Source organism: Canis lupus, chromosome 33, assembly GCF_011100685.1.
Source record: "Canis lupus familiaris isolate Mischka breed German Shepherd chromosome 33, alternate assembly UU_Cfam_GSD_1.0, whole genome shotgun sequence".
Classification (NCBI taxonomy): domain Eukaryota; kingdom Metazoa; phylum Chordata; class Mammalia; order Carnivora; family Canidae; genus Canis; species Canis lupus.
In genome coordinates, this window is record NC_049254.1 from 26,269,975 (window position 1) to 26,371,375 (window position 101,401).

Sequence of the window (101,401 nt, forward strand, 5' to 3'; positions counted from 1 at the left end):
ACCCATTGTAGACCAGGATTTTTTTGTGTGTCCTAGAAGGGTTTCCCAGGATGTGGGAATTTTGGCACCAAAACCTGGAAGGTCAGGCAAATCAGGACAATTGTCAGTCTTCCCTACCTGTACTGGCGGGGAAATGAAATGAATCTACTTCATCTATCCAGTATACCAATTCCCCAACCCGATGTGAGTGCTGGCAGATAACTTTCTACTGCCCCCTTCTCTGAAGAAGTACAGGCCTAACAGGAGCCAGCTTGCTAGACGGTGAAAAACTGACATCTCCTCAAAAGGCCAACTGTTGTTACAACATTCAACTTATTCTAATGGTATAGTTTGTGCCCCAAAGCTTTCCTTTGGAATTATACTGAAACTAGTCTTCAGCTGAGCCCATACTCCTGCTAGCTTTCCCCCTGCCCTATGCTGTCTTTATTTCCATATTCCTAAAAGGACTCACCCAATAAGTCAGTTGAACAAGAATCCCCATCTTAGGCCCTGTCTAGACCTAGAACAAGATCCAAATTGATTATTTTCCATTTCCTTAGCCAGTTGCTTAAGACCATTTATTGAGATTGGTCCATTGTTTTCCCAGTGATCCACAGTTTCACCTCTGTCATTCATATATATATATATATATACACACACACACACACACTTAGTGCTGTATACAGAGAAAAGTATGTATATAGTCACATGATACTCAGTGAATAAGAACTAGTGAGCAAAAATGCAAGCATCAAATAGCCAGTTTTGACTTGACATGGAAATTTGAATACAAATCAACTATATTCTTTATCACGTGAATTCTGGCTTTTAAATGGTACTTAGCTTCTAATTGCAAATATCTGCTGGAAAATTTTACAAATGTACCAAAAAATATTGACACCATATAATCTGCAATGTGAAAAGGTATGTCATAAATATTATAGAATATATAATTTTTATAGTATATAATAGTATATGTAGTATATAATCTTTATAATACATAAACTTGAGGGATATATTTTTCAAATACACATGTTTATAAATTTATATGTATTTTTATATGTATTAGATTCATGTAGAGATACATATATATTTGAGATATATATATGTGTATGTATATATTCAAGATACATGTGTGAGTATGTATATACTCAAGATACATACATTATCAAGTTTCTACATTGGTATAGGTCTGTTTTGGGGCTTTGTATTCTATTCAGTTGGTTTGTTTGCCTATTCCTAAACCAATAACACACTATAATTACTATAGTTATATAGTAAGTCATATGTTATAGCCAAGTCACCGTTACTTTGTTTTTCTTCTTTAAAATTACCTTGGCTAGGGATCCCTGGGTGGCTCAGCGGTTGAGCGTCTGCCTTCGGCCCACGGCATGGTCCTGGAGACCCAGGATCGGGTCCTGCATCGGGCTCCCTACATGGAGCCTGCTCTTCCTTCTGCCTGTGTCTCTGCCTCTCTCTCTGTATCTCTCATGAATAAATAAATAAAATATTTTTTAAAATAAAATAAAATTACCTTGGCTTTACTTGGGCCTTTTTATTTAATATAAATTTGATAATTACTCCATCAATTCCTGTGAAGAAAATCTGTTATGATTTTGATTGACATTGTATTGATAAGATTTGTTTTTGGAGAATAGAGATATATTGAGCCTTCTTTTTGATGACGCTATAGTGTATCTCTCCATTTATGTAGGTCTTCCCTAATGCCTTTGAATAACATTTTGTGATTTTTTTCATGAAGTTTTTATACATCTTTTGTTAAGCTTATTTACTTTAGTAACTATTTACTAATTATTTTTCTGGTGTTGCTATTGCAATGGTAAAAAAAAAACGTCATTATATTTATTCTCATGCATAAGAAGGAAATTGACTTATGTATAACTTCTATTGGGAACTTTGCAGAATGCTTTTACTCATTCTCATTATTTGTGTCCAGACTTTCTTGGACTTTCTATAGATAATCATGCTTCCTGTGATTAACAACATTTTTATTTCACCACCATTAGTCATGTTTTTCATTTTTTCTTCTTTACTGTGTTGGACAGGCATTCTAACTCACTGCAGAAGGTACATGGTGATAGAAAGCATCCATTGTCTCATTCTTGATTTTGTAGGGGAATCATTCTAATGTTTTAACATGAAATATGATGTTTGCTCTAGGTTTTTGATATCCTTTTATGAATTTATTAAGTAACTTTTCTCTTTTTTTTTGGAAATGAACATTTTAATATATTTATATGGTGAGTTACACTAATAGATTTTCTTAAATTATCCTAGCATTCTGAAATCAACCCAACTTGACCATGATTTATTTATTTATACAGAGCTGATTATACTTATTAGTAGTTTGATTAAGGTTTGTGCATCTATTTATATAAATTCAATCTGTATTTTTCCTATCTAAACTTGTCTATTTTTGGTATCAAAATTAAACTAGCCTTGAAAAATTTGTTGGGTAATATTCCCTCTTATTTAAGAAGTTCTCCAGAAGATTTTAATAAAATTGGAATTATCTGTTCTTTGAAGATTTAGTAGAACTCACTAATAAAATCACCTTAGCCTGTTGTATTTGTTTACTTGGTAGTTAAAACTTTAGCTGCTGATTCAACTTATTTAATAAATATTAGAAAATTCAGGATTTTCAGTTCTTCAATTATGGTAGATTATATTTTTATAACAAAATCTGTATTTTATATAAATATTCAACTTATTAGCACAAAATTGTTTCTCATATTACCTTGTTACTTTTAGATCTTTAATGTATTTTAGTCACATCCTCTTTTATTCCCCAAATTCTTTATTTGTACCTTTTGTTTTTTCTTTTATCAGCCTTACGAAGTATTTGTCTATTTTTTAAATCTTTACAAAGAAACAGCTAATGACTTTATTATTTCTCTCTGTTGTATGTTTTGGTGTCTATTTCATTATTTTCTGTTTTTATCCTTTCAGGTTTACTATGTTTTTCTTTTCTTACCTTTGGTTGGATGCTTAGCTGATAATTTTTGCCTTTTTTTTTCTTAATATAAGATTTAAGGTTTAATTTCATTAGTTTATAAAAGCACTATTTTAGCTTTATGTCACAAGCTCACAGGTGTGTGACCATCTCAGCCCTCACATCCAGGCCCCATCCCAGCAAATAGTCACCCTTTAGCCATTCTTGATGCAGACTGTGGCATAGTCGACCCTCAGGAGAACAGACCCAAGAAAGAGGTTCAATTTGAGTCCTGGAAATAGACATGGAGCTGTTTAGGCAAGAAAATTGGGGGATTCCAGGTACTGACTAGGTGTTTAGAAGTGAAGTATGCAGGCTTCAAATGGATACATTGTCTTGACCCTATAGACTACTCACTTTTGTAAAGATGAGAAAACCTAGAGGAAGGCCAGAGTGGGGCCTTCTGAAACTAGAGGGCCAGATCAGGGTCTCTCCTGCCCATATCCAAAGACAGTACCATATGAGACAGAAAGCATGCTTCTTTCAAGAGGAAGAATGCTGCCATAGCAATCAGGCAAGAAAAAGAAATAAAAGGCATCCAAATTGGTAAGGAAGAGGTAGAACTCACTATTCACAGAATGACAGGATACTATATCTAGAAAACCCTAAAGACTCCACTAAAAAAACTATTAGAACTGCTAAATGAATTCAATAAGGTTGCAGGATATAAACTCAATATACAGAAATTCAGTGCATATATTCTATACAATAATAATGAAGTAGCAGAAAGAGAAATCAAGAAAATAATCCCATTTATACTTGCATCAAAAAGAGTAAAATACTTAGGAATAAACTTAACCTAGGATGTGAAAGACTTGTACTCTGAAAACTATAAAACACTGATGAAAGGAATTGAGGACAACACAAACAAATGAAAAGATATTCCATGCTCATGGACTGAAAGAACAAATATTGTTAAAATGTCCATACTATCCAAAGCAACCTACACATGTAATGCAATCCCTATCAAATTACCAATAGTATTTTGCATAGAACTTGAACACTTAATCCTAAAATTTGTATGGAACAACACAAGACCCGAATACCGAAAGCAATCTTGAAAGAAAAGAACAAAACTGGAGGTATCACAATCCCAGATTTCAAGATACATTACAAAGCTGTAGTAATCAAAACAATATGGTGCTGGTATGAGAACAGACACATAGACCAATGGAACAGATTAGAGAGCCCAGAAATAAACCCACAATTATATGGTCAATCTTCAACAAAGTAGGCAAGAATATACAATGGGGAAAAATCTCTTCAAGAAATGGTAGTGGAAATACTGGACATCAATGTGCAAAAGAATAAAACTAGACCACTTTCTTATACCATACACAAAAATAAGCTCAAAATGGATTAAATGTGAGACCCAAAAAACATAAAAATCAAGAAGAGAACACAGGCAGTAATTTCTCTGACACTAGCCATAGCAACATTTTTCTAGACATCTTCCCTCAGGCAAGGGAAACAAAGGCAAAAAATAATATATTGGGGCTACATCAGAATAAGAAGCTTCTAAGGAGCTAAGATGGTGGCATAGAAGAAGGACCCTATGCTCCTTTTGTTCCTAGAGCACAACCAGATAACGATCAAATCATTCTGATCAACCTGAGTACTGATGGAACAAACTGCACAACTAGAGGGAGAGAAGAGGCTACATCAAGGAAGGAAGTGCAGAGAAATGGTTTGGGAGAAAAACAAAATAAAAAGCTTCTGCACAGCAAAGGTAACAATTGACAATTAAAGGGCAATCTAAGAATGGGAGAAGATATTTGCAAATGACATATCTGATAAAGACTCAGTATCTAAAATATATAAAGTTGTATGTATATGCGTGTGTGTGTGTGTGTGTGTGTGTATATACAACTAGTCAGCATATATATAACTCAACACCCAAATAATCCAATTTTAACATGGGCAGAAGTCATGAACGACATTTCTTTAAAGAAGACATACAAATGACCGACAGACACATGAAAAGGATGCTCAACATCACTAATAAGGGAAATGCAAATCAAAACCACAATGAGATCACACCTGTCAGAGTGGCTAAAATCAAAAACACAAGAAAGAATTATACGCCTGAAAATAATATTATACTATACCAACTGGAATTTAAATAAAAACTTAAAAAAAAATTTTAAACACCTAAAACAGCAAGTGTTGGCAAGGATGTGGGGAAAAGGTACCCTCCATTGCAAATTAATACAGCCACTGTGGAAAACAGTATGAAGACAAAAAAAATAGTATGGAGGTTCCTCAAAAAATTAAAAATAACGAAAAGATCCGGTAATTCTGCTATTGCCAAAGAACACAAAAACTAATCCAAAAAGATATATGCACCCCTGTGTTCTTTGCAGCATTATTTATATTAACCAAATTTTAGAAGTGTCCATTGATAGATGAATGGATAAAGAAGATGTGAGATATATATAGATCTAAATAGATCTATATATATAGATATATAGATATATATATATCGTGGAATATTATTCAGCCCCCCAAAATAATGAAATCTTGCCATTTGCAACAAGAGCTAAAGAGTATAATGCTAAGCAAAAAGAAGTCAGAGAAAGACAAAACCATGAGTTTACTCATATGTAGAATTTAAGAAACAAAGCCAAAAAAAAAGAGAGAAACGAAGAAACAGACTCTTAACTGTAGAGAATAAACATGGTTATCAGAGGGGAGGTGGTGGGGGTGGTAAAATAGGTGAAGGGAATTTTTTAAAAAAGAATGCTGCTTACAGTGAGATGAGGTGGAAGAAATGTTCTGTGCAAGGATATGAGGGCCAGGAAATTGGGGGAGTATAGAGAAATATGGATTTCAGAATAGGCAAGAGATACATGGTAAGATTAGCTGGCCTCTACATTGCAGAACTCTGAAGTAAAATTTGGGCGAAGTCACAGTGGATTCAGCCTTTATAAGACCTATTCTCTCTGCATAAAATACTCTTCCAACTCTGTTCCTGATTTGCTGCATCCTTCATTCACCTAACTCTTATGAATGCTCTACACCTCACCTTGAGTTTCACTTTCTCTAGAACGCCTTCCTCCCAACCTCTGATTAATTTATCCCTCTCCTTCTTAAATTTTTCCAAAGAATCTGTAATTCCTCTTTTGTTATACTCAATCACATAGCTGCCTTTCTGATTATTCAGGCTGAAAGCTTTCTGAAGACATTTGTCTTGTTCTGCATCGTATCTCCAGCACCCAGAAAATGACTGAAACACACCTGGGAATCAAGAAATATTTGGCAAATTAATAATTTGGCCTTGGGGCACCTGGGTGGTTCAGTCAGTTGAGTGTCCAACTTGATTTCGGCTCAGGTCTTGATCTCGTGGTCCTGGGACTGAGCCCCCCACATCAGGCTCTGCACTCAGTGGGGAATCTGCTTGAGATTTTTTCCTTCTGCCCTCCCTCATGTGTGCTCTCTCTTTATCTCTAAAATAAATAAATCTTAAAAAAAATAAGTCATTTGGCCTCATGATGCTTGAGTGGCATTGCTTGATATGGCTGATTCCAAACAGGATATCAGTAGAATATCAGCCTTTTGATGTCCTTCCACTTTGAATAATGTCATTTTACATAAAACTTTTCAAAGCCAGTTACTCATACAAAGGTGCTTTATTTTGAAATCTCCAACAACATATAAGATTCTCTGGAAAATCAAAAATCATCAGGCTGCTACTCTATTATTTTAGAAAATAAAAAGGTTTAGATTATATAATAGAAAAACTTCTTCATTATATGTAAGACATTTTTGCTGTTACCTATAGTAAAAGAGATGAAAGAGCATCCTGAAGGAGAGGGAGTGGTTCTGAGAGTGTTTGGATTGGGATTTACCCATCCCAATAGAGATGAAGACAAAGATGAAGACAAAGATGAAAGAATTAAGATGCTAGTTTGTATTGGGTTCCTTCAATAACCTGATAGGTCCATATGGACAACCCATATGACATTTTCAAACCAGACTTTGACTCACTGATGATCATTATTTGGATAGTTCCTCCAAAGCAAGCAAATGTCAGTTGTTAAAATGATGTGGAGCCTAATTGACAGAGCTACCCCTTGAGAATCTTGCTCCAGACTGCTGTGAAGACAGCATCCTTAGTCCTGATGAGTGATCCTGTGGCCGTACATGATCCTGGGTGCAAGTCCACAAATACTGGGGCATAGCCTGAGTATCACTAAAAATCACAAAGGTTTCAGGGCTGGAGACATCATCAACCACACTGTCATGGATATCTATGTCTCCAGGACTCAACGGTGAGGGAAGAATATTTAACTGATGACCCTGACAGAAGGAGCCTGTGAGTACTTCAGCTTCAAACACATATATCAGTTCAGTTGTAGCAGATGTTTTCTTGACCTGGTCTGCTAGGTTTTTCAGGTTCTTGGTGAAGTATATACCAATTCCATATTTTAGGTCTGATAAAAGAAAACAAGTTAAAAGATTATTATGATTATTATGAACCATATTGCCTATGTGGGTATTAATACATATTCTCTCTCTAATCCTCCAAATAATCACCACCTCCTGGTCTCAAGTCTCTGTCTATTGCAAAAACACCTAAAGTCAATCTCTTCAGACAAATCATCATTGATGATGATCAGCATAATAATAGCTTACATTTAAATATACCCACCTTCCTTTTTACTCTCCTTCTTCCCTCCCTATTTTTTTCTTTACATTTACTACAGATTTAATCGAATATTGTTGTAGGCTCAAGAGCAGCACTGAACCACAGAAGTAAGCCATATCTGCAACTTAAAATTTTCTAGTAGCCACATAAAAAGGTAAAAAGAATCAGGTAAAATTAATTTAATAGTTTTTATTTAACCTATTATATCCAATATGTTATTATTTCAACATATAGTCAATATGAAAAATTATTAAGGAGATATTTTACATTCTTTCCTTCAGGTAGTAATCTTTAAAATCAGTGTATAACATTTATAGGCCATCTCGATTCGGGGAACCACATTTTAAGTGTTCAATAGCCATGTGTGTGGCTGGTGGCTACCAACTGGACAATACAACTCTAGGGCTTCAAAGAATGACTAGGACATGATCCCTATTCTCAAAAACTCACAAAGGGAGCTTCCCACATGTAAATGGTTAAAGCACAGCACAATTTTATGCGGAGAGAAAAGTATCTTGAGATAAAAATCAAAGATTTCTTTCCTAGAAAATTCTTCTTGATCTTGGTTCCTCCACCGAGTTCTTGCTACTTATTTATCTCTATATATCTCATATATAATTTTTTTAAGATTTATTTTAGAGGGATGCCTGGGTGGCTCAGTGGTTGGGCGTCTGCCTTTGGCTCAGGATGTGATCCCAGAGTCCCGGGATCAAGTCCCGCATTGGGCTTCCTGCCTAGAGCCTGCTTCTCCCTCTGCCTATGTCTCTGCCTCTTTCTCTGTGTCTCTCATCAATAAATAAATAAAATCTTTTAAATAAAAAAGATTTATTTTAGAGAGACAGTGCGAGCAGGGGGAGGGGCAGAAGGAAGGGGAGAGAGAGGCAGAGGAGAGTCCCTGCTGAGTGTGGCACATGACTCCAGGCTGGATCCCAGGATCCTGGGATCACGACCTGAGCCAAAACCAAGAGTCAGAGGCTGAACCAACTGAGCCACCCAGGCACCCAATATAGCATATATAATTATTTTTAATCAAAGCATAGATTATGGTCTTGAAAGGTTTTCTGGGAGAGGAAAAGGGGTTTTTGAACCCTAAGTTCAAAAGCCTAAAGGAAGGATTCAGAGCATGGAGTTCATGCCATATGTAACCGAAGAGAGAAGGATAAAATATTCTTAGAACAGTTTTCACACTTCCAATTAAATAAAAGTTCTTCTGCCTGGTGGGAAGAGAAGAATCAGAGAGGACACGACTAGAACTCTTGGGGATTCTGAGAAGGGACTCACTTCGCCGCCCCACTCCCTCAAGAGAGCCCTCGGAGTTAAGATGGTGCAGAACAAGAATCTCAGAAAAATGGGGAGGGAGAGACTTCCAGAGTAGAAGGGGCCATTCATTGCCCAACTCTAGTGGATGCAGGCTCTTCATCCAGCTGGTAGCTAAGTGGAAAGCAGCAGTGCCTGGGGATGATGTCCGGAACAGGTGAGGACTGCCACACAAGACCTTGCCCTTCACCTTGAAGGATGGGCACACTCAAAAATTTCCTGTGCTGCAGGAGGGGCACCAACCATGGTCAAGAGAGGAATAACCTCGGCATGAAAAACAGTGCCCTGTGTAGACCCTGAGAGCAAGGGGCACCATAAATTTAAGCATGGGAGGGTGCCAATGACCAAGCCCAGGGTGGTTTATCTAGCAGAGGACATTGGAAGCCAGAGAACAGACAGCTGCAGAACGAGACCTCCCTCCCCACAATGCCTGTCACATCATCTACAGCACTCTCAGAAGAGAAGGAGGGGAAAAAACTTGCAGGAACTGAATTTTAATCCCAAAGGGGCTGAGACAACTCTGAAAATGACTGAGTTCCTCTTGAACCACCAAGATGGGAGTCTTTCATGTTTGTAGACCTGGGAGCCTCAAAGGCAGGTGAAGTTCCATTTTAGAGCTGTGAAGAAGACAAGCCCCATACTGGAGTTCTGGGGACCTGTGGAGTTTGTACTTTGACTTACAGATACAGTAACAAAGGAATGTAGGAAGCAGCCCCCTGGGCCTGCACGAGTGAGGGAGGGTGTCAGCCAGGAAATGCCATCTGAGCAACGTCTGGAAGAAGGAATAGGACTTTGCAGGGATAAAACGGGTAAGGAGGAAGGTATTCCACAGGCAAAGGCATAGAGGCATGAAATATCCCGCACATTTAGGAAACCCTAAGAAGTTCCTGGCTGAAGTGTGGTGGAGCACAGTGAGTGATGACGCTGAGGAGATAATGGGGCGGGGCGGGGAGGGGGGGGTAGGGCCTTACATGCTGGGCCAACCAGGCTGGAGTTCAACCCTGTAAGCAACTAGGAAGGCAGATAGTAAACAGGCACATGTGTTTTTAGCATGATAATTCTGGTAGCAGAGTAAAGGATAGGTCAACTAAAGGATAGGGCTGTGAGGCAAGGAAAGGACCTGGTCATCGTCTAGGCCCAAGGAAAGAACAGCAAAGGCAGAGGAACAGAGAGGTGAGGCTGGGCTGAGAATGACACTGAGAGGGAACCTAGAAGGACTGTGTTACTGCCTGGACCTGAGAGGAAGGATGGAACAGAAGATGGTAAAGTTTCCAGCTAGGAGACCCGGGAGATAGATAGTGATGGTATTAGCCAGGTTAGGGAGTATCAGTTGGGTGGGTGGGTGGGGCGGAATAAAAGTGCATATTTCTTAGGGAAAAGCATGGCCAAGGTAAGAGTTCAGTCTGAGGTGGCTATAGAACTTCCAGGCAGAAATAATCAAAAGACAATGGGAAATATGGACCTACAGGTCAGGAGAGAAGAAGGAGGTTAGAGATACAAATTTGTAAGTCATCCTAGAGGTAGGAGTTGAGGCTATAGGTATAGCCTCAATCACCCAGGGGGACATTGTAGAGTTAAAAAAAAAAACAGGGGGTGGGGTACCTGGGTGGCTCAGCAGTTGAGTGTCTGCCTTCACCGCAGGGTGTGATCCCAGGATCTGGGATCAAGTCCCACTTTGGGCTCCCTGTGGGGGGTCTGCTTCTCCCTCTGCCTGTGTCTCTGCCTCTCTCTCTCTCTCTCAGTCTGCGTCTCTCATGAATAAATGAATAAATCTTAAAAAAAAAAAAAACAAGGCTTTCTTTAGAACTTCAGAAAATACCCAACAGATGGACTCACAGATTATAAAGGATAAGGGCAGGAACTCTGTGTGTTTTGTTTACTGTTGTATTCCTCCCACCTAGCACAGGGCCTGACTTATAGAATGCGCTCATTGTGGAATGAATGAATGAACCCAATAAAAAAAAAAACTGCAAGCATGGAGGCTCCTTCTTGCTACATTCAGCCTAGCCCTACAAGCAAGAGATGAAATCAGAACTGGCTGGAATGCAAGTCAAGATAGAAAAATATATATATAAAGATTTGTTAATAGAAGCCCCCTTTGCCTATAGTTGGCCATCTAAATTGACCAAGAGTCCCATAATTCGGAACCTTGCAGGGAACCCCCTGCAAAAAAAAGAAAAAAGAAAAAAGGCCAAGAGCCTTTGTACTCCAAATGAAAACTGAGTGAAAAAAAAAAAGAGTTGCAAAACAATTTCAGTGGTGATAAAATGTCTCCTGGGTTTCTCAAGCACCTTTGGTTAAGCCCACTCACCAGACACGTCAATGCAAGTCACATTATGGGCACTATCTCCCCAATGAGTCTATCATCTGAATTGCCTCAGGCAGTGGCTTTAAGCCTAGAGCTAGGGATGTGGACAGAGCACAGAGGCCAGTAGGTAAAAGACCAGGATCTTGAGGCTTAAAGACTAGATGGAGACAAGACCTTTGGCTGGGTTTTAAAGACAGAAACTTGACCAAAAGTAAACAGGCTTCATGCCTGCAGAGGTTTTAAAGGAACTGTATTGCTGAAGAAACTGCAAGCCTGGCTGTCAGTAGCCTGGGAGCATTCTGGTCCTGAGGCAATCCATGGACCCCTGGTAGGGAGCCGGCCTAGAAATGACCAACAGCACCAACGCATATGGAAGATTCTTCCCAGAGTGCAAAACAAGGAAACAAGGGTCTTAATCCACTCCCAGAATAGAGTCCTCACTATCCATGTCCAGCAGCAGGTGATTAGTGGTATGGACCAGTGACTTTCCTTCTCTCCTTTAGAAATGGGAGTTTTTATTGCACTTTTCCTGCTCCTTCTCCTGGCACTATATAATGAGTGGGTTGGGGCAATTACCTTGCTTTTATGCTTTAAGAGAGGACATTTTGGACTTGAGGCTGATGATGAGACAGGGTGAGACTTTGGGGCTGTCTTCCTTGGGAAGTGGTGTATGTGTCCTTTAGGAAGAAAGCTCTGTATAGATGTCAGGCAACTAGCAGCATCTGCCACAGGACCAGAAAGAAGGCACTAGAGGAGTTGAAAAACTAGTGATGGTCTTAGAGTAGTTTAAGTAGGGGCAGGGGGTGGGGAATGCAGGAAAGCCAGTTATGATGGGTTCAGGAGCAAATAGAAGTTGTGAATTTTTAAGACTTTGTCAATAACCCTCTTCAGGTTACACTCAAAGACTTCTTGGTAGGGATTCATTTACCTATTTTTGTCCCCAGGAATTTTCCATGTTCAATTTTTACTTCAGGTATTGCTTAAGTTCTTCTGTCTGGGGCAAAGAGATGAAGATTACCAGACCCTGTGCTTTCTAGAAATCAAGACTTGGAGTTGGCTTCACAGCAAGGATCATGCTATATAGTTTGAAAGGTAAAGGTTCTTGCTCTTTAGCAGGAACATAGTCAATGGATCAGGTAAAGCCACATTGCTAGGTATTCTCCATGATTATTACTAAATTTCTTAGCCTCCTTTGGAGAGATCTAAAGGGGACAAAATGGCCATTAAGTATGCACTATTGTTGTACAACTGAAAAAAGACACAGAAGCTACACATAGTAGAACTCCCATAGCTGAAGGATCTCAATATGTCATTCACTTCACCTGCCATAAGATATCTAATTCATTCACTAGCTGTCTATAGGAAATGAAGAAGATGAAAGAGAAAAGTGCAACTTAAAAAAAAAAAAAGATTTTATTTATTTATTTATTCATGAGAGACACAGAGAGAGGCAGAGACACTGAGCAGGGAGCCCAAAGCAGGACTGGATCCCAGGACCCTGGGATAACGCCCTGGGCCAAAGGCAGGTGCTCAACCACTGAGCCACCCAGGTGCCCCAGAAAAGAGCAACTTAATACTAAGTTCAGGAAAATGCCCTTTTAATTAAGGGATGAGGTTTGGTAGTGGTGATAATAATTTTATGGAGATAACAACAGCAACAAAAAGCTTCAAAGTGTTCTCTGCAGATAAAACACATAACCACAGAAAAAACCAGTGAACTGTAGATCTTACTGCTAACGTTTTCATCAACATTAAACCCATCAGCAACAAAACATATGAAGGACAAAAAATATGACCCTTCCCAAATAACTTTATCACTATATGCCAGCTGCAAGTGATTCCCCTCACCACAGCAACAGATACTATGCGTGGTGAGTCACTTGCTGAGGTCTGCTCACCCATCCCCACCTACGGAGGCCCTGAAGATGAGGGGCCGACACCTACCGCAGGGCACCGAGTACATTCTTTGAAAGCCAACTCTGCATACTGCTTCACAGAACTGGTAAGGAACTTGCTGAAACAACCTGCAGCTCACAGGTTTCCCATGTGTTCTCTCTTCCATCACTTTCTTCTTTTTTTGGAAGACAGCCATGAGAACGGAATTGTCTATTTTCTCCACCTATGACCCAAGGATATGAAAAACTGAAAAAAACTGGGAAAAAGTAAGAACCACTATTTACATTGCTTGATACCCTGCTTCACAGATAAAGGCTCGTATGTGCATATGGCTGCATGCAACTTGCATTTCATGTAGAGTGTTTTAAGAGTCTCTCCTGGCCCAACCCTCTCCTGCTTTGACTTGTCTCTTTAAAATTCCCTGTCCCTTCTTTGATAAATCCACTTAATAAAAATTCACTGAGCAGGAATGCCTGGGCTGCTCAGCGGTTGAGTGTCTGCCTTTGGGTAAGGCGTGATCCCAGGGTCCAGGATCGAGTCCACATCAGGCTCGCTGTGGGGAGCCTGCTTCTCCCTCTCCCTGTCTCTCCCTCTCTCTCTCTCTCTATGTCTCTCATGAAAAAATAAGTAAATCTTTCAAAAAAAAAAAAAAACATTCAGTGAGCAGTCACTCCGTGCCAGGCACTGGTAATGAAATGGTCAACAGTGTAGACACAGTTGTTGCCTTCTTAAAAGCTCATAGTTTAGTGAGAGGTAAAACTAGGTAAACAATTATAATATGGTGTGATAAATGCTATTCCATTTCTTTCATTTTGCTTCAAGACAGGCAGATAGGTTTGCCCTGAATCTTGATTGGTGCTTCTGTACATCCTGGCATCATCTCTACCTCCTTTCCAACTACACCCTTTGTGCCTGCCCACACCCCTGCCCCACTTTCTGTCTTAATCCCAGGGTTTTGGGTCAACAAGTAGCTGGCTTAGAGTCATCAGCAGGTGAATTATTCTTTTGGCTACAGAACCAAGTGATAGCAAGACGAGTCAAATCTTTCCCTTAAATTAAGTATACCTTTATAACCTGCAAACCACAGTTTTCAAACAGTTTCTTCTGATCCTGAATTTCCTCAGCTGAAAGTTTTAGGCATCTCAGAAACTTATTCCTTTTCATTTCATCCTGATTTTTTGGTTGCCCATCAGTCCATTGTCCTAAAAATAAGTAACACAGCACTTTATCTCAATGCTCTGTGAGAGGACAGAGGGTTGTAAAGAAATTCAATAAAACAAATTATAGAAAGTTAAAGGGGTGGATTAACCAGTTTACATTGTGTGCCTTACATGTTCAGGACATGGTAGGAAAGTACAACCTAATGAGAAGTCATAGGCTAAAAGAGGGGGTTAATAAATTTGCCCTCACATGGTTTGGATTATGAGGCTGAAGGGTGAGAGAAAAAATATCATTAATGTATAATTCCCCCATCAATGTTGTAACAATGATATATAATTGTGTTGCTTATAGAAAATGTTTATATTTCTACCCAGGATGCTCATCAACAAAAAGATACAGGTATGACAAAACATTAAGGAGTGATGAAAAATAGCATGACATTTACATAAAACTTCAAGATTTTCAAAAAAGATCTCATATCTCAACTTCATTTGAACATCACAACACTGCCGCTGGAATAATTCACACACTTTTACCAATAAGGAAATTGAAACTCAGAGAAGTTAGGTGACTTGCCCAGAATCACACTGGGCTTTCGCCAGGGCTTTCTATAAGTGGCAAAGCAGAATGTTGGGTATATACATCACTCCTATGCCACCCAGCCAGAGAGAGGAGAATTTGGAGATTAAGAGTTTATGGTGTCCTTTCCTTCCTTTTTTTCCTTCTTTTGTTCCTTCTCTCTACTTTCCTACCTTCTTTTTTAAATTCAAGGGACACCTGTTATTGCCTAGCAACTCCTTATTGGAATAAATATACATATAGGTAGACAAACAGAAACCCCCAAAAGACTTATTTTCTTTCAGTTTTTCTTTTTCTTTTTTTTTTTTTAAGATTTTATTCATTTATGAGAGAGAGAGAGAGAGAACCTAGCAGGGAGGAAGGGACAGATGGAGAAGCAGACTCCCAGCTGAGCAGGAAGCCCCATGATGCCAGGCTGAATCCCAGGAACCTGAGATCATGACCTGAGCCAAAGGCAAACGCTTAACCAACTGAGCCACCCCAGGGGCCCCTCAGTTTATTTTCAGTTTGACTTAAGCCCAAGTATATGAACATGACTGATTCCTAGCACATTATTTAATTGAATGGGCTCAATTTAACCACAAAAAGCAGATAATAAATCCAAAGAATTTCTATAGGGGCCAAGTTATACATCTGGAATGCGGGAGGGACAAAATTCCATAGCAGAGAAACTCCAATGCCAGGACATTGCAAAGGAAGAGATTATAAATTAAACCTCGAGAGCAACAGCTGACATTCATAAAGTATAGTAACAGAGTTCAGTTTGCTTGAGTTCAGCAAACATTTACTGAGCTCTTATCACCTGCCTGGTGCTGGGTTGGGCATCAGAGACTCAAAAGATCCACAAACCGCTGCTGTCAGAAGCGCTCCTCAGGAAGCATTACAGTGGCAGCATCAAAGAGGAAATACCTAACTTCTTGTAATTTAAAATTTTATTCTGGTGGATAGTTGATGATCCTTGTAGTAAAAACTCATTACAAATCTATCCATTTTGTTAATGAAGGTCTTAATTTGATTGAGAAGAGGGTGTGTAGGAGACTGTGAAACACTGCTGTGGAAAGATATGCTTAGTCATCAGCTATCAAAAATGCCACCTTGCAGCAGAACAAGGGACTGACAGGACTAACTGCCAATAGCTGGGAGAAGGAGTCAACGGTATGAATGCAGTTAGTTTCAAGTAATGCCACAAGCTTCATAGACCAGTCTTGTCTCTCGTTCTCCTGGGGAGCATAGTGCGGTCAGTTTAAATACCCACAGTCCTTAAGTTTCAAAAGCTAAATAGAAATCATAATCTTTGGCCTCATCCTTATGTCTTATTTTTGTCGTTTTTTGCCCCCTGAATTTTTCTAAGGAATGGAGATACAATATTTATTGTAAACTCCAACTGACTTTGACCATGTCTGCCTGAATTATTTTTACAAACAAGGTGCAAGTAAGGTGTTCTTTGAAATTTTACATCTGAATTTTTGTGCCAAACTCATCAACATTTCAGTGATCTTTCTACAGTATGAAACTGACCTTATCTCTGCTAAAATCCTTCAAGGCTCCCCCTTGTTTCAAGAAAAACTCTGAAATCTCATGTGATTTACAAAGTCTTGCTTAATCTAGACCCTGGTCCGATTGCTTGGAGGTTTCTTTATCTTATTAATTGCTATTTATTCTTCACTCACCATTTGTGACACCTCCTCTGAGAAGGCTTCCCTTGACCTCCCACGTCTGGGTTAGGTGTCTTAATAGGTATGCTGAGACCCAATGCCAATGTCTGTGTGTAGGAGGGTTTCCCGTATACACAAGCAAGCAATTCTGCTGCTATCTACCCAAAGATAGCATCAGATTCCACAGGTTATGGGTTCAATCCTATAAGACTGCCCCCCAACACACATACACACACACCTCAGACACCAGTCAAAAGCCAGGTTGTTACCTGTGCTTCTGGCTGACTAGCTACAAACTAGAGGTTCCAATGACCTTCTCCTTGGATTCCAGACACCAGTTGCAAGTTCCGATTGCTACCTGTACTTTTGACTGGCTGACTATAAATCAGAGAGGTTCCCATGAGCTCCTCCTTGGGTTCCACTAATTTGCTAGAGAAGCAACACCTGGGTGGCTCAGTGATTGAGCATCTGCCTTCGGCTCATGGCATGATCCTGGAGTCCTGGGCCTGTTTCTCCCTCTGCCTATGTCTCTGCCTCTCTCCTGTGTCTCTCATGAATAAATAAAATCTTTAATTTTTTAAATAAAATCTTTAATTAAAAAAATTTGCTAGAGCAGCTCACAGAACTGAGGAACATGTTACTTACTGGATTGCTGGTTTATTGTACAGGTATATTACTCAGGAACAGCCAGACTGAAAAGTTGCATAAGGCAAGGAAGGAATGGGAAAAGGGGGCGGAGCTTCCATGCACTCTCCCAGCAAGCCACACTCCCTAGCTCTCCATGGGCTCACCAACCTGGAAGCTCTCTGAACCTGTCTTCCTGGTTTTTTTTTGGAGGTCTGTTACCTAGTCACGCTGATTAAATCATTGACCATTGGCAAATGATTCAGCCTCCAGCCCCTTCCTTAGATTGTTGGGCTGGGGGATACCAAAAGTTCCAATCCTCTAATCATAGATTGGATCTCCTGGTGACCAGTCTCCACCCTTAGGTGCTTTCCAAGGTCCCCTCCTATATGTAACAAAAGACACCTTTATCACTCTCAACACTTAGGAAATCCAAGGGTTATGAGAGCTGTAAGCCAGGAATGTGGACAAAGACCAAATATACATGACAAATATGTTTTGATCACCTGAATGACCAAATATACATTCTAAATGACAGCATCACAGTGCCTGTCTGAGGTGCTCTCATAGAGCACTTTCACCCTCTTTCATAATGAACCTGCTTGCATCTCAGTATCCTCAATTAGATTTTGGGTAGAAACAATGTCCATCTTATCACTGTATCTCCAGCAGCCACCAGGATGCTTGGCACATATCACAGATAAAATATACATAAGTCAAGTAAATAAATGAAATAAACCTCTGTTTCCCAAGGTGGCATTTACAACAGTATAATTTTCCTATTTAGCTCTTGGGTTATGTTAAAAGGATCTCTCCAGACCCAAATTCCCAGTCATCATGATGAATTTTGCCCCACTGAATGGGAGATCCTTGAGTGTACTTCACGGTACAAATGAATAATTTACTTTGGTGAGCTCAAAGTAATTTCAACTTTCCTAATGCTGCCAGCAACAAATACATAGCTGCAATAAAACTCAAAGAAATGAATTAATCAAATGGAATGTGTCCACATTTGAATGCTCCATTTGTAGAATTAGGGATGTATTCCTCGCCCCCCACCCCCAGCCTGGGCTTGCGTTGCCTGAGGCTTTCCCATTTAATTGCCTCTCAGACAACCCATGTCCAGTAAATACAATCTTGCGTGTGTGCGTTGTGTGTGTGTGTGTGTGTGTGTGTGTGTGTGTGTGTTCATTTACCAAGTAACCTTGCTGGTAGAAAGAGAGTTATAAAAGTTTATGGCCTATCACAGAACCAGCATGTTTGCTCTCACCCCCATACTATCTCTGACCCACATACATAGAACAGATGCACTCACACCATAAGGAATAGTTGCAAGAGCTGACTTTCCGATTTAAAGTTACTCACCTGACAAGCTCCAAAGGGCTAGCTCCTTTTTTCTTGCCATTTCCTCTTGGACTTCACACAGCATATGTTCAATGTTCAGAACAACCTCAATAACATCAGCTTGGGTTCCTTTGATCTCTAAAATTGCCTTTTCCAGACTGATAATCTCTGAGATAGAGACCCTTAAGGTATTCTGAAGCTGAGTCAAAACGTCATGTTCCTTTTTCCCGAGGTAGAGGATATGATTATTCTCAATGATATGTGGATTCTGGGGGCTCAGTATCCTCTGGATCCACGCTTGGGCCTCCTTCATCTTTTCCAGGTTGGATCCCATCAGACTGATTGCAGGAGATTTAGGTTTGAGCCCATTTTCTCTTTTCTCCTCTCTGGTCAACTTGGGGACTGAAAAGAGTATCATAAACATCCACAGAAGGCAGGTGGGTTTTAAACCAGAGCAGAACAAAACACTAAAGCGAACATTTGTTTCGAGGATATTGTGACTGTTGCCAGCAGCAGCAGCTTCAATTACATGCCTACCTCTGAGAGCTGGGCCAGATATGAAGGAAATCTAAATGTATGGTTTACAGCCTCCTTGAGAACAGAATTTAGCCTGTAAGGGGTCGGCTTTATCTTGCCTTGCCCCTGCTATGTTGCTTTTGTCAATTCACAGGTGAGTTCACCTTGTGATATCAGCCTAGATGTTAACCATCATAGTCATACCTCAGAGCCGTAGATTGGGTTCCAGACCACTGCAATAAAGTGAATGTTGCAATCAAGCAAGTCAAATGAATGTTTTTTGGTTTTCCAATGCATATAAGAGTTATGTCTACACTATACTGTAGTCTACAAGTATGCAATAGCATTATGTCTAAAATAACACTGTACATAGTTTTTTTTTTTTTTGTACATAGTTTTAAAATACTTTGTTGGGGATCCCTGGGTGGCTCAGCCGTTTAGCGCCTGCCTTTGGCCCAGGGTGTGGTCCTGGAGTCCCAGGATTTAGTCCCACAGCGGGCTCCCTGCATGGAGCCTGCTTCTGCCTCTGCCTGTGTCTCTGCCTCTTTCTCTCTCTCTGTGTCTCTCATGAATAAATACATAAAATCTTTAAAAAAAAAATACTTTGTTGCTAAAAAATGCTATCATCTGAGCTTTCCGTGAACCATAATCAGGATCACAAATCACAACAAATATAACAATGAAAAAGTTTGAAATATTTCAAGAATCACCAAAATGTTATATAGAGATATGAAGTGAGCAAATGCGGCCGGAAAAATGGTACCAACTGACTTGCTTGGTGCAGTGTTGCCACAAACCTTCAATTTGTAAAAACAAAACAAAACAACTCCAAACACAAAACAGTATCTGAAGCACGATAAAACAAAGTACCATAAAATGAAGTATGCCTTTATGTTCCACTGACTGAGATTTTCCTTAACCTCTGCTCCTACCAACCTCGAAGTCAAACATCTCTGAAAGCCGTAGAGCTTAGAGAGTGAAAATTCTTTTAGAAAAATATGTATTCCTGATTATAAAAATAACACATTTATTTTTGAAAAATTAGAAAATTATCCAAGTATAATGAAGAAATACCCATAACTCTACTCTCTGGGGTTCCTCTTCATGTCTTATCTGTATGTAACAGGACATTTTACACCACAGAATTTGGAGCTTACCAGCTCCTGCTGCTTGACATGGTATATCCCAGCAGAAAATGTCAAGGAACTTGATTCCAACCCACTCATGTGTACCCCTCTCTATAACTCCCCTCCAAAAGGAGCAAAGATATATATAAAGAAGTAGAATCTCTGATGGACTAGAGTAATTCTCAACCCAAATAGAAAAAAAAAAAAGGTTAGAGGGCAATAGACTAGATGAGAGGAAATTCATAGGTGAGGCAGTATCTAGAATTATATATCGAGAATTCTCTCGGGCGCCTAGGTGGCTCAGTGGGTTGAGTGTCTGCCTTTGGCTCAGGTCATGATCCTGGGGTCCTGGGATCAAGTCCCCCATCTGGCTCCCCCTTCTCCCTCTGCCTGCCACTCCCCCTTCTTGTGCTCTCAGTCTCTGTGTCAAATAAATCTTTAAAAGAAAAAAGAATTCCCTCAAATTATCAAGAAAAAGGAAGAACACAAATGGCCCATATATGTGTGAAAAGATGCTTATCTTCACTGGTAATCAGGGATATGAAAAATTATCCACCAGACTGGTGGCAAATTTGACAATATCAAGTGTTGGGAACACTTGATATAGAGCAACTGGAACTCCTGTATATATCTATGATGAATGTAAAACTGGCACCACTACCTCCACAATTATATATTGTGTAAAGAGATTTTTGTACATGTGTTTCGGGAGGTATGTATAAGAAAGCTCACATTTTTGTTTCTAACAGCAAAAAACTGGAAATGACCCAGACGTCCTTCAATAATGGAATATTGTTATACCAATGAAAAGGAGTAAACTTGAGCTATTTGGATGAATCTCAGAAGCATATTTTGAAGGGGAAAAGTAAATTGAGCACTTACTATGTTCTAGGCATCGTTCTAAGTGCTTCACATAAATTATTTTGTCCGCTTTTCACAATCTTACGATATAAGTACTATTAACAGCCCCATCTTGCAAATGAGGAAACTTATTCAGAGTTATTAAGTTACTTGCCCATGGTTATTAGGACTAATAAGTTGTGGCCATGGAGCTAGCAGGGGTGGGCACTCTGCCTCTAGCACTCATGTGATTCTGCTCCCTGTAAGCAATCTGAGGTTAGTAGTGGAAATTAGCATCCTTCCCCCTGATAGAACAGTTGGGGGGTATCGGGAACTGTGAAACAGTATCAGGAGAGACCTAGAGAGGGTCTGAGAGGAAAAAAAAAAAAGCCAATGGTTTAGACAATAGAAATGACAAAGGGTTCTTAAATTGAAGGCATAGGGGTTTTGTTTGTTTTTTAACCCTTCTTCTGCCCAGGAATTTATATTACTTTTTAGGAAAAAACTAGAAACAAAATATGGTGATACTTCATTTACCCATCATTACTGGGAAAAAAAGAATTGTTCTTCTGTGTAATTCATTCTTCAGATCACTAAAGGATACACTTCTAGCACCAAACACATTAGTTAAATATTTATTAGTTAAATTACTTTTTTATTTTATTAGCTAAATATTTCTAATGAAAACACATTTCCCTGCCTTCCTAAATAGTTTAACTTTTCCTTGATAATCTGAGATCATCATCATTAACCGTTATTGTCAATTATTGTCCTATGCTATAATTACAATTCTTTTACAGGTGTCCTTAAAAATGACTGAAGTCAAAGGTAACGCCTGGCCCTATTATGCAGACCAGTCACATAGAGACATTTGTATGTTTCTTTTTCATATTATCCTCACCTAAAACTCCTATCTACCTTTTCCCCTAGATTCAGGGTGGTTCTCTACCCATGCACTGCATTTGTTAGCTGCTGTGGGTTTTCTTCACCTTGGGTGCCCCAACCCACCAGCTCTAGCCATTGAAAATCCGCCATCCTCAAAGCCCAACTTAGAACCACTTGTCCAGGAATTTACTCTTGATCCCTTCAGGTCTGAATCTCTCCCTCCTCTGGGCCCCGTGGGTCCTCTCATTCATTATTCTTTGGCCTTCATTTAATGCTTTGCAATTTACAGAACATTTTTACATACATAATCTCCAATTCTCCTCACAAAAGTCTGTTATTATCATTGTTCTACAGATAAACAGATTCATAAGAGGCACAGTCACAGACCACAGCTCTTCAAGTATCCTCCTCCTTCATATCTAGCACTGCTGGACCACTGCACATCCATAAGTGAAGTCTTCTATTAAAGGGTATAGCAAATCATTGGGACCCTAGTGGGAAATATCCTAGCAGTTTCTATTGCCGGTTGAATGTCTAGTGTTTTTATAATGTTCTTAGAATATTGTAGAGTAAAAGACTATTATTTCAGAAGTATACATCCTAGTTGTCATGAGGTATTTCCAACTCCATGGACTCAAACTTCACTAAAGGATAGGAGTTATAAGACAAAGTTAATCTTTCTCCAACATCAATCAGGATTAGTTTAGTCCAGTGATCCCCAAACCTAGTTCAGCAGCAAAACTGATTAGGGAGCCACTGAAAAATATACATGCTTGACCCAGATGGAGAGCTCCCGAATCAAAATCTGTAGAGTTCGGGCCTATCCATATTTCTGTTTGTTTGTTTAAAGTTTCAGTTATGATCCCAGGGATTACTCAGGTATGGGTAGTGTCAGGTTAATCCACTTATTATTATCTGGTATTACTGAGATATGTTTTCTATCATGGCTAATGAGTAATCCTATTTAGATGTAACCTCATTCAGAGCAAAAAGAGTAACAGGCTTAGTCAGCTTACGGAGGGCAGAACTTAGAGAAAAATTATAGACCTCTATGAATGAACTACCCACACTGTGGATTACTCACTGTGGCTTAGCCTCTCTATTCATAACATGAGACTGGACTGGGCAAAAGTAGAATCACGTTCAGATACTGAGCCAGTTAGTATCTGAATAAAAGCACAGTGAGATATATTTGGCTTATTTCTTATTCTTGTCCCTTCCATTAGTTCAGATGATGAAAAATAGAATGAGACTCTGTTGGGTGGGCTCTACTTCCAAGCCCATGAATTTCTTACTCACCACTGTAATTATTGGAATGATGTGGCTTGGACTTATTCTTTGCCATTTCAGCGCTGAAAGTCTATCAGAAGCAAAAGAGAGCAGAGTCATAAGTGGGGATTTCAGGCAAAGTCAACAAAATCCCTCTTTCCACCTGCATATACCACACTTGGCCTTATCCACTCTGTCAATCCCCATCCCCACTGCCACAAATCTACAGCAGTCCTAGGGAACAGCAGTCACAGCATCAAATTACGCAGTACCACGAACTATTAGAACACCTAGGGGAAACGAGTATAGGAAAACCGGAAAGAAAACCAAAATCTGGTATAAAAGAAAAAAAGAATGCATATCCCAAGGCAAAATATAATCATTCACTCATTCCACAAATATCAATGCTCTGCTTATTACATATTAGACACTGAACCAAAGGTGTGGCTACGTCACTGAAGACAAAAATGGGCAGATGCTCTTGTAATTAATAAAACAGAGACTTATTTAAATAAGTTATGTGCATACCAAGCTTTGTCTGTAGATTGAATAAATGATCAATTCTTGTTAAGTGCCTAACAGTGAACCTGGCACATAGTAAGCATATGTGAGCTATTGTTGTAATTATTTTTTTACGGCAATCAACAGACAAAGATTGGTATGTGTTGCCATGCAGACCCTTTAACATAGAGTCCATTTGAAAAAACGAAATGTCTGCTAGGGTTTGGAATGACTATACCTACTAACTCTTTTGTTTAAAGTTGGTTCAGTTGGCAGTGATTATTTCATTGGAAAGATGGTAAATAACGAGGGGGAGGCTAGATTTTTCTACAGTTTCTCCTTAGCAGTGCCTGGCTGATGCAATACATGGCAGATGTTTTTATTATCAATGCCTAGGGGAGCTCTCAGATTGTGGGTGATCTTTATAATTTTTTGAATCGCCACATACATTTTTGTTTGTGTATTGAAGAGAACAGAACTTCTTTTCTAGATGCAGTTAATTTTCCCTTGTAGGAAGATGCCACTTCCTGAGCAGTTCAGGGATGTGCTCAGGGCATCTATCTGGGCCCATCAATAGTGCTTTGTTTTGTCTGGAAGGTGAGCTACTTTACTGGGTAGATTTTACAGGTAGGTCAGCGTGGATGAGACACAGTGGTGTCCTGGAGCTGGCTGACATTGGCTAATGAGAGCTCACCATGAACATCTCTTCCCAACTCCACCTTCAGTGATGTCACACTCACAGCTTGAAGTCAGCAATGAATTCCAGCAAACACTACAAACCTCCCTGGGTCTAGTCAAGCAGCAAAAGGAATAAGAACCTATACACTTGTTCCAGCAAAGAGCAAAAGCTAGAACAAGTATAAGTTCATTTTCTTGTAGGGAGAGATAAAAATGGCATCCACTGACCTCGAGACAGACTGAGAGGTGGAAGAGTGAGAAGTCAGAGGACTAGTGTTCAGAGCCACTCTCTCTGCCAGACACTGAGCAAGACCCCTTATATCCAAACCCCAGACATATGCCTGGAAAATTGTCCTAGCCCTTGGATGTTGCTACTGGCAGAACCAGAAATCTGTCTTGAAAACCTATTTTAAGCTGCTGTAACTTATTTCATTTCCTTTTTTTAGTCTTCCTTAACATCATGACAATCCCTTCTCAAAGTGCCAGCTAAGCAAGAAGAAAGCACAGAGATGGTACTTCAAAGGCAGGACAGCACAGCGCCACATACTCATTACGGGGAATATATCAGGGACCTTTTCACACGTTAGAAACTCAGCTTATGGGTGCCTGGGTGGCTTCGTGGTTGAGCATCTGCCTTTGGCTCAGGGTGTGATCCCAGGGTCCAGGGATCGAGTCCCACATCGGGCTCCCCGTGGGGAGCCTGCTTCTCCCTCTGCCTCTTTCTGTGTCTCTCATGAATAAATAAATAAAATCTTAAAAAAAGAAAGAAAGAAACTCTGCTTACTCTGCCCATTCTAAAACCAAAAGCTAAGATGAAGCAAAAACTAAAGAAGCTAGACACACAGACGTCTGCCCTCAGACACAGGGACCCACTCTCCTACACACAATCCCTCAAATTTGTATCAGACCACGATGGACTTCCCTCTGAGGTCACCTACAGAGAAGTTAAACAAGAGATTGAATTTGGGGACAGTACTGGGGACACAGCGAAAGTAGCCAAATGTACCTCTGCTGTGAAATAATCTAATTGGGAAGAAAAGATAACAAGTCACTTGGTTTCGTACTCAGGTCAGCATTCCGTGAATCACAGTTCATTACAGCTGATACAGTGGCTCCTCTTCACGGAGGGCTTACCTGTGGGCCACGTAACGTTGTAAGTGTTTTATGTGTATTAACTCATTTAATGCTCACAACAGCTCCATAGGATGGTGGTTATTATTACCACTTTACTTTTTTTTTTTGCAAATAAGCTCTGTGCCTAAAGCGAGGCTCGAACTCACGACCCCAAGATCAAAAGTTGCATGCTCTATGGACTGAGACAGCGAGGGGCCCCTCTTATCCCACTTTAAAGATGAGGAAACTGAAGCACAGAAAAGTATATTAACTTGCCCCAAGAAGTTGATTGATTGAAGAGGAGAAGACAAGGAATTTGTCTTAAATATGTTGGATTTAAGAGGACAATCAGATAACCAAGTGGAAATGAGGGAGGGTTAGGTATATGGGTCTGAAGGTGGCTCACAAAACAGAACTTTGCAGAATCTGTAAGAATACTTATATTCTCAGAGGGGAAGAGAAGAGAGAAGAGCAGAGAACCCCACATTGAAACTGGAAGGTTAAAAAAAAAAAGAAAAAAGAAACTGGAAGGTTGCTTACCTTTGAGGAGCAGAGTTGAGAATGAAGGCGGCCAACAAGGGAAAAGAGGGAAGTTAGGCAGCTGGGTAACATGGCTTCTTCTTCTTCTTCTTCTTTTTTAAAGATTTTTTATTTATTTATTCATGACAGACAGAGAGAGGCAGAGACACAGGTAGAGGGAGAAGCAGGCTCCATGCAGGGAGTCCAACGTGGGACTCGATCCTGGGTCTCCAGGATTACACCCCAGGCCGAAGGTGGCACCAAACTGCTGGGCCACCAGGGCTCCCCTCTTCTCCTTTTTTTTTTTTTCAATTAAGATTTTATTTATTCATGAGAGACACAGAGAGAGAGGCAGAGACATAGGCAGAGATTCTGAGAAGCAGGCTCTCTGCAGGGAGCCTGAATCGGGACTAGATCCCAGAACCCCGGGATCACGACCTGAACCAAGGCAGATGCTCAACCACTGAGCCACCCAGGTGCCCCAACATGACTTCTTTACAGACATTCTTCACTAGGTTGGAGGTGGGCAATTTAAAAAAAAATTAAATTTACCAAGTTAGAACATCACTGTGCTGTAAAGTGCTTAGCTCACGTCTTAGGCTGGCGATACTACATAGATGTTATCAAACGACGGAATGAATGAACCATAGGACATTTCTCAAATATTAACTGACCTTATAGGTCTCCAGTTCTTCTGGAAAGATCACAAAATTTACAGTTAATTGTTTTTTCAAATGGCGCTTGGCAAAATTTAAAACTTCACCAAACATGATCTTGGCTGCTACATAGTTCGGAATACCAATGTTTCCAGTCCCCAGGGCGGGGAAGGAAATAGAAGTTTTATTTAGTTCAAGGCATTTCTCCAAACATTCCTTCACCGCAATTCTCAGCACCTGGAGGAAAAACAGATGAGCCTTTGAGTCCAAATAAAACCTCCCTTGCCTCTTGGATCCTGCCCATACTTTGCAATGACGACCTCTATTCTCCCTAACAGTCGTGTCCATGCCTCCTTAGAGAGCAGGGGAAGTTCCCCTCCATGGGAACCCACTGCAGACTTAGGTTAGATGATAAGCAACAGAAGTAATTTAGGGCTCTGTCTTATGCTCTTCAGGGTATTGGGGTCCGATGATTTCTCCCAGTTCATAAGGCCTTGCCCATCTCCCTGCGTCAGAGAGCCAACCATCAATTTATCGCCACTTACCGGCTGCTTCCAGGTTGAAACAAAGAGCTCTTGGAAAAGTTTAATAAAGGAGACAGAGGGTAAAGTAAGTAAGCAGCTCTATCCAGCATCTTTAAGATATGTCCGAATGTTCTATGTGATTGCTTCTCGAGAAGTGCTAACATATTTGGCAGACTTACACTTTGCATCAATGTTTCAACATCCAAACTGAATTCTAGTACAGGATGGTTGCCTGTGAAAGGGCCTTGGAAAACTCAGGGGCAGAGAGTGACTAGAGGGCCAGTGTGGGATTAGAGGGCTCTCAGTCAAAGGAGGGCCAGAAACGGTGGCAAAATAGAGAGAGACAAAGGTAGAGAAGGGGACTGTCTCCCTCTCTCCACATTTGAGTGGGTCCCCCCTACTCTTTTTCCGGCAAAGTTAGCCAGAAAGCCAATCTCTACCACAAGCATAGGTAGGAAGACACCCCAGGTAATAGATTTACCTGGAGTAACACTGGAAAGGGAATCCCAGGACCTCCTGGCATTTAACTGATGGAGGGAAATAGGGAGAGGTGAAATTCCAGGTCTGCTTAGGGAAAGGCCAACAGGGTCACAGAAGGGTGAGGTGAACAGGTGTGCAAGCTGAGGTAGCCCCCACCTTTCCAGGTCTATTTACAATATGCCGGCTTAAATTTTTTTTGAATTTTTATTATTTTTTAAAGATTCTATTTATTTATTCATGAGAGACACAGAGAGAGAGAGAGAGAGAGAGAGAGGCAGAGACATGGGCGGAGGGAGAAGCAGGCTCCATGCAGGGAGCCTGATATGGGCTCTATCCCAGGACCCCGGGATCACGACCTGAGCCAAAGGCAGATGCTCAACTACTGGGTCACCTGGGTGCCCCCAGCTTACAATTTAGACATAAGTTAGGTAATATTGTAAGCTAACTTTCTTAAGATAATTTGGGACAACAACACTTTCTCTGCTTTTCAGAGTGGTAAAAAATGAGGACTAACCCACTTACCAACCTTTAAAGGTTGGTAAGTTAATAAATGTAATGACATGATGGGAACTCAGCAAAGACTACGCAGACGGTGGAACTACGTAAAGATACACTTATTTTGAACTTACCTGAGACTTTTTGAAACATCTTGAGTCCCACAACACATGGCATACACATTGACAGGACAATTTAAATCCTTTTGTGACCAGTACCAACTGAGAACCTTGATGTATCCCGGTAATTTTATTATTAAATTCCAGTTCTAGTTCATCTCCTGCTTGTTGTAGAATTGATTTCGACACAGGTCCTAATCTGAGACCATGTAGCGGATCTACAGAATTAACAATTACATCCGTCTGAAAAGGAAAAAAAGCAGAAAACAAAAAACAGATAGGATTCATTGTTAAATCACTTTTTCTTAAGTCTTTATTTTGCTGAGGAGCTTTGAAAACTACTTTTGAGGATCCTAAATTCACAAAACATCATTTGTTTGTTTTGCACAAAATATCATTTAACAGGAGATAGAAACTCATAATTCCAAGGAGGGACCATTTAATTGCCATGAGTCCATTTGGCCTATTCAGAAATTAGGTAAAGTATGTGGATGATACAATTCTGACTGCAAACGTCCGTGAGCCCCTTGCTGCTTAATACCCCCCCCCCCCCATTCCAAGATTCTGAGCATTCCCTGGGATTTAACCTTTACCAATACATGGTTTCATTCCTTGCCCCACTGCCATCACTTTTGGCTATTTCTGTGTGAATTTTCTGTTTTGTTTTAAAGAGAGTGCAAATAAAATTTCTTGAGAAATTTCTACCTCCTAATTATTTTTCTTTTTAAAGAAAGCAGTACATGATTAAAGAAAGTACAAATGAGACAAAAAAAAAAAGTCTTCAGTGGAAATAGGCCTCCCTCTTGCTGGGTCCCTTGGATGCCCCACGCCCCCACCTGTCCTACAGGCAACTACTTTTACCAGTTCTTCATCTGTCCTTTCAGAAATAGACTGCATACACACGGGCTGTGTTTTCATTAATATTAGCTCCTCATTAGCTCTCAGCGCTGGGCTACAGGGAATGGTATCCTTCCACCACCACCCCCCTTCACCCTGCTCAAACCCCTATAAATCATCCTGATGGCTTCGGCTCCCTTTGCAGGCAACCCAGGTACTTCTTAATTTTTTTTTTTTAAGATTTTATTTATTTATTCATGAGAGCCACACAGAGAGAGGCAGAGACATAGGCAGAGGGAAAAGCAGGCTCCCTATGGGGAGCCCAGTGTAGGACTCGATCCCAGGAGCCCGGGATCATGTCCTGAGCCAGAGGGCAGACACTCAACCACTGAGCCACCCAGGTGCCCCAATCCAGGCACCAGGCACTGCTAATAGATGTTAATGAATACTTCACTTTGAAAGCGCAATCAGAATTTGCAATTTGGAAGCATTGGCACCCTTCAAACATTTTAAAGTTCCTAATGTTGCTGGCCATAAATAAATATAATAAAGGTTTAATTAAAGAGTAAGTTATTCAACTAGGATGTTTCTACTTTAATTTTAAAGTGGCATATTAATAATGACTTAGTGAATCAACGTTTCATCGTGTGGGGTCCTCTAGTCTTCTTTCCTAATTGTCTTGTAGAAAATAAGTGGTATTTTTTCACTTATAACTAAGTCTATTTGATTGTGGCCATAGGAGAAAATTAAGTGTGATATCACTGATCTAGGAATAAAAAGAATATATAACCTTATATGTTTTCTCATCCTCTGTTGCAGCCCTTCTTCCCACTGCCCCCTTCACTTTTTCATCAATAATTTGCGGAACACCTAGATGCGTGGCTAGACTGGGCCCTAGGGCTACAAAGATGAACAAGACATGATCTCCATCCTTAAGGTGCCTCTGCTGAGCTGGGGAGCTGCATCAACCCTGATTCCCTCTCAGGCTTGCCAGGGCCCTGGTCTTTGTGCCCAAGAAGCAGTGGATAAATGCCAAATTATCATTTGTATTCTCTACAACCCCTGACAGAGCAGTATATTAAGCACACAACTTACAGCTCCATCTAGATCCCCTGACTGGTCCAGTCTGTGATTTTCAGGCTGTCACCACTTTTGTGTGTCTCCGATCGAGTCCTTCTAAAGCCCACCCAGGCCGTGACTCCTGCCAGTTCATACCCATCATAACTTGAGATCAGATTCAAAACTCTTATCTTCTGAACTAATCTTTCTAGGTCCACGGCACCACCCTCTTGTCACAAATGTACATACTCTTAGATATTGTGAATTCATTTTGTATTAAGACTTTTTTTGTGGGCAGCCCGGGTGGCTCAGCGGCTTAGCGCCACCTTCAGCCCAGGGCATGATCCCGGAGACCTGGGATCGAGTCCTACATCAGGCTCCCTGCATGGAGCCTCCTTCTCCCTCTGCCTGTGTCTCTGCCTCTCTCTCTCTCTCTCTCGAATAAATAAATAAAATTTTTTAAAAAGACTTTTTTGTTGTTGTTGACTATTGATAGGTTGCTTTAGAAACGTTCAGATGGGTTGTTTCCCCAATGAGATTTTTCAAATGGAGAATTTCTTCTTATATATAAAGAGTATCATAGATGTTAAGTTCCTTGGAATCAAAGAGTGTCTTACTTCCTCATAGTGCCTAAGAATAAATATCAATAATAATCATAAATAGTTATCACGTGCCGAGCTCTATTCTAAGTATTTTATGTGTATTGATTCCAGCTCTTTGATATAAGTGCTACAATTATTCTCATTTTATAGATGAGGAGACCAAGGTCCAAAAGATAACTCGATTCAGATCACCCAGTTAGCACACGACAAAGCTAGCATTCGAATCCAGATGGTCTGTCTCCGAAGTCCATACTCTTGGCTCTAACAAGATGCTTTCTAAATAGCATCTGAAATGGTACACATTTAAAAAATATTTGGTAGGTGGTAAGCAGTTCAGGGATCTCCTTTGGCAGTATGAGAGAACAAAGACTTACCTCCTGCAATTCAATGTAGCCCTGGACAATCTGGAGAGTCACATCATTCACAGTTAGCGTCTCAAAAGGAGAGGTGGCTTCTTGACTCATCCAGGATCCCAGTTTGTTCAGCCTTAGGGTTCCTTCCAAAGCATTTTTAAAGGCAACAACAGTAGGGTGCTCATTGCTTACCAGGTGAATTTCTTTCAAATTACTGTCCAGTTGCTTCCCTTGGTAATACAAATAGATAGTTTTCACAATGGTCTGTGTGCACAAGTCCAGAGGAAACTGGAAAATCCCAGAGCTAAGGGCTGGAATTGCTAGTGTCTTAATGTACGGAGAGGCAAAGGTGGCATAATCCAGAATATTTACAATGGCCTCCTGCAGCTTATAGATACATGCATCACAATCTGTCGCTGTCCACTGAGGCCCAACTGCATGAATAATGAATCTGCAGGGAAGTCTCCCTGCATTTGTGATAGCTATCTTACCAGTTGGTATTTTCCCAAATTGGGAAATGAATCTTCTGCTCTCCTCTTGGATTTCAGGGCCGCCAGCATTCACCAGGGCCCGGGCCAGCCCTCCTGCATGAATAAGGTCTCCATTGGCTGCATTCACCACAACATCAACAGCGTGCCTGGTGAGGTCATCCCACCAAACAGATAGCTCCAGCCCAGGAATGAGCATTTCTCTGAAGACTTGCTGAGGTCCACGGAAGGTCCCGGAAGGGGATGGCAAGACCAGGGTACAGACACAATCAAATTTATTCTGAAGGACTTCACACAGCTGACTCTCATTATTTTTTAAAATTGTGAAATGACTGTGATTAATGGGAGTTTGCCAACTGTGGCCTTCTTCAAGAGTGGCAGTTTCTGTAACAGGAGAGAAGATTTAAAAAAAGAAAGAAAGAAAGAAATGAGCAAAGTGTTCCTTTGAAAAGGATGTAATTCCACTTCACATCAGGAAACTGAGTTTCCCATGTGCAAAAAGTGAGATGAGCTTCCTCTCATCCCCTTCTGATGCTCTTTTTCAACCAGACATGTAATTAGACTAAGGATATACAAGAGTTTTTCGTGGTAGGTCACCTGTGAAGTGCCTAATTCTGTGCCTGGCACACAGTGAGCACTCAATAAATGGTAGCTGCTATGTTACAGAGATGGTGGTGAGAAAACTATGTGTATGGGGACTCTTGAGATTTTAAAAATTTGTGTAAAAATGATGACTCTGAGAGCATCCATACTTAAGGCCCATGCATTGGAAATGACGGAATTATGAGTCAAACATGTATGGAGGCTTTCTTTTATTCATAACTTGTTTGCTTTGGTCAGTGTCTCAGTTTGGGGTTCTTTAAAAAGCAGACTCTGAGGTGACGATTTGAATGCAAGTTTACTTGGGAGGTGATTCTAGAAAACACCAGGGGTGGGTGCCAATGACCACGGTGGAGTGGGAAAGTAAGACAGGACTAGGAAGGAAAGGAGTGTGTTATGGAGCAAAGGAAGCTGAACTCCACTAGGGGGCAGTGCAGCTCACGTGTCTCACAGTTACACCACTAGTGGAGGGGGAAAATTATCCCACTGCCTTGAGTCACTGGTTGAGGATGCTCCTGTGGGGGGCCGGGTCCAGCATGTGTGTGGAGCACTGATAGTGCCACAGTAAATAATCCTTCATCATACTCTAGTTTCATGGCACAATTCTGGTGGAATTAAAACCAGCTGAAAGTTATATTTATTGTAGGTGGCAGACAAAAAGAGGTGCTGCTCAGACACCCCCCCACACACACACACGCTCCACCCCACGCTCAATGCAGTTATAAAGGGGCAATTTGGCTAGGCAACAGCTTCTAGCTGCTAGCCAATCAGGGTCCATTTCAGCTTTCCAGCCAAGGTCCACACTATCCTCAGGGTGGCACCCATCAATGGCTGAGCAAGGCCATTTATGCACAATGTGGGGTTCCTGCAACGGGCAGAGCTTTGTCAGGTGTTCATTATCGTCTGATGACTCCACCCACCCAATCTGGTTTCTCTTTTCCTTTCATAATAATTCCCGCGTACCTCTAACTCCATGTCAGTTTCTGCTTCCTGGAGAACCCCACCTGTGACACTGTATTTCCTGGAACCTAAGGCATCATTATTATATGCCACTGAGAGAGGGGAAATGATGCCAATTAAACCATGGCACTTTAGTGACTGATAGGGAGTAGCCCTATTTCAGGGATGGGAAGAAATATGGGTCCTAAGATAGATAAAATGGGGTAATTAATTACATTTTACTTCAACTTCCATTTCTGATCTGAGCCACTTAGAAAGATCTCTGGTGGCCTTAAAGACCTAAAAGAAGCAGCACATGGGGGCCTGGGTGGCTTAGTCTGTTATGAATCTGCCTTCGGCTCAGGTCATGATCTCAGGGTCCTGGGATGGAACCCACATAGGACTCCCTGCTCAATGGGGGCCTGTCTCGTCCTCTCCCTCTGCCTGACGCTCCCCACCTTGTGTTCTCTCTCTCTGTCCCTTCCTCTGTCAAATAAATAAATAAAAACTTAAAAAAATAAAAATTTAAAATTAAAAAAATAAAAGAAGCAGCACATGAATAGACAAATCCAGTTGGCCTGTGCTTTGGTTGAAAATCGCAAGTTGGCCACTCCTATGATTAGGCAGGTTCCATTTGGCTCAAACAACCCTTGTTAAACAAAGGGACAATCAGTAGGTCACTTGGCCAATAACATCAGCTCTAGGGCCAAAGTTGGAAGATTCTCACATCTTGTGGGCAAAGGCAAGGATCAATGGGAGGGCTAAGAGAACATGTCTCTTGGTGTCACACTGCCCCTGAAGCAGTCTCCCTGGCGAAGCATGTGCTGGGTGGCCACAGTGTCCTGCAATCACACACCTGAGCACCTGGGGAGGGGGGGGAGACATTTTGCTTCTACATTCCCCTTTCTCCACAGTGGAAAGATCTGATCAGAGATCCTCTGAAACAAAAATGAGGTGATCCTACCTGATTTCTCATTGGAAGCTGCTGCTCTGGAACCCTGCAATAAATAAAAGTGGTCTTAAAAAAAAACCGCAACTCAACAGACTGGAGACTACTGATGACAAACACAGCCTAATAAACACAAAGCAACAAAAACCCCACAAAAAACTATGAGGTTTGAAGGGGAAGGGGAATACGTGTTCGTTTGTTTAATCTTTGTACCTGACATACTTGAAATACTACAAGTCCCAGCAAACCCTGACCTGGAGGCCAGTGCACTTCTAATTTGGGATGAGGTGAAGAGTGGAACATTTACACTTGCTTTTCAAGGCCCAAAGGTCACAGACCAAAATGATCCCCAACTCCCTCAAATCTCCAAAGGCTTGTGGGGTTTCTCCAGACAGAACAGGACACATGGGAACACGAACCTCATCAGTTACGCCTCCCCATCCACCAGTAAGGACCTACTTTCAATTGCTTATCTCATGACACAAGCCCAAACATGGAATATTCAGTTTAAACAAATGAGGTGCCTTTTTCTCCGCTTCCTCCTCCATCCTCCTCCCCTCATCCTGCGAAGGCAGATTGTGGAATGAGTAGACAGAATCAAAATGACACTGAAGTGACATTAAAAAAAAAAAAAATCACCCATCCTCATGTTGGCTCTGTTGCTTACATTAGCAAATTCTTAATTCCCCATCCCTCACGTGGTGCAAGATGAAAGCTTTCACTGGGCTATTAAACCCAAAGAAGAATTCCAAGTAAAACTAAAGACCTCAGGTTTCTAGCTGTTATAGGAAGAACTCTTTGTGTGCTGATCAAGGTTCATCATTTATATGTACTTACGTTTTTTACCTGGGAAAAGTCCATCCTCCAGGCTCCTGGAGTCTTCAAAGGTTTGTACTCTATTCTGCGTTTCCAGATATAAGCTGTTATGCCCAGATCTGGTTGCCCGCTTCTAGGAATGAAGAGAAAGGTTGCAGTAAGCACTGACTAGTGTCTTAGGGAATTTGGTAAGAATACACTGAACGAAGAGTAAACATGATTTCTGACCTTAAGTCGTTTTTGTGAGTTTTTTTTTTTTAAGATTTATTTATTTATTTATCCATGAGAGACAGAGAGAGGCAGAGACATAGCAGAGGGAGAAGCAGGTTCCCTGGGGAGCCCGATGTGGGACTCGATCCCGAAACCCCAGGATCACGCCCTGAGCCAAAGGCACCCAGGTGCCCCTCTTGAGTCGTTTATAATTTCGTTGGTGAAGATGCACACATTGTTTTTGCTGCTATTGTTGCCGTTCACCTTCCATCCTTACAGAGAGGTTCTAGTTGAAACTGTAAGGGCAGTTCAGAGAAGGAAACCGTAAGGACAGTTCAGAGAACTAGTTCCCTGAACTACAGCAGGGAAAGCTTTGTGGAGGAGGTGAGGGCAGACCCATGCCTTGGCAGACCGAGCGAGCTTTGGCATTATCTAGAAGAGGAGGATGATACCAAGAGGTATCTGAGCACAGCATTCAAAAAAAAAAAAAAAAGGAAAAAAAAAAAAGAGGGAAAACTGGCCTTAAGAGTGAGTGAAGTCCCTGGAGGATATTATTTGAAGAAAGAGGGAACTGTGCTCATGCCAGTGGAAGGTGTGTGTCACCGAGTTTGTGATAAATATCCTTGATCAAATTATAAAGGAGAATATCTGGAAAAAAATCAGAAACTCTGTGAAAACATATCTTAAGATTATCCATCTAACAGGGAGGAATTAAAGATTGAATTTTTAGGAGAATGCTGATGAAAATGCTTAAACACACAGTTACCTTCCTTTGTTGCCCACACAGCTGCCTTGAGCCCTCTGAAATGGTTTCTAATGCCTTTGCTGTAGAAAACTTCTGGGGGGCGCCTGGGTGGCTCAGTCGGTTAGGCGGCTGCCTTGGGCTCAGGTCATGACCTCGAGGTCCTGGGAGCCCCACATAAGCCTCCCTGCTCAGCGGGGAGTCTGCTTCTCCTTCTCCCTCTGCTCCTCCCCCTTGCTCATTCTCTCTCTCTCAAATAAATAAATCTTTTTTATTTTTTTAAATTTTTTTTAGATTTTATTTATTTATTCATGAGAGAGAGAGAGAGACAGAAAGGCAGAGACACAGGCAGAGGGAGAAGCAGCCTCCCCATAAGGAGCCTGAGGTGGGACTCGATCCCAGACCCTGGGATCACACCCTGAGCCGAAGGCAGAGGCTCAACCGCTGAGCCACCCGGGCATCCCAAATAAATAAATCTTTTAAAGGAAAAAGGAAAAAAATAAAAAGCTTTGCTCTATCTACAGCAGCAGAGCACTATTATTCTTACAGGTCAGGAAAAGCAGCAATCCGACAGAATCCTAAAATGCAAGGACGGGATACATTTTTGCCACCAGAGGGCACTCCTGTTTTCACAAAGGAAGGATGACTTTTGTGTCGCTTTCGCTGGGGTCTTCCGGGGCTTTGCTTCAGAGGTTATGGCATTTGTTTTTTCCTTCAGACCTAGGGATGTTCCTTGAAGACCTAAAGATAGACTTGGCCGTGGGGGCGGCATTCATTTAACCCCAAAGAAATAAGAAAGAAAGAGCATGTTGCCCCATTCAGTCTCTTTCCATTTTTTCTCTTTTTTGGGTGCAGGGGGAGAGAAAGCAAGCATAGGCATAGGAAGAGAAAGGGGCATAGGAAGAGGGAGAGAGAGAATCTTAAGCAGGGGCCATGCTCAGCTGGGCGCCCCACCTGGGTCTCCAGCTCCTGAGATTATGACCCTGAGATCATGACCTGAGCCGAAATCAGGAGTTGGACACTTAACCTGACTGAGCCACCCAGACACCCCAGTCTCTTTTGCGTTAAAAACAACAGAAATAAGAACAAACACCTTCCCAATTTTCCATCACCGGCTCTGATTCTTTCTGTCCGTGGGTAGCATGAAGGATTGACTCTCCTCACGCTCAGCACACGGTGGTCTGGCCCCTTGTCTCACCCCACTCCTCCATGGGGTTAATCCTAGCAGTCTATCTTCTGTCCTAACCTTTACTTGACTGCTTTCTACAACATTTCCTTCTTCGATTCCTACCTTCTTGGCTTCCACTATGCCCCTCCCGTGGGTTCTCACCTTGCCTTTAACCCTTTCCCTGGATTCACCTCCATGGTTTACTCCTTAATCGATTGCCCCAAGACTCTGTCTGAAAAGTACTTCTCTGCTTATTTGGCCCACCCTCCGAGGGTGATCTCATCCATCCTCAAAGCTCCAGCTCACCAGCTGCAAATATGATTCCCAAACTATCCTTAGGCTATACTTCTCCTGATCCCCAAGTTTCTTTTTTTTTTTTTTAAATATTTTATTTATATATTTATGAGAGACACAGAGAGAGAGAGAGGCAGAGACATAGGCAGAGGGAGAAGCAGGCTCCATGCAGGGAGCCCAAGGTGGGACTCCATCCCGGGTCTCCAGGATCACACCCTGGGCTGAAGATGGCGCTAAACCGCTGAGCCACCCAGGGATTCCCTGATCCCCAATTTTCAACTCCATCTGGATGTCCCACAGTCCCCTTGCACATAGACTCTGCAAAACTGGACCCATAATCTATCTCCACTCCCTAACTCTCTACTCTCACCAACTCCTCCAAAATCCACACTTTATCTCCTGGATACCACAGTTTAGTAAACCGATAGACCAGTTACCCACTGAAGTCAGAAATCTAGAATCTTCTCCCTTGTGCCATATCCAACCCACATCATTGGGTCCTGACCAACTAAATCACTTTCTTTTTTCTGTTCTTTTTTTTTTTAGTAGCTCCATGCCCAGTGTGCAACCCAATGCAGGACTTGAACTCATGACCCTGAGATCAAAGCCTGAGCTGAGGGGTACCTGGGTGGCTCAGTTAGCTAAGCATATGACCCTTGGTTTTGGCTAAGGTCATGATCTCAGGGTTGTGAGATCAAGCCCTGCATTGGGCTCTATGGGCAGTGCAGAGTCTACTTGAGATTCTCTCTCTCTCAAATAAATAAATAAAATCTTTAAAAAAAATTTTTTAAGGGACACCTGGGTGGCTCAGCAGTTGAGCATCTGCCTTTGGCTCAGGGAGTGATCCTGGAGTCCCAGGATCAAGTCCCACATTGGGCTTCCTGTAGGGAGCCTGCTTCTCCCTCTGCCTGTGTCTCTGCCTCTCTCTCTCTCTCTCTCTCTCTCTCTCTGTGTCTCGTGAATAAATAAAGTAATAAAGTATTTTTTAAAAATTTTTTAAAAGGGGTGCCTGGGTGGCTCCGTTGGTTAAGCATCTGCTCTCAGCTCATGTCATGATCTCAAGGTCCTGGAATCGAGCCCTGCATCGGGCTCTCTGCTCGGTGAGGAATCTGCTACTCCCTCTTCCTTCTCCCTCTGTGCTCTCTCTCACATACGTACTCTCTCTAATACATTAATTAAATTAAAAATTAAAAAAAAAAAGACCTGAGCTAAGACCAAGAGTTGAACACTTAACTGACTGAGCCACTCAGGCACCCCTAAATCACTTTCACATATGCCCCTACCCTCCTTTCCTACTGACACCATTTCATTTCAGAGCTTCAGAGCCTCTTGCCTTGAGGCAATACATTCTTCTAAAGGATTGAAATATATTCAATTTTACATTTTACTGTTTGAATAGGTATAATATTTACTGGTTCAAATTTAAAAGAATGTGAAAGGCTCCCTCCTACCCACCTCACCACGTTTCCTTCCCAGAACTAATCAGTGTCAATAGCTCCTCCTGTATCCTTCCAGAGGCATTTCCCCCACACAGTAGCATCGTCTACACACTCTTCTGCATCTCACCCTTTTCATGTCATGTATCCTAGAGATCTTTCCGGGTTTGCACCTCAAGAGCTTCTTCATTCGTTTTAATGCTCTTTGCATTCCATTATATAGATGCCCGATAAGCTATTAAACCTCTAGGTCTCCCTACTTAGGGACATTTAAGGCGTTTCCAATGTTCTGCTGTTGTAATAAAAAGGGGGTGCAGGGGATCCCTGGGTGGCGCAGCGGTTTGGCGCCTGCCTTTGGCCCAGGGCGCGATCCTGGAAACCCGGGATCGAATCCCACATCGGGCTCCCGGTGCATGGAGCCTGCTTCTCCCTCTGCCTATGTCTCTGCCTCTCTCTCTCTCTCTCTGTGACTATCATAAATAAATAAAAATTAAAAAAAAAGGGGGGGTGCAGAACAACTTCGTGCATAGGCCACTTCCTGCAGGTGTTAACTGATCAATGGGCATATCCTTTCTAAACCGTGGCTTCTAAAACACTTGAAATTGCACCTATACCTCCCACTCTATCTATATTGGTCAGCACTGGTCTAGACCCTTCCCCCGTCCCAATTCATCTTCTCCAAGGCGGATCCCAATGCGCTTTGGGTCTCAGGGGTTCTAGTGCCTCAGATGCTCCCCACCTCTCACTCTTTTTAAGATTCTGCTTCAGGGACGGCTGGATGGCTCAGTGATTGAGCGTCTGCCCTGGGCTCGGGGCGTGACCCCAGGGTCCTGGGATCGAGTCCCACATGGGGCCACCCACAGGGAGCCTGCTTCCCCCTCTGCCTGTGCCTCTGCCTCTCTCTCTGGGTCTCTCATAAACAAACAAACAAACAAATAAATAAATAAGTAAATAAATAAGTAAGTAAATAAATCCTAAAAAAAAAAGTTTCTGCTTCAAACTTACTCTTGGAGGCCTTAAGAGACTTTGCTTCCTTACTCACTCAAGTCCGCCTGCCTTCACCAGCAGGGCCTCTGCGCTCATCTTCGCCCCCTGGCACCCGGGTGGGAGCCCCGAGCCCCATCACCGCTGCGGGGCCCGAGGGAGGTACCTGGCGCCCCGTCCTAACGCAGGTGAACGGATTCAAATGTCAGGAGACACGCAGGTAGGTTTTCCCCGGGAATTCGAGGGAGTCCCGGCCGCCGCAGGTGACAGTAACGAGGCACGAGCGGAGGAGCTCGGGGGCCTCACCTGCGGGCCGTCCCCCCACCTGCGGACCCCGAGCCGACCTACCTGCTCGCCGGGAAGGGCGCCCCAGGGAGGAGGGGGGCGGGGGGAGGGGAGGGAGCGCCCGGGCAGGGCTCGGGGAGGGACTTCCGAGAAGCGAAACTGAAACTTTGCGGCGGGCGCCGCGGACCCGAGCCATGGCCCTCCGCCCGCCGTCCCCGCTGCTCGTGCGGGTGCCCCAGGCCGGCCCGCGGACGCGCTGGAAGCTGGGGGTCTACTTCCAGAGCCGGAGCTCGGGCGGCGGCGAGTGCAGCGTGCAGCCCGCCCACCCCGGGGACCAGGTCACCTTCCAGGTGAAGTTCTTGGAAAGGGCAGGTGAGCGGCGGGTGCAGAGCGGGTGCAGAGCGGCCGGGCCCGCGGGGTCCCCCCACCCACCCCCCCAGCTCCGCTGGACCTACACAGGATGGCACCCACTGCTGGGGACCCGAACCGGGGCCCCCGCTGCCTCCACAGGGAGGCCGGAGCCCAGGAGGCCCAGCCAGGGATCTGCGCTGACCACATTTTAGAGGGGATGCTTTGCAGCATCTTCACCCGCACTCAGAGTTCTCAGCTCTGGGAAGAGCACCTTTCCCTCCTCCAGACACCTCTAAACTCCTGTCATTTAGGTATTCCACTTTATTTCTTTTTAATTTATTAATGGGGGGTGGGGGGTAGGCAGAGACCCAGGCAGAGGGAGAAGCAGGCTCCATGCAGGGAGCCCTATGTGGGACTTGACCCCGGGGTCTCCAGGATCAGGCCCTGGGCTGAAGGCAGGCGCTAAACCGCTGAGCACCGCCCCCCCCCCACGCCCCGGGGTGCCCTAGGTATTCCACTTTATTTCTTTTTTATTTACTGAGACATACACACACACACACAGACAGAGAGAGACAGAGAGAGAGAGGCAGAGACCCAGGCAGAGGGAGAAGCAGGCTCCACGCAGGAAGCCCGATGTGGGACTCGATCCTGGGTATCCAGGATCGCGCCCTGGGCTAAAGGCGGTGCTAAACCACTGAGCCACCGGGGCTGCCCTAGGTATTCCACTTTCATATTTTAATTATTCCATTGATTTGTTTTCCAAGAATTACAAATAGTCATATATGCTCACTGTAGAATAGAGAGAGAGAAAAGAATAAAGAAAACCACCCTGGAGCCGATCTGGTGCATTTCTTTGCAGCCTTTTTTTTCCTACGAATGTCAGGCCATCGACCTACATTTGCGAAATTCTGAGGCTGTATCTTTGATTCCTGCTCTTTTCGTTTGACTTTGTAGAATGAGTATTATTCCATATCATTGAAATGGGAAACTGGAGACAGTTTCGGAAGCCTGACTTTTAAAGAATGGACTTAATACCCTTATCATGAGCTTTTCATTTCTACAGTAACACGTAAGCTGGAGGTGCCCTGTGGCTCAGTCGGTTAAGTGTGTCTGCCTTCCTCAGGTCGTGATCTCAGGGTCCTGGGACCCAGAGCCCCAAGTCTGCTCCCGGCTCAGCAGGGAGTCTGCTTCTCCCTCCCTGCCCCCTGCTCATGCGGGGCGCACATGCGTGCATTCTCTCTTTCTCCCTCCCCCCCCCCTCAAATAAATAAATAAAATCTTTAAAAACAAACAAAAACATAACCTGCCCACTTTGGAGTTTGACAGTTCCCTGTCACCAACCCACCATTCCAGGATGCAGGGAGTGGCCTTCTTGGGAAGCTGTTGGGACAGGGTACAGATGCATGAATAAGAGGTTTATTTAAGTCTTACCCGTGTGTATGTGTGTGTATAATGTCTCCATTGAAGCTAAAGAGAGAGTCTTGAAGAAAGAAAAACATCAAATTATCGTTGACAACAAACTTCTGACTATTTTTCTGGAGCCCACTGAGAATCCAGTAGATTCTGGAATGTCTTCGCTGACACAGTCACAGAAAGAGGTGAGGTCTGATGAGAAGCATCCAGAGGGAGAAGGTATTCCTAATGCTATGGATTCCTGTCTCCAAAAGGTAAGGATTAAAAGAGGGGGCGGACAGATAGGTCCCTGTACCTTCCCCTCCGTTGGCCATTCCTTTCATTATTGATCCAACCACCACTTGCTGAGGACTTACTAGAAGGCAGGTACTCTTTTAGGCATTGGGACACAGAAGTGAACATAATAGACAAGATCCCTCTGGGTGGGGGGGGGGTACATAGAAAGACAATAAGCAAGTAAACAAAATAAATGAAACCATTTCAGGCAGTGAGTGATATGTACTGAGAAGATAATATGATAGGGTGTTGCCTTAGAGGGTGACAGAGCCAAAGTGAGGAAGGAGAAAGAGGTGGTGCTGCTTCTCACCAGAAGTCAGAAGCAACTTCTCTGAGGAGGAGACATTTGTCCTGAGACAATATCAACTGCTTATTGTGTGCCAGGCACTGTCACAGGAGCTGGGAATACAGCCAGGAGCATAGACCATGCTCTCAGAGACCTTACATTGTAGTGAGAGAAACAGATAATAGGAAAAATATATATATATGTAATAAAATATATATATAATATATATAAAATATATATATAAATACATAAAATTAAAAAAATATATATATATATATATATATAAAATGTCTGCCAGAGGTGCTAGGAAGAAGAATATGCTAGGATAGATGACAGATAATGACAGGCCATTATTTTAAACAAGATATCAGGGAAAACCTCTCACATGAGGTAATGTCTGGGTAGAGACATGAATGAAGTAAGGGAGCTACTAGCTAAATGAGGTAAGAATGTTCGAGGCCGGGGGAAGGGCAAGTACAAAGGCCCTGAGACAGGAGCTTCTATCCTGAGCCCCAGGATGGGTTCTAACCCCCAGTGTGGCTAGCAGGCAGTGGGCAAGGGAGAGAGTGAAAGGAGAGGAACTCGAAGAGGTAACCGAAAGTCAGATCCCTGGGGGATGAAGGTAGAAACTTTGGGTTTTAACTTCAGTCTTAGGGGATTCACCTGATGGCTTTGAGCCAGGGAGTGGGCTGATCTGGTTTACGTTTCTAAAGGCTCACTTTGGCTGCTGTGTGGAGGGCCGAGTGTAGGAAGGGGCCAGAGTGGAAGCAGAAGGTGAAGGGTTGCAGCAGGCCAGGAGTGAGATGACAACAGCTTGGACTCAGGGCGGCCCTGATGAAGGTGTGAGAAATGGCGAGATTTGGGCAACACCTTAAGGATGATCTGGACCAAGGATGTTACGTGCAGAGGAAGTAGCAGGTACAAAATCCTTGAGGGGAACAGAACAGAGAAACCTTGTTTTTGTATTACATTCAATTTGCATGTCCTTTTCTCAGCTTCAGCTGGTGTTTTTGTCCTATATTTGAGCTTCTCAAGGACAGAATTTAGAGGGCCCAGCAATACCTCATGCGGTTAGGTACTCAGTTTAAGAAAAAAAAATGGAGGAGAATTGAAGAAGAGAAAACACAGTGAATAGGGAAAAACATCCTCTTCAGATTTATGGCTCCTTTCCAAGCTCACAGACTCTTGTGAGAACCACAGCAACTTGCCCAGAAAGCGGAAGTGCCTTCCCTCCCCCCCCACTCCCCAGTAGTGGAGATAGCAGAGGGCTCTAGAAGCCCAGCTTTTTGTCCACATCACTTTTTGAACATGCTTGTACCCAGGCTCTACATTTACAGTGGACTCTCTGGAGATGTCCCTGGGCCTTGGCTTGTTGGTTTGTTTCCTTTCCTTTTGTTTTGTTTTAATTCCCCCAAGTGATTCTAATGTGCAGACAGAGCTGAGAACCTCTGGGCGCAGCCTGCTACAACCTCTGCAAAAAGGATTTGAAAGAAGTCACCTTCTGGTGGTTTCTCTGGTCTTTAGGCGTTGTCCTGACAGGAGAGTGTAGGGCTGACATCTGAGAGATTTTATTTATTCCTTTTAAATTTTCAGATCTTTCTTTGTGTCATGGCTGACCTGAATTGTAACCTGTTCTCTAAAGAGCAGAGGGAACAGATAACCACTATCTGCCCCGAGGTCAAAAAGATGGAAGGGCACGATGGAATTGAGAAGGTGTGTGGCACCTTTGGAGATATTGAAAAAATACATCACTTCTTGAAAGAGCAACTCCAAGAAAGCGGGCACAGACATGAGTCTTCCCTTTGGACAGGGGAGAGGGAGCTGCGCCCTCAGCAGGACCAGAACAGCTGTGTTTCCCCCTCCCAACCAACAACCAGGGCAGAAGAAAAAAGCAGCCATCTTGAAATTCCCTTGCCTTTCTTTGAATACTTCCAATATATCTATCCTGATACAATAAACTCAATACAGAAAAGATTTGGTGTAAAAATAAGAGTTCAGGAGAGTTCTCTGAATACTGTCAATTTAGACTTCACCTCCAATCAATCAGGTGACCTCGAAGCTGCTAAAGAGTCTTTTTTCAGTGAATTTCAGAAAACTGCAGGACTGCTGGAGCAGGAATGCCTTGCTTTTGAAGACAGTAAGCAGGCAAATAAGATCAAACAGGAATTGAATCAACGGTTTACAAAGCTCCTTATAAAGGAGAAAGGAAGGGAATTAACTCTCCTTGGGACACAAGATGACATTTCTTCTGCCAGATATTTTTTTACCCTAAAAGACCCTGAAAATCTTGTCATGGGACCTGTGAAAATATCGGCTCTCACATGCCTGAATAATGGGATTGAAGTTGACACCGCTCAGTATAAGCTTGTAGAAGCTGAATTACTCCAGAAGGTGAAAGAGATAGAAGAAAAGTACAACACTCAATGTGAGATTTGTGGAAACATTAAGAAAATGCGCATTCTATTTGAACCTAAGGACAAGGAACTCGATCTGTCTGTCCATGCTTACGGAAGTTTCATCGAAGCCTATCAACATGTGTCAAGTCAGCTGGTAAGAGAAGTTCTTTCGCTGAAACATCTGGGCAGAGAGAGAAAGCTCTTACATGGGACCAAGTTCGCTGATGACTTTAGAACAATGCATCCAGACATACACTTCGTGCTAAATCAAGAGTCCATGACTCTGATTGGGTTGCCAAGTCACCTGGCAAAGGCCAAGCAGTATATCTGTAAAAAAGTGGAATTGTCCCTGTTGGCTGGAGATCAAGGGAATGAGGACCACGAAACACCCATGGACACTGACAGTAATGATTCAGAAATGGCTTCCCCAACACTCCAGCACTCTGTCAGTTCTGGGGGGTCAGGGGAGGACAAGGAAGAGGACAAATGTAGCATCTGCATGGACATCATCAGGAACAAACACGTGCTCTTGAAGTGCAAGCACGCATTCTGCACCCCTTGTATCGACAAAGCCTTGTCCTATAAGCCGGTCTGTCCCGTGTGCCAGACTTCCTATGGCATCCAGACAGGCAATCAGCCAGAGGGAACCATGACTTTCGCATTCCTAAAAGACTCACTTCCAGGTTATGAATCCTGCGGTTCCATTGTGATTGATTATAACATGAAAGGAGGCATACAAACAGTAAGTGTTTCTGAGGTACATGGGTTTCTTTCCAGGATGCTAGAATTATCAGAGGAAAAGAGACTCTCTTGTCTCTGGATTCCTGAGGAATTATTTCCATAAATGGAAAAATACATGGAATGTATTTTCATATATATTTCTATATTCAAGGGCCTTAAATAATAATAATAATAACAACAACAACAACAACAGTAATAAAGGTACCAATGTTTGCTGATAACTTAGGTATCTTTTGTGTCTGCTAAGGCAGAGAAGAAGTGGGTGGTGACTATGTGTTAGAATGGGGCAAGTCAGAAGATGGATAGTATTTCTGGCAAGAATTTAGGGAAAAAGAGAAATAGGAATTATTGCAAATATATGCAAACCTTCGGTATTTTTTTTTGTATTTACTCCATCTGCAAATGAGTACATCTATCTGTATAGTAAAATTCAGACTTGGGGAGTGTTTTCATGTGATATTTTTTTTTTTTGTCTTCACACAGAAAGAGCACCCAAACCCAGGAAAGAAATACTCTGGAGTACAACGAACAGCATACTTGCCTAATAATGAAGAAGGAAATAAGGTTTTGAGACTGCTTTGTAGAGCCTTTGAGCAAAAGCTGATTTTCACAGTGGGAGAGTCTCGAACACTAGGAGTCTCAGATGTCGTTACATGGAATGATATCCACCACAAAACGTCCCGTGTTGGAGGGCCACAAATGTGAGAACCTTCTGAAACATAATGATTGCTAAGCGGGATTTAGAGGTTGTAAAATATGGCAGTTTGAGGAGGTGGCTGTAAGGAGACTGTAGAGCAGTGGGATTGGATACAGTAAAGTATTTTTTTGAAATATAGTTGACATACAATGTTATATTAGTTTCAGTTGTACAACAGTTGATTTGACAATTCTACACATCGCCCAGTGCTGACTATGATAAGTGTAGTTACCGTCTGTCCTTTATTTTGCAACTGGTAGTTGCACCTCCTAGTCCATCTTTTGCCTACCCCCCACCCCATCCCTAGCCCCCTTCCCCCAGCAATCACCAGTTTCTTCTCTGTATTTATGAGACTGTTTCTGTGTGTGTGTGTGTGTGTGTGTGTGTGTGTGTGTTGTATTTTTGATTCCACATATAAGTGAAGTCCTATGGTATTTGTCTTTCTCTGATTTCACCCAACATAATAACCTCTAGGTCTATCTATGTTGTTGCGAATGGCAAGATTTCATCCTTTTTCGTGGCTGAGTAATATTTTATGTATTATTTACTTTGCCTTCTTTTAAAATCACCCTTTCTTTTACCCTCCCCTCCCGAATGGTCCACAGAGATCCTAAAATCAGTTGGCCAATAGTACTCTAGGAAAAGTCTCAGTTAGTAGTGGTGGAAGTTGTATCATCAGCAATCCAGTTGTTCTTTACTTGCCCTTTATGAAACCCAAATAGAATGCCTCAGACCCTTTAGTGTTCAAAAGGGAATGCATCCTAAGCTTTTCAAAAATGTCCCAAATTTGAAAATTCTTCTGTAGAATATGGTTGCCCTCCATAAAAATATAGTGTAGTTATTAGACTTTAGGAGAGTCACTGCTTACCGTGAGCTGAAAATAAAAAGTCTTGTTCAAGGCCAATCCTGGGCAGACAGCTAGGCTCACTTACCAGGCAGAGCACTTACATCTGCACACTTACAAGTGATTATCAGTCATCTGTCTTCAGGATTGTTTTTGAATGTTTGCAACACTACATGTTAATCTACTGTACAGATTTTTTTAAGACCATTTGTGAAGAAGTTAAGGACCTTTTTCCTTCTGCAGGTATGGCTACCCTGATCCCGATTATCTGAAACGTGTCAAACAGGAGCTGAAAGATAAAGGAATTGAGTAAGAAGACTGCAGGAAGGATGTCTTGAGCCAAGCTATCAAAAGACACAGTTGAAGAAACATCTTTTTAAACTTTTCATCTCCGAAAAAAAAAAAAAAAAACTTTTCCTCTCCGGACGCCTGGGTGGCTCAGCGGTTGGGCATCTGCCTTTGGCTCATGATGTGATCCTGGGGTCTCAGAATCAAATCCCGCATTGGGCTTGCTGCCTGGAGCCTGCTTCTCCCTCTGCCTGTGTCTCTGCCTCTCTCTCTCTCTCTCATGAATAAATAAAATCTTTTAAAAAATAAATAAAAATTTTAAAAATAAATAAAATAAAATTTTTCATTTCAAGAAGTCGTAGATGTAAGAGTAAGAATCTCCTAGTCTGTCATTTCTGGAGTGTTACTTTTTACGGAAGATAAAAGCTCCAAATATCTGTGTAATTTTATTGTGCCTCATTCTTGGGTCATCTTTGGGGGAGCAGGGGGTGGAGTGTCGTGAGTCTGAAATCATCTTCTGTGTTCTTCAGTTGAAATAGTAGCTGACAAGTGATACTCTTTTTTAAAAAATTTTAAATATATTTTATTTATTTATTCATGAGAGTCACAGAGCGAGAGGCAGAAACACAAGCAGAGGGAGAAACACAAGCAGAGGGAGAAGCAGGGAGCCCAATGTGGGACTCGATCCCAGGACCCGGGGATCATGCCCTGAGCCGAAGGCAGACGCTCAACCGCTGAGCCACCCAGGCGTCCCTGTCAATTGATACTCTTTTTTATTGCCATTTCTGAGGTAGCCTTTTGTTTCTTTGTTTGCTCCTTAAGTACCCTGTAAGTAAAATCCTAGTGTGGATGGGGGTGGGGAGGAAGGCTTTGATTATGGAAAATTAGAGACCCACATTCCCCACCACCACCACCCTCACCATGGCCAGAAAAGGGGCCAGAAGCAGAGATTGGGCAACCTCTGGTAATAAATGGAATAAGGCTATTTTTCACAACACAGAGCTTGATACACAGTTGGTGCTTCATAATTTTTTGCTGCCTGACTCAGGTTACTAATAGCCCAGCATAGGGATTATGTTCCCTACATCTCTGACAGAGGCAAGTAAGGAAGCCATTTCTGGAGACCTCACCACTGATTAGGAAAACTGAGTTTCTTACTCCACAACACTTAGCCTCTGAACTCTGGCCTCTGAACAGGCCTCTAATTTGGTCCTTGCTCCCTCCTGATTCTTAAAATCTGCCATATGGGGTGCATTTACCCCGTCATTATAATACTACATGTTTCTGAACACTCTTTTCCTCTGGATATTACTGTACTTTTTTAAGTGTACCCTGCTTCCAGTGTAACAGATAAATAAGATAAATAACCTTATTTTAGTTTCCATAGACATCACTTTCTCAGTAGTATAGCCCCCACCATAGCAGTTTTTCCATTCTTTTATTAAGTCCCACCAAGTCCTATTTTCTCCCTCATAATCTTTCTCCGTGGTGCTCTCTCTGGACAGAGACAAGGTAAGTTGGATCTACTATAAGAAATATATGGCATGGCAAAACGTGCTTTTAAATTTTAAATTTTCTGAAGAAAATTATACTAGCCAATTATCTGGTTATCCACGTCCCAGCCTCTCTCCGAAACAGATGAACAAGAGGTCTTTTTCTTTTCCTAAAAATACACATATATATGGGTATACATTTGTTAATCAGATGGCAATAGCTAATATTTATTATGGATGTATTTTATCCTCTTGATTAAGGGCTTTGCTTCTATGATTGAGACTATTAATGCTATCCCCATTTTATAAATGAGAAACTGATGCATAGAGAGAAGAACATTGACAAAAGTCACATAGTTTATAAATAGAAGTGCTGGGATCCGAAGAAGGTAGTCGGGCCTTAGGGCTTCCACACCCCCAGGCTACCTTGCCTCCTGCAGGAGACTTCTCCAAGGAGCAGGCTGAGGAGTTCCCATTATCCTGGGCTTCTCTCAAAAATGGATTCCTGCACAGTGCTCAAAGTAGATTTCCTCCAAGGATGATGTCCTATTTGAAGAACTTAAAAACCCAGGATCTTTTCCTTTATCCAAGAGTTAAGAAAGCTTAAGTGATAGGTCTTTTCTTAAAAATCAGATTATTCATTTAGTTTTTGATGATTCATGAAAGTCTTTACTGTTATGATTGTTGGGTCAGCTAAATTTGCTTCAAGAAAGCAAAACTGGGTCCTGCTAAGTTCTGGATCCTAGCCTTTGGATTACTGCTCTTGTTCTGTGGAAGGTATTATCATCTGTATCTGCTTTAAATAAAGTTATATCCAGGGGCGCCTGGGTGGCTGAGTCAGTTAAGTGTCTGACTCTGGATTTCGGCTCAGGTCATGATCTCTGGGTCCTGGGTTGGAGCCCTGCATGGGGTTCCAAGCTCAATGTGAGTCTGCTTGTCCATCTCCCTCTGCCCCTCTCCCCACGCTCTCAAGCACGTGTGCTCGATCTCTCAAATAAATCAATCAATAGTATCTTAAAAATTAATAAAGTTTTGGGATCCCTGGGTGGCGCAGTGGTTTAGCTCCTGCCTTTGGCTCAGGGCGCGATCCTGGAGACCTGGGATCGAATCCCACGTCGGGCTCCCAGTGCATGGAGCCTGCTTCTCCCTCTGCCTGTGTCTCTGCCTCTCTCTCTCTCTCTCTCTCTGTGACTATCATAAATAAATAAAAATTTTAAAAAATTAATAAAGTTTTATCCATATTAGGAACATATTTTCTGTGTTCCTCTCCTGCTCCTTTTTTCTCTTCCCTTAGGATGAGATTCTGGGAGTTCTCTACAACACCAGCAGTGTAGAGGTATATCATGTGCTGTACAGATGTCTGCAGCTGATTTTGTGTGTAGCTATTTGCTAAATAACATCACAGCAAAATGGAACAGGACTGACTTCACTGTTGCCACTTTGGGTGGTGGAAATCACATTGCTTAGTATTGTTTCTCCTTAACACAGAGGTTATTACAAAGATAAAAGTAGGCTACCAGCTTCATCTCTTCTCTCCTAGGGAAAGCGGATGTCATACCCTATCAAACCACACTTGCCCCCTCTTTGCTCCTACAGTTTCTTTTTCACCTTTCCAGCATCAGTGTTGGATTACCCAGATGCTTCACTGGGTACCAGCATATCAGGTCACCCTCTCTCCAAAGGAAAAAAAAGAATTGAAGCTGGTATTAAGAGGGGCGCCCTGGGTGGCTCAGTCGGTTAAGCATCTGCCTTTGGTTCAGATCATGATCCCAGAGTCCAAGGATCGAGCCCTGCATCAGGCTCCCTGCTCAGCAGACAGCCTGCTTCTCCCTCTTCTCTGCTGCTCCCGTACTTGTGCGTGCTCTCTCTCTCTGTCAAATAAATAAATAAAATCTTAAAAAAAGAGAGAGAAAATAGTATTAAGATATTTGATGTTTTCTAAAGATAGAAAGCTTCTGCACCCAATTCCCATGTGTGGGCCTCCATACATCCAAGCAATTCTCTAACATCGGTTGGGTGTCCTATACTTCAACTCAATTCTGACACTACCAGGCCAGGTTACCACCCTGGCCACACAGAGCCTTGCAAAGATCTATCCTATCACTCAGAAGCTTCATTCACTTGACATATGGATTGAAAGAGAGTGTAAAAACCATTTCGTTTAAATGTCTTATTTCATAGAGGAGAAAACTCAGTTTTACTTCCTGGGAAAACAACAGACAATGTAAGATCTATTACATTTATAGCACATTAAAATGTGGCCTTAGTGGCACCTTTGACTTCTCCCCATCCTGTTTCCTGCATATCCATCATCACCAGCCCTGCCTCTCCTTCACTTCAACTCTCACTGTCTACCTGGCATGTCCATAGTTCTCTCACCAGAATGAATAAAATACCCTCTAAAGACTCTCTGTCTCCACCCCCCTCTCCTCATGTCACTTCAAACTGCCTTTTAAAAAACAATAGCTCTGGGGTGCCTGGGTGGCACAGTAGGGTAAGCATCAGACTCTCGGTTTGGTTTCAGCCCAGGTTGTGATCTCAGGGTCGTGAGATTGAGCCCTGCGTCAGTCTCTGTGCTGGGCATGGAGTGTGCTTCAGATTCTCTCTCCTTCTCCCTCTGTTCCTCCCACTCATGCTCTTTCTCTCTCTAAATAAATCAATGAATCTTAAAAATATATTTTTAAAAAAACAATAGCTCTGATCTCATTATTCCTCTGAAATACACCTTCAGTAACTCCCTGATGCCTAGAGCAAACTTGATCTTGGATCAGAATCACTGGAGGTGTCAATAAAACACTGATTGCTAAGACAACCCCCCCCCAAGAGTTTCTGACCCTATAGATGTGAGATTGGGCCCCAGAATTTGCATTTCTGATAAGTTCCAGGTGATTCTGTTGCTGCTGGTCGGGGCATCACATTTTGAGGACCACTGGCCTAGAACATAGAGTTCAGATGCCACAGCATGGCCGTCAGGGATTTCTCATTGTTTTGCTTACCTCATGCCCCTTCCTCTCTCCCAAGCCCCCACTCCCCACTCCCAAGCCCCCACTCACAGCAGACTATCAGCTTTTCCAAGCCACGATCTATACTTTGCTTCTTCTGGCCTTTGCTCTGTTCTCTCTGGAATGCCCCTCTGCGTCATTCTCCACTTAGAAATGTCCTACTCTTCATTCCAAGTCTCACCCAAATGCCACTACTGTGGAAACTTTCCTTCAATCTTGTCTTAAAATTATGAATCCTTTATTTACTTGTGCTCCTAATACTTTGTACATATCTTTTTAAAATGCAGATGTGATATCAAAATCCACTGCCTGGGGTGCATCAGCTCCATTCTGTGCCCTGATGGCGGGCTGAGTTCAGCAACGCAAAGTACCAGCAAGAGACAGGAAGGTAGGAGGACTCAGTGGGAACTGATTTGGGAAACGTGCTTCCCTTGCTGAGTCCAGAACGCAGCCAGGGCTCCCAGGCAGGGCTCTCTCCTGTAGGTGTATGGCTCTTACCAGGTTTGGAGCTGCCGCCTCCACCCCTCCCGCCAATCTAGTAGTCTTCAAGTTTTAGCAAGCACCTTTAGGCCACATAATTGATTAAACCTTTCTTTGCGCATCTATATCATGCATTGTTTCCTAGAAAGAATGGGGAGGGAGGGGGGGTGCAGGGGGGGACCAATACACAACCTCTCTGCACCCAATATGGTAATAACATCACACCTGTAGCTGGCACCATTTAAGTCTCCATGAAATTAAGAAGTGTTGCAGACCACTGTGCTCCCCCTTTTTGCTGATTAACTGCTTTTTTGATTGATTTTCTTTAAAAAGAAATATTTAAGCTGGTTTTTAGATAGGAGTCTGCTTTTTCCCCAGGTGGCCGGCCCCTTGGATAAAGCTCATACTCCTTTCCACCCCAAACCCTTCCCTTGAGCATTGGCCATTCTAGCAAAGGACAGCTGGACTTGCCTTGGGGTAACACGTTCAGTCCGCACCTACCCGGGCCCCTCCAGGCCGGATGGTAAGGGCGAGGGGAGGGAAGGGAAGGGGAAGTGAGGGGAGGAGAGGGAAGGGGAGGGGAGAGGGAGGCTGCTTTGCCATCTCTCACTGATTTCCCTTAACCCTTTGCCTCCACCCAGAAAGATAATTCTTCTACTAAACCCTCTTCAATTACCCGTGGTGCGTACACAGGTTGCCCCAAAACTCCTTTTCAAAAGGAAGTTTTCGTGCCAGGCCGACAGTAGTACTTGTTTTCAGTAACGGAAAGAAATCCGAGGAGTATTTCTCTTCTATTTGCCTCCTTTAGTCCCCACGATAACCTGAAGCCTCTCAGCACAGATTCCACCGACTGGGGTCACACACCTGGGAACCGCAGAGCCCAGAATTTGGACCCCAAAGTGGTCTGACACGAACATCTGTCCCAGAGGGGTGATACAACCTAGAGGCGGCTGTCTGCGCCCCAGGCAGCTGTGGTTTTCAGAGAAAAGAAAGTGAAAGAGGAGGCCCGGGCCCGGGGGCGGTCGGGCGGCGCGAGCGGAGCAGCCGAGGCAACCGGAGGGCCGCGCCCCGTCCCCATCCCCGTCCCGGTCCCCGTCCCCGTCCCCGCGCCCCGCGCCCAGACGCCCGCTGCCCCGACCTTCGCGCGCCCACTCGCGGCCGGGAGGCTGCGTGACCCGAGCCCGAGGCCGCCGGGGAGCCGGGGAGCCGGACTGGAGGCGCGCCCGCGCCGGGAGGATGGTGAGGGGCGCGCGGGCGGCGGGGCGGGGGCTCTAAGCGCGGGGGGCGCGGGGGGGGGGGGCGCAGGGGGGCGGGGCGGAGCGCGGCGGGGCTCTAAGCCCGGGGGGCAGGGGGCTCCAAGCCCAGGGCCCGCGGGGCTCTAAGCTGGGGGGGGGGGGGGGTCGGGGGTCGGGGTGGAGCACTGCAGGGCTCTAAGCCCAGGGGGCGGGGGGGGGCTCCAAGCCCGGGGCAGCGGGGTTCTAAGCCCGGGGGGTGGGGGGGGTCGGGGGTCGGGGCAGAGCGCGGCGGGGCTCCAAGCCCGGGGCAGCGGGGCTCTAAGCCCGGGGGGGGGGGTCGGGGGTTGGGGTGGAGCGCGGCGGGGCTCTAAGCCCAGGGGGCGGGGGGTGGGCTCCAAGCCCGGGTCAGCGGGGTTCTAAGCCCAGGGGCAGAGGGCTCTAAACCCTGGCGGTGGAGATCCAAGCCCGGGGTGGGGGTAGGGGCGGAGCGCAGTAGGGCGCTAAGCCCAGGGCCAGCGGGGCTCTAAGCCCGGGGGCCGAGGGCTCTAAGCCCGGTGTGGAGGGCTCTAAGCCCGGGGGCTCTAAACCTGGGGCAGCGGGTCTCCAAGCCCGGTAGAGGGGTCGGGGCGGAGCGCAGCGGGGCTCTAAGACCGAGGGCAGAGGGCTCTAACCCTGTGGCAGCGGGGCTCTAACCCCGGGGCAGTGGGGCTCTAACCCCGGGGCAGTGGGGCTCTAACCCCAGGGCAGTGGGGCTCTAACCCCCGGGCAGTGGGGCTCTAACCCCGGGCGGCAGGCAGACCCAGCCCCGCGCCTCCGTCCCTACAAGGCGGCTTCGTACTCCCCAACTTGCCCGGAAGACAGTGCAGTGTGGGGCATCCTTGTCCGGGCAAATCTTGGTCTCTTTTCCCTCAATTTTTGAAAGTTCCTTGTAAATCAGGGATCTTAATCTTTTATCTGTGATATATGTTTAGGCTGTTTCCTCTCAATTTGTCGTTTGTCTTCTCAGTTTGCTTATGGTGGCTTCCCACCCCCTCCGCCAACCCCCACCCCCACCCCCCACCCCCGCCCTGTGTGAACGGTTTTTATTTTTATAGTGAAATCGATCAATTGTTTATTTTACTGTATTGGGGATTTTGGTCATGTTTTAAAAGCTTTCCCCATCACTGAGGTTACAGTCACCCATTTTATTTGTAATGCTTTCTTTTTTACTTTTAGATCTTTGATACATGTGGAATTTATTCTTTATGATCTGAGGAATGGATAAAATGTTATGTTTTTTTTCCAAATGATTATCCAGTTGTCCCAACACTATTTATTAAAGAGATTAGCACTGCCTTAGTACTTGAGATACCACCTTTATCATATACAGACTAGATTTTTAGATGTACTTTGTTTCTGGAACAGAGAAGCTTTGTTAAATTTTTTAATGTCAGGGCTACTTCCCCTAAGAGCTCTGCCTTCCCACCATTTTCCTAGCTATTCCTGTGTGCTTATCTTTACTTAGGAACTTTAGGGTTGACTTCCAGTTTATGATCTGTGTCCAAAAAAAAAGTTCATTGGGATTTGTATTGGATTTGCCCTAAACTTATAAATTGCAGACAGCTGACACCTTGACATGGTGTTGAGATACTGTAACCAAGAACAAAGAATGTCGCTTCTTTGTTCAGGTTTAGTTTTGTGTCTTTAAAGAGTGTTTGTAGTTTCCTTACATAGAATAGCTCCAGTTATGTTTGTTTCTAAACATTTTTTTTTGCTATAGTACATGAGGTTTTTTCATTCACTGTATCTTCCAATCATGTACACTATTTGTGTATATGAATGCTATGGACTTTCTTTCATTTTAAAAATTAAGGTATAATTTATATACAGCAAATTCATACTTTTTAGTGTACAGTTCTGTAAGTTTTGACACATGAATACAATCGTGTAACAACCACAAAATATAAAAAATACAAAGATATAAAAAAGTTTCATCACCCCCCAAAATTCCCACCAGTTCTTTTTTTTTTTTTAAGATTTTTATTTATTTATTTATTCATAGAGACAGAGAGAGAGGCAGAGACACAGGCAGAGGGAGAAGCAGGCATCATATAGAGAGCCTGACGTTGGACTCGATCCAGGGTCTCCAGGATCACGCCCTGGGCTGCAGGCGGCCCTAAACCGCTGCACCACTGGGGCTGCCCTGGCCAGTTCTTTTGTAACCAACTTCTTCACTCAAAGTGAGTCTCTGTCAAATACTGGTCATATTTTGGTTCCCATACTTCCAGAATGTCATAGAAATGGAACCATACAGCACATGGTCTTTTGTGCCTTGCTTCTCTCACTTAGCATAATGCAACTGAATTTCATCTATGTAATTGGACCTATTGCTAATTTGCTATTACTTTCTAATTTAATTCCACAATGATTAGAGAACATGCTTTGTGTTATTTGAATACTTTGAAATTTACAAACTGAGATTTGTTTTCTGGACAGAATATGGTCTTTTTTTTTTCTTAAAGATTTAAAAAATTTATTTATTCATGAGAGAGAGAGAGAGAGAGAGTGAGGCCAAGACATAGGCAGAGGGAGAAGCAGGCTCCTCAAGGGGAGCCCGACCTGGGATTCCATCCCAGGATTCCTGGACCACACCCTGAGCTGAAGGCAGACACTCAAACTGCTCAACAGCTGAGTCACCCAGGCGTCCCCAGAATATGGTCTATCTTGATAAATTCCCATGGACACTTCAAAACAAAGTGTGTTCTTTTGTTGTTCAGTGAAGTGTTCTGTCAACATCAGTTAGATTAAGTTGGTTGAAAGTGTTGTTCAAGTCCTCGTATCCGTACTGATGTTATGGCTAGTTGTACCATCAACTACCGAAAAAGGATGCCGAAATCCCCAAGTATAACTGTAGACTTATATCTCCTTGGAGTTCTATAAATTTGGACTTCATATATTTTGAAAGCCTGTTATTGGGCGCATAAATATTTAGGATTGTTAATTCCCCTCAAGGAACCTATTCAGTTGTCATTCCAAAAGAAGTTGAATAAAAGTCGTTATATTTATAAGAATTTATAAATATATCAACGTAGAATGTATACTGATATACAGAAATTTATAATATTATGTATTATAAAAATTTACAGAAATACAGAACTTCTATTATTTTTGTAGGGTCTTTTTTTTTTTTTTGAGAGAGACAGAGAGAGAGAAAGAGAGAGAGCATGAGCAGTGGGGAAGGGGCAGAGAGAGAGGGAAAGAGAAAATCCTAGGCTGGCTCAATGTTCAGCAGAGCCCCACATGGGGCTTGACCTCACAACCCTGAGAGCATGACCTGAGCCAAAATCAAGAGTTGGGTGCTTAACTGCCTGACCACCCAGGTGTCTCTGCCTTTGGAGTGTTTAAAGTTAACATTTTTAACCCATCTAGGGTTAATATTATTGTGGTTAGGTGTTGATTATGAGGTGTGAATTTATATCTAATTTTCTTCATAATGAAAACTAACATTCCCAACAATATTTATTAAATTATCATTCATCTCTTCACTTTCTTATTCCCCTTAATACTTCATGTTAGGCTTTTTGATGGATTAAGGTTTATATCTGGAATTTTTGTTGTACTTTTGTCATATCATCTATTCTTAATTTAGAACTATTTAGCTTTATAATTACTACTTAGTGATGCATTTTAAAAAATTGGGTGGAAGGTACAGAAAGTTCCCATATACCACCTCCTCCCCACCAACTCCTCTGTTGTCAACATCTCACACCAGAATGGTACATTTGTTAGAATTGGTGAATCTACATCGATGCATTATTATCACTCAAAGTTCATAGTTTACATTAGAGTTTAATCTCAGTGTTGTACGTTCAATGAGTTTTGACAAATGTTTAATAACATGTATCCACCATTACAGCATCCTGCAGAACAGTTTCACTGCCCTAGAAATCCTGGGCTCTGCTGTTCATCCTTCCCTCTCCTCTATTCCTTGGTACCCACTGATCTTTTTACTGTCTCCATAGTTTTTTGCCTTTTCCAGAATGTCATATAGTTGGAATCATACGTTAGCCTTTTGAGATTGGCTTGTTCCTCTTAGTGATATACATACAAGTTTCCTCCATGTTTTTTAACGGCTTGAGAGTTCATTTATTTTTAGCATCGAATAATATTCCATGTCTGAATGTACCATATACTTATCTATTTATCTGTTGTAGAACATCTTAGTCGCCTCCAAATTTTGGCAGTTATGAATAAAGCTGCTATAATCAACCATGTGTAGGTTTTTGTGTAGACATAAATTTTCAACTCTTTTGGGTAACTACCAAGCAGCATGATTCCTGCTTTGGGTAACTTCCCAAGCAGCTTGGGAAGAAACCATCAAACTGTCCTGCAAAGTGAATATCATTTTCATTCCTACCAGCTACATAAGAGAGTACCTATTGCTCTACATCCCTTGCCTGCATTTGGTATTATCATTCCACTAGGTGTGTAGTGGTAGCTCATTGTTATTCTAATTTGCATTTCCCTAAAGACTTAAGATGTTGAGCATCTTTTCATATGCTTATTTACCATCTGTATATTTTCTTGGTGAGGTGTCTGTTGAGATCTTTTGCCCACTTTAAAATCAGGTTGTTGAGGAATCCCTGGGTGGTGCAGAGGTTTGGCGCCTGCCTGAGGCCCAGGGCGCGATCCTGGAGACCCGGGATTGAATCCCACGTCGGGCTCCTGGTGCATGGAGCCTGCTTCTCCCTCTGCCTGTGTCTCTGCCTCTCCCTCTCTCTGTGTGACCCACGTCGGGCTCCTGGTGCATGGAGCCTGCTTCTCCCTCTGCCTGTGTCTCTGCCTCCCCCTCTCTCTAAGGGCTCCTGGTGCATGGAGCCTGCTTCTCCCTCTGCCTGTGTCTCTGCCTCTCCCTCTGTGTGACCCACGTCGGGCTCCTGGTGCATGGAGCCTGCTTCTCCCTCTGCCTGTGTCTCTGCCTCCCCCTCTCTCTGTGTGACTATCATACATAAATAAAAATAAATAAAATCAGGTTGTTTTCTTATTGTTGGATTGTAAGAATTCTTTATATTTTCAGATAACAGTTTTGGTGTGTGTGTTTGTTTGTTTGTTTTTTATCAGTTATGTCTTTTCAAATATTTTCTACCAGTCTGTGGAAGACTGCATTTTAAAGTGTAGCATGCTGAAGGGCGTCGGTGGCTCAGTCGGTTAAGCATCTGCTTTTGTCTTGGGTCAGATCCCAGGGTCCCAGATCAAGCTCCCAGCTCAGTGGGAAGTCTGCTTCTCCTTCTGCCCTTCACTCTGCTCATGCTCTCACTCTCACATACACTCTCTCTCTCTCAAATAAATAAAATCTTTTAAAAATAAAAAATTTTATATATATATATATAAAATGAAGTATAGCATGCCAAGTCCCTTATCATTTCATTTGGTATTGCCTTTTTTTAAAAAATACATTTTGCTTTCATTTTGTCAAATTTTATTTTTTAAAAGGATTTTGTTTATTTATTTGAGAGAGGGAATGAGCGAGGGAGAGAGAGAGAGACAGTGCACATGAGCAGGGAGAGGGAGAAGCAGACTCCCCGCTGAGCAGAGAGCAAGAGGCAGGGCTCTTGCTCCCAGGACTTCCTATCATGACTGAGCCACCAGGCACCCCTCATTTTGTCAAATTTTATAAATTACCATGTTGGTATCTTAACTGGACTTGAATTAAGAGATTTTGTATATCTATAACTTGGAGAGTATTGTCATTTGTAATGTATTTATGCAAAGGCAGAGAATATCGAGACTTTATTTTTGCCACTGATATTTAGTAATTCTCTTAAAGTGATCTCATATGTTCTTATCTACATTTTCTCTAAGAATTGATTTATTGATTCTTGTTTTTTAATAAGAGTTTTACTGAGATATCTTACATGCCATAAAATTCACTCTTTAAAAGGGTACAATTCAGTGGTTTTTTAGTATATTCACATTGTTTACCATTACCTATTTTTATTTTTATTTTTTTTTTTTAAAGATTTTATTTATTTATTCATGAGAGACACAGAGAGAGAGGCAGAGACACAGGCAGAGGGAGAAGCAGGCTCCATGCAGGGAGCCCGATGAGGGACTCGATCCTGGGACTCCAGGATCACGCCCTGGGCCAAAGGCAGGCACTAAACCGCTGAGCCATCCAGGGATCCCCCCATTATCTATTTTTAGAAATTTTTATCATCCCAAAGAAACTCCAACGTGCATTTGCAGTCATTCCCCTTTCTCTCCTCCCCACAGACCCTGGTAACTACTAATATACTTCAGTCTTTGTGACATTAATTATTTTGGACATTTCATATAGATAGGATCATATAGTATGTGGCCTTTTGCCACTGATTTCTTTTACTTAACATGTTTTCAAGGTTATCAATGTTGATGAACATATCAAAACTAAAAAAAAAATATCAAAACTTTGTTACTTTTCATTGTCAGATAATATGCCATTGTATGGATATACTACTTTTTATTTATCCATTGGTCAATTGATAGACATTTGGTTATTTCTACTTTTTATTTTTTATTTTATTTTTATTTTTTTATAATATTTAATTATTTATTTATTCATGAGAGACACAAAGAGAGAGAGAGAGAGAGGCAGAGACACAGGCAGAGGGAGAAGCAGGCTCCATGCAGGGAGCCCAATGTGGGACTTGATTCCAGGACTCCAGGATCATGGCCCAGGCCAAAGGCGACGCTAAACCGCTGAGCCACCAGGGCTGCCCATATTTCTACTTTTTGACTATTATGAATAATGCTACTGTAAACATTTGTTGTCTCAGTCAAGTGGGCTGCTAGAACAAATACCATAGACTGGGTGACTTAACACTTATTTCTCATAGTCTGGAGGCTGGAAGTGTGAGGTCAGGATGTCAGCATGATAGTGTTCTTGGTGAGGACCCTCTTCCTGATTTGCAGATGACTCCCTCTTGCTATTTTCTCACATGGCAAAAAGAGAGCTCTGGTCTTTTCATCTTCTTATAAGGACACTAATCCTTTCACATAGGTTCCACTTTCATGACCTCATCTAAACCTAATTAGTTCCCATCTGACCCCATCTCCAGATACCATCAATCACCTAAGAATTAGGACTTGAACACCTGAATTTTGGGGGTACACAAACATTCTGTCCATATCATTTGTGAACAATTTTTTTGTGGACATACGTTTCACGTCTCTTGGGTATATTCATATCTGGGTGTAAAACATATGGGTCATATGGTAACTCTCACTTTTTGAAAAATTGCAAAACTGTTTTCCTAAGTAGTTGTACCATTTTATATTCCCACCAGCAAGATAGGAGGATTCCAATTTCTCCATATCCTTGCCAACACTTGTTATCGTCCAGCTCTTAAAATTTTACTTACTCTAGTAGATGTGACGTGATATCTCATTGTGATTTTGATTTGCATTTTCTAAATGACTAATGATGTTCAACACTTTATTATGTACTGGCCATGTGTTTATCATCCTTGGAGAGGTGTCTATTCAAATCCTTTGCTTATTTTTAAATTGGATTATTTGCTTCTTTGTTGTTGTTGAGTTGTAAGAGTTCTTTATATATTCTAGATATAAGTCCTTTATCAACTATGATTTGCAAATCTTTTCTCCCATTCTGTGAGTTGTCTTTTTACCATCTTTTTTTCCCCTAAGATTTTATTTATTTCTTTGAGATAAAGAGAGAGGGAGCATGAGCAGACTGAAGGACAGAGGCAGAGGAAGAAGCAGATGCCCCACTGAGCACAGAGTCCAATGCAGAGTCCATCCCAGTACCCTGGGATCATGACCTGAGCCACAAAGCAGATACCCAACCACCTGAGCTACTGAGGCACCCATGTCTTTTCACTTACTTGATGGTGTTGATGATTTCAAAAAATGTTCACAGTATGTGGGTGTAGTATTTGTAAAGAATGACTTTTTTGGGGCAGCCCGGGTGGCTCAGTGGTTTAGCCCCGCCTTCAGCCCAGGGTGAGATCCTGGAGACCCGGGATCCTGGAGTCCAGCTCCCTGCATGGAGCCTGCTTCTCCTTCTGCCTGTGTCTCTTCCTCTCTCTCTCTGTGTCCCTCATGAATAAATAAATAAAATCTTAAAAAAAAAAAAAGAATGACTTTTTTGGTATCTTTTCCATTTCTAAATTTATCCTCATTTCTTTTGGCCACCTTATTTTTATGACCCAGAAGAATTCTGAAAAATATGTGAAATAGAAATTATAACAGAGTACATTTTTAGTTTTAGTTTTTTTTTTTTCATTACTTCTAAGGAAAGTGACTGACCTGTTTCTTCACTGTAAATACTGTTAACTTCTGAGTTCAAAGTAAGCTTCTTTATCATGCTTAAAGTTTCTTTAGTTTTCTTCCAAGGGTTAAAAACAATGAAAAATTAAAATAATAATCTCTATTTTCCCCATAAATGGCTACCCCATACCCAATCTTCTTTGTGAAAATGCAGCGTTTTTTATTTTGGTTATCTGTAGAATGCCCTTTCATTATATAGTAACAGAAACTTCTTTCTTTTCAGTAATAAGTTGTGGCTCTAGAAATTTATGTCAGTGGATGAGTGTTATCATTTATTGTCATGTTTGTTATTTTTTTCCCCTGTGATTTGGTGGGTAAACTTGATTTTACAAAGAATAATGTTTAACTTTATACTATCATTTAGCCATAATTATGATTTTTTTCTCCTTTCTTTCTTTCTTTCTTTCTTTCTTTCTTTCTTTCTTTCTTTCTTTCTTTCATAGGGCAATGAGTTAAATCTCTTTCCTTCCAAAGCATTTAAAACATCAGAAAGTAATATAAAGGCCAAATCTTTTCAGATCTTAAAGCAGATATGAAAACTAACATCTTAAGTATTTCTGTCTCTAAAAATTGCTAAGTTGGAAGACCTCAGTACAAAAGTAATACTTTTCAGAAGAGTGGATCAAATGGATGAATTGGAAGTGGATGAAATAGATGAATTTTCAAAAGACCATTCACAAGCATCCCTTTTGGTTGTATTTCACAATATCCAAGACCCCATGACTGAGAATGTACTTTCCTTGCTTGTGGAGTCAGTGACCTGTCAGAAGCCAATGGTGACTTCAGGGTGGAATGACCAATACTCAAGTTGCTGTCATGACTTTTCTTGAAAAATACTGGTAAGACAGACATTATCTATTAACCTTTCATTTGCAAATTGTGGTTGTATCCTACTTTGAGATTCCAGGCATCCCACAGTGGGTTTTGATTAAAAGTTGCGCTCTCTCAGTAAGACAATTGCCAAGGGATTACATATTATTACTTTCAGTACTACTAATACCTAACATTTATCAAGTGCCTTGCTCTATGCTAAGCACTATGCTAAGCTTTTACTTACTTCATCTCAAGTAGCACTATGAGACAGTACATTATTATCCCTGTTTTACAGATGAAGAAATCTAGGTTTAGAGAAAATTAAATGACTTGGTCACGGTCACACAGCTAGTAAGTATTTGAATCAGAATTCCAAATTAGATATTCTTACTTCTGAGTGTATTTTCTTAACCACTGTGAATGTGCCCCCAAATCTCCTGTGAGCTTAATAGTTATAGGAGTTTATTTGTATGACAATGACATGTCCAAAGAGACTGAGATAAGGTGAAATAAGGTAGGGGGGAAGAGAGAAATTAGATTTAGAAAACAATATTGTTTTATAATCATCATCATCATCATTATTATCAGCTTAAAGTGGCTGCACATATCTGATTTCATTTAGAAAGGTAGCTGTTGATCCAAGTTCCCAAAATGGTCTTAACTGGAGGCCACCATTAATGAGAGCTGTGTACTCATGCACTCCCAGTAAGCCATGTGGGATAGGTTGAAGTTGTCACCGTGAAATGTAAATTTATGTAGAAATATAGTATATAAATTTTAGTTCTTAGTTATAGCCTCTAAATCAAATTATTTCTTAAAATCTGTTTTCTTTTGCCATGAAATGAAATTATAGTACCAATAAACTGATTTTTACTTGTAGATGTCAGGACATCTGTTAACGTTTGTGTTGGACACAATAGAGTTCAGCAATTTCAGATTTTCCCAAGACTTCTGGAACTGAACGAACCATTAGGGTTGAAAATCTGCTGCCTCATGTGGATAACAGTTACATAACAATTTTTTGAAAACCCCACAAATGGAAGAGAAAGGGTAACCGATGTGCAGCTTTTCCCAGAAGAGAGGTCATCCCTGGTTGAGTTTTCTAACTACAAAGGTAATCAATTTCTTTTCTTTCTTGACCTTTACAGTTATTATTAACCATTTCATGCATAAATGAAGTTAAAGTAGAGACCACACAAGTGTTTAGGAAATCCATCAAAGCTACTCATTCTTACTGGAATATACCATGATTTAACTCAAGGCTTTGAACAGGTCTCTGAAGACCCAGCCAAAAGAATAGTTTTTGTGCAGTAACAAAAAAACGTACAACAAAACTTCTCTTGATCTTAATTTCTCTGTAGTTACTGGTTCATGTCTTTGTTTACCTTTGCAGGAAAATTTCTCAAAAAATTTGTCATTACTCATCCCCATTTCCTCTCTTCTTACTCTCTTAAATCGATTTGTCTAGAAGAGGCTTTTACCTCCATCATTCCACCAAAATTGCTCTTGTCAAGATCACCAATGGCCTCTATGTTGCTAAACTCACTAACCACTTTTCAATCCTCATTTTACTCGATCTCTTAGTAGCATCCGACAAAGTGATCAATGTCTCCTTCTAAATGCACTTTCTTCACTTGCTGCTAGGATGCCACATTTTGGTTTTGCTTCTACCTTAGTAGCTGCTCATTCCTATTCTTTCATTTACCTTCTTTTCTTCAACTCTTAATGCAGAGCTCAGTTCTCTTCTCCTTTTTATCTTCACTCAATTCCTTGGAAATCTAGTGGCTTTATATACTATGTATCCACGCCTCTTAATTATATCTGCAGTCAAGACTGTCTCATGAACTCCCATGTCTATACTTACTGCCTCCTAGACTTCTTCATCTGATTGTCTAAAAGTATATGACATAAATATAACATGTTCAAGACAAAACTCCCCGTCCTCCTCACCCTACACCACCATCTGCATTATCCACAGGCTTTCCCATTTCAGTAGATGGCAACTCCATCCTCCCAGTTGCTCAGTTCAAAACCCGGGAGTTTCTCATATCCCATACCCAGTCCTTTAAGAAACCCTGTTCATTCTACCTTCAAGATGTATTTAGAATCTCATTACTCCTCAAAGAACACAATAAGAATTTAGAAAATTAAATGAACCATTTTAATGGTGGTAACAATCTCCCAAAGAACCTATACCACAAAAACAGTTTATATTTTAGATAATATGACCAAATAAATACCGTTTTTAATGGCCATACTTCACCCGCACATCTCCTCTCCCAACTTTGATCCTTAGGAAGTGTTGATGAAGCCAAAAAGTCTCCCTGAAACTCTTGGTGGGGATAGAAGACTGGGGGGGAGGAGGGGGGGAATGAATGAAGTCTAGAGAAGAGAGGCAGAAATTAGGATCTTCCTCTTAGAGCTTCGAAGGAAACCAGTCAGGAAAGCTAGAAATTGAGATGCTGTCTGGAGAGAAAAGGAGTTCAGCTTTCAGTAGTGGTTTAAGAAGCTAATAGTGTTAGGACCAGGCTGAAATAATATCTGATTCTTCATACAGCAAGGAATAGATACTACTGGACATTTTTAATTGGTATTTTGTGAGAAGCCAAACATTTGGTAGTAGACTTCTACATTTAAAACTATCATTCTTAGGACTTATACCAACCTCCCAAAGCTGCAAAATATCTCTCGCTTACTTGTCACCCAGTCTTTAATGCTAGTGTTGACATCTGAAGAGCTATTTTTTAAAAACAGTTTGTTATGGTTATACTCTGGTAAGTAGTTAATGTCTAAGCATACATATTCAGTGTCTCTGGAGATAACATGTGCAGGGTGGGATAGCTAAGAGCCTCAGCCTGCACTCCATCCATTGTGAGCTAAAGGAGCCAGCAGTGGAGGCAGAGTGATATAGAGTACAATGAAACAGTTTACAAACTTTTTGTAAACCACAGTGTACCATAAAAAATATATTTTATATCTCAACCCATACCTTATATAAAAAACAAAAACATTTGTTGCAGTTTGGAAAAAAAGTTTTGCTACAACACTTATTTCTTGCTAAGGAGCTGACACACTCTATTCTATTTTGGTTTTGTTTGGTTAGGTTTTGAGGGGGTTTTTTTGTTTGTTTTGCTTTTTGTTTTTAATTTTTTGTTAAGGCCTTAAAAATGTATATTCCTGGCATAGTCATTAGAGGTTGGCTTTCAGCAATGACTTTGACACAAAGGGTTAGGAAACAGGGGTTTTAACCTTGTTGCCACTATCTCCACCAGCCTGCCCTTCAAGCCATCCAAAATAAGCATAGAATCTGTGTTAGTTTTCTATTGCAGCATACCAAATTTAGTATGCTTTACATAGCAAACGTTTGCTGTCTCATACTTTCTGAAGGCCAGTAATTTGGGGGCAGCCTAATTGGGTGATTCTGGTCGAGGATCTCTCCTGAGGTTACAACCTGTTCACTGGGGCTGCAGTCATCTGAAGGCTTGATGAGAACTGGAGAGTTTCTTCTAAGTCCACTCACATAACTGCCGCCTCAGTTCCTTGCCTTGAGGGCCTCTCCATATGGCTGTTCACGACTTGGCAGCTGGCTGCCCCCAGACTGAGTTATCTGAGGGGGAGGAGAGGGCTGCAGTGCCTTTTTTGTCTAGCCGCAGAAGTGCCGTGGCATCACTTGTGCCATATTTTGTTGGTCACAGAGACCAACTCTGATACAATATGGAAGGAAAATATTCAAAGGTGCGATTACCAGGAGGTAGGGATCATTAGCTGCCCTCTTACTTACACAATCCAAGAAAATGCAGCTTCAAGACAAGTTCCATTTACTCTTTGCTTCTAGTCAGATTGTCACACCTAAGCCTTCTATATAGAAATAGAGGACCACTGGCCTTTAGAATCCCGAAGGTATGTGTGTGTGTGTGTGTGTGTGTGTGTATATATATATATTTTAAAGATTATTATTTATTTATTTATTTATTTATTTATTTATTTATTTATTTGAGACAGAGAGTAAGTGAATGAGCAGGGAGGGGGATAGAGAAATAGAGGGAGAGAATGACCTTGAGCAGGCTCCATGGGCGTGGAGCCCAATACAGGACTCAATTTCATGACCCTGAGATTCATGACCTGAGCAGAAATTAAGAGTCAAATCCTTAACCGACTGAGCCAGCCAGGCACCCTCCAAAGATATAGATTTAAATCCTCTAATTTACTAGCTGGATAGTGTGGCAATGTTACTTCCTTGTTCCTGTTTCCTCACTTTAAAAAGTGGAGATAAAATCTATCTCACAGGGTCACTGTGAAGGTTAAATTAAGTAAGATAATATTTGTAAACTGACATATAATGGGTATTCAAGCAGTAAAGCTATAATTATCAAAATAAGAAAGAATGGAAAACACAAATTACTAATTTGGTGATAAATACTCGATGTGAATCATGCTTTCCATAGCTATATGTCTCAGCGGCTACAGGGCAAAGTGTTATTATTAAGTGGTGTTTGAATAATAGTTCAGTGCCCTCATTTTGATACTGTTACGACTTCTGACATAAAAGGATTATAATAAACTATTTCTGCTGGATAACATGAATTTGAAAATAGGCTAGTGAATTTAATTTAGAAAAAAAACCTCCCCCTGCTCCCCCAAAGCAAAATAGTTGGCTTAGATGTAAAACCAGACTACTAAGTCTGCTTGGCTGCAAACTCAATGTCCCCCAAGTTGATCCATTCCACCTTAGGGCAGTTCTAATCACAAAAAAAAAAAAAAAAAAATTTAGCAATGTATGAAGCCCAAACATGTTTTACTTATTATCTTGTTCTTCCTTATAGAGTTGTAGAAATAAATCCTTTATAAGATAGTCCTTTGGATGTTTAAGGACAACTATTATGTGTAGCTCCCTGCATTCCATCCTACCTATTATCTGGACTTCTGCAAATTATTTTTTTTATTTTTTTTATTTTATTTATTTATTTATTTTTTATTTATTTATGATAGGCACACAGTGAGAGAGAGAGAGGCAGAGACACAGGCAGAGGGAGAAGCAGGCTCCATGCAGGGAGCCCGATGTGGGACTCGATCCCAGGCCCGCAGGATCACACCCTGGGCCCAAGGCAGGTGCTAAACTGCTGAGCCACCCGGGGATCCCCTACTTCTGCAAATTATAGATTCAGTTCCTTTTATATATCCTCATGTGATGCGGTTTGGAGTCCTTTCACAGCTTCACTTTTCCTCTCCTGAACACCATAGCTATTTTCATAATCCCTTTGCAAAGTTTTGTACCTTGAACAAAATACAATACCCCAGGCATTGCCGGTTTTCACCAGTGAAAAGTAGAATAGGATTATTATTCATTATGCATATTCTCGTTATCATGTTTTTCTTCTTATAGCCCCAAATCTCATTACTACCTTTTTAAAAATGAATGACTATTTTTAGAGCAGTTTCAGGTTTACAGAACAATTGAGCAGGGAAGTAAGGAGAATTCCTTCTACCCACAGTTTTCCCTCATACTAACCTCTTGCATTAGTGTGGTACCTTTGTTACAACTGATGAAAAAGTATTGCTACATTATTATTAACTAAAGTCCATTATATTAGAGTTCACTCTGGTTGAATGATTCTCTGGGTTCTGACAATGCATGACGTCATGTGTCCTCAAAGACTGGAATAATTTCAGTGCCCTGAAAATCCCCGGTGCTTCACCGATTTATCCCTCCTCCCCTCCCTCCTCCAAACTGCAGGCAGCCACTGATTTTTTTTTTAATATTTTTATTTATTTATTCATGATAGTCACAGAGAGAGAGAGAGAGAGAGAGGCAGAGACACAGGCAGAGGAGAAGCAGGCTCCCTGCAGGGAGCCCAATGTGGGATTCGATCCCGGGTCTCCAGGATCACGCCCTGGGCCAAAGGCAGGCGCCAAACCACTGCACCACCCAGGGATCCCTGATGTTTTTTACTGTTTCCAGAGTTTTGCCTTTTTCAAAATGCCATGTGGTTGGACTCCTAGAACATGTACCCTTTCAGATGGGCTCCTTTGCTTAGTAATAGGCATTTGGTAGCTTGATGACTCATTTCTTTTATCTCTGGATAATATTCTATTTTATGGAGGCATCACGCCCATTATTTTCCATTCACTTATTGAAGGACATCTTGGTTGCTTCCAAATTTTGGCAATTATGAATTAAGCTATATGGCTGCTATAAACACTCATGTGCAGGTTTTGTGTGGACATAAATTTTCGACTCATTTAGGTAAATACCACAAAGCACAGGCGCTGGATCATATAGTAAGAGTATGTTTAGTTTTATAAGAAACTGCCAAAAATAAAAGAAAAAAAAACCTGCCGGACTCTCTTCCAAAGTGGCTGTACCGTTTTGCATTCCCACCAGCAGTGAATGAGAGTTCCTGTAGCTCCTTCTTCTTCCCAGCGTTTGGTGACCTTTATTTTTTTCTTCTTAAATAGCTACATCACTGTTGACTTATACAGAATTTATCATCCATCAAAATTCCTTAGATATTTCTCTATGACTTAGCTACTGTGCCACATACTCTTTCTCTCAAACTTGTGCAGTTACTCTTTGGACCTCCTTGAGTGTCTTTCCTTTCCTTTGATGCTTCTCCAGATGTCCCAGGGCCTCTTTTATTTATTAGGTTCACCCATAATCCAACTGCTAAAGTATAGCTGGGAAAGACTCACACTTACAACCTTCTCCAGAGGGATTGTCTTCAAGAGACTAGCGGTCTGGAGACTGGAGGTGCCTGGGAATTTACATTCATCACCCAACCAGGATGACCCATAGACAGATAACCGGCTGGTGGGGAGGTATAAAATCCCAGCTCCCCGTCTCAAGGTTGGGACAACAATGTGATGCAATTTATATACTCCAGAGTCCCTTGCAGGATCGGTCAGAAGCCAGCTTTAACCTGAACCCCATTCTCTGTCTTTATTTCTTACTTCCTACGTGTTTCTCCTGAGGGTACAACTTTAGCAATTCAGTTGCACATGAATCCTTATCTCAAGCTCTGCTTCTGGGAATCAGACCTAATTTTATTACTTTTTTTTTGGTTACAGCACACAATTGTTTTTAATGTCTTTTACTATTATAACTCTTCCTTTTAAAAAATTGTATTTACTTCTTTTTTTTTAATTAATTTATTTATTTTGTATGAGAGAGTGCAGGGGGAGGGGCAGAGGGAAAGAATCTCAAGCAGACTCCTTGCTGAATGTTGAGCCTGACACACGGCTCCATCTCATAAGCCTGAGATCATGACCTGAGCCAAAATCAAGAGTCAGACGCCCAACTGACTGAACTACCCAGATACCCCAATGTCGTATTTACTTTTAACAGTTAGCTTTTAATTGCTCATGCATAATTGTGTGCATTTATTGAATCTTTAAGAACCAGAGTCTTGTTTTTCTCTTTTTTCCAGAAAAAATATCACCTCTCCAATAATATAATGAATGTTAATGGGAAAATCAGATTACTTGTACAAACCTTCACTGCAAAGTAAACATTATTGGGATAGATCTATTCCATTAGGTGAGGATTAACTCCATTGCATTCATGAATATCACATCTTTCATTGAGCTGCCTGACAGTGGTACTATTTTAGGCAGACATTCTACATTTCAGAGTCTCATTAGTTTCAGGACTTCTTTTTATACTAAAGATTTTGTCTGAATCCTTACCTTTTACTTTATTTTAGTGGTGGACACCTACTTGGCCAAAGAGCTTGTCTTCAATGAAAGGCCCATCTCTGTGTTTCCATATTATGTGACTTTGGGCCTAGCCTTGCACAGAAAGGAGAAGCCCCTGAGAAAGTTGGCTGCACCATTTCTAGTGGCTCTGGATCCTCTCATATGGAAGATCTTGCAGAAGAAGCATCACCTGATTGGAATGATAAATTACAAAAGGGAAAGTGTCACTGTGAGGTAACATGGCCCCAAGTCAGCTGAAAGGGAGCTAGAGGTAACATTCAGATCTGTGGCGACTGAACCCAAGGAAAGACAAAGATCAATGTCATCAAGACTTGGAATGGGGACTTTTCTAAAAACTTCTGCCATATAATTTCTAAATATCAAATCACCAAATTGAATGTGAAGCCAACAGCATGGGAAGACATAAAAAACAACATAGATTGTTTTTTATTTTGATTGAGTCTGATATATTCAAGGAGATGATCATAATAACAGGTTGTTTGGAGGATGTGAAAAGAGTCCAATTAAAGACACCAACCATAACACTGAAAATGAAAAAACAAAATTTGACAGAGAATGTGGCTGGTTCTTCTAGAAGGTTTTCTGGTCTTTATATCAGTGCTTTGAGAGAGTCTATACCCAAGGATTTCTCAGGATGGGAGGCCATTAATAATGCTTGCACCAAACATACCAGAGTACATGCAGGAGAGTATAGGGAAAAGGACTGCTCAAGGAGCCCATTCCCGGTCCTTCTGGAGTTTTCTATTTGTTATAGAGAGTAGAGTGTGGAAAATTCTCTAAGATTTTTTTTTTTTTTAAGATTTTATTTATTTATTCATGAGAGACACAGAGAGTGAGAGAGGCAGAGACACAGGCAGAGGGAGAAGCAGGCCCCATGCAGGAAGCCCGATGTGGAACTTGATCCTGGGTCTCCAGGATCACGCCCTGGGCCGAAGGCAGGCGCTAAACCGCTGAGCCACCCGCAGATCCCTCTAAGACTGTTTTAAGCAAAGAAAATTCATAACCCTTTTGAGTTAGATCAGTCATGAAAAATACATTTCATTTCATGGGTTACTTCTGATCAAACAATAGTTGTTGCCTGGAGCTCTATGTTGAGCAAGGTTCTGAACCTCTACTTGGATTGACTGAAAAAGAGTGTTGATACCAATTAATGTCTGTCATGGGTGTGGATGATGAGGTATATGGGCAGGGGGAGGTGATGTGCGCCATGTTTTTACCACTGGGTTTAAGTGTGAGATGACCATCAGGTAGATCAGCTTGTCTTCCTAGAGTCTGTGCAGATTCACAGATGGTGCCTTTCTCAGCTGATATTTTGACTTTGAGTAAGTGGTTTCATCTCTTTGTACCTGGGTTTTGGTTTTGGCTTGGTTTTGGTTTTAAAATTCTTTGGCTGATTAATAGTCAAACTACAAATGCTTTATTGTGGAGAACTGAGGGGTGTGTCTTAGTTTGAGTTTCCCCAGGAGAGTACTTGAGACAGGATTCAAGTGCAAATGATCTAAATAGGGAAGTAAAAGATACTGATAGGGTGTGTTATTAAATCAGTTACCACTTACTCCCACTGGGGAAACGTAGAGTGAGTCCTACCTGGGAGGCAAGGGTGATGGGTGGTTTTACTTATTCCCCTCAGCAGGGTCTACTAATCTAGAATTCTTGGGGGGCATAAGTAAAAAGAGCTCACTGGCATATGGAGTATTAAATACAGTTGGTACTCAGAAATTGTGATAATAAATTATTTGCTTTTGAATCTTAGGGTGGGATTATGAGTTGAGTTAGAGAGGTGTGGAATCTACTAGTTATTTTCTGTTTGGGCACCTGTGAGTAAGGCTCCAGATAGCATTGACTGGTCAATACTTTTACTGTTTTCTCCACAGTCAAGAGACCAAGTCAGCTGGATGAATTGTCTTTCAAACAGAAATGTGATAACCTCAACCCAAACCAAAGAAGGTCTAAACCTCGTGTTGATAAGTGGAGATGTTATTTGTTTCCAGGTAAGTGGTGCTATTTAGTAAATCCGATAAGAAACAGTGGGGTCTAGTTCACTGGTTCTGTGATTTGAGGTCAAAGATTAAGATCCTATAAATTTGAGGAGCTGAACCTACCTGAGGTTCAAGCAGGCTATACTTAACTTTCCCCTGTATTCCACATGTTCTCATGTGAAGACATCCAAGTTGACCACAAACCCGGGCGTGGCATCTACCTCTTTTATTTCTCTGTAACTCATCTTGACCTACTTTCAACCCAGTTCTGTTCCAATCAGCATTTATGGGGAGGAGATTTGTACATAACTTTGTAATATCACCCTTTACAAAAGTACCCCGTTGCTCCTGTCTGAGCACTTTCTGAGACACAGGCAGAATGAGAAAGGAGAAATATTACCAGGGTGGGTACTAAAAGCTCAGCTTGGCTTTTGCCTGCCTTCACTCCTATTGCATTTCCCCTCGTGGAATCACCAGTTAGCAGGAGATACAGGCCCTGTATTCCATCTAGAGTTAACATCCATGGTATTCAGTCCTGGCTGCACGTCAGAACCATCTGAGAAGCTTTTAAAAATACAGGTGCCCAGGGACACCTGGGTGGCTCAGCGGTTGAGCATCTGCCTTTGGGTCAGGGCGTGGTCCTGGGGTCCAGGGATGGAGTCCCACATCGGGCTCCCCGCAGGGAGCCTGCTTTTTCCTTTGCTTATGTGTCTGCCTCTCTCTCCTTCTCTCTTGCCCCCCCCCCCACCCCGTGTCTCTCATGAATAAATAAAATCTTAAAAAAAAAATGCAAATGCCCAGACCCCACCCCTAGAAAATCTGATTTTAATTGACCAGGTATGTGGTCTAGGGGGTCAGTAGTTTTTGAAAGAATTCCAAGTGATTCTAATATGCAGCTAAGGCTGAGAATTACTGATGTGAATTCTTCTTCGGAATTCTGTAGTTTCCACCATTTTGACACTTGGTGTTTACCTTCAGATGGCATACACTCAAGATCAATGGAAAGAGAATTCTTCTGAGAAATTTAGAGACTCATGGCTTATGAGCCACTGGAAATATTCTTTGCCGTTGCTGCAGCTAGTGAGATAGCAGGAGGGAGGCATCCAACCACTTTCTTCATGTTCTTAGAATGGCTAGAATCCTTAAGCTCCTTTGTTACATGGTTTCAGGGCCTAGTTCTCAAATCTTCAAGTTGAAAAGTTGAATCTTCTAGTACTAGCCAGACTTAAACTGGCACTAATCAAACTCAAAAGACTTATTTATGAAATTGGAATTGTAATTCTTTAATTTGCAACAAGGAAGCCAAGTGCCATGGCTACGGGCCATGGAGGGCCCTGTAGCTGCCTATCAGGAGATTGCTTGGTGAGCGAACTCAGACCAGAAAAGAACTGGGTAACATCCAAGTACAGTAAGTTTCTTTGTCACTTTAGGAGTAGACGCAGTGTGGTGGTTACACAGACCAACTCCAAAGCTCGTTCAGACAGAGTTCAAATCCTACTCTACCACTGACCAGCCGTTCACCTTGGTCAACACCCCCTGTGACTCATCCTTATCTACAACTATGGATGATGATGATATTAGGGTTGTTGTGAGGTTTAAATAAAATAATCCACATAAAACATTTAGCACCTCCCTGGCACATAGTGAAAACTCAAAAAAAAAAAAAAAAAAAAAGGTATCTATCATTGTTATCCACTTAAAACAGACCACTTCAAATTTTGCCCTTCACCCAAGTTGTGTTACAATCTAGTTGAGATAGATTTTCTGTACCCTCATCTTGTAGACGAGGAAAAAAAGACGAGGTCTTTTTACTACATAGTCTGTTATTAAACTCGTGTCAACCCTGTCAAGGTACCTATTCTCAGGGGCTCCCTGCAGCCTGTAGCATAAAGTCTGAAAAAAAGTGTGAGCTTTTGGAGCCTTCCATCACTTGACCCCAAATTTCTTTCCAGCCCCGTCTCTCACCATTTAGCTAACACGCTCTGTTAGCTAAAGTGGGCTGATTTCTGACCTTTCTCAAGTCTTTGTGTTTTCTTAAATATTCACCTACCTAGAATGCTTACTGCCTTCTTTCTCCTTGTCCCAGCTTCATGGCTTATCCTCTTTGTAAAGACTTTACTCACCAGTCCAGCCTAAAGGCTTCCTGCCTTTTAAAAAATTCTATAGCAATTACTAATTGTATTTTTAACACAGAGTTTCTTTTTATCATCTTGAACTGATTTAAACATTCAGAATATTTCACTGTTTTACATGTTAATATATTACTTCTCCAAACTGTGTCGGAATCAGTAAGCAGAGAGTGGGATGAAAGTGGGCTGGATCTTGGTTTTTTGGCAGGCTCACTGACTTTTGTCCCTGCAGGGAACTTCTCAGGTCCTGAGATTAGTTTATGTTAACTAATCTCCTGTAAGATGGAGATGGACCCATGAGAGTGAGAAATAGAACTGTTATGTGGCCCAAAGACATAGATACCTTTTAATTTACAATGAAGAAGGGCTGCCTAAGGAACCAGGATACTCAAAATTCACATGATCAAAGCATTCTCCTCTCCAAATTTGAATATGAAATCCGAGTAAGTGGAATTGGATGAATTGAATATTTACTATCTATCTACTGGCCTCAAGTCATGACGGCATCTCACCAAGAGATGGCCTCGGCAGGCATTGGAGAACTCTTGATACCACTGGACAGGCTTGAATGTAGGCAGTCCTACATTCACCTCAGTGACCTTCCTTTGTCAGGGCCTTCAGGGCTGACCAGATGCCACCCATCCTGCAGATGGACTCATTCTTTCTATAGGGATGTTCATAAAGTCTGAACAATTACTCTCAGTGCCAGCCTAAAAGCAACTTTCTCCCTCTTCCTCGGTCTCTCTCCAAGGTCTGTGTTTTTGTCTCATCTGGCTAACTTTCTTTTTCTGCTTCTACCTTTCATTCTGACTCTCCTTCTTTGCCTGTGGTCTCTGGTTTGCTCATTTTCATAGCCCTAGCCTGAGTCATTACATTACAATACGGGTGATGTATTTCCTTAATTTCTAAGTTTTGGAGCTCAACTCACTTGGTATTTAAGTACTAACAACAGATCGTAAGCTCCTTGAGGGTAGGGCTGGCAGGTCAGTATAATAGACAAAACACATCTTATGCCTTACCCCACAATACTTGGCAAGTCATAATTGGTTAATCATGATTCATTGATTCAGTCTCTAACAAATTGTTGCTGTTTTCCTCAAGGCCGATGTCATTGTCAACACCGTTCCCATGAATCTTCAACTTGGAGGCGGACAATTATCTCAGGCTCTTCTGCAGAAAGCTGGCCCAGAGCTCCAGAAAGAGTTATATGCCACCAGGCAGGGAACAGAGGAGGAAGTAGGTAGCATATTCATGACAAGTGGCTGCAATCTGAACTGCAAAGCCGTTCTCCATGTCGTGGCACCACACTGGGATAATGGAGCAGGGTCTTCTCAGCAGGTAGAGAAAATCCTTAGTTCCCTACTTCATTGGTAGCTTTGGTAATCTTCGGGCACGGTAGAGATCTGTGGTTCTCAAAAAAGGGAATCTATTCCCCAGGGGACATTTGGCTTGTTGCCACAGTTACTGATAACTAGGAAGTGGAGACCAGGGATGCTGCTAAGCATCCTTCAAAGCATGCATCAGCCTCCACAACACAGACTTTTCTGGCCAAAGTTGAGAAAGCCTAGTATTGATCAAACTTTGTCTGTTTATTGAAATATTTGTTGCATTCCACGAACAGTCCATGATAGCTACCAGTTATTTCAGAATAATTGACCCTCGGAAGTAGTAACAATCCTTGGGGTTCTCCAGGGATGATACCTGAAGATTAGTGTAATAATCTTTCAGTAGAACAAAGAGAGGCAGCCAGAGCTGTGGTGGAGAATGGGGGTCATTGCTCTTCTTTTTTTTTTTTTTTTTTTTTTAAAGATTTTAATTATTTATTCATGATAGACACAGAGAGAGAGAGGCAGAGACACAGGCAGAGGGAGAAGCAGCTCCATGCAGGGAGCACAACGTGTGACTTGATCCCGGGACTCCAGGGTCACACCCTGGGCCGAAGGCAGGCGCTCAAACCACTGAGCCACCCAGACTGCCCGGTCATCGCTCTTCTTGTGATGACTTCTTACCTCTACTCCCAACTTTTTTTTTTTTTCAGAATACAGAAGTAATACATGGTATATTACAGACTACAGAAACTATAAAGACTAAAATAAAAATTATAATCCAGCCGCCTAGAGATAAATTTGGTTAACATTGTATTATATTCTCTTCAAGTCCATTTTATACGTACTTGTTTCTTTTTTTTTTTTTTTTTTTTAAATTTTATTTATTTATGATAGTCATCACAGAGAGAGAGAGAGAGGCAGAGACATAGGCAGAGGGAGAAGCAGGCTCCATGCAGGGAGCCTGACGTGGGATTCGATCCTGGGTCTCCAGGATCGTGCCCTGGGCCAAAGGCAGGCGCTAAACCACTGCGCCACCCAGGGATCCCTACGTACTTGTTTCTTAGTTGAGATTCTCTTCCCCTTTTTATTTTTTTCCCTTCCCCTTTTTAATCCTTTTTTTTTTTTTTAACTTGATACAAACATCTCCCCAATGTCCATAAACATGGCTTTTGATTGCCATAAGACACCATTGTTTATATAGCCATTCCCATACTATTGGAGCCTCCTTCCTGCATGGGTTGGAATCTCTCTGGAATGTTCTCTCCCCTCCGTTTCCTCTTTCTAACTCTCTCAACCCAGATAATAGCCAACAATAGCAGAGGAGACCTCAGCCCTAACTTATACAAGTGTATTTTATACATTTCAGATCATGGCAAATATAATCAAGAAATGTTTGACAACTGTAGAGGAGTTCTCTTTTTCATCAATCACATTTCCCATGATTGGAACAGGAAGTTTGAGGTTTCCCAAAGCTATTTTTGCCGAACTAATCCTTTCGGAAGTTTTCAGATTTAGTAGCAGTCTATGGCAGAAAAGCTTACAAGAAGTTCACTTTCTGGTATATCCAGGTGATGACGAAACCCTTCAGGTATGGTGACATGTCTCTTCTAGTCATTCTGGCAAGTGAACCTAAGTGCAACCAGATGTCTTTATAGATCCGTAAATAATAATGTTTTCACTTCTCTGTCCATAAGTATTGATTGCTGTTGAGGGGTTTTATATGATTTTATGAGATAACACTGACGACTGACACAGTCCTTCCTAGACAGTTTAGCCAGAGACAAGGTACTGTGTACTTAATAAATTCTTAGGAAGAAGCAGAAAGTTAGTGGCATAAAAGTGGCCCAGGTATTTTAACACTGAATGAAAGCCAAATCATGGCTTTATTTATAGGGAAAAGACCAGATAAGAGAAACCTCAAGACTTTAGGTGTTGTTTTTTTGATATAGAATAAAACCAGTCTATCCAAGACTATGAGGGTCTAAAGCTAGAAATAGCAGTACAATATTCAGTAGTAGAGAAGCAGCCAAAGTACACGTACTAAGCACTTAACCACTGACATCGCCCTGGTAAAGTGCACCCATTCCTAGAGACGCAGTCCTTAGTTGGTTGGCCCAGTCTGAGTGCCAAAATCTGTTTCTAATTCTTGAAAAGTTATATTGACTTTACATAAATTGTGCATAGTTATAGCAAAACCACAAACAATATAAAAGTACAAAGAAGAAAGGTACAGCTTGGTTTGAATTTCAGTTTTGCCATTTATTTTTTTTTAAGATTTTATTTATTTATTCATGAGAGACACACACACACAGAGAGGCAGAGACACAGGCAGAGGGAGAAGCAGGCTCCATGCAGGGAGCCCGACGTGGGACTCGATCCCGGGTCTCCAGGATCAGGCCCTGGGCCAAAGGCGGCGCTAAACCGCTGAGCCACCAGGCCTGCCCTCAGTTTTGCCACTTAAAGGTTGAGGGAGGCCATTTCTCTGAATTTCAGTTTTATCACGTGTCAACTGAATGTGACAAGAACACTCCTCAGAGTTGCTGTGAGACTTCAAAGAGGATGTATTTGAAGTGTTTTTGCATGGTGTCTAGCACATAGCACACCTCAAAACTGGTTGCAGGAGTAGTTATTATTACCTTTTTGTTACCTGGCTTTAAGGGCTATTGCTACAAGGTACTAACATTAGCACTTTAACAAGATATCAACTATAATGTTCTTTCCTAAGTTCTTAGTTACTCTCAGGCATTTGGGATAGAATTGTGGCCTTTCCACAAAATAAACTAAATCAGCCCTGGAGTTCATTGAGAAAATTCCTAGTTTGAACTGCAATCATATAATTAAAAAGTCTCTGGCCAAGAGAGAAATACAGGGAGAACTATTGTTCCTAATATGATGTCTGGTGATCATTGCTCCAAAGAATTGGATTAATATATTTATAGAACATTGTTATAGTCGGTAACCATATTTCTTTCTATTTCCAGGCATTTTTAGATAAGTTCACTACATGGTCAAGTGTTAATCCCAATGAGGACAAGAATCTCATGGCTGGAGGTAGCCAAGGTCTGGCAAAGTTGTTCTGCTGAGAAATATTTCCCTCTGTTTAGTGGCTCTTCAGTGGTAGCTGAAGTCCAATAGAAGGAGACAAAGCGAATTCACATGAGGCACAAATCAGTGAATGAAGGAGGTGGTGGGGCATGTTCCATTGTCTGAGCACACAAAGAATAAATTATATGGATGTTGTGCTGCTGCACCCCAGCAGACTCTAGGGTGGGCCATGGTCTGGTGAGGCCAAAGAAAAGACCCAAAGACACTGATCGAGGTATAGGTTTATTGCGGGAACTTGTACAGGGAGTCCAGAGCGGCCGGGTGGATGAAGCCTCCACTGCCAGGATCCACATGCAGCAATTTTTTTTTTTTTTTTGCAATTTTTTATATCATAACAACGTACCCTAGCAGCTGTCCCTGGCCCCTCCCCTCCTTGCATGGCCAGCGTTTCCAAGATCAAGGCCTGCCATGGGGACAGTCTTCATTATAAGAGAGACATACAGGGTTGGTCAGCCCCCCACGCTCAGCCCCTGACCTTGAACACTGACCAACATGCTCTTCTGCACATTCCACTTGGTGGGAATAAGAGGCAGGACAGGATCTCTACGTTTTCAAGATAGTGATTAACAGGGGCACCGAGGCTCTGCTTGGCCAAACTAGCCATCCAGCAGGCATCATACCAGATGTGAACAAAATCTGGTAACAAGGCCAGAGTTTCTAAGAAATGGCCATTAAAGATAACTGAGGATGGAGGAGTGAGGCAGTGGCCAGGGGTGGGACCAGTGACCACCCTGTGGCCCCCTTCATCGTCCCCCTGCACTGCTTCACCTGCCGCAAGGTCCTTGTAACAAGCAGAAGGCCTACCTGGGGCTGCTGTGGGCCGAGTAGATGGAGGGGGATGCCCTGGCCATTCTGGGCCCGAAGCACTGCTGTTGCCTCCACATGCTGTTGGCTCACATGGATCTGATCAAGAAGCTGTGCCCCTGGAGAAGTGACTGTGCCGGAGCCCATCCACCATGCTGACCACAGGCAGCCAGTGTCTCACCAGGAGTCATTCTATGGAGGTGTGGGTAGCTGGGAGCAGAGCCCAACCACAGCTTCCTGGGTGTGTGTCCTCCCATTCTGAAGGAATTATCCAGAAAAGGTCTTTGAAGACCCACACACATGCACACAGATAACTGAAATGTGGCTGACACTAAACTTCACCGATTGCTTTCATATATATATATATATATATATATATATATATATATATATTATTTAATCTATACAGTGGCCTCCTGGGCACGTGGCTCTGTTGCCACTGCTTCATGTGGAAAGGGAGGCCGAAGGAGCTTAAGGGATCAGTAGAAATAGCACAGCTGCGTTGTAAAGCCCCAGAGCGTAGAGTGGACAGCAATGTTATGCACCAGGTAAGGGTGATTTCCTCAGAGCAGCCTTCCTACTGCTGCCCCAGTGAGATGGGAAGCTACAGGAAAAGCTCATATTTGGAGTTAGTGAGCTGTTATTTAACGTTGGACAGGGGCGCACAGGTGGCTCAGTCAGGTGAGCGTCTGACTCTTGATTTCGGCTCAGGTCATGATCTCAGAGTCGTGAGGTCGAGCCCCACGTCGAGCCCCACGTCGGGCTCCACGCTCAGCGCGGAGTCTGCTTGAGATCCTCTCCCTCTGCCCCTCCCCCTGCTCCAACGCGCTCGCTCTCTCTCAAATAAATAAATAAAATAGATCTTCCCCCCCAAATTGGACAAATGACCTAGTCACTGCGACCATCTCTGTTTCTGTAAGATAGTAATTAAAGAGTCACCTGGAGGCACAAACTTTCCATCACAAGATGGATCCAGTCTGGAGACCAAGCATACAACATGGGGCTGGGGTTCATAAGAGTGTTTCGTATTCTTGAAGTTCACTAAGAGAGGCGATCTCGGGTGTTCCCACCAGGTGTATGCACACGTATGCACACCGTGTGCGTGTGCATCCACACACTCCCACACACAAAATGGTGACTCTGGGGGGCGATGGCTGTGCTGGTAGTTCAACTGGAGAATCATTTCGCAGTGCATGTGGAAGTCAAGACATCACGCTGTACATCTTAAATATTTACCATTGTCCCGTGTCCTACTTCAACAAAGCTTGAAACAGAAGTCTCCCAGCGATGCCGGCGTGCCTTGCCCTCTGTCCTTCCTCACGCCTTCCCCAGGACTCCACAGCAACCTGTGCAGACGAGCGGACGGTCCAATGAGATGTTTTGGCCTCATCCTGTTTTACTGAGAAATGGATACTCTTCCTGCCACAAAGCATTATTTTCTAATTTCCTTAAAAAAGGAAACCCAGCGACTTGGCAGGCGGGGAGGCATGGCACTGTTTGGTTTATGGAGGCAGAAAGCCAGAGGACTGGGAAGAGAGGGGGGCACACTCTTTTCGTACTTTCTCCAGCTCCTCTTTCCTTCGCTTGCTTTCTCTCCAGGTATGTTCACGATGGTCTCCAGCCCTGGGTTCGCGACATATGAAATGAAAATTGGTGCAGTTACTTTCCAGATTGCTACTGGAGATATTACCAAAGAAAAGGCAGACGTGATTGTAAACTCAACCACAAGGACATTTAATCTGAAATCAGGTATTTTATTTAAGCACTACGCGTGATTGTCACTATTAGCGTGACTCACTCATTTCTGGGAGGGAAATCGTGGCTAATGTTGCCTGGGTCTAGAGGCAGAGTGTTGCAGAATGGAAGCGGGCCCTGGAATCAGAAAGACCTGGGTCTGAATCCCAGCTACGCCACTTAACCTTTGTGTGGCCTTGGAACCATCACTTATCCTTTCTGAGCCTCAGTTTCTCTGCCTGTCAAATGTTGATTTCTCAGAGTCATGAGGTCGTGAGGTTAGGTGGGGTGTAGCAATGTCAAGGCACGATGCATCGGGCTTCGTCTATGTTACCTCATCCCCTTGTTAGCACTGAACTGTCAAAATTGCACACTTCTAATTTACAAAGCTTAAGTTTTGTTTTCATTTCCCTTTTTATGGAACTCAGTGGGCACTCGTATCTCACTTCTTGTAACTGTCCCCTATGTTACCCTGACCCAGAAATGAAATTCAGACCCTTTTTCTTGTTATTTTATTTTATTTTTTTCTGAAATGTCTGACCACCTCCATCAATGGAGCACCTTAGGGCATGCCTCCCCACATGTCTATTTGTGTATAACTTGCACACATATACTCTTACGTTAATATATTTTTCATTACAAAGCATTAAATTTTGAAGTAAAAGCATAAGATAAAACATAAATAGAAGTTTAAATATTTTCTAAGCTGCAAGATATTGTGGAACTCACTATGTAGAAGTAAATATGTAGAATTACCATCCAATGTATCAGTTCTTTAAAATGCAGACATAAAGAACATCCAATTATGTAAAATGTGGTACATTGAACATATGTATTTGTCCCTGCCTGCCTTTAAAATTCCATTAAAGCAACAGGAAAGGAAATAAATAAACCCACAAGGAAAAAGAGAGTTGGAGGGAAACCAATCATGAGCAAGAGGCAGCAGTGTATTTTTAGAATATGAGAAGCAGCTAGCCAGTGGTGAAAACTTCGTATAGCAGGCGAGAACAGTAATCCCTAGAGACGCAAGAGTTGGAGGCAGCAGGCACCTGGGAAGGGAGGGCACAGGTAAAGGGATGAACGTAGAATCAGATGCAGTTCTGTAGGAGGAGCTCTTATACCCATTTCTTCGTCCTCCATCCATCCAATGCACTAATAACTTCCCTTGCTCTTCCCTGGCCAGAGATGGGAGGCTCATTCTGTACAGAAACCACGCAGAGATTCTGGACTTAGAGCAGCAGGCCCGGTGAGATGAGGGTAGGAGCTAGACCGTGTTCCAGGGACAGTTTCTGTACTCAACAGTGAGTGCCCAGCCCCCGTCCCTGTGGAGCTCCCAGAACAGAAGGGGCCCTATGCCCTCCAAGACAGGAGATTGGAGGAGCCTGCTGGAGAGAACCCAACTGCCCTGAAGTCTAGTATTTACCACCTGCTTACCTCACACTAAAGTCTGCTGATCAAATTGAACACCAATACAAAATATATTTATAAAAAATAAAAAATAAATAGAGTCTGCTGGTCAGTGAGCTTCCCTTACGTGGTGCTCCCAAACTCCCTCTAAATGTGGATGGACTAAAAATAATTAATTAATTAATTAAAAATGTGGATGGACCGATGAAGATCATCTGATATTTGAGGAAAACCTCTATTATTGCAAAGTCAGACATCATAACAAACAAAAAGGGATTTTTTTTTTTTAAAAGAGACAATTTGGCTTCTAACTCCCTTATAAAAAAAAGTGAATAAATAAAAGAGACGATTCACAGCACACACATAATCAAGGAGACACAGGTGGGTAGATGGATGATAGAGGACAGATAGATCCTTATAATGAAAAAATAACTAATAATTATTCAATCCCTCTGTGGGCCAGATTCTATGCTAAGCCTCTTTTATCCACTCTTTTAATGTTCAGATAACCCTGTGAGGGAAGTACCGTGCTACCCCCTGTGTAATAGTTGGGGAGCTGACCAGGCCCGTGTTAGCCAGTGAGCGGCGGGGGCCACCCTAGGCCAGGCTGCCCGAATCATGGTCTGTGCCTTCAACCCCGCCACTGAGCTGCATCAGCAGTGACCAAAGTGGTGAAGCTACAGCCTCGATTGGAAGGCAGCCAACTGTCTGTCTACCTGTGAAAAACAAAACATTAAAACCAAAGAACTTGGGACGCCCGGGTGGCTCAGCGTTTGAGCGTCTACCTTTGGCTCAGATGAGCCTGGGGTACCGGGATCGAGTTCCCGCATCGGGCTCCCTGCATGGAGCCTGCTTCTCCCTCTGCCTGTGTCTCTGCCCCTCTGTGTGTCTCTCATGAATAAATAAATAAATAAAATCTTAAAAAAAAAAAAACAAAACCAAAGAACGTAAGTAGAACGCTCAATTTTATTTCAGTTTTGAGATCCATGCTTCTCATTAATATCAGAACTTTCATTTTTATGGTTTTCCATTTTATAAAGTAATCAGGGTAGAATGCAGAAAAAAATTCAAATACCTGCAAAAATATCTCTGTACAAATGGAGTCTGTAAAGCTGCAGACACCGGCCTGTCAGCTGTTGGGCGGTGCCGTCACGCAGCAGCTCAGTGTTGATTATTCAGCTACTGAATGAAGGTTGCTGTAGAAAGTTGAGAAGAAGGTAAACCATAAGAGACACTGAACTCCAGGAAGCAAACTGAGGGTTTGCTGGAGGGGGGTGGGTGGGAGGAGAGGGAAACTGGGTGATGCGCAGTAAGGACGGCACATGATGTAGTGAGCACTGGGTGTTGTATGCGACTGATGAATCACTAAATTCTGCTTCTGAAACTAATTTCAAAAGGTGGGCATTTCTGTGGGGGGCATCAATGAGTTGTGCTTAAAGGGATGAGCTGAACAAAAGTAATGTATAAAAGCTATAATCATGCATTGACTTTTTTTTTTAAGATTTATTTATTTATTTATTTATTCATGAGAGACACAGAGAGAGAGAGAGGCAGAGACACAGGCAGAGGGAGAAGCAGGCTCCATGCAGGGAGCCCGATGTGGGACTCGATCCCGGGTCTCCAGGATCACACCCTGGGCTGAAGACGGCGCTAAACTGCTGAGCCACCCGGACTACCCAATGCATTGACTTTTAACTAATGTTTTTTACCACTAACATGTCTTAACATGTCTTATTTAGGGGTATCTAAAGCAGTTTTAGAAGGTGCTGGACCGGCTGTGGAAAATGAATGCGCTGTACGAGGTATGACCACCTGTTACTTTCGGCTACAACCTATTGCAGATCAGAAGGGCCGAGAATACTATCTCACAGGGCCTATGGGGGTGAAAGTGGTGAGCGCTTTGGGAAAAGGTTGATTCCCTGGGAGAGCAGATACGGGTGCTGTGACTTTGTGGCCATGGGGAGGTGGTCCTTTTCCCCCCCACCTTCCCACCTATTAAAAAGAAACTAGGCCTGGGTCCTAATTGCCCAGGCTCTGCCACTTAGAGTCGATCCTACTCTAGTAGAGTAGGAGGGATCCTGGGCATGCCGTCTAATCTACAAGAGCTTTGTTTCTCTTATCTGTTAGACAGTTCTAGACTCTACTAACAAGGGAGGAGTATGGGAAGGCTGTCTCACAGGTGGTTTTGACGATCAGGACAATGAATGTGAAAAGCTCTGTAAAGTGCTGTATAAATTATCTTTCACTTTTCCCAACCTTGTTCTACTTGCTATAGCACCTCATCTACTGACACGAGTAAATGTGGAGCCTTGGTGGGTCTGAGGTGTTTTCTGACACCCAGCAATTCTTCATTTCTAACACTATCTACCTGTAGAAATAACACTCGATCCCATAGGTTAAAGGGCTCCAGCCCCACTTCAAATGCCAGGCACAAGTCCCAGCGGCCACCTGTACTACTGACCCATCTCCTATAAATTGGGTCATTCACAAAACCCTTTCTCAGGTTTGACAATACCCTAGGATGACTCTTAGAACATCAGGAAAACACTTGTCTTACATTTACCAGTTTATTATGAAGGATACACCTCAGGAGCCGCCACATGGAAGAGATGCAAAGGGGAAGAGATGGAAGCCCCATGCCCTCTCCAGATGCTCCACCCTCCCAACACCTAGGTATATTTACCAACCTGAAGATTCCCAAATCCAGTTATTTAGGAGTTTTTATGGAGGTTTTATTGTGGGGGCGGGATTAATGAAATCATTAGATTTGTGGTTTAGGTACCCGGAGGCCAGGGGCTGGGACTCAAAGTTCCAATCCTCTACCCTTGGCGCGGCCCTTCTGGAGAGCAGCATCCATTCCGAAATTATCCAGCCCACAACCCTCAAGAACCATCTCATTCGCTCATGAATGAGACTCTCATCACTCAGGAGATTCCAGAGTTCTTGGAACTCTGAGCTCAGAACCAAGGACAAACATCAAATCCTTATTTTTTATTATATCACAGTGGGGGAACCTGTAAGAGTGATTGTAAACTCTTTATCCTCCAAAACCGGGACTCCTGCCTTGCCCGGCAGACAGTCAGCTAGGAGGGTGATTTAAAGAAGTCACAGGTCCCATGCTTGACAAACAACTGACCTGCTTTTGCCGGAAAGTCCTATCTTGATGGCTCTCCTCTGATTGAGACATTGTCTCCCCAGTCTATTCCTGGAGAGGGATCAGGGGAAGTAATTCTGATCACCAACATGAGGACGTTCGCTGGAATTTATGGGCTGCAGAGCTGGCCGTGCCTTGGAAGGCAGAAGCAGGGAATGACGTGAGGTTGGACAAGCTGCCAAAGCCTGTGACGCTACCTGGGAGGGGGCGGCAGGGAGGGCCCGGGCAGGGTGGGTGGCTGGGCCCACTCTCCTGAGTTGGCTGGAGCCCTGCCTTCCTCAGGGGCCTACTGGGCGCCTTAAAACAAGCCCTGGTCATTTCCATGTGCTCGAGAGCTCCGAGCGTCCTAAGAGAGGGAGGAGTTTTCACCCTTTCGTGTCTCCACACCACCGGATGCATCACTTTTCTCTCCTTGAAAAATTAATCTATAGCATATGAATTGCTCTTCTGGACAGCAGCTTGGGGGGGTGGGGTAAGAGCTCTGGACACTGACTGCTTGGGTTCAAATCCCAGGCAGTCTTTGCTACTAACCTTATATCTCTGAGCCTCTGTTTAACCTGTGAAGTGGAGGAAATAGTACCTGCCTGCTAGCCTTGTTTTGAGGATTGGGTGAATTAGAGCAGGTTAGAGTGCTTTTGAGTAGCACCCCGAATATTCATCAGTGTAGGTGTTGAGTTAGAGAATCCTGGTCATGGGACATCTGGGTGGCCCAGCGGTTGGGCACCTGCCTTCAGGCTAGGGTGTGACCCAGGGGTCCTGGGATCGAGTCCTGCATCGGGCTCCCTGCAGGGAGCCTGCTTCTCCCTCTGCCTGGGTCTCTGCCTCTCTCTCTCTCTCTCTCTGTGTCTCTCATGAATAAATAAATGAAACCTTTAAAAAAATAAAAAATAAATAAAGAATCCTGCTCATAAAGAAACTGAGCCTTGTCACAGTCCCCGTGGGTGAAGCCAGCGAGATGGAGGGACGCTGGACTTGGTCAGGAATCATCACAGGCTTTCCTGGGGTCGCTCTTTTCATTTCTCGGTGGTCGCCTTGTTGCTTCCTGTGAGTAATGTGCTGTGTTTTCCTTTTCTTCCTTCTGTTCTAGCTGCACAGCCTCACGGAGAGTTTATAATTACACAAGGTGGCTACTTAATGTGCAAGATAATCATTCATGTTCTTGGGGACAATGATGTCAGGAAAACTGTCTCCGCTGTCCTAGAAGAATGTGAGCAGAGGAAGTACACGTCTGTTGCCCTTCCAGCCATCGGAACAGGTTTGCAGCCTCTCACCACTCAGCTTCTGGATAATCCAGATTCCTTGAGGCTTAGCCTCACGGCTGGGCCCTCGGTGCTGAGTGCAGGCAGGGGCAGTGTTGTGTCTCAGGCAACCCAGCAGCCCCTGGGAGCCCTGTGTGGGGCCCAGGCCTCTGTCAGGCATCTCTGTTCTTTACTGTATGGTCTCCAGGTATCTCTCCACGTTTGGCCCTTAATACCATGGTTTTCTTGCATTTCTCCCGGGGCGTGCTCCGTTTCAGCCTGCCCTCTGGTTTCCAAACCCTCACGACCTCCCCCTGGGGTTTACTGCAGCGTCTCCCACTGGCCCCTCATTTGTGCATTCCTTAGATGGAAATGCTGTTTCCCAGGCCCACCGCGAGTTCCTGGGCATGAAATCCTTAGTAGGATGCAGTCACTGTGCTTAAGCAACAAACTCACGTCTAGGGGCGCCTGGGTGGCTCAGGCCGTTACGTGCCTGCCTTCAGCTCAGATCGTGATCCCAGGGGCCTGGGATCGAATCCCACATCCAGCTCCCTGCTCAGCTTGGTGTCTGCTTCTCCCTCTGCCCTTCCCACCACTCCTCACCCCTCCCCACAGCTCCTGCACACGCTAGCTCATGCTCTCTCTCCCTCTCTCTCTGGCAAAAAGAAATAAATAAAAATCTTTAAAAATACATGTAACTGTCAGAATCCAACTCCGAGTTTCTAGGAACACTTTCCTCCTCCTCTCTATCCTAGTGTACACTAATTTGCTCTTACTTGAAGGTGATACTAATGACCCGCTCCCTGATTCATTCACACTCAATTGCACAGGCTTTTTAAAAGGGCCTGGAGGGCAGCTTGAGGGAGGGGGGGTGTTGCTCAGCGGTTTAGCACCGCCTTGGGCCCAGCGCGTGATCCTGGAGACCCGGGATCGAGTCCCACGTCGGGCTCACTGCAGGGAGCCTGCTTCCCCTCTGCAAGTGTCTCTGCATCCCTCTCTCTCTGTGTCTCTCATGAATAAATAAATAAAATCTAAAATAAAAGGGCCTGGGGGAAAAAAAAAGGGGCCTGGGAGGGCCTTAATAATGCCGTCACATGATTATATGGTGTAGTAAAGCTTCAAGAGCAAGATATTTTAACCACTGTGGGTTAGAGTCACTGTTTCTTCCCACTTTGACTTCTCAGACTTTTCCTGGCACTGAGCATTGGAGAGACTGCAAGTATTTTTAGAACACAGCTAAGGAAACCTTGAGTTGGGAATATGATTTTCAAAATCTCAAATTTTATGCTTAACTGTGATTTTTTTTGATCAATGTTTGCTTTTACATGTAACTTTATATTTTTATTTTGTATTCTTTTTCTGAGATGCATACATTTCAAACCCTACAAAATCTAGACCTGCTCCTGACTCTTAGTTTCCCCATTTTGCAGATAGGAATTCGAGGTTTTAAGTACAAGGTGATATAGCTAGTAAGCAACATTCAAACCCAGGCAGCCTGGTCTGCACATTTCAACCATTACATTTTTTTTTTTAATGTTATGTGGTTTTGGTTGCCATTATGCTCTTAATTACTATGTTCTTAGCTGCCACATTCTTATCTCTATTAGCTATTACCTTCTATTATCACCCCCGTTTTATAGCTGAGGAAATTGAAGTTTGGAGGTACTGTGGGCTGAGTTGTATTCCCCTGCCAAAATCGAGTGTTGAAACCCTAACCCCCAGTACCTCAGAATGTGACTGTATCTAATGAGAGGGTCTTTTAAAAGGTAATTAGGTTAGGGGCACCTGGGTGGCTCAGTGGTTGAGCATCTGACTTTCACTCAGGTTGTGATCTTGGGGAACTGGGATTGAGTCCCGCATCAGGCTCCCTGCTTCTCCCTCTGCCTATGTCTCTGCCTCTCTCTGTGTTTCACATGAAAAAAATAAAATCTTTTTTTAAAAAAGAGGTAATTAAGTTAAAATGAGGCCTAGTGAGTGGGCTCTAATCCAATATGACCAGGGTCCTTGTTAGTTAGGAGATTAGAACATCCATAGGTACAGAGAAAAGGCCATGAGAAGACACAGGGAGAAGACAGCCATATACAAGTCTCAGAGAGAGTCCTCAAAAGAAACCAATCTGTCCAACACCTGGATCTCAGACTTCTAGTCTCCAGAATTGTGAGAAAATAATTTCTGTTGCTTGAGCCAACAGTCATGGCATCCCTAGCAAACTAATATAAGAGGAATCAAATGATTTACCCAAGACCACACAGCTAATCAGTGGAGAGTCAGGACACGAACCCAGATCTTCTGCACCAGGTCACATGCTCTTTTCTCTGTGCTGCCAGCATCCTTCAGTTAAAGACCAGCAGGAACACATGGTATGAGGAACTATGCAGCATCTCACCAAGAGGTCTTTAAGGACTTATTAATGGATTTGAGCTTGCGCTGGGTGGCTTTGTGGTGGTCTCAAGCAAGTTGGGGCTTTGCTCTGGCTTGGATACTTTGAGGAAGCAGACATGGTTCTATGGTTGGGCATCTTACCTGGAAGGGGAGAAGAGTATGGCTGATGCTGTGATTATGAATGAAGCCGCAATTGCTCCTATTAGCCAGGATGGGGAAGGTTGGGCCATTTTTGTGGTGTGGATAGTGTTCATGTTTTTGGCTGTGGTCAGACATGGCTATTCAGTAGTTGTGTTTGACTTAATTGATCCCAGCCACAGAGTGGTTGCATCGGATGACGTCCTATGACTTTGTGTTCAACCAGCGTACACGGAGACCCAGCTCTGAGTGCCGGACCCGCTTCTGGCCGCCGGCTGCTTTCCTCTTTCTCAGCACCAAAAACTGCATTTGCCAAATCTCATCACTTGCCTAATACCTGCAAAAGCTTCTTTTGAGCGCTTTAAGTTTTTCTTTTTCAGGCAGTGCTGGAAAAAACCCAACCATCGTCGCTGATGACATGATCAGTGCTGTTGTAGACTTCTCATGGAAACACTCCTCCCCATCATTAAAAAAAGTTAAAGTTGTCGTCTTTCTATCTGATTTGCTAAATGTATTCCATGACAACATGAAAAAGAGAGAAAATTCTACATCACCTTTCTTTCAATCCACATGCTTCGAGAGTGCACGTAAGATGATCTTTAAAAAATCATGTGGTTATTGCTCAGATTACTGGGCAGATGTTTAGATATTAATGGTCACTGTTTTATCAGTTTTAGGATTCAACAGACAGCCTCCTATAATATGTGGGAGAAGTACAGGAACTATGCAGCCCAGGCTCCCGTCCACCGATTATTCTTCTGAAAGGCAAAATCACTCCTGGGAAACAGGAATTGCGAAGGAACAAGAAGAGAATAGAAGTAAGGATGCAGAAAGAGGGGGATAGGCTTTGAAAATCCTAGCCAGTTATCTCTTTATGTACTTATGGATTAGCATCGATCCTCAGTGCCCCTCGTAGCTGTGAACTGGCTGACCGATACTGGTTTATTGATTATCCACCGCTAGACAAGTTAGCCCAGGAATAGAAGCAGATGGAAGAAGGGAGTGGTCAGAGTCATCCTGCTGTACTACTTCATGAGCAAGCAGAGTCCCAGTTGCTTCTCTGTACGATGTGTGTTTATGCATTATTTTTAAGTGTCTATATTGACCTGCTCCTCTTTCCCCCATTTTGTGGCTTCTGTACTGCTGTGAAAGTAACTAGAAAAGCAGCCTCCTCTTTGCAATCACTGTTCTTGCCCATTTTGAGCACTCACTCATAGAGCACTATGGGTTTTACTAGTGATAAGGTGTGCCTGTCATCAGAAGCCTGTCTAAACTGGAAATTGTTGTCTGAACCTGCCAGTGGGAATTTTGGTTCTCTCTACACTTATTTCCTGACAACCATTCTTGTCAATGTGTGTTCATACACAGCACATATAAGAGCTACGCGAATACACACACACACAGTAAAGAAAATTGAAGATAATAGTTGGATCTGTTAATGCTCTTGCAATAGCAAATAATAGAAAATCCAGTTTAAACTGGCTTATAGAAAAAATTGAAGTTGACTCACATAACTATAAAGTCCTAGGCATATGTGGCTTCAGGTCCAATTTGATCCAGGTACTCATATTATATAATCTAGACCCTGGCTTTCTTCATCTCTCACTCTCTTCTCAGCTGTGTTGTCTTTATCTTCAGGTTTCACATGGTGGAAGAGGGCTGCCAGCAGTATCAGGCACATATCTCCCAGCAGTATCAGGGTGGGTTCAACAGGAAAGGGTATATCCAGGGGCAACGTATACTTACCATCAGGAACATGATGCCTGGGAACAGAGGTGTTCACATAAGGCTGAAATTCCTTCTGATTGAATCAGCTTAGCTCATCATTGCAGTTAGGGAACTGGAATTTTGTGTGTGTGTGTGTGTGTGCTGTATCCTTGAACCGAAGGAGATCACTCTCTGAAGCAATGGGGAAGAGTTGTTCATCCAAGGAAATTCAGGAAAGAAAAAGGGAAAAGGCTGGTGGAGAGTTAAAAATAATACATATCTACTAGAGTACCTCAGGGTATATAAATTAACATTTTTCCCCCTTTGGTCTTTGTAGAGGAAAATTTTATTTGAATTTAAGAGCAATAAGTCATTATAAGTAAAGTGAAAAATTAACTTAAACTGGTTCATCTACTCCGTGTATACACCAAGGATTTAAAATGACTTATGAAATTTTAAAAATAGGAAGGGGTGCCTGGGTGGCTCAGTCAGTTAAGCGTTCAACTCTTGATTTCAGGTCAGGTCATAATTTCAGGGTTGTGAGATCGAGTCCCTTGTAGGGCTTCACACTGGGCGTGGAGTCTGCTTAAAAGTCTCTGCCTTCTTCCCCCTCTGTCTGTCCCTCCCCTTCCCATTTCTCTTTCTAAACAAACAAACAAACAAACAAACAAACAAAAAATATATATATATATAAACAAACAAATATCGGAGACAAACAAAAGATAACTAAAATGAGCAGACCAGTGACCCAATGGCACTTGGGGCAAAAACAAACAATAAAACTGCCTTACATAATCTTTGTTAGTAGATGAAAGTAATAATGCAGATGAAATGTTAGATAAAAGGACATTTGTTGGCAGAGATAAACTTGAATTTTAGTAAGAATTTATCATGTGGACTTCCTTAAAAGAGAACTGAGTTTCATTTGAGCCGATGATACACAGTTGCTTTTCCAAACTATTCATTGATTCAGAGTGCTTTTACTGAGCATGGATTGAATATCAGACCCCAGCAACAAGATTGGGAGCCATGTAAGGAGGTGGGAGTTAAAGCCATTGAGTGTGGATCTGATTATCCATGCAGACTGTGGAGGTAGAGAAGGTCAAGACTGAAGGCAGAGACAGGATTTGTGGTGCGTCATCCCACCTCTACTTGTAGAAAGGAAACTGAGGCAGGGTGCACAAGTAGAGGTGCAGGAGGGCATTCATCCAGAACATCAGGAATGGGAAAATAAGGACACCTGGGTGTCTCAGTGGTTGAGCATCTGCCTTCAGCTCAGGGCGTGATCCCGGGATCCTGGGATCGAGTCCCACATTGGGCTCCCCAGAGGGAACCTGCTTCTCCCTCGACCTGTGTCTCTGCCTCTCTCTGTGTGTCTCTCATGAATAAATAAACAAAATCCTTAAAAAAAAAAAAGGAATGGGAAAGTAGAGTGACATTTATCTTTTAAAAGAGATTTTTAGGAAAAGCACTCAGGAAAGTGCCTGGTACATGGTAAACACTTGAAGAAAGATTGCCATCTCGTGTTACCTCCCAGGAAACTCTGGGCTGTGAGGCACTAGAGCACAATTCTTTTCCTTCTTTGGACAGTGGCCTTTCATGTAACGTTGGATGTGTGAATACTTAGCCTTCCTGGGACTTGGTTTTCTCATTGCTAAATTGTCCAGCCAAGGGTCACCTTTTGTCCACAGGCAGAGTAAGTAGCACAATTCAGTGTGGCTTAAGGGTGTGATTTAAGTTGTTCCTCTCAAGAAAATACCATTGTCTTTAAGCTTTACTCCCTCTTATTATTTAAGATTTATTCATTTTCTTTTAGGGAGAGAAAGAGAAAGAGAGTATGGGTGACGAGGGGGCAGAGAGAGAATCTCAAGCAGACTCTACACTGAACACAGAGCATGCCAGGGGGCTCGATCACACAACCCCAAGATCGTGACCTCAGCTGAAATCAAGAGCCAGACGCCCAACTCTCAGGCTCCCTGCTCAGCAGGAGAGTCTGCTTCTCCCTCTGCCCTTGCTCGTATGCTCTCTCTCTCTCTCTCTCTCTCTCAAATAAATAAAGTCTTTTTTTTTAATTTTTTTTTAATTTTCTTATTTACTTATGATAGTCACAGAGAGAGAGAGACAGAGAGAGAGAGAGAGAGAGAGATAGGCAGAGACACAGGCAGAGGGAGAAGCAGGCTCCATGCACTGGGAGCCCGACATGGGATTTGATCCCAGGTCTCCAGGATCACGCCCTGGACCAAAGGCAGGCGTCAAACTGCTGCGCCACCCAGGGATCCCAAATAAATAAAGTCTTAAAAAAAAAAAAGAACCACACTAAATAAAACTGATAAACATGAAAACATCAATAAATCAGTTTTCATATTTATACATCAGTTTTTTTTTTTAAGTAGGCTTCACACCCACTGTGGAGCCCGTCATGGGACTTGAACTTATGACCCTGAGATCAAGACCTGAGCTGAAATCAAGAGTCAGTTGCTCAACCAATTGAGCCACCCAGGCACTCCCACACATCAGTTTCTAATGGAATTAATTCCATTAAGTTTTCTGGGGAAATTCTCATTTCAAGCTACACTGAACCTAAGTATACCTAAATATTTTAGCTAGGCCATTACTATAGGTCATACTAGCATCAGAGCTATTCATTTCGTCATTGTTTACCAAATTGAGGATGACAAAAGAAGCAGTTGTGAAATGTGTAGCTTTTTGGTTTTTTTCAAAGACCGAGATTAGATGACTGTGAAGCAAGAGCATAGGAAGTGCCTTGATTTTCAGAGGTCCCTGGAAATGGATATTGTGTTTTCACCAAATGCTGACTTCCCAGATAATATTCCTGAACACTGGACCAACATGAATCAGCAGCTGTCTTGTGTGATTGAGCTACATCCTGGACAATCAGAATATGATTCCGTAAGGGCCTTGTTCTCTGAGACCTGTTTCTTCTACAAAATAGAGAAGGTAAAATTGTGTTAAAAAATCGCTTCTTTTAACTATCGAAGAGCTAACATGAAAGCCATCTGTTTTATAACAACTCTTCCTTCTTTTATGCCTTACTGTATTTATTTTAATTAGACTTACTCAAGCTTCATAGACTTTGAATCTCATGGCTCATTCATTAGCAATAATGAAGGAGATTCCCAAAAGTAGCATATATATGTCTGGATGCTTTCACTTACAATTTACAAATAAACCTATTCAAACTGATTAAACAGGAAGAAATGTATTAGGAATTAATGGAAAGTTCAGAAGTAGGATGGTTTTGGGAACAGTTGGATCCACTGGCTTGATGACATCATGGATCTAGTTTCTCTGGCTTTGCCATCCACAGGGTCAGCTTCATCTGAAGGCTGGACTCGCTTCATAATTGTAGGGTAGCTCCTGGTGGCAATCAGGGGGTCTCCGCTTCCTCCATTCACATCCCATGGAAGAAACACATCCACTGGATGAGAGTCTCAGGCTTTGTGTTGAGCGGACCACTCCAGCCGGGCTGTGTCAGGAGAGTACTATATGCTGATTGACTTCGACCTGGACTGTCAAATGCCATCATTTTGTGATCCTATCATGAGACGACCCTGATTGGTTAAACCCTATGAGTCTCCCCACTGAGAACTAAACATGAGTCCAACTCCACCCAAACCAGCAGTTGCTGTACAATGGAGATGAAGTGGAATAGATGTTCAGGGATTCCCACAATGTCCACCATGCTGCATAAAAAATTTTAGTCAGTAAAGTATAGGAGTTTAGTAGAAGGTCATTATCATACCAGGTATATCAGAGCAGGGTGCGACATCCTAGTCCTTTAAAAATCAACCACATTATAGCACTTAAGAAATTGTGCTTTCATAAGCTTCCACATGGCTGACTCACTCTTGAGCAGTGGGCTTCTTAAGGTAGCAGTTGGATTCCTAGTACCTAGCACGGTTCCTCCCATATCATAGGACATAATACCTATTGAGTGAGCTTACTTCCTGAGAAAGGAATCAGAAGACAGAGACTCCTGCAGAAAGGACAGAATTTAAAGGAGGGGATGCTTCATGGATGTTCAACACTGTTGAGAGTACGAGAACCTTCCTTGTTCAGTTGTGTTTTACAGTATCCGTAACTTTCTTGGCTCTTATCCTTCTAGTATAACCATTTTGAAACACCTCATTTTTGGATTAATTCCATAATATACTTTCTTTCCTGCTGCCTCTAGATAAAATCATTATTAATTCATGGCCCCCAGCCTCTGCTGGACTCTCCAGATGCCTGGAATCCTTTATTGCTTCCTCCAGTCAGTTCCCTCATGCATTCCCCATTGCAAAATTTCAACACTCTGCTTGAGGTCTTCATCTCTCTCAAAACAACTTTCCCTCCTTCTTTTATGTCTCGGCTTCTCCTCAACTTCTGCTACAGGTAACCACTTCGTTCTTCTTATTTATGTATTTATTTTTAATAAATAAGATTTTTTCTTTTTAAATTTATTATTAATTATTATTATTATTATTATTATTATTATTATTATTAAAGTTGGCTTCATGCCCGGCATGGGGCCCAACACTGGGCTTGAACTCACAATCTGTCAGTGGCTATTTGACTCTTGGTTTTGGCTCAGGTTGTGGTCTCATGCTTGTGAGATTAAGCCTGCCTCTGGCTCTGTGCTCAGCATGGAGTCCACTTGAGATGCTCTCTCCCTCTCACTTTGCCCCTCCTGCTTGTGCTCTCTCTCTCTCTAAAATAAATAAATAAATCTTTAAAAAAAATAAAAAAGAGTTGGATGCTTAATTGACTGAGCCATCCAGGCACTGCTTATTTATTTGTTTGTTTTAGAGAGAGACAGAAAAAGGGAGGTAGGTGCAGAGGGAGAGGGAGACAGGGAATTTTAAGCAGGCTCCATTCCAGTTTGGAGCATGACATGGGGCTCGATTTTACAACCTGTGCCAAAATGAGATCATTGTGCCAAAATCCAGAGTTGCATGCTTAACCAATGGAACCACCTAGGTGTTCCTTGAGTAACAATTTTTTGTTTTAAGATTGTATTTATTTATTCATGAGAGACACACAGAGAGGCAGAGACATAGGCAGAGGGAGAAGCAGGCTCCATGCAGGGAGCCCAATGTGGGACTCGATCCCTGGGATCACGACCTGAGCCAAAGGCAGACACTCAACCACTGAGCCACCCAGGCGTCCCTTGAGTAAGAATTTGAATATGAGTGAATCTCCAGGGATTCCAGGGAACACACACACACACACACACACACACACATATAATATTTACATATATAGGTAAATATTTTTATATAAATTATAATTTCTGTCTTATAAACTATAGTAAGCACTATTACAAAGTATAGATACTCTTAACCTAGCCTTTTTCTAAAGGCAGAAAACTACCTATTCTCGGAATTTGCTGTTTATTTGCAATTTTTTTCCTTCTCCTTCTCCTCCTCCTTCAGTCCTCCTCCCTCTCCTCCAAACTGCTATTTTACAATCCACAACAAGCACAATATACTGATCTCTAGAGTCATTTTCAAAATGTTTTGCTTTGTGTCATTTGCAGATTGAGAGGATACAGAATGTGTGCCTCTGGCAGAGCTACCAGATAAAGAAAAAGCACATGGACATCAAGAATGGCTATAGAGATAATGAGAGAGTCCTGTTCCATGGGACAGATGCAGACTCGGTGCCGTATGTCAATCAGCATGGCTTTAACCGCAGTTATGCTGGGAAGAATGGTAAGGAAGCAAGCAATCCGGTTGACCAGAAGGTAGCTCTGGGGTTGGCTCTCCACACCCAAGCAGTGTAGAACCATAGATGGCAGCTGTCTGGTCATTGCCAGGGTAGGGGTCTTTGTGCTTCATCAGAAAGGAGGTTGGCAACTTTCTGAGGCTAGAGGGAGTGGATTTTGGAAGTGATGACAAGTGGCTTTGGTGGGCAAGAACTGCATGAAAAAAAAAAAAACTTGTGTCAGGTTTTGGTCATGGTTCTACACACTGTGATGATTTTATGTTCTTAGGAAGGTTTCTATCTTTCTCTTTACAGCTGCAGCTTATGGAAAAGGAACCTATTTTGCTGTTGATGCCAGATATTCTGCAAATGATATATATTCCAGACCAGACAGCAATGGGAGAAAACATATTTATGTTGTACGAGTACTTACGGGAGTCTACACACTGGGACATGCAGGATTAGTTACCCCTCCATCAAAGAACCCTCACAATCCCACAGATCTGTTTGACTCTGTCACAAACGATACACAACATCCAAACCTGTTTGTGGTATTCTCTGATAATCAAGCTTACCCAGAATATCTCATAACTTTCAGGTCTTAAAAAATAGGGTTTTTTTTTCAATCTCAAAGAGACGATTTAGTTGTCTATTTATGAGAACAATTTATAGAGTTTTTGTCTTTGCCTTTGGCTTGTTTAGTAGATAAAAATCTGTTAGACCCCAAAATGCTGAAAACAGCCTTTTGAAGATGCTCTATTGCCATTTGTAGCATACGTCTTTTCTCAGCATATTGATGAGTAGAAGTTAAGAAATGTAGATGACATAATTATAGCTACAACTATTTACAGACACCAAATCTGTAGGAGAACAAAAAACACATTGCTTTTTTCTAGCAGAGAAGAAATAAGATGAATCACTTTAAAACCAAGATGTCATTGTTCTTACAGAACATGTTAAGACATCAAACTGTGTTGAGCTCAACTGTACTGTTAAATAACGAGGCTGCTATTGTGCATCTGTAACAGCTGGGAATTTTGCTTCCTGAAGAAATACTTATTAGCTATAGCTCAGCTTGAATGACTGAATCAAAAGGTATCACCTCAAATCTGTTGTGAAATAAATCAGGAAAAAATGTGTTGTGTCACTGTCTAATGCTACATAACAAATTCCTACAAAATTGAGTGGCTTTGTGGGTAAGGAATTCAGGCATGGCTTAGTTGGTCATTCGGATTTAGGGTCTCTCTCATGAAGTTGAGTAAAGGTGGTGGCAGGGGATGCGGTCTTCTGAAGGCTTGACTGAGGCTGGGAGATCTGCTTCCAAGGTGGATCACTCAAATAGCTAAAAAGTTTTTGCTGGTTGGCAGGAGTCCTCAGTTTTCCCTCCACATGATCCTCTCTAGGCTGCCTGTGTCGCTCATGACATGGCAGCTGGCTTACCCCACAGTCAGCAGTTCAGGAGGGCGAGAGGCAGAAGCCTGATGTCTTTTATGACCTAGCCTCTGGAGTCAGACTCCACCTCTTCTACAGTATCCTGTTGGTTCCATGGGTCAGCTCCTCCAGTGTAAGTGCAAATTGCGGAAGGGCATGGACACCAGTAGATGGCAAACATTGGGGACCATCTTAGAGGCCATAAAATGAGGGAATGACTGATACATTGATAAAATGTTACAAGCAAGTGGAAAGGACTCTAGATGTCATCTAAGCCCACTGTCCCCTCGTCTTTCTCCTCTACCCTCCCCCTCTCCCAGGCAAAAAGCCCTTGAGCCTCCCCTCGACCGTTTCCAACACTCCACATCTTAAGGATAACTTATTCCATCATGAGCTCTAACTGTTGGAAAACTCTTGTTTACGCTGAGTGGAAATCTGTTCTTCTGCGTCTATTGCCTGCTGATCACTGTCCCACCTCCTGGAGGACGCAGAGCAAACTCATTCCTTTTACAGATGGTCACTCTTCAGATTCCTCTCTTACCTCTTTGATGTTAGAGTTAGGTAAATTCTTGAAATACTTAGCAGCTTATTTATCCTGATGTATCACTTATCAAGAGTTAAAGATATCGAAGTGTTTACATAATCTTAGATAAGCACATGCACACTAAAAAGAGTACAGGAAAGTTTAAAACTGTCACCATACTGTATCACTCATAATTGCGACATTCAGAGGAAACCACTGCCAAGTTCTTAAACACTGCCTTCTCCTTCCTACATCCATCTTCAATGAAGTCAAAGTCGTGCTTTATTCAATTACTTAATTATACAATATTGTTGGGGATCCCTGGGTGGCTCAGCGGTTTAGCGCCTACCTTCGGCCCAGAGCATGATCCTAGAGACCCAGGATCGAGTCCCACGTCGGGCTCCCTGCATGGAGCCTGCTTCTCCCTCTGCCTGTGTCTCTGCCTCTCTCTCTGTCTCTCATGAACAACAACAAAAATTATACAATGTTGTATCTGCCTTTTTTCATTTAACATTGTGTTACCCTCATGTTATTAATTTCTTCTGTAAACATAAATCGTAATGGGCCAGTTTTTCCACTATATATTTTCCTTTTATGTGTCTATAATCATAAAGTTTTAAAAAATGTCATCATCTTTCCTTATAGATTAATAATCCAATTTCCTTCTGTAATATATCTGTATTATTTCCCCCATGTTGTTAAATATCTAGCGTACCTTTTGTTGGTTGCATAGTATTTCATTGTATGTCTCTACATAAATGTTATGTCAAAATTGGGTGCCGTATATTTCTAGATAAATAAATGGTTGGATTATGAGATGCAAAGACCATAATCTGCCTTCAATGAGATGCTGCTTCCCGAATCTCTTGGGGGAGATAGAGTCCTAGAGAGGAAAGCAAGCTTAAATAATGCTGTGTCAGTTGGTCATGGGCCTTGGCTCCCATCTCCAGTATAGAATCCTAGTGAGCCAGGTTGGAACGTAGAAGGACTCTTTTTACTTAGGTTAGGTAGGCTTTTATTTGCAATGTAAACTGCTATCATTGTCTCCTCCAATGCTGTCACTCAAGGACCCCCCTAATTTATTTTGCTGTACTTCTGCTCATAGTATGTATGCTGATGTGTTCATTGAACACAGGGTTTATGAATTCATTTACCGGTGGTGGGTTAATTATCACAATGCTGGTAAGATCATTTACAGGTAATATGAACCAATTTGATTTTGCTAAATAGTTTATTAGAACAAATACGGTTTCTTACAGTAAACATGCTTTATGAGCTTAACTGATAAAATTATTATGTTTACAAGCTGCCGTGGGAAAAACTCTTGCTGTTTCTCCTTTATTCATACTACGTCCACACTCACAACGCTTGACACCAGATGTGTGGGGTTTTCTCCGACTCTAAGCAATCCTCTGCAACATTAGCTGGGCGTCCCACAATTTAACTCCATTCTGACACGATCTACCTAGAAATAGCATCAGATCCCAACTTGGAAGCTCCCTGTAGCTCATACCTTTGGGATTTTTGTGGAGATTTCAACATGTAGGTAATGAATGGTCATTCGCTCCATTTCCAGATCCTCTCCCCTTGATGGAGAATAGGAGATGGAGCTCAAAGCTCCAACCTTCTAATTGTGGCTTGGACTTTTTTAGTGACCTCATGAGAACAAAAAATACTGCCACACCCAAGAAATTCCAAGAAATTTAGGAACTCTGTGTCAGGAAATAGGGTCTAAGATCAAATTTTAGAACAAAAGATGCTTCTAGTACTTTCATAACCTTGGAAATTACAAGGCTTTTAGAAGCTCTGAGCCAGGAACCAGGGGCAGAAACCAACATATACTTTTTATTATTTCACACAAGTTTTGAACTTTTCTGCCACTCTTAGTAAACACATATGAAAGAAGTCTTGTAATTAAACTCAGAGTAAATAACAGGATTTTTAACTGAAGTACAGTTGACAAGGAGTGTTACATTAGTTTCAGGTGTCCAGTATAGTGATTGGACAACTTTATATGTTCTGCTAAGCTTACCACAAGCATAGCTATCACCTGTCACCATACAACACTATTACGATACCACTGACCATGTTCCCTATGCTGGACCTTTGAGTGACTCATTTAATTTTAAAAGACCTTTGCTCCATCTCCCTATCTGTTTATATTACCTTTGTGGTCACCAGGATATAAATAATATCTAACTTTCTTTTCCTTTTCTTGTTAAAAAGGGCATTTTCAACGTAGTAATTTATTTCTCCAAAGCCCCTTGTTACCTACAATTATAATTCTACAACA

General features: G+C 42.4%; 3 protein-coding genes across 17 annotated transcripts; 2 read left to right on the top strand and 1 right to left on the bottom strand.

Moving 5' to 3' along the window:
* Positions 1-6,602: 6,602 nt before the first annotated feature.
* On the bottom strand, positions 6,603-40,216 carry PARP9 (poly(ADP-ribose) polymerase family member 9). 6 transcript variants are annotated; one of them, XM_038583015.1, is made up of 12 exons: positions 40,072-40,151; positions 39,745-39,902; positions 34,920-35,022; positions 34,089-34,122; positions 31,119-31,969; positions 28,262-28,489; positions 26,647-26,865; positions 23,192-23,252; positions 18,546-18,926; positions 14,227-14,363; positions 13,210-13,384; positions 6,603-7,425 (listed from the first exon to the last, which is right to left on the bottom strand). In XM_038583015.1, exons 3-12 carry the CDS (start codon positions 34,932-34,934, stop codon positions 7,046-7,048), a joined length of 2,481 nt encoding a protein of 826 aa, XP_038438943.1. In that variant the 5' UTR covers positions 34,935-35,022; positions 39,745-39,902; positions 40,072-40,151; the 3' UTR covers positions 6,603-7,045. The 6 variants fall into 6 exon arrangements, with proteins under 6 accessions (XP_038438943.1, XP_038438940.1, XP_038438944.1 ...); XM_038583012.1 differs by having other exon boundaries at positions 34,911-35,022; XM_038583016.1 differs by lacking the exon at positions 39,745-39,902 and having other exon boundaries at positions 40,072-40,216.
* On the top strand, positions 39,805-47,479 carry DTX3L (deltex E3 ubiquitin ligase 3L). 3 transcript variants are annotated; one of them, XM_038583019.1, is made up of 5 exons: positions 39,805-39,943; positions 41,827-42,026; positions 43,928-45,472; positions 45,955-46,172; positions 47,256-47,479. In XM_038583019.1, the coding sequence occupies exons 2-5, from the start codon at positions 41,928-41,930 to the stop codon at positions 47,323-47,325; spliced, it is 1,932 nt and encodes a 643-aa protein (XP_038438947.1). In that variant the 5' UTR covers positions 39,805-39,943; positions 41,827-41,927; the 3' UTR covers positions 47,326-47,479. The 3 variants fall into 3 exon arrangements, with proteins under 3 accessions (XP_038438947.1, XP_038438946.1, XP_038438948.1); XM_038583018.1 differs by lacking the exon at positions 39,805-39,943 and adding an exon at positions 40,163-40,380; XM_038583020.1 differs by lacking the exon at positions 39,805-39,943 and adding an exon at positions 43,048-43,252 and having other exon boundaries at positions 41,870-42,026.
* Positions 47,480-52,779: 5,300 nt separating this feature from the next.
* On the top strand, positions 52,780-99,935 carry PARP15 (poly(ADP-ribose) polymerase family member 15). Of its 8 annotated transcripts, none has more exons than XM_038583021.1 (17): positions 53,382-53,514; positions 62,532-62,656; positions 63,511-63,744; positions 70,055-70,164; positions 70,331-70,556; positions 72,218-72,334; positions 75,553-75,789; positions 77,146-77,367; positions 78,761-78,839; positions 81,288-81,437; positions 84,569-84,631; positions 87,071-87,238; positions 90,122-90,328; positions 90,413-90,559; positions 94,273-94,406; positions 96,988-97,162; positions 97,470-99,935. In XM_038583021.1, exons 5-17 carry the CDS (start codon positions 70,485-70,487, stop codon positions 97,757-97,759), a joined length of 2,061 nt encoding a protein of 686 aa, XP_038438949.1. In that variant the 5' UTR covers positions 53,382-53,514; positions 62,532-62,656; positions 63,511-63,744; positions 70,055-70,164; positions 70,331-70,484; the 3' UTR covers positions 97,760-99,935. The 8 variants fall into 8 exon arrangements, with proteins under 8 accessions (XP_038438952.1, XP_038438956.1, XP_038438949.1 ...); XM_038583025.1 differs by having other exon boundaries at positions 70,331-70,539; positions 72,217-72,334; XM_038583023.1 differs by lacking the exon at positions 70,055-70,164.
* The last annotated feature ends 1,466 nt before the right edge of the window (positions 99,936-101,401 follow it).

What these genes read in the sequence shown, in the direction of transcription:
- PARP9 (XM_038583013.1), bottom strand. Translation starts at nt 34,934, where the DNA reads ATGGACTTTTCCCAGGTAAAAAAC. An exon ending in ACTTTTCCCAGGTAAAAAAC is followed by an intron (nt 34,123 to 34,910) that starts GTAAGTACATAT and finishes TATTTATTGCAG; the next exon opens with GGTTCCAGAGCAGCAGCTTC. An exon ending in AAGAACTGGAGACCTATAAG is followed by an intron (nt 23,253 to 26,646) that starts GTCAGTTAATAT and finishes TGCTTCTGATAG; the next exon opens with ACTTTCAGCGCTGAAATGGC.
- DTX3L (XM_038583018.1), top strand. Translation starts at nt 40,203, where the DNA reads ATGGCCCTCCGCCCGCCGTCCCCGCTGCTCGTGCGGGTGCCCCAGGCC. An exon ending in TGGATTCCTGTCTCCAAAAG is followed by an intron (nt 42,027 to 43,927) that starts GTAAGGATTAAA and finishes TTAAATTTTCAG; the next exon opens with ATCTTTCTTTGTGTCATGGC. An exon ending in TGAAAGGAGGCATACAAACA is followed by an intron (nt 45,473 to 45,954) that starts GTAAGTGTTTCT and finishes GTCTTCACACAG; the next exon opens with AAAGAGCACCCAAACCCAGG.
- PARP15 (XM_038583021.1), top strand. Translation starts at nt 70,485, where the DNA reads ATGGAAGATCTTGCAGAAGAAGCATCACCTGATTGGAATGATAAATTA. An exon ending in GAGCAGGGTCTTCTCAGCAG is followed by an intron (nt 75,790 to 77,145) that starts GTAGAGAAAATC and finishes TATACATTTCAG; the next exon opens with ATCATGGCAAATATAATCAA. An exon ending in CACATGCTTCGAGAGTGCAC is followed by an intron (nt 90,329 to 90,412) that starts GTAAGATGATCT and finishes CTGTTTTATCAG; the next exon opens with TTTTAGGATTCAACAGACAG.